Source organism: Dendrobium catenatum, unplaced genomic scaffold (assembly GCF_001605985.2).
Source record: "Dendrobium catenatum unplaced genomic scaffold, ASM160598v2 fragScaff_scaffold_637, whole genome shotgun sequence".
NCBI classification, from domain to species: Eukaryota; Viridiplantae; Streptophyta; class Magnoliopsida; order Asparagales; family Orchidaceae; genus Dendrobium; species Dendrobium catenatum.
This window is the reverse complement of record NW_021319099.1, coordinates 1,575,143-1,719,321: the sequence shown is the minus strand read 5'-3', so window position 1 is coordinate 1,719,321 and position 144,179 is coordinate 1,575,143. Positions and strand designations below refer to the sequence as shown.

Genomic DNA, 144,179 nt, shown 5'->3' with positions numbered 1-144,179 from the left:
TAAAAAATACTTTTAAGTACACCCAAGAATTTTTTAATTAAAAAATTTCAATTGAGGTAAACAAGAATAAGTTGTCAACGCAAAACTACAAAAAAGTATAATTCGTCCAAGCATCACCAAGGTCTGCCCTCCCACCCAGCGGTCCCTGGTGTCCCGAAGTACAACTTGAGTCGGTCCCCTTTTTTATTATTTTTGTGTCCTCTCAGTCAAGTTATAACATAATCTTTAAATTCAACGGATATAAATAAACATTTTTACAGGATTAGTTTTTTTTTAACGATATCATTCCAGCGTATATATATATTACAGCAACAAATAATTCTGTAATCCTTCTCCTTTCCTCCCGTGTCATCTTAAGTGTGTGCCCATTGCTAAGTATCTGAGTCCCTAAAACGAACTATCTTAATCCTAATATTACCTTTACTAAAAAACCTGCCACTTATGACCAGTCCCTTCTGTCCTCTCATCAGCATTGATGAGAGTTTTTAAAACTCATTTACTAGTATATGGTTGATGTCGAGAGTCGACAGCTTTCAAACTTACTGTTTCTTAATCAAACTTCAATAAAGATACAATCTATACCGAACAGCCTGTGGGACTTTGTCTGAAATTATTTTGTAATTTTTTCTAAAATTTATTTGTTTATAATAAAATTTTTAATTAAAAAAATTTGTACTAAAAATATATTTTAAAAAAATAAAACTTCTCCACCGAAATTTAATTTAATAATTCTGATGTTTTTATTTCAGAATGAAATAAAAAATATTTAAATTATAAATAAATAATTGAATTACTAAAATAAATTTAAACAGAAAGAAAAATTTATAAATATCATATTAATTTTGACTAGTTATTTTGTATTCTTTAAATACTGGCACGTCAGCACTGAGTCTAGACTACTGAATTCTATAGGTTCCGTTAGGGCTGCAGCGAATCAAATGTTACGGACTCTACTATTCGTTCGATTAACTCATTTGTAATCGTTTAATTAACTAAATAAACAAACTTGAACAATATTTTAAATACTCGATTCTTAAATAAACAAACTTGAAACACTAAGCGTTCGGCTCATTTATGTTCTTCGACAAACATAAATGAAGTTCGTTGAACAAGTCTTACATTAAGCTCGATAAGAAGCTCAAATAAAGCTTGATTCGTGTTCAATTTGACATCATGAATAAGCTCAATAAAAAATAATTAATATTTACTATAATATATATATATTCCGTAATCATTTTATTCTTCATATATGGTTTCCCCATTTAAAAAAAAAAATGAAGAGCTTAAGTCCTGGCTAGTCACATCTGCCGACATGGAAGGATTGTAAATGAGAATATCTAAATTCATAAAATAGATATGTATTAAAAAATAATTTAAAATAGTTTTTTAGTGTTTCATTATAATTAATATATTTTTTAAAATTTAATTTAATAAATATAAGTTAATAATTAATTATTTTATAAATATAAAACATTTACTATTTGATTATGAGAGACTCATTTCTTCTTAGATATGCACTATATATTTTAAATATTTCCAATTTTACTTATAGCGAGTTAATTTTAGTAGTAATAGACTAGTGAGATTGTACTTTGGGGATAAAGTCATTAATAAGAGTACACGTTTTAGATAACTTAGATCTATTTTCAGAGTGATGGTGAAATAGATAGGATATCAGCAGAATTCAATGTATGGTTGAAGTGGAGAATGCATCGGCTTGTGTGTGATAGAAAAGTGCCCTTCAAACTTAAGAAAAATTCTATAAGATGTAGTGAGGCATGCAATGCTTATGATGCTGAATGTTGGCCATTAAAAGAGAAGCATAATACTAAGTTAAGTGTGATAGAGATGAGGATGCTCTGGTGAAGTGGCTTATCTTTAGAAATAGGATACGAAATGAGCTTTAACATGAAAAGGTTGGAGTATCTCAGAAGATAATTAGAGAGACACTGAGTTTGGTCACATAAAACGCAGTCTTCCAAATACCGTTAGAAGTAGACGATAGATTTGACTTATGTTTAAGAAATATAAAGACAGACCTAAAAGATTTGGTTAGAGAATATTAGAAATGACCATTCTTAAGTAATTTAAACAAGAATTTCTTTAATATGTCACAAATGAGAAAAAGGATTCGTAGTGGGATAAAGGCTTGATGTTGTTGTATGTTGTTTTTAATTTTAGTTATTTTTATCTACATTATTTCAAAATATAAATTCATTGATTCATGTATTTTAATTCTTGCAATAATTATCAACTAATTTATTTTATTATATTTTTAATTCTATATATATTTTCTTGAAATTTTAAAAAATAATATGACTTAAATATTTTAAAATTTAATAGAATGTGACTAAAATTATAATTTATTTTAATATGTATATATATAATTTTAAAATGATTATTTATAAATTATACTTATTTAACAATTTAATAATTTAAGATATTTTTAATAAAAATTTTTCAAATTTTGAGCTAAATTTTTTTTAAAAATAAATATTAGCATTATTTATATAAAATATATATATTATATTATTATATAATTATTATATATATATAATTATCTTATGTAGCACAACAGTAATAATACCTCGTATGATTTTATTGAAAATTGCTAAATTATTATAATTATTTTTGTGATGTTTGTGATTGATGGAAGCAGGAGTGGAAGTTTGCAATTTGGCATTGCTTTGAAGAAAGTTAATACTGGATTGCGATTTGCTTTGTTCCTATAGCCGTGCGTTATGGCCATCTGCTTGGCACGTCGCAAATGATTAATTCGGCCCGATATATATTCAAATAATTAAATGACAAAAATTTGCTGCTAACTCAGAGCCCAAAAAATATTTTGGATAATATATATTTCCGTGATATTTTTTTTTAATATAATGTTCGCTAAGAATACGCCACATAGAGATTTAATTCGCTCTAACGTTGCACGGATAACTAGCTCACAACACAGAGAAACAAGATTTTCGTATGGAAAACCCTTGAAAAAGGAAAAAACACACGGCCTAGCCCAGTTGAAAATATTCAACTATAATTTAATTGGTTTAACAGGGCTGACTCGCCTCCACCAAATCAGATTACATATTAGCAATTGTCCTAGGAATCAGGTTAACGTGCTCAACTTAAGAAATCCGGTATTGATATCTGGCCTTGATAGGACTCGGTTGCTGGACGTCGGCTTAACAGGACGCGGTGGGTCCAGTATGACGTAGGAACTAAACGTTCCTTAAGCAGGATGTTCGGGTCTTCAGTAGGACGTAGGGACTGAACGTCGGCCTTAAGAGAGGACATCAGATCTTCAGCAGGACGTAGACTGAACGTCGAACCTTAAGCAGTGGTGCAATGAAAATCCGTGAGGCTTCGGTGGTGGTCCGACGAGGTTCCTTGTGTTACGCCTCGAGGAAGAGCTTCCCTCTTCTTCTCTTCTCTCTCTTGCTTAATCCCCTCTCATGAAAATGAGGGCTCTATTTATAATTTTTGGAGGGCATGGCTTGTAAATATGCGTGAGATCAAGGGAGAATAGGGAGTGATCGAATGACGGCCGATGCTGAATCTATGGTCTCTCACCGTCTTGCAACATTTGATATCGGCGTTATGATGTTCGGAATTCGATGATCTTGGGTTCGTTTGATCGTCTCGCGAGCCGTTCGATTCGAGTATATCTCGTCAAAATCGGGACCGTTTATAACTCAAATTGGTTTCGAACCTTCCAACCGCTTCGGTCCATGATTTGACCCATTGGCTCGGATTGGGTCGACTTGTGTGGATTCTATTTCCAAGATGCTCAGTTTGACTATAAGCTCGCTGAAATGGAGTTCACGTGCTCTGAATTTAATTTTTGAAGTTTCCAATTAGCTTTTGCCTCGAGATTCGTGCTTGATCATATAATTTTTTGACGATGTATCAATATATTCACATGATATTCATAGATTTCATGACTTAACGTTTTTTTTATCAAAAAAAAAAAGGCTCTTTAAAATTTAATGTCTTTATATAATAATATATATTACAAATTTGCTTTTATTATATTTTAAAATGAAATTTAATTTATGTCTTTTTGAATAAAAGATAAATTTATGTTCCACTATTAAAAAAAACAATAGCTATACATTATATAAAAATGTCTAAATTTTTACTTAGAAATATTTTTTTTTAATGTTCATTATTATTTAATTATATATTTATATAAATCATATATTTAAAATAATAATCTCCCTCTAATTATAATATATATTTTATTATCACTGCGCCTAAGAAATAATTAATTTATGAATGTGAAGAGTAGTTGAGTTAGATTTTTTTTTTTGATTTATATATATAAACCAATTAAGATAAACTCATATTACAATGATAATACGTAAACAACTCGAATCTAAGACCTCTTGGTAATTCCATTCAAACTCCCAATCTAATAGAACCATGTGAGCTGCATTTAGGACGGAGTGTTACACTGATAAGAATTTATGAGTCCACTTATGTTATGTGAATCTATATATATATTATATATATTAGCCAAATCCGGGTCCAACCCAAGGATTTCTGGGTCGGGTTTATGAGATATCGTCGTCAAATCATTGACAGCCCTAACGAACACCTTCAAATTACAAATGAATGCTTAGGATCTGTTTGGGATAACTACAAACTTTTATACAAAATTTTTTAGTAATTATAGAAATGGTAGTAAGATCAACCTTTTTGCTTAAAAAATTTCTAAAAAAAATAAGAAAAAGTATAAAAAAAAATGTCAGAATTAAACAATTGATGTTCACACGAACAAACACTTAATAATTAGAAATTTGAACTCTATTTTTCTTTCATTTTCTCAAAGAAGAATTGCGAGAAGGTATGCATCCATCTTAATTAAACAATTGAAAAATATTTGGATTCAAATTAATATCATTATAGAAAATATTATTTAAAATAACTGATAATACAAACATATCAAAATAGACCTAAAATTTCTAAAAATCTATGTATGAGATCCCTATGCATTCAATACGCCTCGAAATTATCCTCACCAATACCACACAAACCCTATAAAATTACCTAAATTGATTCACATTCTATTATCGACTTTTTTGCATTCACTAATCAAATTAGATTCTCTTTTTTAATCATTAATTAATATCTTATGATAATTATTCTGATTCAACTTGATAATAATTAAATTAACATTATGAGATACTATCTAATATAAGATAATGCTAATGTATAAGATATGTCTCAAATAAACAAATCTCATATATAAAGTTTAAATTTATTTTTACTAATTGATATAAAAACCTATGTGCATCATTTTATTAGTTAGTGGTTTAGGCTGCAAAGAAAATATGTCAGTAAGATTAGGTGATATAAACATCCAAATGACATGAGGTGGTGTGTTAGTTTTAGAGAGAGGTAGCTTTGACAAACGCAAAAGTTGTGGGGATATCTATATGGATATGCGACTTACATCCTCAATTTTATGTGTGTGGTAGGCAAAGCATTCTTGGGATGGAAAGCTGGTGAAGGCATTTTAGCTTTCTTAAGGAACTTTATTACGCAGACCACCTGACGTATATCTACATCCTTGGACTCAATAAATAGGTCACAGTGCCTCTTACTTGCACCTCTGCGACCACCAGCTATCTCCGTCATACTCTACTCATCTCTACTCTTGCTTGACCAGACTGTCTACTCTGTATTGTTCCAATAAAAGAAATACCATTTCAAACCCGAATACCAAAAACCGAGCAAACCCCGATTTGCTAGTTATGTAGGTATTGCTCTATCGTCTTGAAGACGTATTATTCTTGTCCTTATTCTAATGAAGCCATAAATATCATACGCTTCAACCAGCTTCCACCCAGCTAAAGGAATCTTTAATACAACTCAATACACATAAATCAGCCAACCCCCAGCAAACATAGCAATAACACGATCAAGCATACCGGCCTCCGAATCGCATCGAGCCAGATATCTAATGTCCCGCGCCAACCAACTTTTCTTTTCCCAAACTACCTCGCTCTAACGACCAGACCTAAACCACCACTCATGCCTATTTATATAATGTTCCAATCCACCTAAATATTTTAACATTTCTACTTGCTTTGCATGCGCAACCCAACACCATTTATTGCCCAACCGCAGCACCTTAAAGAATTTCGGCACCAATTTATAAAATCTTACATTAATTCAAAAAAATGTACATAATTACCTTAATTAATAATAATTCTATTCATCTATAGAGCAATTAAAACTAATTATTAATAGAAGTAGCTTTCTTTAGAAAAAAATTAATAAATTAATTTGTATACCATAATAAAATCCTAACATTAATTAATTTTCAACTTAAGATAAATCATTAAATGATAGACTTGTAGAATCAAAAATATTCAATAACAAATTCAGTTATAGAGACAAACTAATCTTATAATATCAAAATGTTCTAGAGAATTAAAATGGACTCCAAAAATAAATCTATACAATTCTAGAAAAAAATGAACAATATTAAAAATTTTACATAAATATATATAATTACATCACAATAAAAAATCTATATTGTACACCTAAGTAAAATCTTCAAAACCACGAATCACCAAAATTACATCTAAAAAACTTGGCTTTGTTTATTAAGTACCTTTCTAATATGCTTTGTCTTTTACATTATCAACTTAATAATAATATAGTGGCTCAATACTGAAATGGATCTTGGCCTATCACAAAATATAACCTCGCGATCGGTTTAAAGCAGGTTGAATTTTTCCAGAAAGTGCTCATCTAAAATTTGTACCAAAAATCTTAAAATTAATATACATATTAAGCGTCGCAACTCCTTTAAAAAATATAAGAACAAATCCATAAACTCAAATCTAGCTGCTATACTATATATTGCTCTGCCTCTATCACATTTTTTATATCAATAAATATCTTTATACTTACTGTCATATCTTAATAAATATTTTAACAAAAAATTATATACATACTTATATAAAGAAACAAATTCTATAATCATAACTATACATTATAACTGTAACAAAAATAAAATGTGAATATTAAAATATTTATCAAATCTTTTAATACTAAAATTTCCCAAACAACCTAAATCAATATCAAATAACTTGATATAAATAACACAGATCTTACAAATTTACCCCCTTAAACCCCCCGATATTAAACCCTATCGACCCATCACCATATACATAACAGTAAGTTTGACTATCATTTCCCTTAAATATCAAAGACACTCACGATACGTAGGTAAAGAAATCCAAACTAGATGTACTGCCCAAATACCAAAAAGACAACAAGAACACTTTTTCTAAAAAGCCATTATCTCTATCACCAAACCAGATTCAATCATTAAGAAGCAACTAACGAAAAAAACACTAATAACACCCGCACTCAACCCATTGTCTGCATCAATATATTTATAGTCTCATAATGATTAAAGCCCTTACTTGCAAATCATACAACCGAAACTTACACAATATTCCACCCTATACAATAATAACAATTATATATAAAATACTAAATCTAAATAAAAATTATTCAAAAAAAAAAAAAATCAAAACTCAAACAACCCCAACACAAAAAAAAATTAACACCAAAATAAAAAATAAAAAATTAAAATATAAAATATTTAAAATAATATTAAAAAAAAAAAAAATAATAACAGATAAAAAAAATCAAATAAAAAATGAAACAGTAAAAAAGACTAATTAAAGAAAAAAACCATACAAAATAAATACAACATCTACAAAAAGTGAATAATAACTAACAACAACCCAAAATACGCCAATACCTAAATAAAATAATATTTTCTACTAGTATCGCCTTCCAAGTAGACATACAAAAATAGTCAAACCCTTAGCAACTAAAAAAATAAATAAAAAAAAAAAACGAATTAACAATACCAAATTAACACAAACGCAAATAAAAAATATAAGAGAAAATTAAATCACCGAGCAGAGATCAACCCTAACAAAGACAAAGCAGAGAGAAACAAGCCCACATCGACGATCTAACCACTACAAACCCGATCCCAAAATAACATCACTACAATAACCCGAAACTCACATCTACACTCCCCGATGCCCATGCCGTATCATTGCAAATGCCATCTACTTCTATTCACATCCAAATTCGAACAAAGAAATCATCAAATCAGCCCTACACGGCACCCACAGCACCAACACCTACCACAACAATCAATAGGATAGCCCCCTGTAGCCCGGCAGAAAAATCGAACAATGTAACCGCATGAAGATGCGTAAACGCCCAAACTAGACTCAGAACGCCACAACAACCAAACAACAGAGAGCATAGCCACAGTACTATAAACCTTAATATGCATAAAAGAGATTTATGGAAGGATTGATTAGATAACCACTAATCACCCGATAAAAATCAGAACGGGAAACCAACTGGAACGACTCGTGAGACACCCGCCACGTATCACACCTATCTAGCCCCTAGCTCCGGGTCGCGGATCTTAGCAGTACGACAGAAGAACGCATGGCCACTCGCCAAAAAACTTAAAATATAAGCACTTGAGGAACACTGAGAATCCAAGCAACAAAAATAAAGAAGTGAGAAAAGAATTCTTCTTCTCTTTTGCCCACCCTCAAATCCACACCACACAAGAAACCTCACCACCAGCCAAATAACATCAAACCCTCGAATCAGACATAGCATGTACGTGCCCACACACCCACCACTTTAATAATCCACCTGCCTCCGCTTGCCAATGCCTCCCAACTATACACCACGCCTAATTAATACTTAAAATCTTCTTTCCATTAAACCAGTGCAACCGACTCCAACCCTAGACTCAAAGCACTGAATACCAAACGCCACCCCACATCTACTATTCCTTAATTTGCTACCAACCTTTAAAACCCAACTCTAATCTTTAAATAACTCACACAAATGTCTAAACTCCGACAACCAATCTCAACTCTAACCAACCCTAATCTAATCATTTCATCACCCCAACCAACCCACCCTATCAATCAAACTAACCAACCTACAAATAATATATATCACCTAGAAATTAACCTACAGTTCCCACTCTACACACCAAACAACTCTCCCTATAGTACATACCTCCAAACAAGAATGATAATCTATTTTCCACTAGCCAAAACGACCTTAAAATCTCACCCTATAAGCTTAATACTTCCTTATCTGCCCATACGTAAAAACATTTTCCCAATAAAAGCAAAAACACATATACACGTATTATATGCAAATCTCACTCAGATCTCACTCCTAAAACTGCCAAAAACCAATAAATAACCACCTCTCACCGCCTACATGAAACTATCTTTAACCCTCACGCCAAAAAAAAAATACTATCCATGAAAAAACACCAAAACAAAGCCAAACAATGAACCTACAAGCATTAATCAACATTCATCATAATACTACCTAAAGTCAACTTTCTTATTAACTTACTCATCCTACTAATAAAATTTATACAATTTTCAAATAAAACAGCACACACACAAACACCTACAATAATAGAATATCAACGAGATTTTGTTATTAAAGTCATCCAAAAAAATAAGTCGAATATATCACGACCATTGCCCATGAAATGCCATCCACACCCTCAACTAGACAGAACTATCCAATTAAACAATAAAAAAACAAAACAACCCATAATCAATTCTCAAGAGAGACAATATAATCCTCTTCCCATACATAAAGACCTTACAAACACCGAATCAGACATTTGCAGATCGCCGTATCCATGTCTCACGCAACCAACTAGCACCAATCAAATTCCCACAGTCAAATTCAAAATACAACCATAACAAACTCAAGCCAAGACTATGGACAAAATAATGCACACGAGAAAAAAATCAGACACCACTCAGAGCGAATTTCCGCCAAAACCAAAAAACAACGATTCCATAGCATGCCTTTCTACGCCTTTTGTGGTACCTCCCACACTACACTTTACGTAGGGTATATCGTTACAAGCTCGCACCTGGATTACTTAGATGCATTTGCCTATTACGCATGTAGCTTCACGAATGTGCCCATTCCAAAGAATCGCATATCAAAAAAAAATAAGCAAACCACCATGTGGAAGGATTATACCCAACGTCATGAGGAAAACAATCCTATAACTATCAAACCCCCAATAACATTATAAATTAATCCATAAAATATAAAATAATTATTTAAATATAAAGCATACTTTAAAATACAAAATAAAGCAACTTTTAAAGACTCATTGATCGATAAAATAACCAATTGAATCTCATGCTATGAAAAGGAAACCAAGACACAGAAACAACATACGTACGAGAAATGGCAAAAAACTGAAAGGGGCATAAAATAAAGAAAAAAAGAAAAATATTCCAGTAAATATTCACAATATGCTTACAGAAGCAGAGCAATCAAACATCGCATAACCGAAAAAACATGGAAAAGAGGGAAAGAAAAGGCAAAAAAAAAAAAAACTAAAATAAACAACAATAACAACAACACAACCAGCCCACGGACTGTTACCATGCCCTAACGGAAAGATAAGAAAATTAGGCGGCATAATATTCTGTTGAAGCGACACTAATCACGGCTCGCTCCTAAATCTCCAAACAGAAGCGGGACCACCGAATTCTTAAAAAAACACAAAATGAAAATCACCCCAACCACATAAACCCATACCTATGGGTTCATCTCGTTTGAATGTTCAAATCAATTACAATATTGTTAAAATTATAGGTTAAATGATCGGAAATTTAATATTGAAAATTTTGAATTAAAATATTATATAAAAATTAATGTTGATCAATTAAATTTTTTGGAGGCTTATCATATCATAAAATAAATTTGAAGTTTTTTTTTTTATGCATATATCTCATCTAATTTCTATTATCTTCAAACACCAATAAAGTTTTACACATTTAGCATTTTTAGGAAATAATGTTTTATTTATGGGATGAATTTAACGTGTTAAAATAAAGATGTTTTAATATTATTTTTATACGAAAAATAAATAAAAAAATATGGGCATTAAAGTACCAGTTTGGGGTTTTCTTGCCACATGTATTCATGCCACATGATATAAATTTATTTTGGGACAGCTTTCTTGCTTTTTATAGCAATAGAGAAACTCAAATTTTAAAACTATTATTAAAAACATCTTTTTTATACAAATTTTATTTGAAAGCTGTAAAAAATATTTTTGTTTGGGATAACCATTGTGTATGTGAAAGGTACTTAAAATTTTGTTTGGGATAATTTTTTTTATTACTTTTAAAAAGTAAAATTTTAAAAAAAATTATGTTAAAAATTTATTTTAAGAAGTAATAAAAAAGCCTATTGGGCCGTTGTGGTTGCCTTATTTATTTTAATTACACGGCCCAAACTCGTAGTCTTTATAGTTAACTTTGGGCCGCAATCACTGGATGTTGGCTCTAGGGTTTATAGAGGCCGGTGTGTTGCTTTCCGCCTCTTCGTCCAAAAGGCAAGCTTGCAGGTGCCCTTTCTTCTTCTCCTTCCTTTGTTCATGGCGCTTCCAGGCCCTTACTCCGGCGTCAGCACTCTAGCTTTTGTGAGTCTATTTTTTTTCCTTTCGCTTGAATATATCACTGAACTCCGTTTCTTATTATTGATCCCTCGATCGGACTTGTTTCGATCATTCGGAACAGGTTGCTCGTGCTTCGGCTTTCACTTTTGGTGTTGTATACGGCAGCGTGAAGCTCTCATATCTCCAGGTATCAAATCCATCAATTTGTTTTTGTTTTGATATCTGACGAAGTGACGATAATAACCTTTATTTGTTTATTTTGTTTCCCATGGAGAAATGGTAGATGTGAGAGTGTTGGGCTGTGTTTGGATGCATGGAATTTGAATTAATGAAATTTAAATAAAGGTGAAAAGGTCAAATGAATGGATGTTGATTCATAGTTAACCAAAAAATTGTTGGGATTTCTTTTTATTTCCTTCAATTTACTCCAATCCAAAGAAAGCCATATGGTTATGACTATGTTAAGTTTAGTACAACGTTCTTTTATGACAAAGGGAATGTGCGCAGTCAATGAAGTTAACTCTTACATATTTGATGTGAGCCTTTGAATAAAATCTGTGAATCTTTGTAACATTTTGTTTTTCTACTACTGATTGATTTAGATGCATTATCTTAATTTTTTGCCCATATATGACCTTTATACAAATCAATTGGGATGGGTTTTATACAATAGAACATATATTTGTTATGTATATAGCTACTGTTGCTTATTAGCTATTATTCTTGGAAATCTTGTGATTACACAATTAGTCATTCTTAACTTGTAAATTGATTTATATCCTATATCCTTGCATAATTTTATCTATTTATTTATTTATTTATTTTCTCCTTCATGAGTTAGTTTAGGTTGCATCCGGTTTTTTCCGTTTCCTTGAGTTTCCAAAGAAATAGTGCGGGTGAAAATTATAGGGCTATGAACCATCTAGTCTCAAGCCAATCTCCGCTCAACCCATGGTTTATTTCGTCAAATCTCAATATGATTCATTGTTGCTGATCAAGGCTAGCTATATATTTTCCAACTCTAATTTTACTTCAAGCGAGATCAATTCAAGCCAAAAGCCGGTTTGATTTTCAATTCATTTTCAATTTTCAAGTCAAATTTTATGCTTTGGATTAATATATGCATCAGTAATTGCATAGTTACTATTGCTTGTGTGCATGTGCCTACATGCATACTTGTACTCATTTATTCTTATTTAAAAATTGGTATGAGGTCAAGCTAGCTCAATCAAATGAATAAATTGATCCAGCTATCAAATAAGTTTTCAGTTTCAAATATATTTCTCATAACTATTGAAAGCCTCTAAAAAAAGAAATTAGTTAGTTATTTGGTTGCATGAACTTAAAATACTTGTAGTTTTGATATATATATATATATATATAATGTGTGTGAAAACCCCAAATTATTTCTTTGGTGTATGTGGCTTTATTTATGTATATTAAACCCTTTGCTTTTTATGGTCAAACAATAATTTTAAGTTGTTAGATTTCAGTAGTTATTTGTTTTTAAAAAATTTCTAGAGGTTGTTGTTGCTCTATAAAGTTATTATGAACTTGATCAACATCCCTAGGTAATTCTAGATTTGATAAAGATCATCTAAGCTCCACCTTAGCTTACTAAACCCTATTCTTAGTCCATTAAAATTTAAAATATCTTGCAATTTATTTTCCATCTTTAATTGCATTACCTTTAGATAGATACCAATTTCTGGTTCATGATCTCTAAGTTACAATGCGTTGAAGTTTAGTAAATTAAAAATTCAATTAAAATTTTGTGAACTAGATCAAATGAAATAAGTTTGCTTACATCTTAAGCTATTAAACATCCTTAATTTGTTGTGAGACAATCAGCATAACATGTCCAAAGTTTGCCATAGGTTCTTGGGGCTTGGTTAAAGCTTATTGAACCTTTTCATAAGATTTTGATAAAATCTAGTTGATGCTGAGAAAGTTTTGAGTCGGTTGTGGTTGTAATCACAGGGCTTTTAAAGAATAATTGTTGGAAACTCCATCTATAATTAACGCCAAGTATGTATGGAATGTTACAAAAAATAATATTAGCAACTATAATAATGAGAGTGGAAGTTATGTGCACTTAGGAGAGATTACAAGCACAAACCAAAATTTGATGTTGGTGGTAATGTCGAAGGTATATGACTCAAATAAGCCAATTAAGCTTGATATTATTGAAGAGCTCTAATTGCTAACATTCTATTGAAGCAGAAGGTGGTTAATGCCATCAATCCCAAGCAGTCAAGAGAATTTGATTGGCATTAGGCTTGTATGATACCTTAGCTTACCAAAAACATAACAATAAGACCTCTATTCGATGGTATGAATTTTTGACAAGTTGGGAAAATCATGACGTAGTATTTCAATTTTTGTTTGGCTAGAACTACTTAATACATCAATCATGTATTATGCAACATTATCCACTTGGTGATTTTTCAAATGATTGTTGGAAGTTGCTTCTTATATGATAGAGATGCACATTTTCACACTGAGCACATGAGTTAAGTCAAAGATGGCCCATGTACGGTAACAACAAATCAACATGCTTGAATAATTTGTGAGGGCTTGCCAAGTGAAATACTTAGTTAGCTTTTATCAATATTACATGTTGGCCTTCATACGTTATGTAGATCTAAAGGTCTCAATGATGCCTACATTGTCATTGACAACAAGTGCAAGTCCAACATTAATCAATGGAGATGGCACATCCTCCAACAGTGAGATTGTTCATCTCGAGTACCATTCAACTTAAAGCAAGTGAACAGAGAAAAAACAATGCTCACTCAAGGAAGATCTTGTTTTTTGTGGGGTGGTGAAGTGGTAGTGTTTTTCTTAAAGTTCTCTTTGAAGGACAACCTTCTCTAACTATTACATTGGCATACTATTGTGTTTTCCACAAGTCATGGATACATGAAGTTCACTCTTCTAAGATTTTCAATGACTTTGTGTTAAATAAGATATTAGCAAATTTGAAATGTTGCATTTATTTGCCATAGTTGAAACAATATACTGCACAATTTGTCAAGGATTGTGTATTATACTAAACATCAAATGGCAATAATAGGTGAACGATGTTTTCATACCATTTTTCGTTCTCTCAAGGCCGAAGGAGAGTTGGTCCATGGATTTTATGGGTGGTCTTCCAACATCTTGGCATGCTAATGATTACCTTTTTGTGGTAATGGGAAAGTTTCCTATAATGGTGGTACTAATAATGCTAGAAGGCCATAACTTGATCTTATTAGACGACATGAGATTATTTTTAACCTGGAGCTCTCAGTGAAATTATTGTGAAGAATCACTATCCATTACCTTGCATTAAGAACCTCATTTATCAATTAAAGGATACAAGTTCAACATCAATTTAAGTACCCTCATGCACAGAGTTGTGAGGATGATACTTGGGAGATTACTTTCAAAGTAAGGCAAAAAATTTTTGAGTGGCTTGTTATGCTATCGGGTTGTGCAATGTGACCGCTATGCTCAAGTGCCTTATGAATGTAATTCTTCAGCCCTTGATAGTCAACTTTGTCGAACTAGGTGTTCAAGGTTTAAAGAGCAACACGCTAGTCGTAGTGGGAGGTGGTAGCCTTCGAATTGATCAAGGCAAAATTGGGTCGTTCATTATTGGCCTATTTTGTGTGAAATCATTATAATTTAGTTAGTGCCTAACAATATCAATAGAAATTCATAGGACTCTTTTTTGAGATTGTTTAACATTGCCATAATTTGAAGAAGGTGCACGCATAGAATATTTGAAATGGAAGCTAAAGTGAACTATCATGTGATGAGGGTAGTATTGATTTCAAATGGCCACTCCATTACATTTCATTTAAAAGAAAATTACCATGGTTCATAATTTAATTGTGCCACTAACAATTAGGATGTTTTCATTATACATATTGGTCAAGCACTAGCCATTTTACTTGGCAAGGAGATGGTGGTATATACGGAAAAATGCAAGCATGGTTGCAACAAGCACACAACTTCAAATAGTTGTCTATTTATAATATATAAATATTATCATCAAGTGCAAGTCCAACATTAATCAATGGACATGGCACATCCTCTAACCATGAGATTGTTCATCTCGAGTACCATTCAACTTAAAGCAAGTGAACATAGAAAAACACCGCTTACTCAAGGAAGATCTTGTTTTTTGTTGGGTGGTGAAGTGGTAGTGTGTCTTAAAGTGCTCTTTGAAAGACAACCTTCTCTATATTATTACATTGGCATACTATTGTGTTTTCCACAAGTCGTGGATCAGATCAAATGGATGCATGAAGTTCACTCTTCTAAGATTTTCAAAGACTTTGTGGTAAATAAGATATTAACAAATTTGTAATGTCGCATTTATTAGCCATAGATGGAACAATATACTGCACAATTTGTCGAGGATTGTGTATTATGCAAAACATCAAATGGCAATAATAGGTGAACAATGTGTACGTGCCATTGTTCATTCTCTCAAGGCCACAGGAGAGTGGTTCCATGGATTTTACATGGCATGCTAATAATTAGCTCTTTGTGGTAATTGGAAAGTTCCCTATAATGGTGGTACTAATAATGCAAGAAGGCCATAACTTGGTCTTAGACGGCATGAGATTATTTTTAACATGTTTGGGTACATTATGGGCTTCCTATCTCCATTGTATTATATGGTGATATTTATTCGTGAGCACTATTTATGTACCATTATGGAGCATGATGGATGCTAAGTTGAAGAAGAACATGCCTTACCACCCTTAAATAAATGATCAAACAGAGTTTGATAATCAGACGATATTTCTCATAAATCAAAGATGTGCAATGAGTTTATTTTCATTCTTGCAATTCACCTTCAATGGAATAATGCACGGTTCCACGAGCAAGAGCTTACATAATTATCCTCTGCAAATTACTTTTTACATCTATCACTAAAGGACTCTGCCTTGGAATAGGACAGTAAAGAAAGGGCCCTATAATTTTTTGAAGGCATCCATCAAGGCATTGAGAAATGGAACAACAGTTACAGCACATGCAACAAACTTGCAAGCTTGACACTATGGACACCACTTCCAAAGTGACTACCAATTGAAGACCTTGTTTGGTTGTCTCGATAATCATCAAATCAAATATGTTGGGAGCAAACTTGGACCTCTTTGTTATGAACTTTTTAAAATGCTAGAAAAAGTATGTTGCCAATGCTTCTAAGAGGAGGGTATGTCAGCATACATGGAAGCCACTTACTCGGTAACAAATGTCAACAAATTTCAATAGTTCATACAGTGGATGCTTGATGACAAGCCAAGCAAAGTGCTTCCCAAGGTTGACAACTTAGGTTTCATTTCGAACTGTTTTTTTATTGCTTCTTAAAACAGTTTTTTTGCACTAAAAAACTACTTTAAGAAGCAGCAGAAAAGCCGTCTCAAACGAAGCCTTAATATGACTACAAGACATTGCACTTTCAAAAGACTTTCTTTGAACATCATGTGTTACAAACATTGTTATGAATAAGTTGGAAAGGTCAACACTCATACATAATAAAATGGTTTAGTAGGGGGAAAGAAGACTCCGAGTTCTCACATTTTTGTTTGAAAATGTATAATCATCTGTGATTTATCAAGAATTGAATTATGTACCTGAGGAATTGATCATTCAATTGAATTTTATTTTGGTAAGGGGCAAGGAACGTTTTGTCACTAACAAGCCCAATTATGATCAGAGACAGCCAACGGTTGGTGACTCCACTTTTCTGGGCTTAATGATCTTTTAAACTATTGCTCCTAAATTAGTGGATCTTAGGGAAGTTAATGGGCTAAGTGGGTTTGACTTATGGGTTGCATGTTGACCAATGTATATTAATACTTATATTGGTTTGAACCAAAATAACAAAAAATGAACAATGATAAGATGTTTTTATAGGAACTTTTTATTATGAATCCTTTGTAGGATTTTTGATCTAACAGGTGAGAGGAAATTTCATAATTTATATGTGAGAAAGATGTAGATCGATTAGCTAGCTGTGGTAGGCAAGCTCATGTCGAGCAGTGTCAGTAACTTATGCTTAGGGGAGCAAATATACTGAATTAGGATTATGTTAACGTTTAACTTTTCCAGGTATCAAGTTACATGAAAATCTTCCTTGCTAGTGTAATTTCCGCCCTTAGTTGGATGGAACTTAGGAGAACGAGAAAAGATTGCCTTTGGTGATGTTGTATTACTTGTTGATGTTTTGTTATTTTTTATGAAATGTAGTCATCATTATTTTCATGATGATGAACATGCTACTCTAAAGTTCGTTACTCTCTGTGTTGAAGCCATGGAGTTATTGCATCTGCAATATAGTGCTTTGTGTTGCACATTGTGCGTGCCATTTTTTTAAGAAAAATAAAATATATGAAAAACATTACCAAATAATACCCCCATATTTGGGCAAATTTCTGTGTTATCGTCTTCAAATCTATTACGAGCTACTATGTAATTTGGAACATTTCTAGAAATCTTTAGCCGTTCTATCTATTTAGCCAATTATCTTACATTCTTACCAGAAAAATCATACAGTTGTGTGACTGAGATTAGCCATTCTCAGCTAAGTACTAGCATTATGTTCCTGCTGATTGAGCCATCCGAATATTGACATTGCTATGCACCAACCGTGCATAGAAAATGTTATGAGATGTGGTTCGAAACATTTGATTTCAAGTGCCTTTTTGAGATTATGATATGATGCCAGCGCAGATCCAGGAGTTTTGAACCACCTTTCTTCCTATTATTTTTTTACCCAGGCAGAATTCAATTGATTATAAGAATTTTCTCCTGCTAACATGGCATGCAAGTTTGTTTTCTTGCATGTATTTACCTTAGCTTTATTTCTCTATCCTGCTTGATTTTTTTATCTCTAGTTAGCGGAGATAGGGTGATTTGTTTCATAGGTCTCTAACATTTCATTTGGGACGACCTTCTTACTGTTTTTAAAAACAGCTTTTTAGTATAAAAAATTTAATTTTTATACTAGAAAACTACTTTAAGAAGCAGTAAGAAAACAATCCCAAACGAAACCTTATTATTAATATTTGATTTATTATAATAGAGATTAGGACTAATATTACAAGTATTGCACAGACTGCAAAGTTAGCATATCTAACATCCTTGCTTAATCTTTCTAGGCTAAGGCAAAGGCTCAAAGAAAGGCCGAGGCAAAGAAGGATCATCATCACTAAAGAGTTCTCATCAGAAATCTTCATGTATCAGACTGAACTTTGAGCCGTAGTTTTTGTTTTTGTTTTTTGTTTTTTTTTTTGTTTTTAAAAGATGTCAAAAGACACTGCTGTTTCATGTATCTTGCTTTGAATCTTTCTTTAAAATCTTAAATATTCAGCATGTTCTGACAAGAAAATAATGCCTCGCCCTTTAAATAAACAACCATGCACATTTTGTCAGAGTTGTTTAATGTACTGTTGACATTCTCTATAGTACTAATTCTATGATGCCTGATATCAAATCTTTCCTCTAGTGGGTACCAAATACAATATTTTTTCACGAAATTATTACGTGTGGTCAATGAACATCATCCGGAAGCTAATCCATATTACCAATTTATTGTATATTATTACTCTGTATCAGGTGATGTGATGTGTCATGATTGACCTCTGGACGGTCTAGTGACCGCACATAATAATTTTTTTTTCTTGGTTCACAATTTCTTCTATTTTGGATGGAAAATTGCTACACAGAATAACAGATAAAAACTAGTTTGAGCGTCTAAATTGATTTTATCAGGATTTTAGCCGTAAAAGTATTTTACCATTTCAGTTGGTGGCAACAACGGAACTTTTGCCCCGATTGTAAGCTTAATATTTACTTGCATTCCAGGAAAGAAAGATCTTTCGTGCTTAAAAGCTCTTTGCTGGTATCTTCTTCCCGATCATAATTGTGCAGCATAATTGCTTTTAAATCATCTGTGGAATTCATTATGTACAAACAGTATTGATTTAATTATTAATAGAATTTTGATGAAATTGATCTCAACCATTCAAAACAAGTAAGAATAATTGCTCCATGAAAAATTATCTTGGTAATTGAAGATGTCTGAATCCTTGGCTTAAACTGTGTAGCTTAATATCCAGGTGATAAAGCTCTGGTGACTTTTTTGTCTCGAATTCAACAACACAAATTAAGGTTTTACATGCAACAGTTTTTTCATTGCTTTGTAAAGTTTCGTTCGGGACGATTTTTTAACTGCTTCTTAAAGTAATTTTTTAGTATAAATAATTTTTATTTGATATACTAGAAAGATGCTTTAAGAAATATTAAAAAAGTCGTCTTAAACGAAGTCTAAAACAGTTTTTGAGTTCAAAAATTTATAGAACTAATTTTTTTTACTAAAGAATTATTTTAAAAAATAATTAAAAAATCATCCAAAACTTATCTTAAAATCTATATATATTGGAAAATGTTCTGCTACATGCCACATCCTTCGCTTATGTGAAAAGAGGCCATTTTTGTTTTTCCATTGCATAGGAAATTATATTTCTTTTCAGTCGAGTAATAAACTGAGCGCCATGAAAGGCAACGATGATGTAATTTTGGACCCATTTTTCCACAATTAGCTTAGTTGTTTCTACGCAATGGGCCAGAATATTGTAATATGTGAAAACATGATGACTAACAATTTACACTGTAAAATAAATGTTTAATGTTAATTATGAATTAAAGGCATTGTATTAAGTTAAGAAAGTTAGATAAACGAAAGCAGAGAGGCATTTATTAAACTTATCCAACTTAATATAATAAAAATCTATAAAATTAGCAGAAAAGCAGTTTATACCAGCTTGCAACGTTTCCAGCTGCTGCTGCTGCTGCTGCTGCTTCTCGTCACTCGGATTTACTATGTCAATTCTCTATCAAAAGTATAGAAAAATGTGGTGCCCTTCCACCTCAAAATGTTCTGGAGACTCTATTCGTTAAGTCCTTTAAACAGACAAAGCAGCAGACTGTTGTCCTGCTTCTTCTGCTTGCAGGCCTTTATAATAGTTGACTAAAACTTCCCATCCACCTGGGCACATAAAGCCATCTGGAGGTCTCTCTCCATTCCTTGCATAGGCTCGCATCTGAAGTCACATTGCATAAGAAAAAAATATAATATTCAAGAAATTTTCATTCATATATATATTGTAATTTTCAATAAGATGATGTATTTATCTGCAAATATTATCATGATTTGAGAGGCCAACCTTGGTACCAGAGATGAATATGAACTCTTTAGCTCTTGAAGGATCAAAAAATGCCATCTTGTTTACTGAAGTGTCATATGCAGCAACCTACAGTCATGAACAAATCGTATGGTTTAAAGAGACTAAAATAATAAGTAGTCGATCATATGCCGCAACCTATTAAAATTTTTGTACTAGAAAGCTGCTTTAAGAAGTGGTAAAAAAGCCGTCCCAAACGAAGCCTAAGAGCCTATCAGCAAGATATGCACAAACGGGATAAAGCAAGAAATATGAGAAGCACAATCAAAGGCAAAAGAAATACCCTGAAAGGTAAAATGTTGAGTTTCTCTAAGCCTGGAGCCATGCTTAAAACCTTTTTCCCATGGTCTGGATCATACAAATCTCTCTTTTCAATGGGATGAGTCATTCCGGCAGGATCGCGACCGACAATATAAAAGTTAGCGCCTGCATTTATCCGAGCCTTCGCATGCCACTGTACTTCAGTAGGCCCTGCATAGTGCATAGGCGATGGGAATATTGCCACAATTGTAGTTGCAGGATCAAGAACTCCATCTTCGAGAACCTATTAATACATAAAATTTCAAATTTATGCATTCTATTCAAGTTCATCATAATAATATAATGAACACAAGTGAAAATGGTGACCTTACTGTGCTGCTCCATCCGAACATCCAGGGGGACATCATCTGCCTTCGTAAAACCACCTAAAGGATGCAATAGGAGAATCGGATTCTTATAACCCATCTCTAAGAGGCGCCTTCGTGTATCATTCATTAACAATGCGTGGCCATTATGCACAGGATTTCTTAACTGAAAAGCAAACACCGCATCAGCCTCGCGGCTATCAAATTCCTTTCGAAGTTCTCGGGGAGAAAGCCTATAGTGATCAAGACCATCATTATACTTGATAGGCTCCAGCACTTCAAGATCTCCCCCAACCAGCCAATTTCCAGATGGTCTGATTACTTCCTCAACATAAGGTAACCCAGGAGCTGTTGTTCCCCAGGTTCTGGCAATCCTTTCCTCTTTATTATGTTTATATATTTCAATGCTGAAACCATAATTTTTAAGAGTATATTTGCATCAAAATGAGCAAGAACAACATTGAATCAGAGAGTTGTTATGTAATCTGCGAAAATAAAATTTGAAGTTTACCCAATTTATTGACCAAAATTAATAAGTTATGCGGTTGGAATTAAATAGTGCATTTTTAGTTCAATTTACTTTCTCAATAATGGTCAAAAGGACGAGTACATAAAAATACCTCAATTAAGAAAGCATATATTATCAATTGAGTAATAATTCAAAATAATCCTCCGACTATTGATAAATGTCCAATTTAATCTATTTTATCATTAAATAAATTATAATATATAGTTAATCTAGTACATAAATAACAACGCAACAACAACATCAAGCATTTATCCCACTACATGGGGTCGGCTACATGAATCCTTTTTCTTCATTGTGTCATGTTAAGAGTCAAATTCTCAATTAAATCTAATAAAGAAAGGTCATTTCTAATATTTTCTAATCAAGTCTTTTTAGGTCTACCTCTAACTTTCTTAACATAGGCCAAATCTAATACATCTACTCTCCTAAAAGGGTCATCAGAAGGCCGCCGTTTTACATGAGTAAACCATCTAAGGCGACTCTCTCTAATCTTATTTGTCATTGGAGCTACTCCAACCTTTTCATGGATATGCTCGTTTTGTATCCTGTCTCTAAGAGTAAATCCACTCATCCACCCGAGCATCCTCATCTCAGCAACACTTAACATAATATTATGCTTCTCTTTTAATGGCCAACATTCTGCGTCATAAAGCATTGGAGGTCTCATCACTATTTTATAAAATTTTCCCTTAACTTTGAGTGGTACTTTTCTATCACACAACAAACCCGAAACAGTCCTCCACTTTAGCCATCCTACTTGAATTCAACTAATAATATCTCCATCTATTTCACCATCACTATGAACAATAGACCCAAGATATCTAAAACAAGTACACTTAATAATGACTTGATCGCTCAAAGTCATAACCCCCCCACAAAAAAAAAAAGGATCTATTACTACTAAAATTATACTCCATATATTCGGTTTTAGATCTACTTAAACAAAAACCTTTAGACTCTAAGATTGATCTCCATAATTCGAGTTTACCTTCAACTCCCTCTCTAATCTTATCAACAAGAAGAACATCATCAGCAAAAAACATACACCAGGGTACATCCTTTTGCAAATGTCTAGTAAGAAAATCCATGACTAAAGCAAAGAGATAAGGGCTTAAGGCTAGTCCTTGATGTAATCCAACTGAAATAGGAACATACTTCGTCAAATCACCTTGTGTTTGAACAAAAGTAACAGCTCCTGCTGTTGACTGTAACAGCCTCTCCCCACCGACATACCCAAACGACACAACCGTTCGTTCAAAAAATTGCAAACCGACATACTCACGACATAAGAATAAAATTCTACCTCATTCGCTCTCTTACGCACACTCAAGAAAGACGCGCATAGAGAAAGAGTTTTCGGAAGACTTACCTCTGCCCGACCGAACTCCATTCTTCGCTTCCAGTCTCTGTCCGATCTCGCCAGCGACCTCCTGCTCCGGCGTCGACCCTTCCGGCCGACCCAACTCCGGCGTCACTCCTTGCTCTTGCTCCGACTCCTGCATCCGTCTGCCCTAGTCGATCCAACCTCCTGCTTCCGCCGGCTCTTACTCGCCGTGCCCTAACCCTCTCCGGCCAGACCCAACGCTGACCAATCGTCTACCTCCGGTCGACCCCGACGCGACGCTCCTCCGTGCGTGGCTTCCGCCCCCTAGCCCGATCGGGTCTCCTTCCCGATCCGCCTATCTCCCTCTCCCTCTGTTATATGTAATATATAATGTATATTATATAAGATATATATTATATAATATATAGTAATGATACAACATATATATATATATAATATATATAATGAAATAAAAAAAAAAAAAAGAAATGAGAGAAGAGTGGAGAAATAATTTTCAACAGGTGTCGAAGACCCCGGCCGCGTACTTAGGTTCCGATCGGGATGGTTTGAAATTGAAACTGCCCGTTGATTTTTAATCCGGGCAGATGATTTTAAAATTTGAAGAGACCCCGGGCCGTCGCATCTTAGATCCGGCCGGGATGGTTCTAAAATTGAAGACCTCACGCAGTCGATCTTCAGATCCTGGTGGGATGATTTGGAAATCGAAAACCCTACGCCGTCGACCTTAGGTCCGCGGTGAAGAATTACGGGCAGTGCCGTCCCGATGTCTCCCTCGGTGGGGAGGAGACGCTGGAGGCTGCCCGAATTTTCAGTGAACATTAAAGGACTTGGACTAAAATTAAAAAAATTGATTTGACGAAATTCAAATTTAAAAACCAATTTTAAATAAAATTCGATCAATAATATTGGACCTAAACTCGAAATGGACTCAAACTTTGAACTCGAGGCACGCTTGCATTCACATGATATAAGAATCTTGAACATCGCTTACTTATGAGACATAGTATAAAATCTCTAATGAATACTCAATCCGTACATGGTAATTTATATCGATCAAAATGCTAATGTTAAATGTGTTCTTGCAAGCAAAACAAGAAGAGTGTAGTATGGTAAGAGCATACAATCTACATTGTCAAAATGTAGATATACACAATTTTCTAAGACACAAGCCGATGTATATATATATATATATACAATAAGTGTAATGGTGCTCTTTGATTGGCTTCAAAGAAGAAGTGGACCACAAGACAACTTAACACTATTTTTGATAACTCCTACGATTACAAAATTAATGTTTAGGAACACGATACTCACACTATCATTGCCTTTTCTTTAAATAATTTTGTTGAGAATAAATGAGTATCTCAATTCTCGCAAAGCACTTTCATGATAGTTGATAACATCTCAAGATGATTTTATGAATCCTTATAAGATATATGAGATTTCAATCATCAAGTTAGTTTATGGCATGGGGGCTGATTACAATGATTTGTGACCCATCAATACATCTTAAGCATACGAGTATGTTGGAGACGCATTAAGAGAGAAAAGAAAGATATAACAGAAAGACTTATAGCGAACAGATAATCTCTCCAACGAATATTAACCGATCTCCTACGGGAAAGAATAGAGGAATTTGTAGCACAAAATAATTCCTCTACGAACATGATCTAGTAGTGGGGATTGAGGCAAACACCCTCTACGATTTGTGCTAAGTGACATTTAGAAGAGTTAAACAAACAAATGCAATAACTGAAGTCTAGAAAGCTCACGTCATCGGATCCGCACATATGTGCAAGCAGACAGAAGGCGTTCGAGGCTCCTTAAATGAAATTCGATATTTTCTAAATAAATTGCTCTCGCATAAGGATCATGTTTTAATAATTTTAAATCCTCCTTATGTATTAAATATGATTCTTGAACTTAAATATACCCGCATGTGCTCCGATTGTAATATCTAAGTCCAAAATCCACGATCGAGAATGCTGGCGGGTTAAATATTCAAATTTCATCCTCCTCCTTGAGAGGACTGGAGTCGACATGACTTGAATAATAAAATGCCTCCCAAAATCCTACGAAATACAAGTGATCAAAGCCACCCGATGATGGCCGCGTTGACAGAAAATCTCAACCGGAGGGTTTAATCTCAAATCAAACAAAAGTCTAAAATTCGTGATAATAAACACTTCACCTAAAATACGTCAAAACTAAAAATATCCACCTTCCCGCAACCGTTTGTTCGGTGGTATTAAATTGAAATTAACCTCAGCTCACAAAGAGTAAATGTTGTTATCGGGTGTATCACTACGATTCATCCTCAAACAGTCTCTTGCAACAGGAACGTGGCACGTGCCTCTGATCGGGTGGTTTTGTTGCAAAATGGCTCATTATATACGATCACGGCCAAGCCCGTATGTTGTCTAAAGGCGTCAAACCCTTGAGTTATGAATCATAGGGTATATTGATAGGCATAAAACCCTCTTTAGCTAAGGTGGATTCAGATATATCCCCTCAGACAAACATCAACCCAGGTTTACAAGGTATTCTTGGACTAAGCAACCATGGCTGCGACAAGATGCCTTTTGTCAGGTTGGGTCGACTACCTCCTCTGACTAAGTAGACCAGGATCATGACAGCCCGGACGACGCGAACCATGGGATCTTGATCGGGCTCGTCTTCATTCCCCAACACCAGTTTTAAGTTTGTGGTGTAAACTCTAATTCCAACTTTAAAATCCAAATCCAAAACTTAAACCTTAAATTATTGCTATTATACGATAGGTTCAAACCTATGTGAACGCTTAAACGACTAGCCTTACGAAAGTTCTCCTGTTATCAGGAGGGGTAATTAACTATAGGGGCTTGCGCTATAGGAAACCAAACTCAGATCAAAAAGTCCTCACAAATGAGAGCGAAATCTCTGGGTAGTGTCTTATCAAAACTCAATCTGCCTTCTGAAAATCCCGGATCACACACCTAAAATGGAATTTTTGGAGCCCACACTGCATATAAACCCCTTCTTTTCTAGAACTCTCATAGCACTTCTCCCTGGAACTTTATCATCTTCTTTCTCTAAATCAATAAATTTCATTTTAGATCCTCCTTATTCTCTCTAAACTTCTCCAGCAACCCTCTCAAAAATAGAGTAGCTTCCAAGAGTAGATTACCGGGCATGAATCAAATTGATTTTGAGAAACATTAGTATCACGTGTAACCTATGCTCCATAAACTCTCTCCCAAAGTTTTAAAGAAGAACACATCAACTTAATTCATTATATTTCGCAAAATAGGAATCAACACACTCAATCTCCACTCTTCTAGCATTTTTAGTCTTCAAATAATATTAAAAAGTTTAGTAAGCCAATAAATTCCTTCATCTACTAAGCATTTCTACACCTCTATTGGAATATCATTAGGTCCAATGGTCTTTCAAACTTTATTTTTTTAAAGCCTCTCTAAATTCATTTTTACTATAACGCGATAAAATAAAAATCTCTATTTCATTAAAGTACTAAGATCACTAAAGTTAATCGTATTCTCACACTCTTCATTGAAAGCTTAACAAAAGATTATCACCCTTTGTTGAAATCCTCTTCTAAAAACAACACTTCTTTATCTTTATGCTAATGTACTTCCTTGAACAAATCTTTTACTACCCTATCTCTTGTCGAGGGATTAAAATTAAGCAATGAGAAACTCTAAGATTAAATTGACATTTATCAATATCAGCCGGGTACTATTTTAAGCTTTTACTCATTATCAATTTTAAAATGAGATCAAAATTATGAAAGTGCACATAATAAAGATGTACTAGAAGTTAGAAAATACATTTTAAGAAGCAATATATATATATATTATATATAATATATTATATATATATATATATATGATTTACATTATAACAACCTTAAAGTTAAATTAATAAGTTGGTCGTATTGACAGTAAAATTGTAGCATGAGACAATAAGAAAAAAAATTTGAGATATAAATGTATTCCAGATACCTCCAACTTTGACTTGTAAAGTAGTATTATTCTTAAAATATAGAAATATAGTACTTAAAGTACTACAAATGAAATTTAAAATTTACATTTCATTTGATTTTGGTAAGAAACAAAAATTTAAGTTCTTTTAAATAGTTTTTGCATGCATGAATTATATGTATGTATTGAGTATTTTTCCTAAACAAGGACCAAAAAAAGCTTAAGATGACTTAACTCTGCAATAAATGAATTAATAAAGGAAACTTCAAAAAAGCTAATGCATAAAAAAAGGGCACGGAAGAAACAGTATAAGAGGATGATAGATTAATGGTTCATACACAAGGAATTTAAAGGTCATGTTGTTTTAAGATCCTATACACATCTGCTGTCATGGAATACACAGAACAAGCCAATAAAAGAAAACTGACACATGGTGTGGTTTATGCATGCAGCATCTTCAAAGCGGGCATCAGAATTTTAATGCTTCTAGTATTTTATGTTAAGTTGTTGAAAAATAAGTATCTTCGAAGTTCTACAAATATAATAAACAAGCAAACAAGTTAGACGGTTTTGATGTATGGAAAATCTGTAAAAACCTCGCACTCTTGTTTTCTTTACGAAGAGGGATGATAGTTTTTTTAATTTGTATTAAAGCACTACAATTTCTAATTCTTGCAAGGATATTTGAAGTCTCGTTAGGCCAAGAGCTAATATAATAATTTGTTTTTTTATCATTATCCATGATACTCCTCTAGACTCCCAAACATGTGATTTCTTTGCTGGCCAGAACTTACAAGCTAGCTGTCAACTAAGCCATCACATTTGCAACCTTTTGTGCTAGCTAAAATTGTCTGACACACCTACCAATTTGAGACCTCCCACAATCAGGGCCCTAATGACAAAAGCACAAACCTAAAACAAGCAACCTCAAAAGTCATCAGACCGTGAACACGTTGACTATATTCAAACAATCATTTATTAGATTAACAAACAAAGCTGGGTGTTTGTCGATCACAGTTGGTCGTTAGTCGACCAACTTATAGTTAATCAAAAGGTGGCCAACAATCTTTGCTTTACTATCTTTATTATTGGTCGAATACAATAGACTAGCATTGGATCACATTTCTAGATTGCGCCCAAATTAGTGCAACACAAGTAAAATTGCATGGCTGGTTAACAACTGAGGAACCATGTCTGCTTTAAAACCTCACAGGTGATCAGGAAAACGTGTTTGATTCGGGAATCCAAGCAGCTATGTCTGGGTCGCCAGTAACCTAAAAGTGACTTGTGTTAGGTTAAGTCAACTCGAAGTTGGATCAAAGTTGGCTTAATGCACCGGTGATCTAATCCATTGCAACGCTTAAGGTTAAAGCTTATGAGAATAAATAACTTAAGCATTTTATTTGATGTTAGACTAAACACAATACTCTTATGTGCCTTAATAATCTCCTCCTCATATGACTCTTGATCCAAACCAAACCATCTAACTATTATATCACTTATTAGAAAGTATGAAACCAAGTGTAGTTAAATTTGGGTATAAACCAAATGGCTCATATACCAGGGGCAGAATCCCCTTTAGCTTAGTCGGGTAATTGCGTTCCCCCCCCCCCCTAAAAAAATAAAAAAGATCTTTATTATATGATTCTTTAGGTAATTTGGCCCCATCTATCTATTTTTTGTCCAACTTGGACCCCCGAAATATCTGCGAAGCGTATAACGATCAAGGATATGAACAAATAGGAGTCAAATTAAATTTGTATCTATTTTTTTGGTTGACTGTTTTCTTTTTGTCTCTATTTTTTTATCGTCATTGACCCATTTTCTTGTAGTGAAGTGTCAAGCCAAATTCGACGCAACATCAACAGTTACTTATAAGTTGGTCCCCCTAAAAATTAAGGCTGATTCCGCCCCTGAATCATGCCCATTTTCAATATAAAACTTGAACTTAAAAGAGAAAGCTAATCGCATATGTATTTGTAAACCAACATAATTTTCACCTATTTGATGTGGTCTAAATTAATATTGTCAAGGCTTTGACAAGAAACAACTTTCTTGGTTAGTTTGTGGGTTAGCTGCAACCCCGTCCATGGTCATGAGCTCATAAAAACTTGATCACAGTTGTAGGGCTTAGGTATTGACGAGGGTCTGCTAGCCTTGGATGATGAGAATGGTTGGTGAGGGCAATCTTTTTTCTTCCATGTTTTGGCCAAAGGTCCATTAGGCGTATGTTTTACAAAAGTTAAAGACAACATTAAGGCACAATTGTTGGCGTGCGTGCTACTTGCCAGCTTTTCAAAATTTCTTGTGGTCCAATATCAGCTTTCTAACTAGTTTTGGAAGATAGCATGTGCCTTCACAGAGGTGACAATTAACTTTCACAATTTTTACATCTCGAAAATAACATTGAAAATTTATCCAAGTTAACATCAATTTTATATTCTCTTCTTAAAGAAGCCCTTGTTCCACTCATCTCATTTAGTCGCCCACATCGTTGAGATCTCTTCTACTACTATTCTCTCCAATGAAACCAATTCAAAAAAAAAATTTGATAAGCATCATTTTGGCATTCTGTTATTAATTATATTTTCTTCTTATACTCAGTTCTTGATTGGTTTGATACTCTTCACTCTTGACCAAACATATTTTAAGAAATTTGTGTAAGAGATTTTTTTGAGTTTGACCCACATGTAGTGGAGTCAAGAAGTCTTTTTAACAGAACACATAAATTAATTTTATTATTTAGATGGGGCATATATATAATCTTTACTATTGAAAATGTGGAAGTTTATTATTAATATATATCTGTTATATATAAAAACATTAAAAATTTTGGCGTATGTCCACTTCCTCTCACAAATAGGATTCCTTCTTTCAGGCCTTTGGTTTTGGAGAGATTATTATGTGCGGAGTCCGGACTTGAGAACTGTCCAGATTTTGTGAGTGTACATAGTAAAAATATAGTAAAAGTGCAGTGTGCACAGTAATTGCACTTTTATTGCGCACACTCACAGAATTTGGACGCAGCTCCGATCCAGACCCCACACTTAATAATCTCTCTTGGTTTGTGTTCATGGAGTATGTATTTCGATTTTGTATTGTTTCTACTAATATTCTAGAATAGTGTGAAGTAGACTATGCTAAGTATTACATCAATTGGTGCCTTCTTCATCTAAATTTGGTTACGTTTGTGATTTTAAAGGAGCCTTGTAAATTATTCAAATTTTAAGGTGAAATTCACCGAAAAAAAAAAACGTAGAACGACATGGGGTTCATCTGATATTCAACAACTCATATTCCAATTTATGAACATCACATGAACAGACGAATTTCTCAAACCTCCGAAGCAGTTTTAACCACAGCAGCTTTCAAAATGAACCACCAAAAATGATGCATTTAGATTTTTGCATTATTTTTGTTATGAACAATATTAGTTATATTTTCTATTTTTGTTTTATTTTTATGCTATCCAATGATGGTGGTAAATCCAATGATCATGGTAGGAAAAGGTTTGGGTTATGCTTACCTTGGGTTTGCTGGCTTTGGGGTCCATCTTGTCCTTTGAGTTGTTTGTTGGTTTCATGTGGGCCTTGGCTGTTTTCGGTTTAAGCTTTAGTTGTTGAAATTCTAGTGGTGCCAGCTCATTAATATCTAGTGGAGGTGTAGCTCATTATGAGCTGATATTTAGCTCTGAAATTATAGAAGTATGCATTTTAGAATAGTGTGAAGTAGACTATGCTAAGTATTAGATCAATTGGTGCCTTGTTCATCTAAATTTGGTTAGGTTTGTGATTTTATAGGTTTGTGATTTTAAATATTCTAATTCAAGAAACATGGGGTTCATTTGATAGATACAACAACTCAGGCTTCGTTTGAGACAGCTTTCTTACTGCTTTATAAAATGGCTTTCTAGTACAAAATATTCTAATTCAAGAAACTTTTATACTAAAAAGTTGTTTAAGAAAATAGCAAAAAAACTATCCCAAACGAAACCTTAGTTTCCTATTTATGAGCAGCACATGAACAATCTCAAACATCAGAAGTAGCTTTAGCCACAACAGCTTTCAAAAGGAACTACCGAAAATAATTTGGCAACTAACATCATCAGCAAAAAAAATCAACCCAAACGGGCCCTAAGAAATTTAGTTTGTGGATGTTTGAAGAGGGCAGTTTTAAGAAATAATAAAGAGCAGAAACCCTTAAATTATCACATAAGCTTATTAAATAATTATTTTATTAGTCAAATTAAATAAAAATAATATTAATTCTTAATATCTTTTAACTTATTGATATTAATCATTAATGATGATTTAATTTTGCAAATTAATAAATCTATCTCTAATTTATTTAATTGAATATTAATAATTTGAATTAGTAATTTTATAAATTTTTATTATATTAATTAACTTATAATTAACATAACATAATAGTTTAATTAATCATTAAATATAATAAACTTTATGATACAATTTTATGAATAGAAAATTTATATTTGATTAGATTTATAAATTCTTAATAATAAATTATTTAAGTTAAATAATTATCATTCTTCTTAAAACTAAATTCCAAAATTTGTAATCATAAATTTATTGCAGCACACCTAAAACTCGAAGCCCTCGTCTTTCTCCCCCCCTTCCTATCTTACCCGAAACCCTAGATGAAAGGGAAAGGAGGAAAGGAAGTCGCAACGGGAGCTCGCTGAAAAAGGCAACTAAGGTATCGCGGCGGTGTTGTGGTGCGGTGAGGATTCGCTTGTTTTTTTTTTCCTCCTCTAAATCCCTTAGTAAACCCGAGATTTACAGAAAAACAGAGGTCAAACGGGATATGAAAAAAAACCTATAAATTGTTTTGGCCATTCAGACCGTTTGGCAGGATTTATCGTAAATCCTGCTACTAAACAGACAGCACCTAAGTGCCCTTATTTGGAAAAGGGTTAAGGGTAGTAATCTGAAGTAGCTATTAAATAACGGACTTGATGCTGAAAGGTCAAGAAGCATTGCGCGGAGAAATCCATTGTGACTATCAAAAACCAATATATGTGGCTGTATTCGCATCGTTCTAATGCTGAAGGCTATAAAAAGTTCTTGTGCAACGGAAAGCAATAAGCAGCTCCTGATAAATCAAGAGAATACAAGAAAGAAAAAAAATGGTATGCGTAATATAAAAATTTCCAGTTCTAACCTTCAGCAAAGATTTAGCAAAACTGGAGATATACTCCTTGCCGCTACTAAATCAAGAATTCATAGATAAATAGAAGAATGCCATGGAGCAAATGCCGCTGACCTTCTCAAGATGGCTACAAAATCTCCATTGGGTCCGACAAGAGCAACATCCGGAGAGACGCCGATTGCCTCCTTGGTATAATCGTCGATAGCTAGAACGATTGGCAGCGACATGTTAACAATCGATCCATCTGCCATCCTGATCGAATTAAAATGCAGGCACTGCAAGTACTCGTCCTCCCTCATAAACCCCCTCAGAGGACTCGCCCATCCCTCCGCCACCACATGCACCCACTCCAAATCCACCCTCCCGATCCTCACCGCCGGTAGAGCCGCAGCCTCCGCCCTCTTCGCCGCCCGCTCCTCCGGCTGAACCACTAGCTCAACCAGCTCTCCACCGTCCGGCTCGATTAGCGAGCTCCTCACTACGGCTGCGGACTTCGCCGAATCACGCGGGACGATCGCAGCCGCCATGCGAAGAGGGTTGGAGTGGTAAAGAGGGTTGAGAAGCAGTGATCTTCGAAGAAACCCTAGAGTTCGACTGTCTTGCCTCGTCTGAGCGGCGGCGGAAGAGGCAAGGTGAGGCATTCGCGGGAGAAGAATTTGAGCTTTGGGTATATAGAGAGCCATCGAATGGAACCGCGACGGCTCTAAACCGGGGAACGGTAACGGACCCTTTTTTTAATATTTCTCGTTCAGGGGAGATCACCACGTTTGTTTTTTAGGTGTCTTTTTGTGGTACTCGTTTATTGAGATTTGGTCCGTCGGATGGGAATTGGACGGTGGATCTCACCATAATACCTTTGTCTCAATTAGAAAGATTAACGAAGAAATCATTTACGCACAGCTGTTGTTGAATAGCAAAATCTTACGATTTTGAGACATTGGATTTGCTTCAAGATTGATGAAATATTAAGGTGTTTATAATCAGCACGACGCTTGAGGTAAATCGATGGTCAAATTCATAAAAGGCTTCTGGAAGCCTATTCTGACTGGTAGAGTGGTACGTATGATCAGATAGAAATTTATTACTTTATTATTTTTTTTTTAAATAAATATTACTTTATTGGATATAATAATTGAGAGAGAATACGAATGTTCTTCGGAAATTGACCGTCCGATGGTTGTCACGACATCAATGTTTGCATCTGTCCCAATATCATGAATATATTCATTCATTTATAAGAACTTTACATCTCCGGTAGTAATTTTTTTTATTTTTCCATTAAAAAAAATTATTAATATAGTGATATATATCATCATGATAAAGGTAAAGAGTTTTATGTTTTAGTTTTCACTTGGGACGAAATTTTTTATTACTTTTTAAAACAAATTTTTATTTAAAATTTTAATTTTGTACTAAAAAGATATTTTAAGAAGCAGTAAGAAAGCGGTCTCAAATGAAGTCTTAGGCTTCGTTTGGGACGGCTTTTTTATTGATTTTTAAAACGGAGTTTTAGTACTTTTTTTTATTTTTTTATTAAAACTCCGTTTTATAAAGCAATAAAAAAACTGTCCCAAACGATGCCTTAGTTTTTCATGAGATTTATACATGTATAAATAAATGAGAAGAATAAATGGGATGTTAAGTTTTTTATTTGAAAAAGCTAAGAACAGAAAAAAAAATTATAAGGTTAAGATCTTTTATTTTCCACTAGAATGGGATGTTAAGTTTAGTAATTATAATATATTACATATTTAAAGTAATAAGATCTTTTATTTTCCTACAATTGGAATAGAAGGGACAAAAAAATTGTGAGCACTTAGCCTCTTCTTATTGTAACAAAAATTTAGGGAGAAGTAGCGGGAAGAAGATGATGGAAGGCCGCTAATTTTGATCTGATAATGATCACTAGACGAAAGTGGTTAGACGACGATGGTTTGACGATGAAGATTGGATGATGACTATCGAATGATGTGGTATTAAATTTCATAGCAATCAAGTGATCATATACCGATGCTAGCAATGGATAGCGGTGATCATCATAATCAAATGTTAGGTAGAGCTTTAGAGTTATTTAGATCTATGTTATCTCTCCAAGCCCAAGTCCAGTTCCCTTTTATATCAAGAATGAGGGTCTATTTATAGTATTTTGAGAGTGTGAATTTAGATTAATTCAATAAAAAATTTATATAACTCAATTATATGACTCATATCAAATCCTTTGATAATATATTATTTATTCACCGTTTAATATTTAATACATTCGTGACTTTATAATTGAAAGATCTTCGGCTTATTGGATTCATCTCGTCAAGCTACTGGATATGAATATAATCATGTAAAATTTAGAGATCATCTAATATTTCAATCAATGCTCTAAGGTTTTTAATCTTAGTTTATTTCTTTCAGTTGGGATCATTTGGACTTGGATCAAATCACTTTTGATATCATTGGGTTCATCTTATCAAGTTGTTCAGTTTGACTCTAAATTTATTAAAATTTTAGTACAAATAATTTTGAATTTAATTTTTAAAAAAATTAATAGAAATGGTGTATCAATTTAATGGCAAACAAGTGCAGAGGAATCAACTATTATGATCAAAGTGCTATGAATCATAGAAGCAAAGGGGCCGAGGAATGTCACCATCAAGAGGTGGTTTGCTATTAATCATGGCACCGAGCTACTGCAAACCAAGAATATAGTGAATTGCTATCACCCCTCAAGTTGGCAATCCAAAAGGAGAATGTTAACTTGCTAGATGATGATAGCATGTGGCTAATGGACACTTGGTAAATATGTCATCTATCTGATCTTGAGTATTGATGTGACGCACTTGAATCTACTTTGCCTGAATGTGATCTCAAATGAAATGATAGTTGAATTAAATGCATTTGATGTGAGTGTCGAAAACAAAATTGTTGGCAAGAGCCACAGTAAAGACATTATCACAAAAAAATTGGATTGTTGGGTTTGTTGTGATATTGGATTACTAAATTAAGAGGAGTTCAGTACTTATATATGTTTTGGTTGTGGCTAGTGTCTTATATTCAACTATAGTAGAGGACTGGGCAACTAGGGCTTGCTTCTTCACACTCAAAGAGACAAGGGTGTCAACAAGATGGACTTCAATCTAGGATGCTTCCTGTCCAATTTAAATCAAAATATGAGTAAGAGGTGAGGTTGTCACAAGTGATCAGTAAGCCATAAGATTACATCCCTTTGAGATAACGAAGTGGACATTTAATGAGCTTAAAATGACTGTTTTGTTGAGCATGCCTATGTTGGCCAGTTTGATTTATTGTAAATGAAAGATATGGTCTAATAGTTATGAGATACTAAAGTGATTAGACTAGTTGACAATACAACTTTGGATATGCAACCACCTATTACGATAGTGAATTTGAGGTTTGTATAGAGGAAACAAGAGTACTAATTTCCAACTTCCCCCCTTGCACTTTGTAGTATTTTTGTAAGGCATTTCGTAGATCATAAACATAATACAGATGTTCAGAGTCAATAAAACCCGTCAGTTGATTCATGAATATGAGATCACCAAGCCGGCCATAAGGGAATTCGTTTGAATCCAACTATGAAACTTGCCAATTGTGTCGAACATAAATAATCATGAGAATACAAATAGCCGACATCGTGGCAACAAATCTGAACATTTCATTATAATCAATTCCTTGTTGAGCAATTTTTGACAGAGTTTTACTTCATTTTATACTGTCACCTATTGTCAAGCATGTTATGGTCTCTGTGAAGGAGGAACAAGTCTCTAAGTACATTTTTATTGTATATATAGTAGGAAATGCTATTGAGATCGCTTTATGCCTTTGTTGATGCTTAACAACTTAGAGTGGAGTAAACGGTGGAGTTAGTTGTTGAGCTCCTCACAATTCGTTTTGAGCATCAGCTCACAATACTTCAAATTAAGGGTATGTTTGGAACAATTTTTTTGTTGTTTTTCTGTTCAGACAACAACTACAATTCTTATCTGGGTGCTGCTTTCTCAATATTTTTAAAAAATTTTTTCTATGATCATAGTGCTAACGTTATTTTTTCTTCAGTAACTTCACAAGCAATTTTATAAAAAGTTACAGTCATATCAAACAAATCCTAAATCGTTATTATGCATTATATCAAGTTTCTATCTAACATGGATTCAAGACATCCTCCATCCATTTTGAGGGGGAGTATTAGGCTTTGTTTGGGATGACTTTCATACTGCCACTTAAAGTAGCTTTTTAGTACAAAAATTAAAAATTTATACCAAAAAATTGCTTTAAGAAGCAATATGAAAGTCGTACTAAACGAAATCTTGATTAATTAAATTTAGAACCATATATATTTCACCTTTACCGTGCCATTATGCACATACAATTAGTATTATTTCTTGCATTTTAACACCCATCATCTTGCCTAACCTCCACCTGTGTAATATATATATATACGTTGCACTTTGGCATTTTCTTGGAGGTTTTGAGTTAACATATCTTCCCATCCATTTCGAGTCTCCTTTCGGGTTTCTTCTTCCACATTTTCATCATTGACTTCACGGCAACCCTAAAGAATTCAAAAGTCATGGCCAAAATGACCAATGCCGATTACCACTATTAACTACAATTGCGTAGCCACCATCTTCGAAATACTATCGCTCTATTGTCATTATCTGACTATCATTATCTAATCATCACCATTTTATTATCATCAGTCGACATTGTAGCCCGACAACTGTTACCTTAACACTACCTTATTGTTTTCACAAGATTGTCGTCGTTCGATCGCCATCACTTGACATTCATGGTTCGACCATTATCTGTTGATCGTCATTACCCTCTACTACTCTTATAATCTTAGCTGTAAGCATACGAAATCAAACTAATATTTCTAATTTTATAACATTATCTACTCCATCTAAAAGTAAGAATAGACTCCTAGTATTTTACTTATATAGAAAAACATTTGTTCACTTTTGTAATTTACATATAAAATCTTAGGATATCCTCCAAGGGAAAAAACCTTTTTTTTTTTTTCACTTCAAAATTTAATAACAATCATATCAAACTATAATTCATCTGAAAATGGTCAGGAAGGAGGCAAGAAATAAATCGAGCAGCCATAGCTTGGACATTTCGTCGTTTGGCGCTCGAAGAGAGATGAACGTCAAATAATACGCTAAGGCTTAAGCTTAAATGCCCTGAGGATAAAATTGTAAATTTGTTAGGTAATTATTTGGGGCGGCAGGAGCAGCCGGGCAGGCCACGGGCTGCCGCGGTTTGGAAATCGGGTTGAAACGGTTCATTTTTAGGTTTCTCGGGTTGACCCGAACCGAACACAAAATTTCATACGGGTCAAAAACCTGAACCCGAACCTGACCCGTTTCAGGTCCAGGTTGACCCTAACCCTAAATTTTCGGGCAGGGTTCGGGTCGTGTCAAATATTGACAGGCCTAGTTATACCGACATATTTATGAACACGATAATATTAAATTCATAAAATCGTGTGCATTATTTAATTTATTTTAACTAATTTACCTTTATAAAAAATATATTTAAAATTAAAGACCTTACTATTTTATTTATGTAAATTATTAATAAGGATGTATATATTTTTAAGAAATTAATAAAGCATGTATATATTAAATAATTTCTTATGTAGTTAATAATGCATTATAAGAAATTAGCTAACTAGATTAAATTTTTATGTTATTTGTATATTTACATTGTAATAAAATATTTAAAGAATATTTTTTATTATTTTATTCATATAATTATCTATCTTTAAATAATTATTAAACTATATATTGAATATGTAATTAATGAAAAATTATGAAAAAATATTTTGAATTATGTTGTAAAGTTTATTAATTAATTTAATAGTTTATTATTAATATGATTGTTTTAACCAAGTAAATTTTGAATAATATATTAAAGAAAATTTATTAACCATGCATTTATTATGATATATATTTGAATATTTATTAAGCTATTAAATAAAACTATATATAATAAATTATTTTACACATGCTTAATAATATCTTTTAAAATATATCTAAAATTTATACATCCTTAATAATAATTTACATACAATAAAATAATAATAATTTTAATTTAAAAATTTTATTATAAATAGCGGGAAGTCAAAATAAACAATATAATAATATGATTAAACTACATAACAGTGTTCTAAATAAATCGAAAAATATAATTTGGAACACCTGATTTTTCACATTCTACATTCTAAGAAATGTTAACATTTCACGCATTCCTTATTCAGAAAATAATTTTCATATTTACTATTTTTTAAATTATCTCTCAATAATACTTCTTTTATTTAATTCAATTAAAAATTTTGCTTCTTTTTATAAATTAGTAAAATTATCCCTCAAACACTTTTTGAATATAGTTTTGAACGGCATTATTACATGAACATAGAGCGCCCCACACAGCAGATCGCTTTTCATCTTAAATATATACGGCCTCAAATCGATACGGAGAAACAAAACTCCCCCACTATTTCGGACTGCCCGACATGCTTCCCCTCTTCACACTCCTCCTTCTCTCCGCCGGCCGCCACCCCGCCCAAAAAATACCATCTTTCTCCTCGCCGGCCAGAGCAACATGTCGGGCCGCGGCGGAGTCACCGGAAACCGTTGGGACCATTTTATCCCACCGGAGTGCCAGCCAAGCCCCGACATTCTCCGCCTCAGCGCCGGTCTTCGATGGAAAGAAGCCCGCGAACCCCTCCACGCCGACATCGACTCGCGTAAAGTGTGCGGAGTGGGCCCCGGCATGCCTTTGCTCACGCTGTCTTGCGCCGGTGCGGCTGCGCCACCGCTCGCGCCTCAGTGCCGTCGCCGTCGGAGGGGAACGTTGCGATACGTGAGTGGGCCGCGGAGGGAAACGCGGTATACTCAACTTGGTGCGGCGTGCACGTGCCGCGGCGGCGGCGGCGGAAGGAGGAAAGGTGGCGGCTGTGTTGTATCAGGGGGAGAGCGTACTGTCTCCAAGGCGGATGCGGAGGCTAATAGGGAGAAGGATGGAGATCTCTGATTGGGATCTGAGGGCGGGATTTGGGGGATCCGGAATTTGCTCTAATTCAGGTATGTTGTTGTAACCGTCCGATTTAAGCTGAATACTGGTTATTAATTTATTACGCTATTAATATGTCGAAACATTTTCTATAAGTGCATAGCTTCATTTAAAATAAAACTTATTCAAAATGTTTAAATTTTTTATTATTATTTTTATCCTCATTCATAAATAAAAGAAAACTCCTTAAAAAAAAAAATTAAATTTTTTTCTATTTGAATGTTGAGTTTTTCTATGAGAATAATTAAAAAAATTTATTTATGTTGTTTTCAAGTCGAATTAAAAGAATATGAATGATATGTAAATCTAATTTTAATTTTCAAATTTATTTTGAATTTTCTCACAAAATAAAATAACAAATGCATGAAAAAGTTGTAATTTTTATGAAAGAAATTATGAAGGGAATAACTATTTTGATATGATCTAATTGAAAGTTATTTCGCACTGTAGTAAATATGATTACAAGATTTGTTCTTTCCTCAACTTAGAGAGTATAGGATTACACAGAGAATGAATGAATAGTTTGGCATGTTGATAAATGACGTGAGAAAATATTAGGGAGCGAGATGTTTAGCCAATTGTGATCCGAAGATGAATGGTTTGATAGTGGAGTGCTTCAGAGTGACAATTCAAATATGGTGGTTGGGCGATACTACGTTTAAGTTAGGGAGTAGCAAGAATCTCAAGGCAACCACTCTTGATATTATACAACATTTCTAGTCACTGTTCCTACATGTAGCGGCGGACCCAAGAAATTTATAATTTTGTGGATGTGCCTACATGTAATAGACTCATTAAAAATATTTTAAGTTTCAATTCAAATTTAATGTATAAAAATATTATCGCATTAAATACACTGAAAATTTTGGAAACAAATTAAATTTTGTGTTCACTTAAAACTACTTTTAAATTGGCTTAAAATTATATTATATTATTTAACTCAGCGCGTTTTTTTTTAGGGAAATTTACATACATGTCACTTTATAATATCTTATTTACATATATTAACACTCAAAACTTTATATTATAATACATACCACCCTATATTATTTAATATTAAATATACCACTTATTCTTTTTCTAACACTCATATATTTCATTTCTACCACTCATATTTGATATAAAATGAACTATGGGTGTAGTATGTAATATTAAAATTTTTAAGTGTTAAATATGTATAATGAGTGTAAGATAGTATTGTATGTAAATCTCCCCGCTCAAGCTGAGAAAAATAATATATATATAATATATATATATATATCAATATTAAATTAAATTATTTTAAAAAAGTTATTTCCGTAATATATAAATATAATACTAAATCCATATACTTTTAATTAATATAATCTCTTATTAAATTTTAATATAAAAAATAAATGGAAAATATAACTTTTCTAAAGGCGTTGGCCTTTAGAAAATAGGTTTATTTTGGCTGTCGTGAAGCCTACGAAGGAAGGTGTCAGGCTGTTCGATGATGGGGTGTTTCCACTCTCTCATGATAGGCGTAAATCCGGTCATTTCCCAACCTTTAACCCAAAGCTCTTTTTTTTTTTTTTTTATGATGAGGAAGTAACTGTCTTAGGCCACTGAAAATCCCGATTGACCTAGCATGCAACCCACATTAATTTACACTTGCCAAGGAATTTGAACCCGGGACCTAGGCTTTGCCCAGCCGGCTCTTCACCACCCGGACAAGCAGCGGTGGGTCCTTTAATCCAAAGCTTGAAAAGGAGATTTGAATGGGGTTTATGTGGGTGTGAACTAAACTGTGTATGAAATGCTTTAAATTTTAAAGCTTACCACCGGTGAGCAGCGACAAAAGTTTATGGAATCATTTGAAATGATGTATGAATGGCTGATAATATAACTTTAATCATTTAAAAATATTAATCATTATATTTAAATTTAAATATGTCCTATAATGTTATCACTTCTTTAAAAAATTATATTCATAAATATAATTTATTATCTTAACAATATATAAAAATCTCATATACATATACATAAAATAAATAAAACAACTCATAGTAGATACGTAGAAATCCCACAAGAGAGAAAATGCTAAATATTAGAAAAGATTTCATTCCTTATAATTAGGAAAGAAGTAGATATAATATAGAAGCTGTGGTTTGTCTTGATGAATTTGAGTTGCATTCAAAGATCATTAGCTGTTTGTTTGATCATTTTCTTTAGAGGAGGAGAGGTTTGAGGTCAAAAATTTAGGATAATTTTTGGTGTCAGTGTTAGAGGTTTGCATTGGTGATGGTAACCATTGGAGATGGTCTCTCCCTTCCCTTCGCTTACTTTTGTCCAAGTCTACTCCAAGCTAGGGGTGCAATCAAGTCAAGTCGAGTTTAGGCCCTTATCGAGCTTGGTTCGTTAGTTGGAAAGAGAGCTCGAACTCGAGCTTGTCTCACCGTAAACGAGCTCAAGATGGGCGGGAATTTTTAAATTTAGGCGGGGTTTTTAAAAATTAGACGGGGTTTTTAAAACTTAAGCGGGATTTTTAAAATTAATCAAAATTTAGAAAAAATATTAAATGATTAACATTTACATAAAACTTAGGTGGTTTTATTTTTTTAATATTTAAATTTAATAAATAAAATAAAATTATTTTAAAAATTATAATATCTATTCGAGCGGGCTCGAGAGCTCACGAGCCGAGCCGACTCAAGCTCGAACTCGAGCTCGACTCATGAGCTCAATAAGCTTGGCTCGCGAGCCCATAAATAAGTTGAGCTCAATTCGACTATGCTCACTTGCACCCCTACTCCCAGCACCCACCCATAAGATTATGCTCCACAATATACTTTGTCTCCCTCAATTATCGCATAATCTACTATCTATATCCAATGTCACAAAAGATAACAACTTATCAATTGTGTTTAATGCTTCTGGTTTTCACATTAAGGACCCGAAGACAAACTCTACCCTTTTCTCGCACAATCTACTATCTACCGTGATGGCCTCTATTCGCTCTCATCTCACTCTTTCAACAATTGAAGATACCACACTCTATCAGCCACCATACCCTCCTCACTTCGCTGGTACTATTGCCTAGGTCATCCACATTAACAAGTTATAGCTACAATATCTAAATTATAAAGCTCCCTAGCTATACCTCTATCTAGTTCGTTTTGTTCATTATGTAAGTAATGTAGAACTAGAATGTATGCGCAATTTTGCAATATCATAATTATACGCCTATTGAATTTGGGCAATAATAATTATGTTAGCTTCTTGTGACTTAAACAAACAAGTTAGAATATTTGAAAGATGATTAAAGCTTAGGTCAAATTACTTGTAAGAGTTTAGAAACACAAATAATCAATATTAATCAAGACCAGGGAGTTTCAATAGCAATCCCTAAATTAACAATAAGAATAGTCACTAGTTCGATCCCTTCCTTAACTCTTTAATGACTGGTAAAACGGAGAAAGTGTTGCATGTCCTTTGTGATGCCACAAATTAAGGTAAAGCTTAGAAAGGAAAAAAGATTTGGAGGAGAGATTCAACTTGATCAAGGTTTGGAAATAATCTATCATTGCACGGAAGAAAGTTGTTCGTCGATGGCTTCGGCAAGGGTGAAGATGATCCTCTCTACGTATTCCTCTACAGTTTGGTCAATCTCCGGATTGATGTCAAATAACAGTGAGTTGAGAATATCAACTTGACCTTGATCGTTGTAAACAAACTCGTGGTCACGTTCTGGATCCGCCATACATCAGTAGACAACACATCGGGGATGCAGCACTCTTTTGGGCAGCAAAGAGAGGCCTTCCAACAAACAGTGCAGCAAGTATTATTGCTGAAATTTTCAGGACAGCAGGTAGAGACTTTGGTGAGAAGGCAATAGTAGCAAGTAGGAAGGGATTAGGAGTAATGGCGGTGGAGGAGAGAGGATGGGCCGGCCATATGGGAGAGGGAAAGGGATTTTATTTTCAGTTTTTTTATCTTATTTTAGGAGGGAAGTTCTCATAAAATTTGAAGTTAAATTTCAGATTTGATTAGGAGGGAATTAGGGTTTTGAATTGTGAATTTGAAACAAGGTGAGGGAAAGGAAAGACACTCCTTGATGAGAGAATTGCTTGAGGCTTCTAGAAGGAAAGGATTTAATGAGGAAGAGAGAGAGGGAAGGGGGAGAGGCCGGCGACATGCCTAGGTAGAGTGGGGGTTTGGGAAAAGAGAATTAAGGCTTGGCTTATCAAGAATCTCAAATTGGGTATAATTGAATTAAATCAAATCCAATTTGAAATTTAATTGAACTTAATTTAAGTAACTTTCCAAAAATAGATCATCGTATATTTGGAAATAATTTCAAATTCAAATTGATTGGAAATTGAAATCGATAGCTTTCCTAATTTAAGATGTTTAATAAATGGAAAGTGTTAACTAGAGATTTGAATTTTGGACCGGCAACATGGAGGGGGAGGGGCCTTGGGCCGATGGTTTGGAGGTGAAAGAGTGTTGGCCGGAGTTATGGGGGTGGTGGGGTTCGGCCGAGAGAGAGAAAGGGGAAGTGATGGCCGGCGGTTTGTGGGGAAGGAGAGGAGAGGAAGACCGAAGAAGGAGATTTCGACCACGAACTCGGACGCTTCCTGTGGTTGGTGGGTATTGCGATGCCCATACCTATGAACTTCAATCTCTCCAAGAACTCTCAAGCTCTCCCAAAACACACAAGTGCATAAATTTCTTGTAATAACATTCATTAGCCTCTCCAAAGAGGAGGAGGGAATATAAATAGCTACGGTTTACAATAAAAAAATAAAAAAGACACAAATGCCCCTAAGGGTCGCAAATAACTATTCCCTCAAGTGAGAGTAAAAATGAAAAAATGCATAAATAAATCAAATACATATAATGACTCAAAAATAAATATGTGCGATCTTCGTGGCCATAGATCGTCAGCCCCGTCTCTGGTAGACTCTCCAAGGTCGGATGTCCTCATCAGTAAGGCCTCAAAAGGACACAAACTTTCCTTCTCAAGATCTACTGATCACCAGTGCAAACCATTATAATTAATACACATCGATGCATGGGGTCCATATCCGATCCCTTCTACTCAAGATTTCAAGTGCTAATATTTTTTGTGGATGATTCTTCTCATTATTCATGCATTTTTTTCACTCATGTGCAAATTTGATGTTCCATCTATATTTATTAAATTTCATACTACAATTGAAAAGTAGCTATCCCTCAAAATTAAACACCTACGCTATGATGGAAAAATGAAATTCTTAAACCATACTCTCCAAAACTTTCCACAACTACATGTCATATCACATCAAATTAATTTCCCTTTCACTCCCGATTCTCAAACAAAATAGCCTCGCCGATTGAAAACACTGAACGAAAATATCGTCATATCCTCGAAACCATAAAAACCTAACTTCACACTACCCATCTTCACTACAACCTATGGCTTGACTCACTACTCATTGATGTTTATCTTATCTACATTATGCCTTTCCCAAACGCTTCAAACAAATCAGCATATTAACTATTATACAAACATTCACCCAACTACGATCACCATTGCATCTTCAGATGCACTTGCTTTCCTCTCTTATGTAATAACCCAAAAGTGTGAAATGAATTTATTTGAAAAACATAAAAATTTTGAAGTAGAGTGTTGTGGTGCTAGGCTACTAATAGTATTTATATATTTTTTTTATTATAAATATCTTTGCCTCGCTCAACTTCCTCCCTCACTTGGTTACGTGGTAAGGAAGAAATTGAAGGAGGAGAAGAAGAGAAAGGAAAGATAATGATCTTTGGGTCGCATTTATCTATCGATTCTATTACGGATTTTACTTCTTTCATTGTAAGTAACTAACTTCTTACTTCTGTTTTTGATGATTTTGATTTCTATGGATTTTTCTACTAAATCTACCAAAAATACATTATATCATGAATGAAACAATAATTGAATAATCTTGAGCTCTTTGGATTCCTCTAGTCGAAACACTCGCTTTGATTGTAAAATATTGTAAAAGTTAGATCCTTCAATTAATGTTATAAACATTTTAATTATGCTTTAAGTACTCAATATAGGCTCATTCGAAGTCAGGCCAAAATGCTTCTGCTGACATTAGACTCATCTATTTTCAATGTTCTTTTTTATTATAAATTTTATGAAATTAGGGTTCAAATCATCCCAAATTTAATTCCATACGTTTTTCAATTCAAATATTACATTTCAATTCATGCTTAATCAAATATATTTTTTTAGACGTGTCAAATATTAATTTTAGCCGTTTACTTTTCTATCATATATATAATGATGTGAAATTTTGATGTCTATTTACAGTTTTCTTGCATGACATTTTAGTAATTTAGCCAAAATCTGCGCTCCATTAAAAGGCTCATGTTGATTCCTCCTATCATAGACCATTCATTTGATATTTAATCTCTTAAATGATATTGAAATTGAGTGATCTTAGTTGTATTGAATTCCTCTCGTCGAGATGATCATTTCAACTATAATCATACAAGATTTGAAAATCTTTTGTTATATTAAATAACATCATGAAGTTTCTAGTTACACATTAAGTGTTTGATTTAGAGTTATTTGGACTTGAATCTGAACAATTGACAGCCCAATTTGCACTAAACCACACCGACACCCGCGACAACATTTTATCAACATACTTTAGATAATATTACTTCTGCTTTTAACTGTTTATTCAACACATTATATGAGACTTTGTGGCTATACCACTGCAGGTTGCTATTGCATCAGGGGAAGGAAAATACATAGAAATAGTAAGAAATGCACAAAAAGGTCTCAAACTTCATAAAGTCTTATGTGTTGATGCAAAAGGCTTACCACTTCAACCTGATTACTTGCATCTCACAACCCAAGCTCAAGTAACACTTGGTAACATGTTGGCGGATGCTTACTTGAATCATACAGGACACCCTTCTCACTCAATTCGTGATTTATAATTATTGTCACAGAAGAAGAAGAAGATTGAAGGTCACAAAATGGACATTTTATTATTTATTATGTCATATAAGATGTTACTTGTGAATGTGTTGGATTGTTCTCAATTGAGTTTCACAAAATACATCCAAGGCATTATGGCCAAAGCAAAAATGCTAAATGTCAATATAGGCTTCATTTGGGATGGCTTTTTTACTGCTTTCTAAAGCAGCTTTTTAATTTAAAAATTCATTGAATTAGAATTTTTTATACCAGAAAGTTGTTTTAGAAAGCAGTAAGAAAGCTGTTCCAAACGAAGCATAGTTTCAACATCATTGTCATTTGTCAAATAGTAATGTGCATGAGCTGCTTGATGTCAGCTTTCTTGATGATGTTGTGGGAGTTCAACTTCATCATTGATGTCTTATAAATGGCTCTCTTAGTTTATGCATTGTTAGATAAGTGGCCACTGGTCTGATCTGCTGGCAAACATCTATCATGTTGCCTTCTTGGTACAATTGAAGATGGAATACATATTCGAAGTTACTCAATTCAACATTGTATTTTCTTGTATTCTCTAGTGTTGGTTGAACTTCCCATTAATGTTTATGCTGTGTTCATTGGGTTTAACATAATATCATGGAGCTCCCAAAAAAAAAAAAATCGTTGCTTGATACTCCAATTAAAAATTATTTAAGAAAAAATTATATTATATTTAATTTAAATTATATTTGTTGGGAGCTGGAGTATTCGCCATGATAAGATGAAAAATTAATATCTACTTTTTATGAAAATATAGCACATACATAAATAAAAAAAGAGTTTCACGGGTCACGGGAGAGACTAACATTTTTACATGAAAAATATGAAAGGAAAAAAGGCAGGATGCATGGCTTATTTGAAATAATCCACTATTTAAGAAAATTTTCAAAAGTTTACCTTTCTTGTTAATTTGGAGAAGATTAGATTACAAAGTTATAAACACTAGTTATACCTCTTATATTTACAATAGGGATTGTATGAGAAGTAGTGAAGAATGATGACAATGGTCAAGGTCAGATGATGATAATCAAGAGACGATTTTGGGGAGGATAATCAAGTAACGAGATTCAACCGACAACGTTCAGGCGATGATGATTGAGTGACAATAATCAAGAAACTGTAATTGTGTGACGGTAGTTGAGAGACCACAGTCAACCGACTATAGCCTAAAGATGATGGCCAAGAGACTAAAGTTGAGATACAACGGTGAAAAAATGAGCGGTCGAGACAATGTCAGCTGAGAGGTGGTGATAAGACGATGATGACAGTAGTCATCGACATTGATCATATGATAGCTCTAAAGTCATTCATATCTCTAAGCTCTCCACAATTCAAGCCCAAGTCTAAACTCCCGCTCTTATGTAAAAATAATCTATTCGAGTTTTGAGAATATCATTTTAGTAAATCTAGCCAAATCCAAAATAGTTTAACATATGAATATATTAATTTCCTTAATAATAGATCATTCTTTCATTATTTAAGTAATTTAATGATTTCATAATTAAATTATTTTAGACTCTTTTATCCATTTGATTATAAACATGTAATACTTGAATACCATTTGATCATTTAATTAATATAATAATATTCCCCCCATCCCCCCGAATTTTTATTGCCTCAGGTTACCTGACGTAGAGATACATCAGGTAGCCTATAATATATAGTCGCGTGCTCTTACTCTTTACCACGCGGCCCGACGACCCAACCCGGAACGAATATTGCTAAATATTGAACATATATCGCCAAAGAACTCGGTATTGAACTTGGTATTGCTCGGTATTGAACTCGGTATTGCTCGGTATTGAACTCGGTATTGCTCGGTATTGAGCTCGGTGTTGCTCGGTATTGAGCTCGGTATTACTCGGTATTGAACTCGGTATTGCTCGGTATTGAACTCGGTATTGCTCGGTATTGCTCTGTATTGAGCTCGGTATTGCTCGGTATTGGTCTTCACATAATAGTATTTTTCATTTTTGTCGAGTAAAATTGACCAATACCTAGCAATACCAAGCTACGCAAACTCCCGGGTCCGTTTCGGGTTGGGTCGTCGGGCAACGCAGTAAAGAATAAGAGCACGTGCGATATATTATAGGCTATCTGATGTATCTCTATATCAGGTAAGCTGAGCCAATAAAAATTCCATCCCCCCGGTCAATCCGCCACTGATAAAGTGAATTTTTTCATGACGAGTCAACGTTTCTAAAAAAATATGGAGTCGTAACGAAAAAAGCCCCAAATAGAGAGAACGGTCTTTGCTGCAACATTAACATCGTATGTGCTGTCGGAATCCCTAAGTTTTCTTCTTTTCCACATTGTACAGTGAATCACCGGTGGAAATTAACAAAACCACTCACAAATTTCTCAGTCTTCCTTTCTTTAAGCCTGAAATGCTTCATCTCCTCACACTCCTCGTCCTCCTCTCCGCAGCCACGGCCGCCCAGAAAAACTCCATCTTTCTCCTCGCCGGACAGAGCAACATGTCCGGCCGAGGCGGCGTCACCGGAAACAGTTGGGACCACTTCATCCCTCCGGAGTGCCAGCCGAGACCGGACATCCTCCGCCTCAACGCCGGCCTCCAATGGGAAAAAGCGGTTGAGCCCATCCACGCCGACATCGACGTGTATGCAACGTGCGGCGTGGGGCCCGGCATGCCGTTCGCGCACGCCGTCTTGGCTGCCGGCAGGGTGGCGACCCCAGTCCGTCTGGTGCCTTGCGCCGTCGGAGCTACGCGGATCCGCGAATGGGCTAGGGGAACGGCGTTATATCTTAACTTGATGCGGCGCGCAAGTGCGGCGATGGCGGAAGGAGGGAAGCTGGCGGCGGTGCTGTGGTATCAGGGTGAGACTGATACGATTTCCAGGGAGGATGCGGTGGCTTATGGGGGAAGGATGAAGACTCTGGTTTCCGATCTGAGGCGGGATTTGGGGGATCCGGATCTGCTCATTATTCAGGTATGCGATTATTAGCCGTCCGATTCAGTCGAAACTAGTAAATAATTTATAAAAATAAAAATTATATTATATTCCTATAGATATTATAAATTAAAAGCTTTTTTTACTTTACTTGTTTTAAAATTTTTAATTGTAAGTAGTCACTACTTAAAAAGACATAATTCATGATATTAAAAAGACATAATTCATTTATATCACATATTAACCCACTTTTTAATGTAAATAAATAAATAATAAGTTGAATAAATTCAATAACTAATTTGCGGGAAAAATGGGCATAATGCTCTAAACTGTTGGCACAGGTGTAATCTAAAATACGCTCCAACAAATCCCTTTCCCAACTCTCGGGCACTGTTCACCCAACAAAATCAATCTATCACAAACGACTGGGTTATGGACTCCGGGGCGTCGACCCACCTCACTCCGGACATCACCAATCTCCAGCAGATCTCGCCGTATCAAGGACCGGACTCAGTTTCGGTTGCAAATGGTTCATCTCTACCGATTCACAACTCTGGGCAAGGACTTCTTCCTCTTCCCGAGTCGGCTCGTAAGCTTCACTTACGAAATATACTACATGTTCCGAATTTAACACATAATTTAATTTCAATTTCTAAGCTTACCACCGATAACCATGTTTCGATCTGCTTCGATGCTAACGGCTTTGTGATTAAGGATCAAATGGACCACCGTCCTCTTCTTCATGGTCGGCTGCATAACGGTCTCTACACTCTCCGGGACATCACGACGAACAACCACCCGCAAGCTCACATGACTACCTCTGGTCTCGCTCAGCGCTGGCACGAATGTCTAGGACATTCAAATCAGGGAACTCTACGGATCTTGCGCAATTCTTTACCACATCTTGATTCGATTTCTAATTCTTTCTTATGTACCTCGTGTAATTTGGCCAAGAGCCACAAATTAGCATTTCATAAAAGCACAACTAGTTCTCCGTATGCGTTCTACTTAATTCATACTGACGTCTGGGGTCCGGCATCTCATTCGTCCCTAAATGGGTTTCACTATTATGTCATCTTCATAGATGATTATACGCGGTTTAGTTGGCTATATCTTATGCATTCGAAATGTGAAACTTACTCTAAATTTACACATTTCTGCCCCTTAGTCAAAAATCAGTTCAATGCCACACCGAAATTCCTTCGGTCCGACGGAGGAGGTGAATACAACAGTGCTCAATTCAATCAATTCCTCTCAGCTCACGGCATTACACATCAACTTAGCTGCCCGCACACCCCGGAGCAAAACGGATTAGCCGAACGAAAGAATCGCCACTTGTTGGAAGTTACCCGAGCTCTTTTATTCACGTCTCATCTACCCAAGAACTTCTGGGCTGAAGCTGTAACAACTGCAAACTACCTAATTAATAGATTACCTACTACGGCTCTTGCAGGGAATACACCATATCAAACACTTCATCAAACAGCCCCATCTTATACCCACCTTCGCACTTTCGGGTGTCTATGTTTTCCCTGGCTTCGGCCCACAGCTCCAGACAAATTATATCCTCGCTCTCAATCCTGCATATTCGTGGGCTATTCCTCCCAACACAAAGGCTATCGCTGCTTGAACATCAGTACCAACAAAATTCATGTGTCAAGGCATGTCACTTTCCATGAAAATATTTTTCCATACACTAATTCCTTAACCTCTACAGATCCGCCTCTTAGACCGGAAGGCAACAATCCTACTCACATTTCGCCTCTGCTCATTACTCCCGTGACAACTCAAAAGACTACTGACACAATCCAAAAGGCTGCTCTCGGCAATCCTCAGCTGGACAATATCACACCTCCTCCCCAACACAATTCACAGCCATCCCGTGAACCGCAGACTAGTCCAGCCGAAAGCTGTCCAGCTAGCCCTGCGCCAGCAACTCGTCACCCAATGCAAACGAGGGCCAGATCAGGGATATACAAACCTAAGCAGTTTTTTGACTTGTGTACAACAACAACAACACATAACCAGTCTCCTTCTACTTACGCTCAGGCGTCTAAACTTCCCCACTGGCAAAATGCAATGATGGAGGAATTCCAGGCTCTTCAACGACAACACACCTGGACGCTTGTTCCACCTCCTCCCACCGATCCCATTCTAGGTTGTAAATGGACATTCAAGACAAAAGTTCTCCCGAACGGCAAAATAGACCGCTACAAGGCTCGCCTAGTCGCTCAAGGATTCGATCAGCAACAAGGAATAAATTACTCAGAGACTTTCAGTCCTGTTGCAAAGATGACAACCATTCGGGTCTTACTCACGTTGGCTCTGCATCGTGACTGGCAGATTCTTCAACTGGACATATCAAATGCGTTCCTCCATGGTGATCTGTCCGAAAGAGTCTATATGAAACAACCTCCTGGTTTCATCGACTCAAACCATCCGACTCATGTCTGCAAACTTCAGAAATCTATCTATGGCCTCAAACAGGCGCCTCGTCAATGGTTTCAAAAGCTCACCTCTCATCTTCAGCATTTTGGGTTCAGGTTTAGTCGTTCTGACCCATCCCTTCTTATATTTCAACAAAACAGCATTCAGATCTTCTTCCTCATTTATGTCGACGATATACTTGTAACAGGGAACGATCAGCCCATGATTCAGTCACGTTTACATCAGCTCAAATCTACATTCGCGCTGAAGCAGCTAGGACCTGTTTCACTGTTTCTGGGCATACAAATCAGCAAAACCGATTCCGACTATTTCCTTCATCAAACACATTATGCAGAACAGCTCCTCCAAACGGCCAAATTGGAGGAATGCAGTTCGACTCCGACACCCATCACCCCGTCAAAAGGGACTTCAGAAAACTCCAAACAACTCTTCTCCGATCCTACCCTCTATCGCAAGCTCGCCGGATCTCTACAATATCTCACCATCACTCGTCCAGATATCGCATTCGCCACAAATCGCTTATGTCAGCATATGCACAAACCTACTGAGCAACATTTCAAATCCCTCAAAAGATTACTCCGGTATGTCAAAGGCACCATCAACTATGGCCTTCCTCTCACTCGTGGGAACCTTCAGCTCACCTCATATACGGATGACGATTGGGCATCCGACAGTGACGACCGCAAATCTATCTCAGGATTCTGCACATTTCTCGGCGATACACTAATATCATGGACTGTTAAAAAGCAGCCAACTGTCGCTCGATCTTCTACAGAAGCGGAGTACCGGGCTCTAGCTGCTGCAACAACCGAAGTCCTGTGGCTGCGTCGTCTGGTAGAAGAACTTCATATTCCTCAAAACTCTCCTACAAAGATCTACTGTGACAACACCTCCGCCATATCTCTAGCCAAGAATCCGGTCTTTCACGCACGGACAAAACATATAGAAATCGACCATCATTTTATCCGCCAACATCTTAACTCCGGCTCCATCACTATTCACATATAGCCTCAGCCGCTCAGATCGCCGACGTCCTCACCAAGCCACTACCAACATCACAGTTTGAAGAATTACGATACAAATTGACCATTCGGCCTCCGAATGCTCAATTTGAGGGGGTCTCTTAACGTTATGTACACGTCAGACATTATTATATGGCTTCTTTGTAATTACCGGGATCCTCTTTCCTCTCTCCAAGTCTATATATGTAACTCCACATTCATTAATAAGATTCATCTTTTCCATTATTTCCTTTACTGTGTTTCGCTTCCACTAGGAGCCCTTCTCGGCTCAGCTACTCTTTCATGGTATCAGAGCAAGGCTCTGCCATGGCAGATCAAGATTCCTCTGCAACTCTGTCTCCCTACCCCACCAACGTCACCAATACCGTTCAAGAACTCGTCATCCCTCCTTCCCTCAAGTTTCTCATCTCAAATCTCAAGAATCTTGTTCCAACTCCCCTGTCGTCCGACAATTTCCCTATATGGCGCTCTCAGCTTCTTCAACACTTCTCGGCAAATGGGTATGCCGGATTCCTCACTGGTGACATTCCCTGCCCGCCGGATTCATCTACCGCTGATCAACAAAAATGGAGACTCATCGATCACAACTTGATCTCTGCCTTATACTCCACCATTTCGCCAGCCATTCTCCCCTTCGTTCTTTCGTCAACCACTTCTCAAGAAGTCTGGCAGATTCTAAATAGACGTCTGCAATCTACGAACCGTTCAAGAGTGATCCAACTCAAGAACGAGTTGCATCACATTCAGATGCGGAACTCTTCAATGCAACAGTACTTGATGCAAATCAAGACGCTGGTTGACAACATTGCAACCTCGGGCTCTCAGCTCGACACTGAAGACATAATCCTCTACATTTTGAACGGCCTCCCCTCTACCTACAACTTGTTCAAAACAGCGATTCGGACCTCCCTCAATCCCATCGATCTTGATACTCTCTACTCTCTTCTATGCAGCGATGAGATCAATATTCAGCAAGAAATTCATAAAGAAACATCCGATTCTACCGCGCTCTATGCCCAGTCTTCTCAAGCAAACCGCACCAAGAACTACAATCGCTACAGCAAGAACCGCTCAACCAACAACAGAAACTCTAACTCCGGAAATCAAAGGCAAAATCCGGCGTCTAACATGACAGAAAGAGTAGTCTGTCAAATTTGCGGGAAAAATGGGCATAATGCTCTAAACTGTTGGCACAGGTGTAATCTAAAATACGCTCCAACAAATCCCTTTCCCAACTCTCGGGCACTGTTCACCCAACAAAATCAATCTATCACAAACGACTGGGTTATGGACTCCGGGGCGTCGACCCACCTCACTCCGGACATCACCAATCTCCAGCAGATCTCGCCGTATCAAGGACCGGACTCAGTTTCGGTTGCAAATGGTTCATCTCTACCGATTCACAACTCTGGGCAAGGACTTCTTCCTCTTCCCGAGTCGGCTCGTAAGCTTCACTTACGAAATATACTACATGTTCCGAATTTAACACATAATTTAATTTCAATTTCTAAGCTTACCACCGATAACCATGTTTCGATCTGCTTCGATGCTAACGGCTTTGTGATTAAGGATCAAATGGACCACCGTCCTCTTCTTCATGGTCGGCTGCATAACGGTCTCTACACTCTCCGGGACATCACGACGAACAACCACCCGCAAGCTCACATGACTACCTCTGGTCTCGCTCAGCGCTGGCACGAATGTCTAGGACATTCAAATCAGGGAACTCTACGGATCTTGCGCAATTCTTTACCACATCTTGATTCGATTTCTAATTCTTTCTTATGTACCTCGTGTAATTTGGCCAAGAGCCACAAATTAGCATTTCATAAAAGCACAACTAGTTCTCCGTATGCGTTCTACTTAATTCATACTGACGTCTGGGGTCCGGCATCTCATTCGTCCCTAAATGGGTTTCACTATTATGTCATCTTCATAGATGATTATGCGGTGCGACATATATATTACAATCTTAAATATATGAATTTTTTTGGGATCTATGATAGCAGAATTGTGTATATATTTTTTATTGTTTTATGCGTCTATATGTTTGATTGATTAGTGCATACATAATTCATGAAATTGATTGAAGTATGGAGAGAAAATAAGAAAAAATGGAAAAATATATTTATAGTTCTCACAAATGGTTTGTATTTTAGGAGTGCTCATTAACAAATATATTTATGGACGCTTGAGCTACGATGTTTTTGCTTAGCAAAATAATTGCTAACAAAAATAATGCTCAATTTCTGATGGTCTGATTAGAAAAATAGATGTATTAGATTTGTCTTATGTTAAAAAATATAGAGGTAGATTTAAAAAAACTTTGTTAAAAAGTATTAGAAATTATTCTTATTTTATTAAATTTAAATGAGAATTTGATAGTTGTTCCGTCATGTCTATTGGAAATTTGAGGTCTGACTTTCCTAAATTGGATAGGTAGGTTGAAAATTAATAAAATTATTTTTTATTATAATACTCAATATATTATTTCTAAATTTGATCATGTTAAAAATGAGGAGTTATTTATAATTATTTCTAAAAGTGTAGTTATTATTTGTTACTGTGCTTTTACTGTTCTTCGCTGCATTTTAACTATGCTTGTGTTCGCAGAGACAAAACCGGACGGTTCTCTGTGCTCACTGCCCAGTCTTCGCACGTAATAATCTCTCCAAAAATAGAGAGGCCTAAGTGCTTTGGCTGATTGGACTTGCAAGTTTCATATCAGACCTATGATGCACCTGATTTTCAAATTTGGATCAGACATTGAACTGAAAAAGGAAATTATTTAGTTTAAATTCAATTAAAGTTGAAGTATAATGAAGTAATAAATATTAAAATTATTTAATAATTTAAATGATATAATATTTCTATTAATGATGCAGTTAAATGATAAAGAAATTAAATCATGAATTATAAAACATAGACATAAAATAAGTCTAATAAATTTATAAAATTTTGAACTAGCTTCCAACACAATTTATCCTCTTCAACTTATTGTCAAATAACACATAAATTAACAAGTTTTTTATTAGCAAAAGTTTAATACTTTCAAAAATAGTAGTAATGGGTTGAGAAATGATTATTTTATATTTATTAATGATATTTTTGTGGTAAATAGATTTGCATTTTTAAATGATGCAGTTAAATTGAAAACTATCTATTACAATAAATTAGTTAAAAATGGATATTTTTTAATAATAAAATAATCGATAAATAATTTTATAACCTTAATCACCTTCCCATGATGCTTTAACTGTAAATCTAGAGATTCTTTTTGTAACAATGCATGACTAATAAATTAAAAAATTATAAAAAATAATGGGAATGAATTTATAGGAATAAGCTCAATAGGTGATACATACTCATTATAACATAGATAATAAGTCATTGGACATACAATAAGCCCAATAAAATGGCATGATTAATTATCATAATAGTTATAACTATTGCATCAAGTTAGATCAGTCTTACATGACAAAGAACTATTAAAAATGATAGAAAATTAGAAATATGAAGAACTATCTTAAATTTCATTGTTTTTTTTTTTTTTTTGTACGAATTATGAAGGTATTTATAGACTCTTTTAAGCGTCTTAGAATAAAAATAAATTAAAATTAATTAGAACTAAAGTGTAAAATATCCGAAGAGAGGAAGGCAGCTAGAGGGAGCACACGGATTACAATTCTAGAGTCATGAGAAGATAGATCCAATGATTAAAACACTTAATCTGTGTGCTCAAAGATCTATACCAAGATTGATTGGCATGTGAGTCCCACCAAGGGTTGACCGTGTGTGGATAGATGCGAGAGTTCATACATTTGTAGTATGTGGGCCCCAGGGTCTCCAACACTCCCCTTAAATTGGATGGTATAAATTTACCTTCTCAATTTTGCTTACAATACTTTTGAATGTGGGATTATAATTTTTTTTTTTGTTAATATATTTATAAGTTGATTTCCTATCGACACATATAAAGCACAAATTGAACTTTTTTTTTTTCCTTTTATGAATATCTATTCACTTCTACATATTCAGTATGAGCATATCGTACTGGATTTTGAACAAGGCTTGTGCCATATTTGTTGTCACAATATATCTTCGTAGGATCTCCTCACTTGATTTTTAAATATTTCAAGGTGATTTTGATCCATGGAAGTTCACAACTTTTTTTTTTTTGAGTGATTATTTTCTTCATTATCATCACCTGTAAAAATTATGCCATCAACGTATATTATAAGAAATGTGATTGTTGATATATTATAAGAAATGTGATTTTAACATCCATTGAGTGTCTTATGAAAGGCATATAATCTCCTTGGCTTTTTTTGCATCAAACTCCATTCATTGCCTTTGTAAATCTATTAAACTATGCAAACCTTGTTCCATGTAAAAATAAAATGATCGAATCAGGGTTGTAGATTCTTATAGACTTTTTTTTTCCAGCATTCTCATGCTAGAAACCATTTCTTACATCACAATGTTACTTTGATCATCCAAGATTAGTGGCTAGAGAGATAAGGATGCAAAGTATATTCATTTTTATAATAGGAACAAAAGTGTTTTTACTGTCAATTCCATATAATTGAGTATATCATTTGGCTATCAGTCTTGCTTTATATTATTTTAGACTTCTATTCCTCTATATTTTACAAAATATATCAACTTGCATCGTATAGTTTTTTCTGTTTTGGTAGTTCAACAATCTCTCTTTAGGTTTTTTTTTTTTTTTTTCATAGAGCATTCATCTCTTCTCTTATTACATACATCTTTTCAATTCTTATTTTGAAGTGATTCTAAAAGCATTTGTAGTATTTTAATGGAATTAGAGCTGATACTTCTAAGGAAGACTTTTATGTGTTGGAGAAAAAAATTAAAAAGATATGTAATAGAAGATGTATATGATCAAAAGTTTCTTGATAGATGATTTCATAGGACTAAGTATATTTTTTTGCTATTAATTTTGCTTCTTATTGTTCTAGATTTTCATTACTCTACATTTTTTTAGAAAATATCAACTTGCCTCTTACAGTTTTCTTCCTTTTTAGTCATTTAACAATATCCCAAGCATAAATTTGTTTGTTCATCCTGAATCATCATGAATTCCTCAATTCTTGATATCTCTTCAAAAATTATCTTGATCGGGCACGAATCTCGATGTAAAATGAAGTTGGAAACTTTCGAGATTAAAATTGGGACCATCCGAACTTTGATTTCAGCAAACTTATAGCCGAACTGAACATCTCGGAAATACGAACCCAACGACACCAAATTCAACCCAATTCAAAGCCAAATGGGTCCAAATCAAGGGTTTGAAGTGCTATTGGAGAGTTTAAACCACAATTTGGATTACCAAACGGTTTCCAAACATGACGTGCTTATAATCAAATTGAGCGGCTTGACGAGATGAATCCACCAAGCCCAAGATCTCAGAATTTCGACATCACTAAGGCAATCAAATGTCCAACAAACGGTCCACAATCAAGGGATTCAACATCGGCCATCCATTCAAACCACTCCCCATTTGCCCTTGATCCTCCTCCTATTTACGGATCATGACACTCTATGAAATCTATAAATAGACCCCTCCTCCCACTTGAAAGGGATCTCCAAGCAAGAGAGAGATCGGAGATCGCTCTTGCCTCCTGCTACTCCTCGACCATTGCCTGGAGTTCCACCGGACCACCACGCGAGGCCCTGAGCTCCACCAGACCACCACATGAGGCCCTAAGTTCCGCCGGAACACAACCTGAGGCTCGGATTTTTGTCGGACCACCACCTGAGGCCCAGACTTCTATCAGACCACTACCTGATGTCCGAACTTCTGTCATACCATTACCTGAGGCCCGGACTTCTACCAGACCACCACATGAGGCCCAGACTTCTACTGTACCACCACCTGATGTCCGGAGTTTTGCCGAACCACCACCTAAGGCTTGAACTTCTGTCGGACCACCACCTGAGGCCCTGAGTTCCGTCGAACCACCACATGAGGCCCGAACGTCTCCCGAACCATCCACTTGAGGCCGGGGATTCTGCCTGATAACCACCCGAACTTCTGTCGGGTACCACCTAAAGCCCTGAGTTCTACCGAGGTACACCCCTATTACTACAGTCTTTCAGACCCCTGTCTCTTGCCGACTATGGTCCTTCCAACCTCCGTCGCCTACTACGAACATTCAGATCTCCATCATCAGACAATGGTCTTTCTGACCCCGGTCTCTTACCAACTACGGTATTTTGGACCCTTGTCTCCTGTCGACTACGATCCTTCTGACATGCGTCGCCTACTACGATCCTTCCGACCTCCTTCACTAGATAGCAGTCTTTCTAACCCTGGTCTCCTGTCAACTACCATCTTTCGGACCCCTGTCTCTTATCGACTACAGTCCTTCCGAGATCCATCGCCTACTACGGTCCTTTTGACCTCTATCGCCAGACAACGGTCTTTCTGACCCCTGTCTCCTGCCGACTACAATCTTTCTGACCTCCGTCGCCTACTACTGTTTTCGACCTCTATCCTATCGACTATGTTCATGCCGACCAAATAAACATGTCTATGTTGATTATTGCAATTCCCACCATGCAATGCGCTCTATATGACGTACATTTGTGACATCAAGCCAAGGCCTTCTCCCAAGAAAGGGCCTCATTTGTAATCGACTGCAAATACTAGTTGATTCATTCAAACTGGTGCATGCCCCATGGGTTTTCCTCCTTTTCAGGTTTTTCTACATAAAAACTCTAGTGTCTCTTAAGAGCGCTACGCTATCTCTTTCATCTGCTTGCGTATTGGATCTTCGTACAACACTAAGATATTAAACAATATATTTCTCTATCATCGTGAATATTCTAGGATGCAACAATTCTTATAATATTAGCACTTTCTAACAAATTTCATATTTTATAAATGTTATGTGAATATTCATCTCTGCATCCCTATCAATGCAAAGAGTATCTTTTCATCAATTTCAGAAATGCTCCTTCACTGTACTCCTTCATAAAGCAGATATTAAAACCACTTAAAATAAATCCATTAAAAAAAAGAATCATTTTTTTCCCTTAATTTATTAAAATTCAGGCTCATTAAATCATGCAGAAGTTGGATCTAACACAGATCTAAAGAGATAGGCATCAGCTGTACCAAAATTGCAAGGAATTGTTCCTAGGTATTGTCATCTGCATGTCTTCTTTCGCAAACTGAAAGCTCAAATTTCTGTACATTCAAATGTATTTAATATCAATAGTACTAACTACTAATTAAGGTTGAAACCACAAATAAAATTCTTGTAGATGACAGGCAATAAAGCATCAAAATGTAAATAAAGTTATATGATCATAGATAAAATATATTTATATGAATTTTAGTGACTTTAACTTAAAACAAAAAATAAAAAATAAAAGGGAAATTTACATATATACCACTTTATAACATCCTATTTACAGATCTAACACCTAAAACTTTAATATTACATGCAAACCACCCTATATTATTTTAATATCAAATATATCACTTATATTTCTTTCCTTCCACTTCTGTATTTCATTTCTACCACTCATATTTGATATGAAAATGAACTATGGGTGGTATGTATATAATATTAAAGTTTTAGGTGTTAAATATGTAAATAGAATAGTAATAAGTGGTATGTATGTAAATCTCCCAAAGTAGAAACCATTATTATAAGCAAAGGGCATTTGAGGCTTCCACTTTTTCATCGACTTTGTTTTAACTACCAAATACCGATAAAAGTTGATTAAGAGTTTATTTGGGATGAATATAGTATTTTGTAAAGCTGTTATTGAGAATATAATTTTTGTTGAGAGCTATTGTAGATATTATAAATATGTTATTTCTTAATAAATCAAATAATTTCTTTTTTAACACTATGATATATTAATAATTCTTATTGTAAAAAATAGCTTCTCGTCGTACAAATTTTTTAAAAGCGACAAAAAAGTAAGTAGAAAGTGATAGTCAAATGAAATTATAATTATTGTTTGAAAATTAATGCAGTGAAAAAATTGTCTCCAATAAACTTTAAATTTGATCATTAAATTATTCATAATTATGGCTTACTTTCAAAAAACTGGGCATGGTTGAGATAGTTTTTTTATTATTTTTATAGCAGGTTTCTAATACATAAATTTGTAACTCAAGAAATTTTTGTTCTAAAAAGTTATTTAAAAAAAAATAATCAGAAATCTATCTCAAACGAACTATTAGGTTTTGTTTGGAACAACTTTCTTACGGTTCTTAAAGCAGTTTTTTAGTATAAAATTAAATTTTCGTGCTTAAAGGTTGCTTCAAAAAGCAGTAAAAAAAGTCTCAAATGAAGTCTTAGGCTTTCTTTGGGACAACTTTCTTTCTGCTTCTTAAAGCAGCTTTTTTGTACTAAAAAATTGCTTCATGAAGCAATAAGAAAGCTGTCCCAAACGAAGCCTTTAATCTTATATTTGATGGCAGTAATTAAGATAAAACAAAATTACTTTATTTGTTAAGCTGTAAATGTTGCACAATTAGTGTCCACAGTACTGGCCAAATTGCATGGTCTCATCAAAGCATTAGAATCTCATTTTATTAATGTGGATTTTTTTGCCTTATAAATGTGTCATCTTAGTAATCATTTAATTTATTTCTGCTGTGCGTTGCCCAAAGTTTTCTAGTAGGCTGTTAGTTATGCCGCCGTGGGTCCTTAGCTTTAACATCGACCATCAATTTTACTTTTGTATAATACATGCACGGAATTATTTTATTCCACAAATATAATAAATAAATATTATGATTTTTTTTGTGTGTGTGGAGGATACGTAGTTAGGGTTGAGTAAAGCTCGTTTAATTTTTATTGAGCTCAAATTCAGCTTGTTCAAAAATTAATGGGCTCGAATTTGACTCAAAAAATAATTAAAAATATTTACTATATATTTTATTTTATTATTTTGAACTTAATTTTGAAATATACTTACAAGTTAAGCTAGGTTGAGCTCAAACTTGTGGCTTGATAAGTCACCTTGTAAGCTCGTTAACGAATCAAGTTTGAATAGTTTCACCACCCGACTTGGCTCACTTATATCCCTAAATTAGTGGCATAACCTAGCAATTTTTATATTATATAAATATATATAATATATGTATATTAATAAGCCCTATATTTAATATTTTACTATTAAATATTCAATTTAACTAATACCCCTCACGATGCTTCTCCCTCTCCGCTACGGCTTTGCCCTGCTGCCCTTTTGGCACGGTTTAGGGTTTCTCCGCCTCTGAATCTTGTGTCGTTTCTTGCTAGAGGCTCCAGGGATGTTCCCTTCCCTTCTCCTTTTGTTGGTTTGTTTTCTTTTCTGTTTGTTCTGGTTTGATTGCCTCGTTTTTTCCACCTCCAGTTGTTCGTGTGTGTGTATATATATATATTCAATTTAAATAATACAAATTAATTTCTGTAGCCCAATAAAAAAATTTTTGGCTGCTCCACTTGTTAGAAGTTGCATGCATTATGTGTGTTTGTTATTATTGATACATCATCCAGAAGTATCTTGATTAGGCACGAATCTTGAGGCATAATCAAGTTGGAAAATTTCAAAATCAAAATTGGGACCATCCAAATTCTGATTTTAGCAAACTTACAGTCGAACTGAACGTCTCAAAAATACAAACCCAAAGACACCAAATTCGACTCAATTCGAGGCCAAATGGGCCTATATCAAGGACCTGAAGCGTTGTTGGAAGGTCCAAACCACAATTTAGACTATCAAACATGACATGTTATAGTCGATTCGAGAGTCTCGACGAAACAAATCCAACAAGCTTAAGATCACTGAATTCTGATATCATTAAGATATTCAAATGCCCAATAAACGGTCCACGATCAAGGGATTCAATTTCGGACGTCTATCCAAACCACTCCCAATTTACCCTTAATCCTCCTCCTGTTTAGGGGCCATACCACTCTTAGAAATCTATAAATAGACCCCTCCATTCTCATGAAAGGGGGATCTCAAGCAAGGAATTAAGAGAGAAATCGGAGATCGCTCTTGCCTCCTTGCTCCTCCTCGACCACTATCTTGAGTTCTTCCAGACCACTTTCTGACGTCGGAGTTCTGCCAAACCACTGTCGGACCACTAACTGAGGCCCGAACTTTTGTCGAATCACCAACATAAATCGGAGTTCTGCCAGACTACCAAATAACGCTCATACTTCCCCTAGACCACCGCCTTACAACAATGATCTTTCGGACCCCTATCGTTTGTCGACTACAGTCCTTCCGACTTCTGTCGCCTACTATGATCCTACCTTTCTCCAATTCCAAAGAACGATCTTTCTGACCCCTATATCACGTCGATTACGGTCCTTCCAACCTCCCTCGCTAGATAACGATCTTTCTGACCCCTGTATCCCGCCTACAACGGTTCTTCCGGCCTCCCTCGCCAGACATCGGTCCTTCCGACCACCAACATCAATCTACGATCCTTCCGACCTCCTTCACCTGCCGACTATGGTTATGCTGACTGAACTAACATTTCAACACGAATTCTTCTGATTCCCACCATATAATATAATGTACATTTGCTACATCAACCCAAGGACTTCCCTCCAAGGAAATGTCTCATTTGTAATCGACTACAAATAATAGGGGATTCATTCAAACTGGGCTAGGCCCTGTAGTTTTCCTCTTTTTTAGGAGTTTCCATGTAAAAACTATGATGTGTGTCTTATGAACTCTACACCATTCTCTTTTATATGTATGCATGTGGAATCTTCATACATAGCTAAGACGTTAAACTTTATATTTCCTTAATGCTGTGAATATTCTTGGACGCAACAATTATTATTATTATATTCCACAAATTAGAGGTGATGGAGTTCTATTATTTGAGTGTGTCAGCTTTCGTTCTAAATAAGAAATTTTGATTTAAGTTGAATCAGGTTCAAAATGATTGATTTTTCGTTGACTTTTTAGACAAAATGATCTATTAATTTTGTTATTATTTTAGTTGCTAATAGTTATTATCTATAGAACTGCAGGATAGATCCACTATAAGCTCGGAATCCATCCCCTCCCCCAAATAGGGAAAAAAAAATGTTACATGATTCTTTAGATAATGTGTCCCTCTTTATTTATTTTTTAGTATTTAAACAAGGGTTTTTCGGCAATTGTTCCCCTAAAAATTTTTAAATATAAGTTCTTTAGGCATTTTCCCCAACATAATTAAACGCATTATGTAGAGATGTTACTGTTAGAGAACGATGAATCAAATACAAAGAGAAATAGTAAAGAAATTTCAAAAATATCCTACAACCAAAATTTGTTCGGGGTGCGCTGCCTCCTTGGAGCCTTGACAAATCTGCGTAGCGTACAACAATGAACAAATAGGGATGAAGAGATAGTGCTCTCAGAACAAATTTTGATTGTAAGGATATTTTTGAAATAAAAAACTCTATATATTTACTTATAAATTTGCCCCTCCTGAGAATTAAGCTACTTACGCCCCTATATAGAAGAGTACATTTATAATATTTATTTATAAAATTAGCATACTATGGCTGCATAAATATGTTTATATAAATATATTTATATATTATGTAATTACAGAAGTGTACAAATATTACATATATATCATATATTAAGTCAATTTTGAAATTTATCATAGTTTGAGCAAAGTAATTTCAATTACAAGTTCACTAAAATTTAATTAGCCAAGTCAGTTTCACATCTCAAAAATTACTATTAGCCACCTATTTTTATTTCTATTTCAAATTTTATTATGTCTAATATGTGTTCTAAGGTGTTTAATTTTCAGTCTAGCTTCTATCATCAATTCTTTTTTTTTTTATCTATTTTCTAACAACCCCCTCAATTTTCTTAAATATTAGAGATTTCTACTCTTTTTATAAACTTACAAAAATTAGCAAAATTAGCAATTATATGGGCATATGATGCCTATGCCAATTTGAAAATGCATGTTTTTTTTTGTGATTTTCTTTTGAGTGTTGCAAGTTACAACCAATCAATTTCATTTCATTAATGTAAATATTACAAAAACTGCATGCAATAAAACAAAAAAATAGAAGAAAGGATTGAAAAGAAACGACTTTCAAAAACTCAAAAGAGGGCTCATAAAGTAGAACATAATGTATCATTGCTTCCATCCAGCAGCAGAAGCAAAACAAATATGCACACCATGCATCATTCTGGGTGTTCAAATGTAGCATGCAAGGAGCTTGGTGTATATATCTAGTTCTGATTGGTATAAAAAACTGCTAGGTTGATATGTCACATCATTAAAACCAAGTTAAAATCAAGAAAAAAATTTAGGTTGATCAGTCTGGTTCCCTAAGTAGGGCTGTCAATATTTGACAAAACCCAAAAATTTGACCTGAACCCGACCCAAAATTTTCGGGTTAGGAACAACCCGTTTGGCAAGCGGGTCGGATTCGGATTCCAAATTTCAACCCTTTTTAAAAATTGGGTCTATTTTGAGTCAACCTGCTAACCCGAAGTTGACCCGGACCTAACTAGAAACCCCCACCTCAACCATTCCGTCGTCCGCGTAAGGTAAAGTTTTGAACGAGTCAATAAAAGACTTCTTTGTCTCCTTCAATGACGTACCTTCCTGTTCGTTAGGACTTCTGTGAGAGCTCGCTTGTTGCAAAGGTAATCATCTTCGGAGGGACATGTCGGTCGGAAGACTTCTTTGCCTCCTTCGATGACGTTCCTTCATATCGGGTCGGAAGTCACGAGACTCACGACAGCTCACAATTGGATCGGAAGCAGAAGTAATGACGACGACGGAAAGGTCCTAACTTCGGAGGGAGATCGCTTGTTGTGAAGGTAACCATCTTCGGAGGGAGCTGTCGGGTTGGAAGACTAATTCTTTGCCTCCTTCAACGACGTTCCTTACTGTCGGATCGAAAACAACAACTAAGAATCGGAATCGTAAGTAACGATGACGATGGGAGGATCCGGAGGGAGCTCGCTTGTTTCCAAGGTAACCATTTTCTTCCATTCGTGCGCTTCTCACACCATGTCGGGTCGGGGACGGGTCGGTTCCAGGTTGCAATTTCTGACCCTTTTGCAAAATCTGGTCGGATTCGGGTCTCATCAAATAATAGCATGTCAATATCGGATGCAACCCGATTTTGACACCCCTATCCCTAAGATTAATAATTCTCAAAAATACATCAAAGTGATTCTCTGGATGAAGGAAATATGCTCGTATTTTGATTTGTTTAGGTCAACATACAGAAGAATTTTATACCAATTATGATCTCAAACCTTGCTGTCCTCCTTGTTGCAACCTAGGTTAACCACCTCACCACACCCGCGACCCTCAATCCTGTGCAATCTTGCTACAACCTAAAAAAAGCTCCGCAAGCTAGCAAACTCCATGACTCGCCTTCCTCAATATTTTCTCTTTATACACTAAGCCAAACAAAAATTGTATATTTTACAAACTATTAAATTAAAAAAATACATAATGTATTTGTAATATATCAATATTTTGAATACTTATAATTCAAGCTTTCCCTTAGAAAAAATTTAGAAAGAAAATCAATTGTGAGATTTTTGTCCCACGCTGCTAAGAGACAGTGACGTTGGAGCTCTAGAATTCTTCAAGCCTTCTATCTCTATTGAATTTAAGGCCAATGATCCTTTTATGTAGATAATAGGGGGATATTTATAGATTTTGAAAGTACCAAACTCCTATAAAATAGCCAAGTTTTTAAATTTAAGTACCTTAATGATGTCAAAATTAAGCAATTGTACTCGTTAAACTGGTCTAATCAAGCTGCTTAATTTGATTATAATCATGTCTAATTAGAGATTCATCCCGATTGAGGTGAGGACCTATCGAATTTGTTTTATTAGTGTAATATTTCTTTATATAGCATTTGCTGCACTGGTTTTGAAAACTCCTGTGAGTAAATCTAGCCACTAAACTCTCGTGGCTGGGCGTGTATATAAAAGAACCCCGCGCCCCTTCCCGTTACCAGTAGGAAAAAAACCAGAGGAAGAGAACAGAGCTATAGCATAAAACTATCATAGAACTGAGGAAGAAATAAAAGAAGGGAGCTTTCAGCTTTCAGAGCCATCTTTGGTTCTCGAGAATGGAAGGACAAGCGCAGCAGAAGCAATCTTTGTCAAGGTTTAAAAGGATCTGCGTCTTCTGCGGTAGCAGCTCCGGGAAGAAGGCAAGCTACCAGCTCGCAGCTATACAGCTCGGCCATGAATTGGTCAGTTCTCTGTTTCATACGTCACTGATCTTCCCTTTGTTTTCTGTAAATTGAATTTCTGGAATAATAACATGATTAAAAAAGCTTCTTTTTCTCTTACGATCTGCTCTGGTTTGGCTAATTGTTCCGTCTGTGCAGGTGGAGAGGAACATTGACTTAGTCTATGGTGGCGGCAGCGTCGGCCTTATGGGCGTCGTCTCTCAGGCCGTCTTTAATGGCGGTCGCCATGTTATCGGGTCTCTTTCTCTTTCTCTCTCAATCTTTTCCTCAAGAATTGCACAAAGAAATTATATTTCTGATGATTGTTAGTATGAAGAGCTGCTAAGTTACAGAGCTTTCTTTCTCAACAATGGAGGATTGGTAGTAGAGAAGGTTTGCTCATGAAGCCTGTTCTGTGTACATTGCAGGGTAATTCCGAGGACCCTCATGCCCAGAGAGGTATTGTACATGACAACTGGGCAACATTTCTCCTCACCCCACCTATCTCAGACATTACACTTTGTCTCCAAATTAATAAATTTATATACATAGAAAGAAAACATTCCTTCTGTATTTTCATTATCAATTATTTCTATTAAAATGGTTTTTTTTTGGTTCCTTTAATCATGAATAATATGATTCTCACCCTCAAAATCAGGACAATTTCAACACATTGCTTGGCTAATAAATAGAATTTGAATTATGGAGCAAAATTATATAAATATGAGTTGATTAAAAAAAATTTATTTCATTTATTATGAAAGAAAGAAATTTTCAATTCAAATATTTTTTGCAATTAAATGAGTAAAAAAAGAGTGGAATTAAAGAAGATAATTAAAAATAAATCAGTTGTAGTAAGAAAAATGCATATATTTTTAATATTCTTGTTGTTGAATGGTTTAATTTTGATATATATTAAATGTATTTTATAATAATATTTTTCAAATGAATTGTCATATGAGCTTGAGATTCAAGTTGGGATTGAATCATATAATTTAAATATTATTTTGTTGTAAAAATATGAGTGTATTAGTCTTTGTTTAAATAAAAAAGTGATTTAGGCTTTATTTGAGACATCTTTCTTATAGCTTTTTAATTCAGCTTTTTAGTAGAAAAATATCTTAAAATTAGAATTTTTTTGACAAAAAAATTGATTTAAAAAGAAAAAACAAAGTTTTCTAAAATAAAGTCCTAGACTTCATTTGAAACAGTTTTTTTACTACTTTATGAAGCAGTTTTTTAGTACAAAAATTTCAAAAGTTACTTCATAAGCAGAAAGAAAGATGCGCCAAATGAAGTCTTATTCTACTTGAATTTAGTTTGTATTAGGTTCTATAAGCAGTAGCTTTACTGTTATTTAGCTTTTAAACCACACACTTCTTTTTTGCTATAATTTTTTTATGCTTCTTAGAAATTTTTATGATACGATGTTGTTTTTTATAATTAGTTGTGTTAATATATGATGACTATAAGAAAAATGTTCTCCATTTTTGTCAAAAAAGAATATATTTATATTATTCATAAAAATTTTCAAAAATAAAAAAATAAAGTTTCCAAAACAACATAAAAAACATCTTTATAAAAAATTGCAGCCGCCTCAAATAAATCCTTAATCACTTATCTTGTCCCCTTTAATCCATACCTTTTAGTAATGATATGAGAGCTAATAAGTCTACTATGATCTGATGGTTTATTTGATTTCTAGCTCCCCTTGGTCTTTGATATCTTCCAACATGACTAAAGAAAGGTTTAAGATGGCCTGAAATGATTAAGTGTACTCTTAAGGAGAATAATGATATTTTTATCTCTAATCCTAACTTGATATAAGATATCATATCATCATTAGTTTAACAAATCCAGCTTTAATATTCCATTAATAATACACTCACAAGACAAAGCAAAACTACTATAGAAAATAAGAAGTGGTGCCTTCAGTGATACCGATAGTTAAAGTTGTTAAGTCTTCACTTCAGATAACTGGAGAGACTGTAGGAGAAGTCAGAGCGGTCTCTGGCATGCACCAGAGAAAAGCAGAAATGGGAAGGCAAGCTGATGCCTTCATTGCCTTACCTGGTAACCATTTTTCATCCATTCATCCAATGCATTTTATCACTACTCTATTTTTGGGTAGAATTTTCTTCTCATTATTGGAATCTGAAAAGCAAAATTTGTGACTTTTCAACTTTTTAATGTCAATAACTGTTCACTTTGTCATAATGGTAATGGTATGGGAGTTATAGTTCTCATGCTTTTTTCTTTTGCATTAGGTCCCACATTGTTCAATAATTAATTTATATTTCATAATGTAATCTTACTATAGAATATAATTATAAATATACTAAGGGTCTATTTGTGACAGCTTTGTGAATGCTTTGCTTTTCAAACAGCAATCACAATTTATTTGGGTTATTGCTTTCTTGTTGTTTTTCATTGTCTTTCTACCTTTTCTATAGTGAAAAGCTGATGTATGTCGTAGTAATAGTAAAATTGTTTTCTCTATAGCAACTTCACAACTAGCTTTATAAAATGTTACAGCCATTCCAAATAAATCTGAAGTTTTTGCTTGTAGTTTACTGGAGTTATACAAAATTTCTAACCAACAGGCCACCACCTCTCCCACACTACAAGATGATTTAGGATAAAATAGTTATATTATATATATAAGCTTATAAATGAGAGGCAACTCAGCAACCAATTGGTCCCACCATAGGTCAAAAGAACTATATATTTCCCACCACTTAGGTTTTGTTTGGGACAGCTTTTTTGCTGTTTTCTAAAACAGCTTTCTAAAAATACTAGAAAGTTGTTTTAGAAAGCAACAAAAATATTGTCCCAAACAAAACCTTAGTGTTCGGGAGTATTACAAATTCAGCAGGTGATTTACCTTGCAGTCATCCTACAGGATAAGTGATGGGCCATAGGAAGTTTTGGGAAGTTGCCATCAGCTAATGCCAAGTTTCCTTAGAGACTGTGGTGATGTTGTCACATTTGGATCAAATAGTGTAATTTTCATGATAATAATGTACGACAGAAGAAAGATTGATGGATCTAAAAAGATGTGTTGTTGATGATAAATCCTTTGCAAACGACCTGTTTGAAAAGGGCTGGAACTGCATCTTAAGGGCACATCTTGGCTCCAAGCTCTGAAGCTTTGGGGCCCTAAGAGTGCCCACTGCAGGTAGGGCTATCCTCACATGTTATGGAACAGTAAGGGAATAGTTATGTGAACTGACGTAGTATTTGATCTGGCTTGTTGCTTTCGTGCATGTATTGATTGAGAAAATCCAGGTGGGTATGGAACATTGGAGGAGCTGCTTGAAGTCATTACTTGGGCTCAGCTTGGGATACATGACAAGCCAGTATGTTTATCTCTCCATCTTCAATTTTTTTTTTTTTTTTTTAATTGTTTGATTTGATTTTGTTTAGGGTGTTTTAATTCGTGTTATTGACAAATATTCTCTTTATATCACTAAAAAAATTGTTGATGATATAAAAAATAAGGGAACTTAAGAAATCTTTGTGACCATCTGGTAGAAGTTGAAAGGAAAAGATTTGTCATTAGATATTCAGGTTTCGTTTGAGACAATTTTCTTAATGTTTTTTAAAATAATTTTTTAGTACACAAATTTCTTGAACTAAAAATTTTTGTATTAAAAAACTGCTTTAGAAAATAATAAAAGAGTTGTCTAAAATGAAGCCTATATTGGCAAACTTAGTTTGATTTTTTTAAGTGAATGCAAATTTGTATTCTAATGTGTTTTGATGAATGTTGTAAAATAATAATAAATATTTTAAGAAAATAATTAAAATTCCCAAAAAATAAATCCAAATTATATAGCTAAAATGAACTTTTTTTAAAAAGCTAAAGCATGAGAAAAATATAATGTTTTTTTTTTTTAGTTAGCTTAATCGGAATAGCCATGCATTATCAGTCCATTTATTTGTACTTTAGAAAGACATTAAAAAATTGGAGCTTATGGAAAATCATTTATAAGAAGTTTTCTGTTTTCATTGTTTTCTTATGGTTAATTGGTTATGCTTATTAGCTTTCCATAGATTACATCTAGAATGATAATAAAAAGTCATTTTTGCACATATATGAATTTTATATATGCATTCATCAACACTATATATATCCACAAGTATGCACACACAGTCACACACATTGGCGTATACACACATAACAAACACCCGCATGTACGCACACACACTCAAGTGTGCCCACATGCACATGCACACAAACACATGCTCACTCGTATACACATATGTGCACACAAATGCATACCCGCACGCACACTTCACACAGACACACACATGCCTATTCCCACGCAAACCTCCATGTACTCATGCACGAGAAATTATTTTGTGCGGTGTCCGAAAGCGTCCGGAGGCTGATAATCCGGGAGTGTCACATCATCTAATGCATTGTGTATTGGATGACATGATGCGTCCGAATTAACATCCGGATGTGTCCAGACACTGCATGCAATAATTTTTCCTCATGCGCACACACAAAATATATATGCACATTTCATAGGCAACAAGTATATAGAATTAATGAATAATTGTAATGAATGATTGAATTGTAAAAAAAAAAATTGCAGGTTGGCTTGTTGAATGTGGAGGGGTACTACAATTCCCTCCTAAATTTTGTCGACAAAGCAGTTGATGAGGGATTCATTGATCCAGCCGCCCGTCATATTATAATCTCTGCTCAAACAACCCATGAATTGCTATCTAAGCTCGAGGTACTAAGCGCTACTTATTTATATCATTTTTTTTTCTTTCAAATCATCTTAACTATATTATTATATATATATATATATATATATATATATTATATATATATCCCATACTGATATTATTTAAATATAAATAATAACTCGTCATGCTAAAAAATATTTACATTAAAAGTAGGATAAAAAAGTTTATTGATTTTTAGCTGGTTGAAAATTGCTTTTTTTATTGATATGCTGGCTATAGGCTTTTTATATATTTTTTATTAGATTTTTCTAGTGATTTCTGTGTATTATCTATTGTCAGGGATGTAAACGAGGTCGAGTCATCTCTATCTTGAGCTTGAGCTTGATTAATTAATGAAGTTCGAGTTTGAGCTTGAGCTCGAGCTTTATCTTACGAGTTGAGCCGATAAAGCTTGAGCTTGGCTCACAAACCGACTGGGTTTATTATGAAAGATAGAAAATGATTATGATTTAAGTAATTAATATAATGAAATGGTAAAAAATGAAAATTTAATAAAAATTAATAAAGTGTTACTTAATATAAAAAATTATGTTATAAATTTAAATATTTTTAACACTTTCATTGAAAATACTAAATTCTAATATATTTTAATTATATTTATATTCATATTTTTTAAACGAGTCAGCTTCATGAGCTTGTAGAGCTAAGTCAGAGTTAGCTCATCGAACCGGCTCAAGAAACTATATAAAAATACTCTATAATATTATATTGAAGAAGATAAAAACAGATTGATCCTTATCCACAGGTTCGCATAGAAAATTTTTTTCAGTAGGTGGTGTGGTCGATCATTGGCCATCACTTCTAATGTTTAGGTGGGTAGAGTACAAAGGTGAGATACATAATTAGGGCAAGAGTAGGTTTTGACATGAGGATTTAAATTCCTTTTTCTTTGATAAATTTGAATATTTTTTACCGTTATCAAAATTTTCTTATTTTAATTGAAATGTTATTCAAAATTAAGTTATAATTTATAAATGAGGATTTTTGTCATTTTCTCTATAATAGTTTTACAAAGTAGTAATAAAATTTCTCAAACAAAATCTAAGACTTCATTTGAATGATTTTTTTTATTGTTTCTTAAAATATACAACTTTTTTAGTAAAGCCTTTTAAAAAGTTATCCTAAAAAGCTAAGATTTCATTTGGGATGACTTTTTACTGTTTCTCTAAAGCAATTTTTGTATAAAATTCTTAATTTTTTAACTAAAAAATTAAATTAAGAACAAATAAGAAAGCCGTCTCAAACAAAGCCTAAGGTTTTTTTTTTTTTTATTTTTACTTTTAAAAACTCTTTTATGGGCCACAATCTAAAAAATGGTATTTGAAAAAATAATTTTTTAAGTCAAGAATTTAAAAATGTGATAAAAACACTCTTCTAAACACATTATTTTTTACTAATTACTTTTGTCAAAAAATTGTTCCAAATAATGTATAAGAGGAATTGTATGAGAAAATTTTTTATAATGTGCATAATTATTAAACATTTAATAAACATAAAATTTTCATTATTATTATTATTATTATTATTATTTTGGGACATTTAGGTCATTTAAGACAAACTCACACACACAATCGCATACACATAAACTCAAATCCTAAGACTCTTTAGTTGAAAGTCGTAGCTCTAACCAACAAGCCAAGGAGAGCTGTGTATTTTTTTTTTTATTTATTTTCATTATTATCGAAAGGCAATAATTTTTCTTAAACTAGATGGGCCAGCTCTCTGGTTCCACCACTTCATAGCTTCACTTGTTGGGATCTGAAAGAGCATTCAATAGTGTACAAAACTTTTAATCCACTTCAATGAAGCATTAATGATTGCTAAGACTTTGACTATTTTGTGATATATTTTTTAAATATATTATTAAAATTTAATTTATAAATTATTAAGTAGTTTAGCCATGTTTTAATACTATAATTAATTGTTTTTTATAAATGAAAATGATTATTAAAATAATCATATAATCATATCTTTATAATTATAAAATAATATTTATAGTTTTTTTTTTAAATGATATAATTAAGAGACAAATGTCGATAATCTTTTTTTTTCATAATTTTATTGAAGGTTGAAATATGATATATTTATTAAGTAAAAAAAATATTGCTATGGTTTTGGGTTTTGTAGGAGTATGAGCCCATGCACCATGGTGTCACACCCAAGCTCAATTGGGAGAAGGAGCAATTAGGTCAAGCAACTAAATTGGACATTGCGCGTTGACTCGACCTTCTTTTCTCATTTATGTATATTATTATTTTTAATTATTAATGGGTTTATTATAAGCCGGAAGGCAAGCTTAATAACTACTTAGGCTTCGTTTGGGATGGCTTTTTTGCTGCTTCTTAAAGCAGCTTCTTATTACACAAATTAAAATTTTTGTACTAGGAAGTTGATTTAAGAAGCAGAAAGAAAACCGTCTCAAACGAAGCCTTAATTAGCTTTATATGTACCATTTACTTATTTTGTAAGCTCTCTTTCTATTACAATATCATTTTGCTATCTCATTATAATTAAGATTTCCATATTAAGTTTGGATAATTAGTTAAGCTCATACGTAAATTTGCATGGCCTCAAGATGTAAGTCTACATGCTCTATATAATGTATATTTTTTTATCATTGAGATTAGTTTAAATAATATTTAATAAGGAGCATTCATTAATTAGTAATACATTAATTAATTGAATTTTAAATTGTTCAATATTTTACTATCGATTTTATCCAATCAAAATGACTTTCATATGTTAGGACGGTCGACGATATCTTTATTTAAGTCTTAAATTTTTCTTCTAGATATTTTAATTAATTATTGGATCTATTCTCATAATTCTCAGTTTAAAATATTAATAAATTTGTAATATCATTATTTTACCTCCATACTAATTATAATTCAATTAATTTTATCAAAATAAAAATATATAAATAAACAATGAATAATAACTAATTACTTAAACATAAAAATCATAATAATTAATTTAATATTTTTAGTCATTTAAAAAATTCTATCAACATGCAGTTTGTAAGCATACAATTAAACTAAAATATGTAAATGCCATTGATAAATAAAGTAAATATTTAATAACTAGAATTAAACACATGAAAAATAAGTAGAAAAACCATACACTTCACTTTAGCTATCATTTCCTTATAGGCCAAATACATTGTGAAGCACTTCATTGTTAGGTTCATCTAATGGGGCATGATATATGATCAAGACATGAAAATAATGTTCAAGAAGAAGAAAAACAGGCTGACCTTTTTTTAAAAGGAAATCAATGTGATTCTTTATGCCCATCTCTATATTATGGAACTAGAAAATTATTAGACCATATGGGCAGAGGCAGAGGTATCAAAACAGGTTGATGGATTGGGTTTAGATTTGACTTGAAAGTGACTTGAATCTAATTAAGCTGAATCCGACCCGTTTAATAAATATGTCAAAAAGACAAACCTGAACCTGACCCACTAGCAACCTGAATGACCTGAATCGATCAGACCCGCTAACCCATTTTGATTAAAAAATTTATGAATAATTAACTATGAAGTTTATGATATTTGATAAAAAATAAGAAGATTATTAAAAACATTTAAGAAAGAAGGATGTTTAACGAAGCATTTTATGATCAAAGGGGATTTGCGGGTCAACCCAAGCCCAACTCGTTTAATAAACTGATAAAAAAACACAACCTGGACCCGACCTATTTATTAAATATGTAGCCTGAGTCTTTTTTTTTTTTTTTTTGGTCGAGCTAGTGGGTTGGTCATTACATTAAAATCACATGTAATATTTTTTTTATATGTTAGAATAATATAAAGAGAAATATTATAAATATAGATCATAAATATCACATGTAACATTTAAGAGTTCATTGTCTATTTAAAATTTACAATCCTCATAATTATAATGTGGAAAAAATCATAAAATTTGTGTTCATGAATATAGGAGAGTTGATAGCTAAATTATATAAATTTTTGTCTTATGTCATGTGACAACCTGTTAGGGTTTAGCATCTTCCATTGAGAAACAAACAATATGTACCAATCAAAAATGAACAAAGACAGAGACAAGTGGGCATAAAATTTCAAAAGAAAATTCTCCTTGCCTGTAGCTAATTTTGAAGAGCCTTTTCTGAGAAATTTTTATGTGCGGATGCTGAATATCGTATGGAAACTAATCAAAATTTGTCATGACATTCCTTCGCTCAATACCGCTCGGTACCATTGATGTGCATGTATTTGATTCGCCTCCGAACGTAGAGCTGTATCTGGTGTCCGCACATAATAATTCCTCTTTTGTTTTCTTGATGATTAAAGCCGAGAGGGTGAAAATGTAGTGTTAATAACGCTCAGCATTTTTATATGATGCTTATATTTCTATTTTATATTGTACCTATCAAAAATTTAAAAAGAAAAGGGTTGTATTGAAACATGAAAGCAAAAGGAGAAAGGGATAGACAGTTAAAAGCACCTGACATTTTTTCTCTTTTACACAAGAATTTGAACTGATAGCTTTTTTTTTCTATGGTTAGTATTTGGCCAACCATTATCAATTTTCAACCATGCGAATAATTTTGAATGGTTGACTTTGAATCTTGAATCCGATAAAACTATATAGATTTTGGATGAGTTGGATTGAAAGTCAATCACCAAATGAGCGGGGCTTGGTGATGATTATGTTATGGTTTTATTTTAAAAAATGGCCTAATGATAAGGCCCATTAGAGCCGAGTCTAAGATTACTGATTAGATAAAGGTCATCACGACCCTGAATTCGATAGAAGAAACCAAGCTAACAAAAGTACTCAATCCCGTGGCTAACCAGAAGAAGATATTAGTCAGTAGGGTTATTGGTCCAACTCCTTAAAAAATTTGATCATAGTTTTCGTCTATAAATATTATGTCTTATAAGGCACTCATTGACATAGCTACGTGTCAGAGCTCAGTCAGACCAAGCGAGGCTAACCAACTACTTCATGCATTTGATCCTTATTTTGAACTTACTAAAGCTCATTTAATTTAATCAAATGATTGCAACTAGCAACATTTAGTTTATAGCAAGTTTTAATTAGACTTTTTCTCTTTTGATTTGCTTGTTATCCTTAATTATAACGTTTTCTATAGAGCTATGACTCCATGATCCAACCTATAAACAAGAGATCCAAGGGCAAGCTTAAGACATTATAAGTCTAGTACTTTCTAGTAGCATATACTATAGAGAACTCTCATTAACTTTCTCTTTCCTTTTCTCTTCCTCTATCTATTGTTATGTAGTCGTTATGAAAAGTATAATTTTAGTTTTATTCATAGAGAATTTTAAATTTAACACTTAGCATAAATTTAAATTCAATCATGCTAATACATAAAAAAACTTAGCTCAATTTACAATTAATTATAATAGGTTTAGTCAAAATTAGGGCTTCATTTGGAAAAACTTTCTTACTATTTTATGAAGTAAATATTTTTGTACAATTTTTTTTTTTAATTATAATTTTTTTACTAGAAACCGGCTTCATGTAGTGATAAGAAAGCTGTCATAAATGAAGTCCAAGACTTCATCTTCATGTGGGACGGCTTTTTTATTGCTTTTTAAAACGAAGTTTAAAATTTTTTTTTATTGAAACTCTGTTTTAAGAAGTAATAAAAGAGCCATCCCAAATGAAGCCTTCATTTGAAACGGTTTTCTTACTGCTTCTTAAAATTGTTTTTTAGTAAATTCTCGGGCCTTTTTGTTAGCTACGGCCTTCATGGGCCTTTTAAATAATGTCGTCCATATAATAAATTATCTAATAAGTAATTAAAATATAATTAACTGGCATTTTATTGAGTTCTTAGCAACATACTTATTAAATAATAGATCATGATCTCAACATAAATAAGCAAGAGAATCGATGATCACATATGAAAAATTTTAAATTTAATAATTATCTATTCAATTATATAAATAAATAAATCACATATGAATGAATATCTTCATATGCACTTTATATGGCATCAAAAAATTTATTTGATTAAGCACAAATCTTGACATAATTTTCATATGTCAAAGCACCTATGCATTATAACCTAAAATTTTAGAAAATATCTTAAGAACACTCAAATTTTATTTTTTAGTAAATTAATATTCAAAATTAATGTTTTTATTCATCGTTATCAAGGCTAGTGACCCTCCTTATTAGTCTTACTTCATAAAAGTAAAAAAAAAAAAAAAACCACAAAAGACCGGCAATTCTAATGGCTTAAAAAGCTTCTCTCATTTTCATCATGAAATGTGTAGTTCATGATTTATACATATTATATTATATAAATGTTGAAATGAATAACTCATTTTATAATTGATATATCATCAAAATTTATCTTGACCGGGCATGAATCTCGAGGCAAAATTAAGATAGAAACTTTCAAAATTAATTCAAGGTCATATAAACTCTTATTTATACAAACTTATAGTTGAATTAAGTGTCTCAAAAAAGACAATCCAACGACACCAAAATTGACCCAATTTGAGCTCAAATGGGTCCAAACCAAAGACCCGAAGCACATTTGGAAGGTTCAAACCACAATTTGGACTACCAAACAATTTCCAAATGTGACATGTTTATAGTCAAATCAACATGCTTAACGAAAGAATCCAACAAACCCAAGATTGTCGAATTCAGATATCATTAAAACATTAAAATGCATAGTAAAAGATCAATGATCAAGGGGATCAATATCGACCATCCATTCAAATCACTCACAACACACCCATAATTTCACACCTAATTACTGTCCATGGCACTCTCATAAAACTATAAATAGACCATCTCATTCCTCATAGAAAGGGGACAGAAGCAAGGAAGAGAATGAAGAGAGAGAAATTAGAGCACTCTTGCCACTTGACTTCTCCTCGGCCATCGTTGGACTATTGCCTGACTTCTGCTCGATCATTGACAAATGTTGAACTTATGCTTGGACACCAACTAAAATTGGACTTCCACCCATCTTCAAATTACTGTTGGACTTACACACGACAACTAATTGATGTTGAACTTCTGTCCGACCACTGTCTGACACCGTACTTAGACCTAACCACCAACTAACGCTGAACTTCTGCCCAGCCACTGATTGACACCAAACTTCCACCTAGCTGCCAACTACGATCCTTCCACAAACAACAAACTTTCTAACCACTATCTCATACCGACTAAGGTTATTCTGACCCCCATCGCCAACCAATTATTGTTATTCTAACCTCCATTGCCAACCAACTACGGTCCTTCTGACCTTCATCGTTAGACAACAATTTTTTTCCCACCACTGTTGCACCCCAACTACGACCCTTTTGACCTCCATCACCCGTCAACTATAATCCTTTCGACTTATGTCGCTAGACAAATGATCTTTCTGACCATTGTCTCTCGCCGACTATGATTCTTCTAACCTCCGTCGCTCGCTGACTGCGATCTTTCTGACCTCCATCACTAAACAATGGTTTTTCTAACCATTGTCGCCAGCCAACTAATGTCCTTCCGACCTTCGTCGCCAGACAATGACCTTTTTTAACCAATGTCGCCCATCGACTATGATCCTTTCAACATCTATCGCAAGATAACATTCTTTTCAACCTCCGTCACCTCCTAACAATAGTCCTTCTGACATCTGTCACCTAATAATGGTCTTTTAAACCTTCGTCTCCTGCTGAATACGGTTCTTCCGACCACCGTTACCCGATTACAATCTTTCCAACCTTAGGGCCCGCTAATTATGGTCCTGCCGACTAAACGAACATGTCAATACCGATTCTTCCAATTCCTACCATGTAATGCACTTTATATGATGTATATTTGCTAAACTATGTCAAGGACTTCCCCCAATGAAAGACCTCATTTGTAATCGACTATAAACACTAGTAGATTCATTCAAACTGGACAAGGCCTTATGGTTTTTCCCTCTTTCATAGGTTTCCACGTAAAAACTCTAATGTCTCTTATAAGCGCTACACCTTCTCTTTTATCTAATTGTGTGTTGTATCTTCATACAAAGCTAAGACATTAAACTTTATATTTTTCTATCGCCGCGAATATTCGAGTACGCAACAATAATATATGTTTCACTTTAGTAGAATCATTTAATTTAAATTAAAATTTTATTTGTGACAGCTTTCTTGCTGCTTTTTAAAACAGTTTTTTAGTACAAAAATTTATTGAACAAAAAAGTATTAAAACTTGCTTTAAAAAATAGTATGAAAACTAGGGATGCAAATGAACCAAACCGAGCCGAGTATGTTAATGTTCATGTTTGATTTCAGTTTTTATTAGCTTGTTCAAATTCGGTTCGTGTTTGATTTGAGCTTTATTGTTTGTGTTCATGTTTGGTTTGTTTAAATTAATGGTGTTTATGTTTGGTTCATGTTCGATTCGTTTAGTGGTTATTGAGCTTTAAACAAACAAGCCTTAACTAGCTATGTTCATAAACATATTTAGCCAATTTTTTTACACTGCCAAACTAGCACGTTCATAAACAAATCAAATAAGTATTCTTGAGCTATCAAATGAGCAAGATCATGAATATAAACATAATTAGTATTTTCGAGCTACTAAATGAGCTAGTTCACGAACAAACAATTTATGATTCATCTTATATTTGTTCATGAATATCTTACACAAATAATATAGCAAACATTGACAAATGTGAAATGTCTCTTGTTTGTGAACAAATTCATTCTATTTAAGGTATAAAATAAAATGAAATTAAATTTATAATAAAAGATTGGTTTTAGTTCGGGCAGAAATTAACATCCTACAAAATAGGGGTGTCAATATTTGACACGACCCGAAAACCCTACTGGAATACGATCTGAAAATTTCATGTTAGGGTCAACCCGAACCCGTTCCCGAAACGGGTCGTGTTCGAGTTCAACAATTCGACCCGTTTCAATAATCGAGTCGGGTTGACTCTTTGACCCGAATTTGACTTGTTTTGACCCGTCAACACGAGATTGACCCATTTTGATCCAATAACCCGAGATTGACCCGTTTGACCAGACAAACCGAGTTTGACCCGTTTAGACCTGAAAACCAGGGACTGGCCCATTTTGGGCCCGAAAACTAGCATTTTTTTGTTGGCACTGAGTAATTCGGGTCGTGTTGGGTTGACTGGACCCGAAGCGGGTCGGGTTTAGGTCCGAATAAATGACCCATTTTCAAAAGCAGGTTGGGTTTGGGTTGACCAGAATATTGTCGGATCAATTTCAAGTTCAACCCAAACCCGACCCATGACCCGAAATTGACACCATGTTGTTTTACTTCTCTCCATAACTAGACCTTTGTGGTTCGTGTTGGAACCGATCAAGCCCTAAGACCTACTAACGCCGCACGCCCAGTCGACCCAAGGCCTCAAACCAACCAAGGCGCACGCCTCGGTCGGCGTCTCCACCTCCTCCAGCATCTGAAGTCTCAAGCCTGCGAAAAACCCTAAAGCACAATTCCTTCCAGACTCTGAAGCATCGATCTCTGTGTGTCAACATCGTATCTTCTCGGCCAACATGCCGAAGGTCTATGGCACCGGAACCTACGATTTTCGGCGGCATCGTGTCGCTGAGTACCCGTTCGAGACGCAGACAGTGAAAACAAAAGAGAAACAACCGGAGAGACGTCCTGGAGGGAATGTAACTAGCTCCATAACACTTCTGGAGATCCAACGTGACCGTCTAACCGAGATTGCAGCGGCTAATTGGCTGAAGGCCTCTGGCGGGGAAGACTCACAACGGAAGTTTGACCCCGAGCTTGTGAAGGGGATTTACGAGACGGAGCTACTGGTTTTCGGCGGGCGAAAGACTGTCCCGCTTCAGAGGGTAATGATTCTGGAGGTTAGCCAGTACTTAGAGAACTATCTGTGGCCCAACTTTGACTCGGAAACGGCTACTTTCGAGCACGTTATGTCGATGATCCTCATGATTAATGAGAAGGTGTGAGATTTGTCAGTTTTAAACATTTATAGTTGAAATGATGGATTGTTCCTCTAATGTTTGTATCTGTTTTGTTTGCTTGTGATTGAAGTTTCGGGAAAACGTGGCGGCATGGATTTGCTTTCATGATCGGAAGGATGCGTTTAGGGAATTCTTGTGGAGGGTTCTTCGGCTGAAGGAAGAGGTTTTCTTACTTGGACATTCTCTTATTGCCTTCTTTGGCTTTGTTTTCAATTTGAATAAATGTTCTGTTTTAGTTTTAGTTCCTTCTGTGGTCATGCGAGACCTGCTACTGAATCCCTATACTTCTAGTTGGTGATTTAACTTATGCTTAAATTTCTTAGCTTTGGATGAAGTGGGAGAAAGGGAAATATGTATGTTTGTTATTTAAGAGGAGATGAATTTTCGAACAATTGCATTTTTGATTAATCTTAGGCTATTTGATATGTAAAATGAACCATGTTGAGCCGAATACTTCATTCTTGAACCTTGTTTATTTATTTTCTTTTTTGAGCGCTAGCCAATCTTGAACATGAACCAAGTTTCAAATATTATTTTTGCTTTTTTATTATTTTTGTATTGAGTTCAAGTCGTAATTGAGCCCAATTAATTATAATTGGGAATTTGGGATGCTAATGATTTAAGTAAATTGTCTTCCTATTGACAAAAAATGCATTCATAATGTTTTGTCAAAATCCATGATTATTCAGCTTATATTTTTTGTTAGCATTGTTTCTAATGTTTTATAAATGATAAAATCGTATTTTAAATCTATAGCATTTTTAATGTTTTCCTTATCAAATGCTAAAAAAATAAATCAAAATTTTAATATATCTATCTAGCTTTTTTGTTTAATATTTTCATCATATTTATACTTGTAATAATTTAAATAACATTTGATGAGCGTATATATAATAACATAAGTTATCTAAAAGCAGTTGTTTTGTCATTCACCGAGCATTTTATTAATCTTCTAGAAATCCGCTTGTTAAATAACAATTCATGAATGCAAATGTTCAAGCAAGAGCTAATGAACAACTCTTTTCAATATTTGCTTCTTCGTCTCTTGGGATCAATATCGAAAGAGCTAACGATCTTAGAACAATGACCAACAAACTCACATGTTGATGTAACATTGGTGAGTCCCATCAAGTCTAAAATTCAAATAAATCATAATCAATTATAAATGAAAATAAAAGATATCACTCATGATTGTTTTGGTCAATTGATCTTCTAATATACGTGTTTCAATAATTCCAATTCCTTAAATTTCTTCGAGCTTCATAACATTCCTTTCTTGATGAAAAATAATAAAAAGAGTAATTGGGCTTTAATTCGTATTTTGTTGGGGCTAAAATAAAAAAGAAAAAGGCATTCATTGCACTTTTAATTGAAACTTTTTAAGGCGTAGACAAAATTGAATTTAGTCATTTCAAAGTTGTTAAAATTTGAATAAAAATTAATATTTTTCATTAGAGAGTAAAAAAGCCTTAGATTCAAGACATCAACTAAAAAAAAAAAAAAAGAAGACCAAGTAGTTGGGGATGACCTTAATTTTGCTCCTTTTTTTGCTATCATAAACCTAAAGAAAAAAAGAAATAGATAGGTAAAGTGTGTCAAACCTCAGTGACGATATAGAGATGTAAGAAGAAAATCTCATGTAAGAGGGGCCATGGAAAGAATAAGTTTTAAATCACTATCTATTCTTCTTTTTAAACCCCACTGCAATTGCCCACATGTGACAAATGCCCCATAGATGGGATAAATCCTTGAACAAAATGGGAGGTAGCTAACCAAATGTAAACTGACCATTTTTTTATATATATCTTGTTATTGGTGAATATTAATGCCGTTCTAGAAAATCCTTATAATTGACTTGGCTCATTATACATCGAACCATACTGATTAATCTGAAACTATCATGATGGAGTATGCTAGGAGGAGAGAGTTTTTGGTGGGGCAGCAAAATGCATACGATATCATTCAAAATACCAATGTTGTAGGCACCATTCTAGCTCGATCTTATTTTAGATAATATAGGCTATTTTCTCTTTTTTTTTTTCCAATTTACTATTTTAGTAGGATTTAGACGCATTGATGATGGAAGTCTTCCGTTATTAGTTTGGTCGGGAGCACATCTCTTTCGGGTATTTTGGGTCCTTCTTTGTCACATTTTCCTTATAAAGAATATATTAATAGTTTTCTATTTGTTGGATTGTGTGTTTAATGATTCCTCACTGTTCACTGCCTCCTTGAAGGAGAGACATCTTAAACCATTAGATGAGGAGGGCATACTCACCACAATTTTCATCTGTGGAGGAATATTGAAATAGGAGGATAAAATAAACATATTTTAAGGTTACAAATAAGAATGGGCCATCGTAGTGCATAAAGAGTTGAAAATTCAAGCTATTAAGATGATAAGGATTAGCAATGTTATGATTGCAATAATAAATTGGTGAGGACATTATGAATGTGTTTAGTGCCTATGCAGTATGTTTCCTAAGTTGGATTGGCAGCTAGTTTAAAAAATCAATTTTAGGAAAAAAAGATGAATTTATGCCACATATACTTGAGGAAGAAAGTATATAGGATAGACTTCATTCCATGTTGGGTATGTAATAGGAGATGGATATGCATTGAGAGAAGCTATACCAAATTTTGTAATAGCATTTGATGATCTTGCAATAATGAATACTTACTTTAAGAAATGAAAATAATACTTGCTCACAAAAGTGGAGCTTCCAAATCACAAGTAGACCTATTTTTACATGAAAGAGAAGATAAATCTGCAAAAATTTTAAAGTACTTCTAAGTGAAAGCTTGATCACACAATATAGCATAGCTGTTATAGATATTTGTGGTAAGAGTATAAAGAAAACAATCAAAATAAACATTGCTTCTAAGCTAGGATGTTGGGATTTAAAAGATGGGAATTTGTTAATTATTTAAGGTAAGTTGCTAAGGGAGGCAAATGGAAATTATTTATTTATTTATGAGTTAAGCCTAATGTGACATAAGATGGCTATTTCCATTAAAAAGATTATTTGTAGGAGTTTTAGGAGATTCTTGAAATAGATTATTCATTGATTGCTGGTGGAGCAAGGAGCCACAAAAGGGCGGATGGTTATTAAGGTAAATGTGGGCTTTTTGGGAATGAAAAATAAATTTCTATTGAGTTTTATTATGATTATAAGTTAGAAATCTTTTAAATATTATAATATGTGAAGAAAAAACTACCTTTTCTTATGATTTATTTAATAGGCTTTGGTACTATGGAAGTAGAAAATGGGAGTTATAAAATTTCTAAAGTAAGAGATAAGAGATAAAGATTTTGATCAAGTTAGATGCATTAGAAGTGAATGTGCTGTAAGCTTAGTTAAAGATGAAGGGATAAAAAAGAATTAATTTTTTTTAGTAATTATTAAATAACAGCTTTAAGAAAAATAGGTTTTGAATAGCATAATGAGTCAATGACCAATATAATGAGAGATATTGTAGATTGATCTAAAAAGGCAAAGTGAAATTAGCTTTGAGGAAGAAGCATAAGGTCATAAAAGTTAGGCTTTACGTCCATATGAGTTACATGGTGAGATTTGAAGATTTATGGGGGACACTGTAATGATTTTGTCAATAAAATTTTTCATTGAAATTTTAAAAACTAAATGGTTGCAAAATGATTGAAGAGAGTATTTTGGTGCAATATTTTAGAAAGAAAATCTATTTAAGATCATCTTAATTATAGATGAATCAAATTTATGAGTCCTATAACAATCTTATGGGATGAAGTAATATAACATATGTTTAGAAAAATTATATTGATTTTGGATGTTTAATTTTGTTTAATGCTAGCAAAGATCTTGAATAGTAAGATAATTAATAAATAAGTTTAGAGAGAAGATAAATAATTTTAATTCTTTTTATTGATTATTAGGAGGCTCATAATAAAGTACCTCAAGAATTGATTTAGAGTGCATTTAGGCATAAAGGTGTTTGCCAAAGGTATGTTTAATTTATTAAAGATATGGAAAGTATGTTTAGAAGACAGAGGGTTTATGATTATTATTACAAAGATCAATCATATGTTATGCGGTTTTAGTGTATGTGGTATTAACAATTATAATTCAATATTAATAAAAGATAAACTAATATTTAGGTGTAATTAGTTTAAATATTTTTGGATCGATTACACCAAAGAATAAAGATAAAAATTTGAATATATCTTATTAAGTTGAAGGATGAACGGTTAAAAATGAGAAATGCCTTAGGAGTATTATTGGAAGATGACATCAAGGAGAGACTTCAAGTTAAGTTTTATAAATTTGTAATTGGGCCAATAATTATGTATGGATACAAGTATTGGGATATAAAAAGGTCATTGATGTCTAAGTTAAGTATGGTAAAAATGAGAATTTTAAGTTATCTCTAGTGTCAAACTAAAATTGTGATAGACAGGTCTAATTTTATATGAGTCGGAACAGGGAAGTTTCGCCCTCCATGTCTGCCGCCCCTGATGGTTGTGTCCACTAGCTTGATTAAGAGGAAATTAAGGAGGATTTGGGAGGGAAAATTCAAATAGAACGGGCTGTTTTGGGATTTGACTTAATTTTGTATCCTTAAGTATGTTTGGAGGCTAGGGTTAGATTTTTTTATCTCTATTTTTGTTGTAATTTTCTGGTTTTTGGTTTTTGCTTGGGCTCTAGCGGTGTCTAGAGATTTGGGAGAGTCGGATCTTCCTCTCTAATAAAAGATACATTGTACTTGTTGTGTTTCTTCATCTATTATCAATTAAAGAAGCTCGATTCTGGTTTTCCTTCCAAATTCTTCTCAAGTTCTATTTTGCACAGTGCTGAAATTAAATTTCAGCTAGGGAGGCTCTTGTTTCCTACAAGTATATCCTAACAAATTGATTTTTTATTTAGTTATTGATTCCTTCATTTTGAAATTTATTGAGGGAACGAAAAAAGTGAAATTGGTTATTTCAATGAAGTTGTTAATAAGAGTGTCTTAATAGAAGTTTGAATTTTAAAATCCAATCCATTTGGTCAAATCTGATTGTGTGTATTCTCTACTAATAATTAAGCTATTTGAGCTATTTTTTACGGTGTTTATTCATCCAAATTGACATTTCATATATTTGCCTTGCATGTTTACAATTTTTATCATCCCATGATATAAATACAGGTTATAAATCATTATTAATAATATTTTAGCATGTTTCATATCATTTGTTTGATTTTCTTGAATTGCTTGATTTGCATGAAGGGATTCACAGAAAATTAACAGTTGCTTATGGATATATTAAGTTATTGTAGATATAAATAGGAAATATTTAGAATTTAAATCAGAAGATAAGGTGTTGGGCTCCTAATTCTTGATGATTATCTATGTGAGCCTTTGATAAATTAATAGTAAAGCATGACCTTATTTTATGTTGCAACATATTTTGGTGAACACTTTCAAATTGAAAATTTCGGGAAGTACTGATATGTCCTGTATTCAATGTATCTTATTTATCTTTATTTCATGGACTCGGTGCTAATACCTTAGATTCTTCTCTCTTTCCCACCTCTTTTTGCTAATTCACATCCAACTCCATTGCTAGATGGATATACTTCTCTTTTCTAGAAACTAACCTACAAGCAAGGATCATGTCCCCGTTGTAGTGGTTATAACATGTTTGTTGTGTTATTGGATAACATGCTTCTTCATGAATCAACTATATGAACGCAATAGTTTGCCCAAGTTTGTAAGCCATTAAATAAGTAATTTTTTAGAGCTAATTTTCAAAATCATTACTATAATGTGAATTGTTAATCTTTACTTTCTATGATTATCTCATTATGTTGTTGTTGATGCGTTTACATCTTTAGCATCCACTGTTTCTTTAATGTTTTCCCATTGATAACATGCTACTAACTATTTTTTTCTTGCAGTCTTACTGTTTCTTCCTGTTTCTGGTGTTATTATCTTAGTTTACTGCTCCATTCAATGTCTTTCTTGCTATGTTATGCTGCCCCTCTTTATGGTTACATTACCCGCTATTTTTATGTTGCCTTCTTATGTCTACATCTTTGCTTGCCACAGTTAGTACTCCAATTCATGTCTTAACACTATTTTTTTTTACTTTGTTTGCAACCATGGAAGTGGGATTTGTTGGAAAGTTTGTCATTAGAATTAATACCAGATTTTTTTTTTAGAATTAATACCAGATGTATTGAAATATATTATTTTTAGGGTTTTTATATAATTTCTGTAGTTTTTATTTTGGTTCTTTTAAATGTTATATATAGAAACCTTGAGGCTTGTAAAAATTATTTAAAAATGAATACTGAAATAAAATTTTTAGCTTTCTTCTCTTCATGTGTGTTTGATGAATGCAAGCACTAGTACTTCCGATGGGAGACTCTTTGTACCAAGTTAAAGCCCGGTTCTTCTCTTTGGGCTTATTTATTTTTGTATTGTTGTCTTTTTAATTGATTAGATTGGTTTGGCATCATCATTGCATTTTTTTTCATGTGAGATATTTACCCAAGTTTTTTGCTTGAAGTGTGATCTTGATTAGTTGTTGAATTTTATTATTCATATTTTTTTATGAAATTTTATATTTTGGCCAATAGTTAAATTATTATTGGGATAAGTAAAACATATATTGTCTATATATTATAAGCAACAATTTCTTACTAAAATTGTGGGTAGTGAGGTTGAATATTTTTTAAAATGATTTGCAAAGAATTGGTTTGACGCCATATACAACACTTGACAAGAATATATTTAAAAAAAAGAGTATGCATAAAGCCTGCCTTAAATAGTTGTGGTAAGGCTAACAATGATGATTTGTTTATTGCCTAGGATACAACAAAGCTAATTTTTTTAGTTTTATTTTAAAAAAAAATTCTTTAAAGTTTTCATAATAAATTTTTAATCAGATACTACTTACTAAGGCTATTTTCCATTTTGATTGCTGAAATTGATCCTACAAATTGTATTCCCACTTATATTCTTCTCCTTGGATGTAAATGGTCCTAGCCATCCAAACCTATTATACCTAAAAATTTCTTGAGCCTCTATTTTTATTGGCTCATCATGATGGATTTCACACCCATTAAATCATATAATTTGCAACTCTTCTATTCTAGTCTTCTTTCTAGTAATCTAAAACTCTTCCATTCTAACATTTCCTTTCGTTATTCTAGCTTATAATTTCAGGAACAATCCCCTTAAAAAATTATATCATTTGCAAGCAGCATATATAAAGGTACATTCTTTCAAGTATTCTTCTGAGCATAACCTCAACATAGTTAAACTTAGAGATTTAATGGTGATTCTCTATATAACCAACTTACTAAATTTGGGAACCCCTTCGTCAATTCTGAAATGCCTTCTATAATTTTGACAAAAAGGCTTTTATTCTAATCTTCTCAATGACAACAGGATAAATTTGTTGTATTTGGTTATTTTCCTTTTCATGCTTCAACAGAACCTTATGAAGTTGCTATCTTTTTAAACTTCACCATAGCCATAATGAATTACAAAAAATCAATAAATAATTTAAGTATTTTAGAAATTTTTTGTTGTGCATGGAAAACTGTTGTTTATGTAGTTGAACTGTTAGAATCAATTTCAGAGATTGAACTGAACTCATTAACTTGAGTTCAAAAACATGAAATATATCTGTCTTCAGGTTAACATTCAAATCTTCGAAGTTTTATTTGAGGTTTTTTTGAATAAATATCTCTAAATTGTATAGCTTCCATGCAATTCTCAATTGTAATTTTAACGAGGCAAAGGTAGAACCTGATTTAGCCAAAAGCTTCCATACTTTATGCCACTTTCAATTCTCTGTATTATGGACATCAGATCAATGTTGTGATTGAATTATGATTAATTGAGTTTTGGTGTTTTGATCTCAGAACATTGTGCTTTTAGATGTACGTAGAGGGGCTAGATGATCAATATTCAATGTGAAGTTCTGTTAGCATTTAATAATGTAACTATCCTCGGGAAAAATGCTTATGGACTATTGTTTTCTTCTTTTTATTTTAGATTATATCAGCAAAATATATAACTATAGTTTGATGGAGAGTCATTATTATATTGCAGAAGCATTTCATTGATCCCTATCAATTTTACTTATGCCAAGGAAAATGAAAGGGCTTCATATCTATCTTTTCATAATTTAAAAAACTTGTTCTTAAGCCTGTTGGTCATTATCCTCATATCTTGTTCGGTTCATATGATTTTCTTAATTGTGCATAATATGGTCAGAACTATGAGTTTTGTTGTTTTTAGCAACTTACATAAATATGCTTCCTTGATTATGCTTTTTCTAGTGCTTCAAGATTTCAATGTAACATCATTTGTTATTATTTTAGGGAAGAAAGCTGACTATAGCAGAGAAGACAAATTACTTACTTTTCATGATTAATGCCTTCCAGGTAAATTTAAAAAAAAATCATGATTTTGTTAAATTTGATAATATTTGGATGCACAAAGTAGGTGGTTTTACTTTATAATTATCATGTGCGAACAAATGAATTTATATAAGAAAAGTGTCTTTTCTTCTGCTTTGTGCTAGAAGGAAAAAAAATCTCGTGCCTAAATATGCACTTTGTACTTTGAAACTAATTGTTAGAGTGGATCGGATTTTAATATTGAAAATCATTCTCTCTTTTAAAAGAAGGTTTCACAAAGCAATGTAGTGGATATAGTGTTAGAAGTGTCAAGCGTAATACAACAATAACAATCTTAAGCCTTTATTTCACTATGGGGTCGGCTACATGAATCATTTTTCTTCATTGTATTCTCTTAAAGTTAAAGAGTAATGCAGTGCACTTTTTTTTTTTGGCTTCAAAGTGCTAGAGTAAGTTGAAGCAACACTTTTTAATATTGAAAAACACCATTATTCTATTCGTTATGCACATGCAAAGAAATTTTCTTTTTTAAAATTTAACTTTTTAATCAGCCTTTCATATTTTATGGTGTTTTAATCATTGATTGAAATCTTCTTATCATCACTTTAGTATTTCTAAATTGATAAAATGTTTAGATATTTTATATCTCACCTTAATTATTTTATTTATCTTCTTTTCTTAATTTTTGACATACAAATTTTCATATAAAATACCAAAAATTATCATCTTTTGCTATGCTCACCATTTTTTTTTTGAGATTTCTAACATTTCTATTATTATTTCATGATGTTTTTTTTTTATTCTGTTAGTCCTTTAACACACATTTACTTGCCTTCGTAAAATTTTGATGAATTCGGATTTTTTAGAATTATGAGATTTGTAAACAAATTATATCCTAAATTTTAAGTCTTCATTATAAGGTTTTACTTTTTGTTTGCAAATCTCATTTTTCAATCTTGTTCGGTAACATAAGCTTAGGCTAAATCACATGTGCAGGAGTTAAGCCCATAAAATAATCAATTAGTCTAATATTGCATACATGAAAAGTTTAGCAATAAATCCATAGACTAACAATGAGATTAATACTATGAAGCATCCCTCACACAACTCTATAATTTACTAGGCTTTAGCGGAGGACTAATAGATCTCAATGAATCAATTAAATTCCACAATTGAAGGTAACGAGAAAAATAAAGAGTGAGGGAAAGAGTTCACCGAAGGTAGTCGGCGACGGATGGATTGGTTGACGTCCCACGATCATCCACGATCCGATTGGGAGGTGTTCCTCAATTGACGGTGCCAACGTGAAGATGATGCGTTCAATGTAGCTTTCCATGGAGTCGTCGACATCCAAATTGAAATTGAAGAATGGAGATCGGAGAATGTCGGTCCGGTCCAGAGAATTCTCTATGAACTCATGATCAACATCCAGGTCGGCCATGCATGATTGTCTAAGAGAGAAAGTAGAGAGTGAGAGGGGGAAGGGATCGGGTAGGTTCGGCAAAGCAAATGGGAAGAAGGGAAAATGGTTAAATTTGAAAATAGTTTCAGATCTAGTGAGTAATTACTAATTAGAGAGTAATTTCCTTGAAATTTGAATTTGAAACGAGTGGGAATTAGGAAGGAAAGTGATCCTTAATTTATATGACCTAATTAATTAGAGAGAGGAGAGAGAATGGGCCGGCCAAGGAGAGAAGAGAGAGAGAGAGGGATTAGGCATTAAGGAGATGGGCCCAAGAAATTAAGGGGGTTGAATACTTAAATCTGAAATTAATTTCAGATTTAAGTTTTTTTTTTTTTTTGGGGGGGGGGGGGGGGGGTTTTTGGGGGGGGGGGGGGGTGGTTCCTAAATTAAAGGAGCAGAATTTAAGAAAAGTTTTGAAATTCAAATATTTTGAATTTGAATTTAATTCTCATCCTAAATTAGTGGAGCCGAATTAAGAAAGCATTTATGGTAGATTCGAATTCAAAAGTTTGGAGGGAATTATGTGGCCGGCGGTTATTGTGGGGGAGAAGGATGTGGCCGACGGCTTTAGGTAGTGGAGCAAGGGGTAGGCAGGTGGAGCTTCAAGCCGGCGGCCAAGGGCTTGGGCTAGGTAACTTAGATCCATGAATTGAGCACTTTCCTAATATGGATTATGTCAATTTAGGAAAGAGTTCAAAATCTGAATTTGAAATCATATTTTGAGTTGGAGCTCCCTCCTAATCTTCATGCTCCACTTTTGGAAAGAGGTAAGACAATCAATTTTGGATCCATGGGAGGGGAAGGCCGGCGGTTAGGGTTTGGGGTTTGGGTGGTGTTTGGCTAAGAAGGAAGGGGAGTGTGTTAAGTGGAAGGGATCTTGTTGAGGTTGACCGGCAGCTTGGGGACTTGAAGTGGCCGGCTGGTGTTTGGTGAAGAAGAGGTGGCCGGATGTAGGGGAAAGGAAGAGACGATAAGAAAATACTATGAGTACTAACCATGAGTCCCGGAATCCACCAGCGGCTGATGGGTGATGCGTGACCCTCTCCTAGGGTTTCTCCTCAAGAACTCACAAAGAGATCAACAACAAGAAAGCTAAATTTTTTTTTTATATTCATCATTGAAAAATAATACAATGACTAGGCCTTCATATTTAGGCTTCCAAAGCACAAATGTAAAAGACACAAATGCCCTCAAGCTAAAACATGACACAAATCCCTCATAGGGGTACAAGTGAAAAACTGAAAAATAAATAAAAGAAATGCATTAAAACATCATAAATAGAGACTGAATTGTAGCCGTCGATCTACGATTCCGTTGATGTTAAGTACGTCGAAATTTCCGGTGGATGTCCTGATCATTTTTCTTTGTAAGTAAAATAAGTCCGTTTCTAATTTGATCCCTACTGTTCAAAAAATAATTTGGTGTTTTTCTTATTTCTTTAAAACATGAGTTTGCTAATGCAAATTAATATAGTACCATGAAACCAAATATATTTCTCCATCAAAATTCTATCTAAATTTAAGATAAACCTTGAGTCCTTTGATAGCCCATCTTACTAAACTTTTTATATTATTTTTCTCTCCAAAATTATCATCTCTTCCTCAAATATACATTATAATAGCCTATTCTTCTTTTAATTATTGCATTCTCATCCAAATTCATAAAATTTCATTAAGTAAATCACATCTTGATTTTATACTAAATTAATTCTTGCCACTTTTCACCATAATTAATTTTAAATTTTGGTTCATCACTTACTCCTAGTCAACTCTTTCTTATTTTTTACCATAATTATGTTAAGTTCTGGCACATCACGTACTGGTGATGTCCTAATAAATCTTATTTTTCATCTTGGTCCGGTTCTACTGGCACCTCAAATTTGGGGAATCCCTTAAAACTAGCAAAATTCAGGCATGCATTCATTTCAGGACCGCTGTAGTATGCAATGAAGACAAACCATTGGAGACAAACCTTATTAAGTATTTCCATTTTCTCTCCCGACTTCCCCCAACCCCCCTAGTCTGCGTAATTTTACATCATTTTGTTCTACCTCAACGAATCAATACCGTTGTCTTCATCATGTGCAAATTTCTATAAATTTACTATACTGGCTTAGTTGAATTGTAATGACGCAATTTATTTTTTTCAGGTAATGGTTGATTTGGAGCATGATATAACTTAATAGAAATTCTGAAACGTAATACAGATTATCTTTGCTATACTTTTGTGCACGTTATCTTTGTTAGTATTTTTTTATTGCTGTTGATTTTTTGTGTGTTAGTATTTTTTATTGATGTTGATCTTTGCTATACTTTTTACTGATCTTTTTATAATATGCTCACCTTTTTTTTTCAAGAGTTTGGAGGATGAAATTGTCAGTGAAACTGTTCTGAAGTTGGTAGGCTTGCAGTTATGGCACTGCCTTTCACCTGGTAGATTCCAGGTATAAGAGCAAAGTGATTTTGATTGGTTGAGTTACATTGTTAACCATGATGCTAAAGAAATGACAAATTCAATTGCATTTATAGACGGAGCTATGCTTAAACCCCCAGCTGACAAGAAAGTGGAGAAAAATGATTAGGAAAGAGGCCAAAGAAGCCAAGAAGCTAGGGAAGCCATTTGATCCTTCAAAAATGCTGGAGGCAGCATTCCTAAGGGATCTAATTGAAGAATTTCTGGAGGTAGGTATGATAAGTTCTGAGCTGGTTGTTTATCGAATCATTTTGCATCTTCAGGGTGTGCACTATTTATTCAATTGTGAACTAGATACTTGAGTTGAAGGCCAATCAAACTGATGACGTAGAAAGCCATTTTGGTGATTCGCATGGTGAAAAAGTGGATGATTCTTGTGTACTATATTGTGAAAGGTTCATGGAGTTCCTCATTGATTTATTGAGCCAACTTCCAACAAGAAGGTATTCAGTCACCTCTTTCATGTCTGTTACCTTTTAATATTATTTTCTTTGTTCTTTGTGATTTAAGTAATTGTTAGGATTAATTTAAAGCGGCTATGACGCTGAAGCTGCTGTAAAAGCTGAAATGTCCAGGTTAAGCAGGTGAGACCTAGAGTGCTGCTTTTTGCCATTAGGAACGTAATAAAGTGGCCTGACTGCATTACGCAGGAACTGTGTGTGGTGCAATGGATGGCACCGATGGATGGCACCGATGCATACTGAAAGTCATACCAAAGGAGTTTTTAAACTTTAAACTTAGACAAAAGCAGCCTTAAATCTTAAATGCATACATATACATTGTTGCACAAATGTCACGTTTTATCAGTAGATTAAATTTCCTTGAAACTTCTTTATCATATATAGTGATTCTCTATATGGGAAAGTTTATCATATGAATTTCTTAGTAATAATAATGGTTAACATTTCTTATTCCTTTCCAGATTCCTGAAGGCCGTTGTTGCAGATGTTGCTGTTGTTCCCAAGTGCCATTTGAGTGCTCTTTATACTCATGAAAAGGGCCGTCTTTTTTCCCAACTGGTTGATTTGTTACAGTTTTATGAAGGTTTTGAGATTGATGATCATACTGGGAGTCAAATGAGTGATGATGATGTGCTTCTAGCTCATTATTCCCGTCTACAAGCTTTCCAACTTCTGGCATTCAAACAAATACCTAAGGTGGTGTTGGACTATGTTGTACCTGATTGATTTTTTATAACAGTTTTTGCATTTTATTGTTTCTGTCATGCTTCAGTTGTTTATTAGCTGTTTTAAGCTTCAAAGAAATCCTGTTTTATTTTCTAGTTCTGTATGCAGTCTATGGGCAGAAATTTTTCTTAGCGAGCAACAAAAATTGATAGTCATTAGTTTTGTACAAACATCAAACAAAGAAAATTTTAAGAGTTTATTTTGAAGTTCTAAATCAAGAAATACTGTAGTTTAACTATTTTGTGTAATTTCCTTGACAATTTATGTGCTTCAATAATGTTGATCGGCATGATAAAATAAAAACATAAATTTCACTATAATCATTTGGCATGTTATCCTTTTAAGTACAAGAGAGTGTTTATAAGCCTGTCAAATAAACTGTTTGGCTTTGAGAGCCAGAAACTCGAGAACTATGTGCTAAATAGTTTTTTTTTTTGATAGGGTGCAACTGAATATTTTGAACAACTTTTAAGACGTCATTAACAAGTTGAAACAGATTATATCGCCTATGCCTTTTTGGCCAGAATTTTGCAATAGTTTTTGTTTATAAGATGTGAGACTTCATTATATTGTTTTGAAAAAAAAATTTGGGTGACATTTTAGAATTATTTTTTAATTTTTCTATAAGGGAGAAAAGGAGAGAGTAAGGAAAATTGCATACTGTGTTGCCAGGGGTGGGAGGGGGTGTGAGTACAGTCAGGGGTGAGAGGGGGTGTGAGTGCGTGACTGCGCATGGATGGAGAACGGTAGGCAGCACGATGATTGCAACAATGATGCAGTATGCGGCTAGGTGCTTTGGTAGGGATTTATGATTTATTAAAAAAATATCCTTTTCTAGTAATTGCTTTTGGTCCGAGCCAATGGGGACATTGGCCCCTATTACCCCCACTTGCATCCACCTATTATCCAATCCTATCATAAAATTTGACTTCATATAAAGAAAGGATTTAAAAATAAAAACTATGGAACTAGCTTTGAAACAATCCAAACCGGCCTTAATTTGTGTTTGGCAAGTTTCTATAAATAGTGCTGTGGGTACTAGAATTTTAATCAAAATGTTTCATTTATATTCACATAATTCTCTGTCCCACTTGTTATCTTTTCCTAGAAGTATAAGGCATGCAGTATTGCAAGAAACAGTCCATTTTATTTTGTTATTTTGTTTTTGATTTGTTATACATGGAGTACATGAAATAATACATACATACACGAATGGATACTTTCTTTTGCAAAGACTTAGAATGTAAAAGGTTTGATTTTTTGTACTGATGTAACATTTTAATTTGTTGGTGTAGCTGCGAGACTTTGCATTGTGCAATATTGGTGCAATTAACAAGCGTGCTGATTTTTCCAAAAAGTTATCCGTATTATCCGCTGAGGAGCTCCAAGACTTGATTTTCAACAAGGTTAGCTATGCCTGTTTTATTTTTCCTCACTAATTTTAATATTGTCTATTAAGGTGGAAACTACTTACCTCTTGGCTTAGAATTAGGAATAAATATCAAACTAAGTATATGATATCACCATAAAATACCAGGGAATTCGTAATTCAATAGAACTAATAATTTTCATCACTTCTGAATCTGTAGCCAGTGTTGTATTTTGGTCCTGTTTATGAAACGTTTTTCATGTGTAGCTTAGCTTATATGTTTTTCCTTCATATAGGTTTAGTTGTTTGATTTCCTTTTTGCTTGCAACTGGTGTATACTCTGGATTTTACTTGCATTTTCTCCTTGCACAGCTCAAATTGGTTTCAAAAGAAGATCCGTGTGCTTCAAAACTGGACTTCCTCCTTGAAGTTCTGGTGTCCTTCTTTGAAAAGCGCCAGTCCCAGAAGGATGCCATAAATGCTCTTCCTTTGTACCCAAATGAGAAGATAATGTGGGATGAAAGCCTTGTCCCTAGTATCAACTACTCTGGAGAAGGTTGCCTTGCTCTCCCAAAACTCAACCTCCAATTTCTAACGCTGCATGATTATCTGTTACGAAATTTCAATCTTTTCCGCCTTGAGTCTACATATGAAATTCGAGAAGATATTCAGGAGGCTGTTCCACATCTGCTTGCTTACATTAATAAAGAAGGTGATACAGCCTTCCGGGGTTGGTCAAGAATGGCTGTGCCAGTTAGGGAATTTAAAATCACTGAGGTTAAACAACCTAATATTGGGGAAGTCAAGCCTTCATCTGTAACTGCAGAAGTTTCCTTTAGCATCTCTAGTTACAGGGCTCATATAAGATCAGAGTGGGATTCCATAAAGGAGCATGATGTCTTATTTTTGCTATCCATACGACCTTCTTTCGAACCTCTCAGTCAGGAAGAGGCTGCCAAGTGTACTGTTCTGGAGAGGCTAGGGCTTCAGTATGTTCGTGGATGTGAAGTTATTGAGGTTCGTGATGAAGAAGGTGTTCTTATGAATGATTTTACTGGAAGTATCAAAAGGGATGAGTGGAAACCTCCAAAAGGTGATCTCCGGACAATTGTTGTTGCCCTAGATACAGCACAATATCACATGGATGTTACTGATGCTAGTGACAGAGGAGCAATGGATGTGTATGGATCATTTAACATCTTAATGAGAAGGAAACCTAAAGAAAATAATTTCAAAGCAATATTAGAGTCCATTCGAGATCTAATGAATGAAACTTGCATAGTTCCGGATTGGCTGCATAATATATTTTTGGGTTATGGAAATCCATCGGCTGCACAGTGGACAAATATGCCTGATCTTCTAGAAGTTGTTGATTTCAAAGATACTTTTCTAAATGCAGATCATCTCAGAGAGAGCTTTCCTTATTTTAAGGTTTGCTTGTAGTTTTATTTCAAGGTTTTTCATGGACAGTTTGTTATGTTGATGTCCTAATAACAACCTTAGTTTCTATTTAGGTCTGTTTTGTTAAAGCGGATCATCAAGAAGATTTGGATCCACTTCCTCCTTTCCGTATAACACTTCCCAAAGCAATGAAAAACAGTACGCATGCTCTTTCAGGCGATCTGAAATCAAAGATAATATCCCCTATTCACAATTCCGAGGAGAAAATTATTGTAGAGGCATATATTCCTCCTGACCCAGGACCTTATCCTCAGGATCAACCAAAACGAAACTCAGTTAGATTTACACCAACTCAGGTAGTCTTTTCTTCTATTTGCTCGGTGATACTCTTTATCTATCTTTAATTTTCCCAATGCAAATTAGATTTTTCCTTAATAAATCTCATTTGACATTACTGTTACTATCGTTTGAGTACTTGTCAGGTTTAGGCCTCAGATGTTTAACTTGGTAGAGATTGTATTGTACTGTGCTTGACACATTTTATTTAATTACCTATAAATCAAGCAATATTTAATTTAAAACTTTCGAGTATAATAGGAGTTTGTTTCTATCATTACTGATATAAGGAATGCATCTTAGTATGCATGTTTTATTTAAATAATTTGAAATTGCTGGTTGATTGTAAGCAAAATAGATGCGGTGTAAAGAGATAGTGTTTGTGGTATAAACATCATAAGCTACAGTGCTGCACAAGTCCCCAAGTCTTCTTTGTATTCCATTTATGGAATCTCGTTACAGTTCTAATGGGATTTCATGAGCTGCCGTGCTGTCATGGAACTTGGCGTGTATTTCCATGTTAGTGCTTTGTGCGGTTGGAAAATTTTCCCTATGGAGTGCTGAAGAAATTAATGATGATGTTTCATGCTGCTGGCGGGAAGTTACGTAGGGCATATGCTTGAAGAGATTTTGATTGGTATTCTTAAATTTTATATTTATTTCTATGAAGCAGAACCTAAATTTTGGTGAAGAGCAAAATCCAAAGTGTGTTTTTCGGATCCTTATTTCTAATGATTGAATTAGCAATCTCAACAAGACAGCAGCAAGCCTGCATCATCTTTTAGTGCTTTCTTACTTGCCATGTCTCGTTTTTATCCCATTTTCTAGTATTATTTTCTTACAAGTTGACACTGTTAGACCGGTCCAGGCGGGACCGGTTCACGGGCGAAATCGCCAAAATAGCGGAGAAAGCTTCCGCCTGGGCGGAAGCCGCGCGAGACGCGAGCCTTGCGGGACGATTTCGGGAAGGAAACTTGAGGGAGTTTAGGAGAGAAATTGATTGCAGGGACTGTTTAGGGAATTCCTTTTGAATTGTATGCATTAAATAGTTGATTTTGCTAGGGTTTGAGTATCTTGAATTTGGCTGAAATTTGAGATCTCTTAGATTTAGGTTTTCTTTGGGCTCTAGCGGCGTCTAGAAATTTGGGAGAGATCGATCCTCCTCTCGAATTGAGGATCAATTGTATCTTACTATTTTATTCATCATCTAGTGGAATACAAGTTGTACTTTGAGTTTTCCTATAGTTTTCCTCTAATTCCCCATTGTTTTTGGCTGTTTTACTGCTGTGAACAGCCGTTTTCGTGATTTGGTACTTAATTTTGGCTAGGTTTGCTTGTGAATACAAGTACTTCCTATCAGATACATCTTGGAAATATCAATATGGTATATCAATATTTAATTGAGGAAATTGGGTCAGGATTTCTACCAAAATTTTGAAGAGGATGAATTGAAGTTTTTAGATTTGCTTTTGAGATGGGTGCAATGCAATAAACTCTTATGTTACACTTTTTTCAAAACAAATTTAAGAATTTTAAAACCCATCATGACTAAACTGATCAAGTTATCCTCACCCAATTTTTTCCCTCAAAATTCTCATCCAGTAATCAAGCGGTAAAAAAAGGAAAAAGAAAAAAAAAGAAGCTTTGCTGGTTGGTTTTTGACTTTATCTAAGTTTTGGATAATAAAGATGTTACTGATGGTGAAGTTGAGTTACAAATGAGAAAAATAAGATGCAGATAAGCTTAAAAATGACATGATAAGAAATGTTAATCTTAAATGGATGATGGAAGTAGCATCTATTGACGATAGATGATAAGAAATAAATTGGGATGGTTTTGGTATATACGTTAGAGGGAAGAAGAAGATGTATTGATAAGAATACTAGGTAGAATTTTGGTTGGAAGAATTTGGAAGGGTTGTAGCAAATGTAATATGGCTAAAAGTTGCTTAAAAGAATTTGTAGGAATAGAATTAGGACTTCACATAGCACTTATTAGAAATGAATGAAAAATAAGGTATAAAATGCCCCAAATAGTAAGTCCAATGTTAATGAGATGTTAATTAATTGTTGTTTTAATGGACAACTGAAGAAATTGTTTAGAGGGAAATTCAAATGCTATTCTATTCTATTCCTTAGAATCATTACATATATATACATTCTAGGAGAATAAACAGAAAAAGTAAAGACATTTAATCTAATTAATTATAATAAAAAGAAGAAGAAAAATATTTAATATAATTAATTATAATAATCATATTCTACAGATCTCCAATTGCATCCCCCGGATTGCTGCCCACGGATCTGCAACTGCAGACCTCAAATTGCTTTTGTGGCCTCCACTCGGATGTGTGATTCAACACTCCCCCTCAAGTTGGGTTGTACAATCCTAACTTGCAAACAAACTCATCAAGTAGAGAGCCTGATAGTGCCTATGTTAGAACATCGTCAAGTTGTTCATGAGTTGAGGTATATACTACAATTTTTTAGTTCTCTATTTTCTCAGATATAAAGTGTTTATCAATAGTAACATGTTTTGTTATTTCATGATGTACTAGATCCTTGGCTATACTGATCGCAACGTGATTGTAACATTTCAACTTTATCATGCCTTCAATCTTGATTCCCAGTTAAATCAATATTGTCTGATCCAAATAAATTCACAAATAGTAACTGCTAATGCTTTCAATTCAGATTTTATATTGTTTTTGGAAACAACAAATTGTTTCTTGCTCCTTCATGTAGGTTACCCCACACAAATGAACAATATCCTATGGTCGATCGACTGTCAACCTGGCTTCCTGCCCAATCTGCATCAAAATAAATGATCAATTTTAAATCTTCATTTTCTTGAATAATAGCCCTTTCCATGAGTGTTCTTGAGATATCTCAAGATTTGATATCCTTAACCTTCTCTCCCACCAATTTATTTTCATGAATGCATAGAATATTTATCTTCTTATGAATTAATATCAATTAATTCCATTAATTTGCATGTAAGGGAACCTGTATTCCACGATCCTAACCTAATTTTAGTTTCATGGACTAGCTTCTTTGTCCACATCCGTTCATGATGTGATAACCCTTGCGTATTTAACACTGCATCCTGACACCGTTGCAGCGACCCTTGCACACTTCTCATTGTATTCAGGCCATACAATTCCTCGCTTCCAGTGAACGCCCTAGCATTAACACAATATACAAAGGATTCATGTCATGATTTTTCGACAAGTTTTACTCTGACTGTCGACTACCTAACTCAGCTTTCTACTCTTCTCATCCAACTAATAAATTCAAAATAATTTTTTACAAAGTTAAGCCCCTAGGATCTAGTGTCAGAAAATTAAAAGCTGGGCTAATTACAACTCACTAACTGCCATAATCTAGGAATCATCAGATTATCTGTTCAAGTCTAGCTAGCAAAAGTTCATGCACAACAGGAGATGATATCGCAAAGTTTTTTTTACAATGTTTTGTAAATAAAGAAGAGAAATAAATAACTAGCTTTGCAGTGATTACATTGAATTTTTTTCATATGCCAAACATAAGGGATAGAATACCAAAGGAATAGCTTTAACGATCAAGTTTTGCAAGGAAAAGAAATGATAAGAAGTGGCATTAAAGATGCTGCTTGAGAAGATGTAGGAAGACCAGATGTGTGCAGTAGACTCCATTATGAGGTGGGTGTTGAATCCAAAAGCAGCAGTCCCTTACTTGCAGGAGAAGAACTTGAAGAGATAAAGATTGGTTAGTGGAAAATAGCATTTTTTGTAGGAATTCAAGGTGGTATTTTCTTTTGTTTTTCTTTTCATATGTATATACTGGCTGCCATGAATAATATTATTTTTTGTGTGAAGTGTAAATACCCAATCTTGGAAAGCTAATAAAAACATCTATGGTGACCCATTCGAGTTGTTTAATCCCAGCCCTAATGATAATTTAATGATTATAAATTGACAAGGATACCCTTCTGATTAAGGGCAAATGAAAATCAAAACATAATAATAAATCTAACTCTCAAAATGGGTTCTACAGAAGCACAATATTCCGACATCCAGTAATCCTGTTATGACCGAATGAAGACTCATCACATCAAATGTAATATGTTTCTAGATAAAATAAAATTATATTTATTCGTTTTAAATTTTGCGTTTTGATCTTCTTGCTGTTTATTCTTCTTATGATGCTGTACATGATTATGCTCAGACATGTACTTAAGGACTTGTGTTGGGTGTAATGCATGTCTTCATGTGGTTGGGATTGTATCGAGCAGCTAAATTGATGATTTTGATAATCTTTATGTTATATTTTATGTTTTTTATTAAGTTCCCTACCATAATTGCCTTAAATATTATTGGACTGTTTAAAAGTACTTGAACTTATATGCTTAGCTATTGTATAGATTCTCTCGTACTCATTAGTATCTTTCAATGAACCCCTACTTGCCCTTTTTTTCAGGTTGGTGCAATTATTTCAGGAATCCAGCCTGGGTTGACCATGGTTGTTGGTCCACCCGGTACTGGTAAAACAGATACGGCGGTGCAGATTTTGAATGTTCTATATCATAATTGCCCTTCACAGAGAACACTAATCATCACACATTCTAATCAGGCTCTAAACGACCTTTTTGAGAAGATAATGGAGGTAACGTCTTTATTTTGAATCTTGTTTTTTGATGAAAGACTTTTTTAATTTGGTACTGCTGTTCAAACTAGGAGGTTAACACCTCTGATGCTTAATATTTGTTGCTGAATAAGCAAAATCAAAGCAATTTTTCTTTTAAACCTGTAATGCTGCTCATCCGATTCTTGCACTGATTTCATTTATAGATAATAAGAGAATTGGTGCAAAATGCACAGATTCATGCTCTTTGCTACTGTGATCATTGCTGTGCTTTCATTCTGGAAACTCCTTCGGATTGCATAGGGCTGTATTATACTAAAATGAATTTTGGTTCATTGCCTCATTGCTGTGAAATAATTTGCTAGGTTTCTGTCTGAGTTACAATCAGGCTGAGTTTCATTTACCTATCATGTTAGCATTCATATGCGTTCATACGAGGTCTCCAAATGGTCTTCTTGCATTTATTGAGTTTTAACTGGTTATTTCTTGTTCTACCAGTTCTGTCCAGCCCCATCTCTGCTTTTCTGCTTGCCCTCCTCTGCACGTCTAAATTTGCATGACTTTCTTTTGTGTATTATTGTTCAATATCTCATGAATCATTTTGAAATATATTGGTTCTGTTGGTTCATCTGTTCTCCAAGTTAGCAGTAAACATATCAACCAACGTTTATCTTTTACATATGAATATTTGTTGCACGTATGGGTATCCCATGCTATGATTTGCGTCATCCCTTTGCATCTTCTAAACTTCCGGTGCATTGACACTTCATTTTTCTTATTTTCAGCGGGATGTACCGGCAAGGTATCTGCTTCGATTAGGTCAGGGCGAACAGGAGCTAGCAACTGATCTGGACTTCAGTCGACAAGGCCGCGTGAATGCGATGCTTGTACGGCGACTAGAATTGCTTAATGAAGTAGAAAGACTGGCTAGGTCTCTTAAGCTACCCGAAGATGTCGGCTACACTTGTGAAACTGCTGGATACTTTTGGTTGCTCCATGTTTATTCAAGGTGGGAGCAGTTTTTAGATGCTTGTACAAAAAATAAAAACAAACCCACATTTGTCAAAGACCGTTTCCCATTCCATGATTTCTTCTCCAACACTCCTCAGCCTGTTTTCAGTGGCGAATCCTTTGAGAAAGACATGCGAGCAGCGAAGGGTTGTTTCCGTCACCTTTCTACAATGTTTCAGGAGCTGGAAGAATGCAGGGCATTTGAACTACTCAAATCAACAGCTGATCGTGCAAATTATCTCATGACTAAACAAGCTAAAATTGTTGCCATGACCTGCACTCACGCAGCATTGAAGAGGAAAGATTTTCTTCAGGTGGGATTCAAGTATGACAACTTATTAATGGAGGAAAGTGCACAGATACTGGAGATAGAGACATTTATACCAATGTTGCTTCAAAGACAGGAAGATGGATATGCTCGATTGAAGCGCTGCATATTGATCGGCGATCATCATCAGTTGCCTCCAGTTGTAAAAAATATGGCTTTTCAAAAGTATAGCCATATGGATCAGAGTCTTTTCACCAGGTTTGTTCGGTTGGGCATTCCCTATATAGAGCTTAATGCCCAGGGTAGGGCTCGATCAAGTCTGGCCAAACTTTACAACTGGAGGTACAGAGATTTAGGTGATCTTCCTTTTGTTCGCGAGGATCCTATTTTTAACAAAGCCAATTCTGGATTCTCTTATGATTATCAGCTTATAGATGTGCCTGATTACCTTGGCAAAGGTGAAACTGCTCCTTCTCCATGGTTCTACCAGAATGAAGGAGAGGCAGAGTACCTTGTTAGTGTTTACATGTACATGCGTTTACTAGGATACCCGGCAAGTAAGATTTCTATATTAACAACTTACAATGGCCAAAAGCTTTTGATCCGTGATGTCATCAGAAGAAGATGCAACAGTTGTGGGATTGGTCCGCCTAGCAAGGCAATTTTTCTGTCACCTTCATGTCTTCATTCATTTTGAGTTAAGGGGTGCAAACAAGTCGAGTCGAGCTCCAGCCAAGGGCTGTTCGAGTCGATCTCGATTGCCAAATACCGAGCTCGAGCTCAAAATATGAGCTCAAGCTCGACTCGTCTCACGAAACGAGTCAAGTCGAGCGGCTCGTCAAGCTCCTACTCTCGTGGCGAATCCCACTCCCGCTTGCGCTCTCGCGGCGAAGCCCGCACATGCTCCCGCTCTCGCAGCAAAGCTGCTGCTGCAACCCGCTCTTGCGGTGAAGTTTGCTCCCGCTCTCATGTTCGAGCGAGCTACTCGACGAGCTATCGAGTCGAGCAGCCGTGTGTTCAGGCTTGAGCTCGATTAGCCGTCAAGCTCGATAGCTCGACTCTTCGAGCCCGAGCCGGCTTGACTCGGTTGCACCCCTATTTTGAGTTCATTATATTAATGTTTTGAACTAGTTAAATTTTCCATTATATTTTGCTAAACTGCAATGTCTTAACACAGGTTGCTACTGTTGATAAATTTCAAGGTCAGCAAAATGATTTTATCTTGCTTTCTCTTGTCCGGACTCGTTTTGTGGGCCATTTGCGAGATGTGAGAAGACTGGTCGTTGCTATGTCTCGAGCTCGGTTGGGGCTTTACGTGTTCTGTCGACGCGCTTTGTTCGAACAATGTTATGAACTTCAACCTACCGTTCAGCTACTTCTCCAGAGACCAGACCATCTTGCCTTGAATCTGGATGAAGCCACCCCTTTTACAGAACGCCATGTTGGAGAAACTGGGAGAATTCACTTTGTAAGTGGCATTCAGGAGATGGGCGGCTTGGTTAATTTCAAGATGCAACAACTCTACCAGGTATTTCTGATGTGAAATTATCAGGAGTTATCACGAAATTAAAAATAGCAATTGTTTAAAACTTCCCAATATAAAATTATTGTTTACAACAAAGAAATATTTTAGAAATTCGTAATTTTCAACTTGCTTAGGCAAAGAAATACACTTTAGATTAACCAAGACAATTCGATCAAACTTCAAAGACAAGAGTAACTATTGTGAGCGCATAACAAAATCCACAATTTAATAATGAGAGGTTCACGTTGAGGATCTTCTCACTCATTCACTCGTGGTGGGGTTAGTGAAAGAAGATACTCCACACTAGAAAAAAGATCACCACTTGGAGATCTTCATTGATGGAAAGGTAGCCGACGACGGATGGATTGGTGGACATCACACAATCGACCACGATCCGATTGGGAGGTGTTCCTCAATTGACGGTACCAACGTGAAGATGATGCGGTCAATGTAGCCTTCCACGGAGTCGTCGACGTCCAAGTTAAAATCGAAGAATGTTCGTTTTTCCTTGGTTATCATATACGAACCCGTGATCAACGTCGGGATCTGCCATGCACTAGTGGGCCGTTGGAAGAGAGATGCTTGAATTCCTTTCTTGCAAGAGAGCTCGTGAGATTTGGGGAATTCCAAGAGGGTGGACAAACAAGGGGGACGGTCAAGTGTGGAGGGAAGAGAGCGGCCGACGGCTTGAGGTTGGGTTGGGCGATGGGATGGCTAGGATTAGGAGAATTCGGGTTAATAAATCCTCCTTAAGTTAATTATCATGGAGGGTAGTCAAATTAAGAGAATTAATTAGGGTGGAGGGAAAGGATTATAATTCAAATTTTGAATTCAAAATTGGGGCAAGGGGAGGGCCGACGGCATAGAGAGAAAAGGGGAGAGATTGGGAAGGGTTTAATAGTTTCCTAATACACTACTATTAATTAGGAATGAAATTGAAATAACCAATCTAATTCAAAATCAAATTAGATTCCAATATTCAAACTTTCCTAATTTAGCTTCCTTAATTTAGGAAAGTATTTGAATTTCAAAATTTTTTAAATCTTTCCCAAACCAATTAGGCTATTTTGGGTTGGTGTTAATGATGATTGATTTCATCATCAATGGGAAATAGGAAGAGGGATGGCTGGCAGTGGGGTTAGGGGCTGGCTAGGTCGATGGTTTGGGTGTGTAGGTGGGGTGGCCGACGGCGTGTGGGTGGGGTGAGGGGCGGCTGGTGGCTTAGAGGGGGAGATTGGGGGAAGAGGCCGGCCAGTGGGGACGTGGGTTGGATTGGCCGGCGGTGGTGGGAGGGAGGACAAGTTGGCCGATGATAGGAAAAGGAAAACGAAGAACCATGAGTCCTGGAATCCACCGACGGCTGACAAATGTTGCAAGGCCCTCTCCTAGGGTTTCTCCTCTCAAGAACTCACAAAGAGATCAAACAAAAAAAATCTAAAACTTCGGGGAGATTGGGGGAAGAGGCCGGCCAGTGGGGACGTGGGTTGGATTGGCCGGCGGTGGTGGGAGGGAGGACAAGTTGGCCGATGATAGGAAAAGGAAAACGAAGAACCATGAGTCCTGGAATCCACCGACGGCTGACGAGTGTTGCAAGGCCCTCTCCTAGGGTATCTCCTCTCAAGAACTCACAAAGAGATCAAACAAAAAAATCTAAAACTTCATTTTATAATAATCATCATCCTTTTGCAATAGAAGATGCCACAATATATAGTCCTAGAAAATAAAACAACAATGACTTAAATACCCCTTGGACTACAACTCAAACAATCTCAAAAGAAAGAGTACAAACGTAACTAACATATAAATAAACTACAATACAAAAATGCATCAAAAATAAAGACTGTGAATCGTAGCCATCGATCTACAATTCCTACGCTGATAGACTCATCGAAATCGCCTGGCGATGTCCTCATCAATATCTTAATAAACCCTTTCTTCCAGCCCCGAGCCAACATGTTAAACATCTATTTAGTGCCAAAGTGCGCAATTAGTGAATGATTTGACTTGATTATCTTATTCCTTGTACAGGTACAGGTTATGGGAGACCAGTATGCCGCATACCAGAAGCCCATTTCCCAGCCAAATGGAGCTCTAAAATCGTCTTCTCTGGAAGCAGTTGAGAACTCGGTCAGAAATGAGGATACTGATATTGACAGCGGTGATCAAGAACGCGATTCCCATCCAAACGGAGTTCTAAAATCCTCTTCTCAGAACGCAGTCGGGGACTCGGAGAAAGTTGAGAACCTTTCTAGTGGTGACGATGGAAATATGCTACAGGAAGATGGATTAGCAGAAGATAAGATGGAGGAATGATCGGAGAATTTCTCATTTGCAAATTTTGATCCTTCAGCAGAGGCTTCTTCTGTGGTGAATAATATAATGCTTGTTGTATCCCATAAAACTATGTTTCATGGGACTGAGTAATAGCTACAAGGCCACATCAATTAAATTGAAGCCAAAAATATATTTCAGCTGGGAAGATGAAGGTAAGTTTTTAATTTCTAGGGTAATTTGTTATGGGTGTATGTGCTTTAGGCATTTTCTACAGATTTTGTTGTACAGCAATGATAAGCGAACCATTTATGAAGGTGATAAATCTGCTAACACGAAAACATAATAATGTTCACATAATAAATATGAGATTAATCAAACAAGTATTTATTGAATAACCCATTGAGATTAATCAAGCAAGTATTTATTAAAGCTTAAAGCTTTAAGTCCAGAATGACACAGCAATTCAATGTTAAAGAACTATCACGTAATTATTTAAAACATAGAATTGCACATTGCTGACAAAACTAAACAGTTAAGACAATTCAATGAGGCCATGATTTTATTATGCTGTAAAATAAATAGTTAATTATTATATACAAGATGATGGGGAATTAATTTTATTGAAGCGGATTCTTTACACCTGAGAAGAAGCCCTTACGAAATCATCCCCTTTCAATAAGAAACATCTCTAAATACGATACACTGAAATGCTTTAAAAAGCATTTTCAAAGTTTTAACTGAAAGGGAATTTTTACATTTAGAAAACAACTTCGATATCATTTGGTCTCTGATGTATTAGTTAAGGAATAGAAAATGAATTTAAAAGGAATGTAGAACTGCATTAAAAAAAAGAAGACTAATGATTTATAGTTTCTTCAGCAAAATCCTAAACAATTACTCTCAAGGTTAGATGCTTTACCAGAATAGCAATCATTTAAAAAGCTGAATGCGGGAAATTATTCTGAGATCAGGTGATCCGGAGATAAATCAGAATGCGACACATCACCCGGTATATAGTGATACCGACCATCGATATTGCGCAAAAAAATAATGTGACTCGTTCTGATTTGTCTGCGGACACCGTCTAGTGTCCGCATAGAATAATTTTTCCAAATTCTGAACGGAAAAATAGATGTTCATTTTGAAAGGAAACAAAAAAATCAGCTGAAAAGGATACAAGCTGCTCTCCATGATTCTGAGACGCCATAACCATCTTCGGACAGAAGCCAATAGTCGGACTGCAATTAATAGAAAATATTAGTTAATGAAATGCTTTTATGTGAACCAAAATGCTTAATAGAATGTCCTTACAACATCTTCACATGGCGTGATTTTCACTATGCCGCCTATAGAATCCCTTGAAATGTTAGCATCAGATGAATTTTTATTAGCTTCGGTTCGTTCTTGATCTCCTGGGCGAGGGGCCATCATACAGCTTATATTCGGGCAGCTACTTTGAACAGATAAATCCATTGCTGCGAAGTGTTGGTCCAAATTTGAAGGCTCAAATCTCTCTTCGTGATTGCTGTTGGTAACATAAAGAAGCTTTATGATAACGAACAGTTTAAGCATAATATAAAAACGGAGAGTATGAGCTTGTAATGTGGAACTTCAAGCCGATTTTGAGCCCGACCTAAACCAAAATCTTTTAACGAGTCATGCCTATACAGAATCTATCAAGCCAAACTTCGCTCCCCACAACCAATAAACCACAAAAATTTTGCAAAATAATGATTAATATATATATATATATATTAATTATTTTTTATTGTGCACTATATTTAAATAGGGGCAATATGTGTCATGGCTCTACGAGGATCTTTGCGCTGTGGTGTGCCATTAGCCACCAACAAATATGATTTTACCTATTGAGATCTTTCAATGAAGAGTTCTCTACTATAGCGGGGGAGTACAAAAAAATGTTTAAAAGAGAGAAGGATACCGGTTTTAAAGAAAATACTTTGAATATTTTTGCAATTTATTGCACTTGTAAGAAAATACCTTAGTAGGTAGCAATCAATAGGACCCATGGAGCTCCTCAGAAGCATTTGATACTGCCTTTGTGTAAACTCAAGACCCTACAGCAGTGAAATTTTCTGTATCATGTTTTCAATTCTTTTTTCTTTTATTTCCAACAAAATTTGTCGTTTACCTCATCAGGATTTGGAACTTCAAGACTTGTTCCATGTGGAGCTTTAACAGCGATAAGTGTAGAATTCTGCCATAAAGAAGAAAATACTTAAGCCAACGATAGGGATAACAAAAAATTAAAGAGGCAAAGAAGCCAAACCTGGAAACAAGGGATGGAACTAATATCTTCTTTTGTTAGGTAGAGCCATCTAAATAATTAACGAGTATTGTTGTTAGTAGTGAGCAGATCTAACATAAGTAAAATACCATGAAAGGGGAGAGAAAGTGAGACTACTTTTGATTGCTTTCATCCTCACTGAGGGATAATAAATTCTCTTGCATGTTACTGCAAATGTTTTGAAAAAAAGTTATTAATGGAGATGTCCCAAAAAAAAATGAACCTCAACTCAGATCAGTTTATCTGGGAACTCGCCATATCATAGCATCAAGCCTGCAATCCTCACTTTCCAGACTTTGAATCTCAGCCTGCACAACTTTTGCAGTGAGAAATAAACTTAACTATTCAATTGGAGAGTAAAAATCAGATTACTGAAACATCTGATAAGCACAAATTATATAATAACAAAACTATCTGGTTTATTAATAACACCAAATGAAAAATTAATTGCAAGCAAATAACACTCTAAAAAAGATTATTCCATATGCAATCGCAGTAATTCTGCAAGGGAGAATTCTACTTGAAAGGAAAACTCTGTAAATATATCTCTACGCAATTATTTACCCATCAACTTTTATTATAAATATAGGTCTTTTATAAATTATCGGAAATAAGATAACATTAGATTTTAATTATGATTGTTTCAATAATCAATCAAAATTTTGATAATTTCTTTAATATTCAAAATATAAAAAAAAGGTAAAGCAAATATCCAAAATATTAACATTTTGATCAATATTTTTTTAAGTATAAACAAAAACATTTATAAAATATTTTTAATGGATATGCTTGATTTCAACAATTAAAATTATTTAGCCTTCTAAAACATCGATTTAGAAATTAGCTTAAGAATTTTTTTTAATTTTAAAAAACATTTAAAATTTTCAAGAAGTAAGAATAGGAGATAAAAATGAAATGAATAATCAATTCTTAATTTTATAATAGTATGTGATTTCGCAATAGCGAACATTTTATTTAAGGCCTGCTAATCAACGCTTAAGCAGGCATCAAACTACGTAAGCAAAGGTGGGTATTATCATTTTGCATGCTTTGCCATATGCCAAATTATCTTCAGACCTTTTGGATATTAAATAAAGAAGACTTTCAAGACTTATCTTAATTTGAACAATATCTTAGCAAAACATGCATTAATTTGAATAAGGTAAAAAAAAAATCATCAAGAGTATAATCACAATTACTTCATAAAAAATAAATTGTCACAAAAATCATAATGATTTGTTAGCTAGAACAAAAGCTACAAGCTTAAACCAGCCTAGTAGTTTTCTAAACTTTCCCAGCCCCAGCGCACCTTAACGTTTTCATCTACGAATGGTTTAAACCCACTTAAAGACTTAGTCTAGCGTAAACTTCTTCAGCTTAACTTAAGCAAGAACCAAACATGCCCCATGAAAAAATAAGAATACTTGATTACTTATTAAAGAGAAGTCAACTAATCACAAAAATTTGAAGAAAAATTAACTTTAAGAAAGAGGCACAAAGGTGAGGTTCATATGAGATATATATTACAATTTCCAGAGTTATGAGCGTACTAAAGCAAATTAATTAAAAAAATTTCAATGAAGTTCTGAAAACTAAGTGCATAAAACATGATTAGAGAAGAACTATTTGGTACCAACATTCATGAATAAAGAATATGCTCAAAATTGGGCTAAATATAGAGACTTATGAGTCATACAATAAATCTATAGGATAAATTAATGGAATATAACCTTTGAAAAATTAAATTAATTAAAAAAAACGATTTAATTTCTTGCTAGAAAGAACGCTCATAGAAGCAATTTCTATGTTAATACAATTAAGCATTTTCAATTTTTTATTGATCTTGTGAAGGCTAAAATCCAATAACATAATAATTGATTTGGCAGGTTTTAAAACCAAAAAATTTCAGTCGAAGATAACTTAGTATTATTAAAAGCATGTACGATGGAGAATTGACTAATATTAAAAATGGTTATGGAGTGACCAAGGGATTTTCAATTATCATAGATTTACATCAAGGATTAGAATTAAGTATATTTTTAATTGTTATGGAGATGCTTATGATAAATATTTAAAGTGAGGTGCCTTGGTATACGCTTTTTCTGAATTAAGAAAATGCTTAGAAGACAAAGGTCGTACAATTAGTAGAACAAAAACTTCAGTCTAATGATATATAATTTTAATGGATGTGATGTTAAAAATTATCATTTAATATTATTAAAAAATAAGGCGATAAATGTTATATAAGTTTAAATATCTTGAATTTATTATAAAGAATAATGGAGATATAAATAAAAATATAACTTCTAAACTGAATGTTAGTTTATTAAAATGAAGAAGTACCTCAAGAATTTTGTGTGGAAAGAGAATAATGAAAACTCCATAAAACTGCAATTAAGTTAGTGATGCTGTAAAGATTCAAATATTGGCTGTAAAAAAAAATCAATGATACAATAAATTGAGTGCGACTAAATAATAATGTTAAAATGAATGTGTTAAAACTAAGAAGGATAAATTAATGAAACATTATATTACCAAAAATATTGAAATGGCATCTACTGAGATAATAAGATAACCAATAATAAATTTAAGTAATTTTCTCATTAGACAAATAGATAAAACTAGCATTAGAGGATTAGGCTTTAGGCATCATACAACACTCAATAGGGATGAATGAAAAATGAGAATTCAATAAGCCAACCCAAAATAATACATACATGGCATAGTTAGTAAGGCTTTAGGCATCATACAACACTCATCAAATAAGCAGTAATCACAAATTGCATCTGCATTACAGTGAACTAATGAAGCATGCCAGGAGGGTGAAAAGAATTGATTAAAAAAGGGAATTAAATATTTTGCTAGAGCATTTACCTTCAAGCCAGCAATTTCTGCCCCCACCTCCATTGGCCTTGACATGTCGAACCCCCTTTAAATAGAATAAATAAATAATATGCTGTTTAAATTTCAAATAAACGATTAGGGAAATATTTCTCAATTACTTCCAATGTATCCGATTCTTTAACTGCTTTACGATCAACCCCACTCCTTCAAGAACATTGGTTATGTCATAGATTCTCCTCTTTTGTACCTGCCAAGCATTTACAAAATAATACACAAACAATGAGCATCAAACAGACGAACTGAACCAAAATGGAACTTCCAAATTGTCTAAATACTATCCATAAAATGTAAAAGGACTGTACATCCAAAATTTCTGCTGCTTTATTCAAATCAAGAGTCCCGTCCTCAGCTTGCTGGAGCAAATTTATGAATTTTTTTGTCAAGAGGCCTGTCAAGGAATAGTTAATATCAGAAAAAATACTAAGTAAAATCAACAAAAAATTATGCAAATTGCAGCACAAGTGTCCAATTCGGATCAACTAACCAAGAGAACTGTCATAACGGCAGGTGCTTAAAGCACTCACAGGGTAGCCTGAAAAAACATGAGACCGTCAATGATTATTGAAAACCTCTTACAAGCCAAAATTGAACTATTAAATAACTTCAAACATATTAATATTTGCAAAATTTCATGACCCATAAAATAGCAGAAGCTATAAGTTTCGATAAGGTTACCATCACAAGGTCCAGGATCATACTGCACGGATTTTTTATTTCTTGAAGACTTTGGGGTTCTTTGGCGCTTAACACCAGTTAATGATGGTGATAAATGATTGTTAAATGATTCCTTCTGCTCTTTTCCAACAACTAACTGACGACTCCGACCAGCATGATCAATTGTTCCATTTACTGTTTTTGACTGCAAGAAGAACTCTATACTTATAAATTGAAAAAAAAAAGACTGGAACGGTATTCTTTATACATAAATTGACAGAATTAAATGCACAACAAGGAATACAGATAATTTTGAAAATACTAAAACAAACAGAAACTTATCAATGAATGAACTCATTCATCAGCCCTGTTCAATTTCATAATAGTTAATAGCTTCTGACAATCACAGTATGGGCAACGAACAGATGAAACAAATCAAATTAGAACTTAATCATAAGATACAAGGTTCTATTCTAGGCAGAAAACGAGTAGGGCTGTGAATTTGACCTGAAAATCGGTTCTATTTTTTAGTCAGATCAAAGTCAATGAGCAAGTTAACAAGCCAAGCACAGCAAATCTATTGACATTAGAGGCCAGTGTTATTAAAGGTGCTAGGCACCATCAAAACAACCATTATGGCTTAATGCCCGAAGCACTAAACGTCAGCCTATGCACTCTCTTAAACAAAGCCAAACATTTAAAAATTTTATTTATTTTAATTATTAGGAATTCTTTTTTGCAAATAAATTGTGATAACCATCACCAGGGGCGGAGCCAGGATTTTTTTGATGTGGGGGCACAACTCATTGAAGTAAAAAAAAATCCTAAAACTTTTTCATCCGGTCTTGAAACCGGTATTGGCAGTTTTAATTGTTAAATCGTTAGTTTCGTTAAAAAAAGATAAAATATATGATAATATAAAAAACTTACATATTATCTATAAAATATTGGTCCATCACAATTTAAAATGTAGTAGAAAAAGAAAAAAAGACCATTTTATAACACTCTAAACCAAAATGACAAAAGCTAACAAAATATATCGTCTAAAATCAAGTGCCCGCAAACCCAAAGGTACATTCAAGTTTAAACGAGCAAGCATATAAAGGTAAGTTGCTAGCTTCCATAGCTTAAGGTTAATATAATATTTGCTATAATTTATTTCATCTTCATCACCATCTATCGCATCTTCTCTATCACTAGATTTGTAATACTCCATCTCACAATATATTTTTGTATGCATTAAAAATAATAATTGTATTATAGAGGCTAGTACTTGAGAAGCTGCTGTCTTAAACCAAGGTGCTCAACTAGAGGGCATCTTAGTGATGGCGTCCATCTAAAAGGTGTTTGTTGCACTAGATACACCTAACCAAATAGCCTAAGAAAGCACCCAACTCATCTTTGAATACTGTTGGAGGTTAATTATTCATATATAATATACACTAGTTGTGTCTTTTTAATCATGTGAAGTTAGTGGTGATTTATTTAATTAACAACTAATAAATAAGTAAATTGATAATTACTCCTGCCTTCTTTCCATAAGTGAAACAACTCTAGTTATTACTTCTTATAGATGAAATGAGTGGATATCAACAGTGCTTGTTTATAACTAACTTTAATCAACCATCGATGAAATAATCAATAGAAATTAAACATACAAAATTATAATTAAATAGATTTGAACAATAATTATAATTGATCAAAATCCATGAGGGCAGAACATGATTGAAGATTCAGATGAAGCTAGGACTGAAAAATCCAAGTTACTTCTGTTAACTTAATTAAAGAATTGTATTGCCCTCTTTTTTGCTAAAGGAGGCCTAAATTTTACCCTTTCAAAGGGCATAAATTAATGGATCATCTACCAATCACCACTAAAAGAACAAATATAGTGGGCTTGAAAGGGTAGAGTTGAGGGGGGGATCCAAAATGAGATCTTTAAATCTTGTAAGTACGAACAATGAAACACAAGCACATCTAGTAGAGAAGCCTAGGATGCTCTCACTCTTATATACTCTAAAAAATAGAACTATGAAGAAAAGAAGCATGACTCTGGTTCTTAATGTTTGATGGTCCAATTCCAAATGCTAATATTTATTTTTTAACACATGGTTTTAACAAAAAGATTGCTGGTGTTTATATAGGATACAGTCTTTAATTTCATTTTTTTTATTTAATTGTTGGTTTTTCAAGTAGTTGACCCCACATAGTGGGATAAAGGCTTGATGTTATTGTTGCTAATTTTTCAATTCCAATAAGGATTTTGATGAATTTTTCTACAAAACTAAATGATCTCAAATCTAAGCATGGTTGGTGGCATTATAACAATAAAAAATATATAAGGAAATCCTACCGCCTCATATTCATCAAAAAAATGTGTCACACTAAAAAAGCAACAATCAAAGACAAGAAATATATGTTTGCAGTATGATTTAAAAGTAGCACGTACGATAATCGCCAATAAATCCAAAAGCCCATAAAAATAAATCCATAAGTTATATTTTACGAAAGAACTAGAAATAAAGAATATAATTAAAAAATACAAAAATATTCAAATATAATATAGTAAGCCTTATGTGTTGCTGATTATCTACTCTCAACTTGTCACTTATATCTCTTTCTCTAACTATAATATTCCACTCAACAAGCTTGTTTCCTTTTTCTATGGATAAATGAACCATTGCAACCATAGCAATGAATTTCATCCACTAAGAGAAATAGAAGATAAGAAGTTCCAAAATAAGCTTGGCAAATTCATCCACAAAGTACAATGTACTTGTAACATTCTGATCCTTTAACCAAGCCTTAACACATTTCTCCACATTTTACTAGGCATGTACAAGCATAACTTGAAGGGTAAAAAGGTAAGTGTAGAATATGAATATCCCCAGTGATTGAACAATATTTATTGGTTTAGATGAAAAGCCAAGGCCTATTTTTCCTTAAGGTAAGCACTGAACTCCTTGTAATTTTTTTCCAACATTAAACTAGAGAGAGTCTATTGATGATTATTTATTAAAAGTTCTTCAAAGTATTGTAACATGCAATAATGGGGAAATTTTGTTATTATCAAGGCTAGTCAGGGAAAAATCTGTTATAGAAGTAATACAAAACATAATTCATGTTGATGATTATCTATGATGCATCGACACACCTCTTGAAGAGAGAATGTAGTGTCGGACACGGACACATGCCCGACACGGCAGACATGTGTCCGATTAAAATAATGTTTAAATTTAATCCAAACGGCTAGGACACATTTCGAACACGGTTGGAACACGTGTCGGACACGGCTGGGACACACGTGTCCTAATTTTTTATGATAAAATTATTTTAATTATAAATATATGATATCCAATGTACTATTATGAGAGAACTAGAGAAGTAAATAAATACATTCTTTATGATTTAGTTTAGAGGACAAAAAAATATTATGGGAGAGAACTAGCGAACTAGAGAAATAAATAGATACAAAGAAGAACCAACTTTCATTATATGATATCCAATGAACTATTACAAATCTTTCTCTTGATGAAACAGAGTTGGAAGCAATGATATTCAATGATGATGATATTGAAGGCCAAAAACAAACCTCTGAAGCTAATCCTAGTAGTTGAAACTTGAATGCTTGATGTTGTAGCAAGTGGTTAATTGCTTATATTTTTGTAGTTGTACTAGAAATTTTGTACTAAATATTTCTATTATAAGTTAGACAAGTTATCATGCCATTCATTTATTATTTTTTCTCAAATTTTAATATGATGTTACAATAATACTTATACACTATATTAAAAAAAATGTAATGCAGTGTCCGCGTCGTACCCGTGTCCTATATTTTCAAAAAAAGTTGTGTCCTGTGTCCGTGTCGTTTCGTGTTTGTGTCATCGTGTCCGTGTCCGTGTCCATACATCATAGATGATTATAACCTCTAAGAGAAACTAAAGCTTCAAAATTTCAAAACCTAGCATACGTATTTTGCAAGTTAACTTCAGTAAGAAAAATGAGAAAAAGAAAAGCAAGAAATGAAACCTACAAATTTTTCAAGATATATAAGGCATACTATTTGCAAGAATTTCAAATTACGTAGTATTTTTATTTGTTTTACTATTTTATTATAGGTTATAGAATCTTTTAAAATAAGACAATTTATTAAGTTTTTATTGGTTTACTTATTTATTGATTTGTAAAATCCTTGAAAATAATGCAACTTAATAGAATTGTTTCCTTTTTGTTAGTCTCCCAGTTAAGAAACAAATAACTCAATTTAAATCCCCATTAGGGCAACAAATAAAACAAGTGACTCCTCTCCGTTCAATTTAGCCCTATATTAGCTAGTCTTTCTTCCTCTCCCTACAAGGTTTCCTCTATCAATCCCTTCATCAGAAACTAGACAGCTACCCAGCACCTTTTCAGCAACTAGATAGCAGCTCAACACCCTCCGACAACCCTTCAAAAGCCAATCATCTACCATTATATTTTGTTGATCAACCACAATTAATCCAAAAATTATCTATGAAAGCAACATGGGAAGGCTATAATGCTAAGGGCAAGTTAAGCCTTCAAAATCATATATCTCTCTATTCATATTTCAAAGGCCTTAGACTCTTCAGATTTAAATCATCATGAAGTTTTGGGCCCCATAAGACTTTTTTCATAAAAGACCTAAAAACAAGAGAGAAAGTTTAACTTTTTTTAGTAGAGGAACAATGAACAAGAAACGATGTGAAAACACATGTAAATGTAATAAGACCCAATTATTGAAAGAAAAATTACAAACATATAAAAATGATGAGAAAAAAACACAATAGCTACTATACATTTTTTAGTAAGCGTTCTATTTTTTTTAGCAAAATGGCAGTTCAGTGCTGCTTTCCTTCAAAACAAGGAATAGGGACACACCAGTCTCACATTTTTTGCCCTGATGAAACACTTTTTCAAGAACTATGGTTCCAAAATTATCCATAGTTATGCCAGTATTAATGAAAATGGAAATCAGTGAAGTTAAAAATCCCTTCACAGAGACTAAACCCATCAAACTAAGAAACACAATCATCAAGAATTACCTTTAATTCGAGATTTCCTTGACATCCTAGCTCAACAAATCCATTATAAAGGTAAAAATATTGAAATTTTGTAACCAAAGCCCACCATGGTTAGAACTTTAAGAGCTTGAATGAGAGACACCAGAATAATTTACAATAGGATTAGCGTTTTTATCTAGTTGAATTGATCACTTCAACGAATTCTACTTTTTTAACTTTTTTCTGTGCTTATTTCTACTTGGCTTACTTTTCCTAACGATCTTATCCACAGATATCGAACCGGAGGCGAACCACCAAATTCAATCCCAACCAATAAATGAGGGCAGTAACAAGGCACAGAGAACCATCATCACAGATTGGACCCCTAATAGAGAGGAGGACATCCAAACCTTAGTTCACAATCAGCAAGTAATAGCAACTGTCAAAATGCAGCTCTCTTCCCACATCTTCTTGTACACCAGCTCAGAAAATCCAAACAAAACATACAAAGAACAATAATAGAACCCTTATCACACCACCAGATCACATAAGCAAGTGACAAAAAGAAATGCTGGATTGTCACGATTAGAAAATCTCAACGATCAAAATTACAAATCAACAATCTCTGCATGTATAAGTGATCAAATCACGATGTCAATGCAGAAGGTACTCACTGAGGGCTCAGGAGCGGGAACCGTCTCTTTTCCATTTCTCTTTTCATCTGAAACGGAGGCAGTTAACCCGGTCAAGACGCGGCGATCAAAGACCCCTCCAGCAGTGGATAACGATGGCGGGAAGGGGAAATGCTGTTTTGAACCAGGGTGGAGAATCTGCGAAGAACCCGGCCGCGGTGGCGGCGGCTGTGGCCGAAGATTAGCTGGACGCTCAATCGGGCAGCTCGACTCAGCAGCGCCGGCCATGCAATGAAGAGAAAGTGAAGGCGGAAGAATCGGGGAGAGGGGGTAGGGTTTTGAAGAGGAAGGGGAGGGAACGGAAGCGGAAAGAGAAGAGAGGGAAAAATTATAAGGGGATATTTTTTATATTCTAGAAGAGGCGGAGTTGCTTTATGCGCATTATTGTATGTATATTTCTAATTAATATAGACCGTCCGATTAGAAACATAGGGTGATGCCGACAAAGCTGCCTGCATAAGGGGCAGGTCCACGTCACTGCAGGGTAGCGGGAAGTGAGGGATTGGTGAGTTTCGAATGCGTGTGGGCCGATCCTTGAAAATGGGCTAGTTCGGCCCAACCAACAGGCCGTGCTCCTCCTTTCTGAAAATGGGCTGACATGATCTAAAACTCTGTTAGGGCTATTTAATTTGCTGTATTTATATATATTTCAAGAAGAATATTTGAAGTAGAATTAGCATTCAAATATAATTATTTTATTTCTATGCTAGACATATAATATTCTTTATTTTTACATTTCTAATTTTATAAAATCTTGTTTTGTTCAATATATTTCTTATTTAATGTGTTTATGATAATATTTGAATATAGAACAATAACAATAATATCAAGCCATAATCCCGCTATCTCGGGTCGGCTACGTAAATATTTTTTTCTTAATTGTGTCATCTTAAGATTCAAAAACTCTTTTAAATGTAATAAAAAATAAACATTTCTAATAACTTTTTAGTCAAGTCATTTTATATTTACTTTATCTTTTTAACATAGCCAAATCTAATACATCTACTATTCTAATTGTGTCATCATAAGGTCAACATTTTATGTGGCCAAACCTAACTAGGTCTTTGACCTCATCTTTCATGGGAGCAGGGGCGGAACCAGCCTTTCATCTTAGGGGGGGCAAAATTTTCTTTGTATAATAGACTAATATAAATAAAAAAGATGATATAATTCAAAGTGAAATCATGTATTCCATTATGATAGGAAAATTGAAAATCATTACAATTTTATCAATCTAAAGTGGGAGATCGGTGAGTTTCGAATGCGTGTGGGCCGATCCTTGAAAATGGGCTAGTTTGGCCCAATCTACAGGCCGTGGTCCTCCTTTCTGAAAATGGGCTGACATGATCTAAAACTCTGTTAGGGTTGCTGTTTTTATATATATTTCAAAAAGAATATTTGAAGTAGAATTAGCATTCAAATATAATTATTTTATTTCTACCTTATGCTAGACATATAACATTCTTTATTTTTACATTTTTAATTTTATAAAATCTTGTTTTGTTCAATATATCTCTTATTTAATGTGTTTATGATAATATTGGATATAGAACAACAGCTATAATATCAAGCCATAATCCCGCTATCTCGGGTCTGCTACGTAAATATTTTTTCTCAAATGTGTCATCTTAAGATTCAAAAACTCTTTTAAATGTAATAAAAAAATCATTTCTAATACTTTTTAGCCAAGTCTTTTTAGATTTACTTTATCTTTTTAACATAGTCAAATCTAATACATCTACTATTCTAATTGTGTCATCAGAAGGTCAACATTTTATGTGGTCAAACCTAACTAGGTCTTTGACCTCATCTTTCATGGGAGCTACTCCAACATCTTCTCGTATATACTAGTTTCGCATTTTTCTCTAAGAGTACAGTTACTCATCAACTTGAGCATCCTCATCTTTGTGACACTTAACTAATATAAGAGAAGATGAGAATTAAATATATAGGATAAGCTCAACCCTGTTCAAGATAACTCAGTCGGGATGGGGCAATAAAGTTGATGAATTCGTTAAGATTTTCAATGACTTAAAACATATGAACATTTTCACTATTAAGAATAAAATGTCATATAATCGTGGTAAGAAAAAAGTTATTTGTCAGGTCTTCATACAATTCTCATTTAAATCTAATAAAAAATATTATTTCTAATATTTTCTAACAAAGTAATTTTAAGTCTACCTCTACCTTTCTTAACATAGGTCAATTCTAATACATCTACTTTCCTAAATGAGTTATTAGAAGATCGACGTTTTATGTAGCCAAACCATCTATGGCAACTCGCTGATCTTATCTGCCATTAGAGCCACTCCAACATTTTCACGTATATACTTATTTTGCATTTTATCCCTAAGAGTAAAGTCAATCATCCACCTGAGCATCCTCATCTCTACAACTCCTAACATAAATTTATGCTTCTCTTTTAATGGCTTTCATCCTGCACTATAAAACATGACAGATCTCACTACCACTAGCTTCAACGATCCAATTTAAGTTTTATTAATAATATCCTCGTATATATTTCATCATCACTTCAAATAATAGATAAGAGATATCTAAATAATGAAAAATTTTCTAAAGAAAGCATCATCGCATATGATTGCTTTATGTATTGAAGCGTATAGAGACGTCAACATCATATTCAATCAAAATATCTTTTTTTTTGTGACATTTAGGCCATTTAAGGCAAACTCACACACACAACGCATACACATGGACTCGAACCTTGGACCTCTTAGTTGGAAGCCTAAGCTCTCAACCAATAGGCCAAGGAGAATTGTGTAATCAAAATATCAAGAAAATACTATGACACGCTTAAGGAAATTCCATATGATAATATTTATTAGTTCTTAAAAACAGGAAAGAATGGGGCAAAAGGTCACCCTTATCAAAAACTGGAATAAAGCCGTAACCATTTGTAGGCATATTGTGTCATGTACTTGACAAGTTGAGATAGAAGACATATTGTAATGTTTTGTACATTAACGTTTAATATAAAATGATTATTTTTTTTTATACTCTCTCTGATAATTTTCATAATCCAATTACTTAAACATTCAAACAAAAAAATGACTCGCTTAAAAAATAAAGGTTTCATTTGGAACGATTTTCTTATTGCTTTTTAACAATTTTTAGTAAAAAATATTTTAAATTAAAAGTTTTTGTACCAAAAAATTGTTTTAGAAAGCAGTAAAAAAATTGTCCCAAACAGCATAAGCAACATTGTGATAAAACGATAGTTCTAATAATTTTTATGAAACTCGCTGAAATTTACAACAAAGCAAGATACAAATGGTTTATTGACTCAATCAGGATTGTTGCTTACACCTATTCAAAACAAACAACCAAACAGGAGGGAAAGTTTCCTAAGTAAAATAATTGCATTGTGATATGCAATTTATACAAATTTTGATCAGAGTGTTTCCTCGACTTGATCAGCATTAAACTTGGCTTACAAAGTCAAATTATTCAACAAATTAGTAATCTAATTGAACAAAACAAATCCAATCAAATGCATCAACATGCAATTAAGCTTATCATATTATTGTTGTATTTTAAGCGATGAAGAACGTGTAAGATTTTGCTAGATTATCTCAACAAATCTCTCACATTCATTGAGGGAGTTTGCAGTGTATAGGAGTATAGTTGATTATCTTTTTTTTTTTCTCTCACTACATGAATCAAAGTGTTGGAGAGATTATTAAGTGGAGAGTACAGACATAGAGAATCGTTCAATTTTGTGACTGTGAACAGTAAAAGCATATGGATGAATAGTAAAAGTGTAGTAGTGAATTATAACTATGCTTTTACTTTTCACAGTCCCAAAACCGAACGGTTATTTATGGTCGAACTCCGCACGTAATAATCTCTCCAAAGTGTTGATGTATAAGGCTTGCTAATTTTTTGAATCTTGACAATCACAATCATGCATGGCTTCTCCTTAGTATATGTACTTATCTCTTTATAAATCTAATAATGATGAATCTATGTACAATTACTTATGTGCTTCTATTGCTTCGGCCTCTATAGGTGATCTAATGAAAGATGGCTGATACGTGATTTGATTGCAAAAAAAGATAAAGTAAATATAAGATCAATATTCAACTATATTTATTTATAAAAAATAATAAAAAAATCGTTGCCATCCAAAGAAGTTTTTATTTAACTTGGCAGGTATATTTTCAATGTTTCAAGGCTTCAACGGAACACGCATCAGCTGTAGAGCGACAACACGATAACGACACGAAGACCAGTAACATTACAAAAAAAAAAAAACCTGCAATAACGAGACGTGACATTTGTGATTTGGCACTCAGGCGCTTACTGAAGTAACCATTGGTTTGCGAATTGAGAAGATTAAAATCATTGGCGATCGGTACTTCGAATCGTGGGTCCTATTGCAGCACCTGTGGAAGAACACGTGTACAGCTAACTCGACAAGAACAAACTCTGAGCCAGCTAAAACTCGGTAATGGAATTGAATCGACGCATCAGACAATTTTGGTGATATTTTGTTCAAATTTGAAATTTTATTTATAATAAATATTAAATGCATTAAATTTATAGTAAAATAAATATACTATGCCAGTTTTTATATAGTAGTTGTGCTATAATTTTTAAATTTTAAAAAATATATCATGATTACATTTTAATCTGAATATTTACACCTGAAAACACTTAATTTTAGCTAGGCCAGCTCTCATTTTATTTTAAAAAGACCTATTTTTAGGGTTTTTTTAATCAAATAATGTGAGCAAAAATAATAGCAGAATTGATTCTATCAATATGAGTTTTTTTTTCTTAAAAGTTATTGTGTAACGTAGCATTGATGGCAGCAGAGATGAGAGTTTAATATCTTAACTTTGTATGAAGACCCAGCTTACACATTGATAAGAAAAGAATGTAAGAATTGTAAGAAAGAAACAACTGAGTTTTTAAGTGAAAATCTCAGGAAGGGAAAAATCACGGAGTCTGACCAAATTAAATTGATTTTAAAAGTGTTTCTCATTGATTTCAAATGATGTTATTCTTCGGGGAAAGGCATTAATATATAACATATGACTTGGTTGAAGTTGTAAGAGCCTCATGGCAGGGGATCCATTTGTTTATAGGTCTTTTGCCTATTATCTTTGTCATACTTCTCATAATCCAGCATAAATCTTAGTGTTAAATGTGGGAGTCAAAGTTGAAGTTGAAAGCTTTACAAGTGACAACCTTCGTTGGCATTATTGGTGATGGTAGGTGAAAAATTCAGTAAGCATTATAGTATCCAAGTGACATTGGTTAGGAGATTGTAGGTCGGTAGATTGTAAATTTGTGGATGACTGTAATCATGTGACAATGGTCAGAAGACTGTTGTTAGCATGCGTAAAAGGTTGGAGGATTATAGCCGGCGAATGACAGAGGTAGGAAGGTCCATAATCAAACAATGGTGTTTCCGAGGATTGTAATTAGCAAGAGATAGATGTTAGAGGATCGTAGTTGGAAGGTGATAGAGGTTGAAGGATTGTAGTCAATGGGCAAACGAATGCCAATAGAACCATAGCCATACGACAATGGTGCGAGGAGTGTAGTGGGGTGATAGTGGTCTAAGGATCATAGTCGCGTGATGGTGGTTTGAAAATCATATTGTTTTGCCAATGAATGCATAACGACGACTGTCGAGTGGTGGCCCGAAGGTAATGATTTGGTGGTGCATTAGGATCCTCATAGCCTCAAAACTCCCTTGAACTTCAATTTAAATGTCAAGCCCCTAATCCCCTGACTCCTCTCTATTACATATAAAGAGTGGCCTATTTATAGGTTTTTAATATTGATTTGATATTTTTCATTTCCAATAATTTTTATTTTTTTATTTTTTATTTCCCAATTATTGAAATTTATTATGCTTGAATGACTTGCTTTAGGGTATCTCCAACCGAAAAACTTATTTTCCACTTCAAAATACAGTAACGTTACTCTATTTCATACTTCAAAAAAGAAATATTATGTGCCTATTCTTTCTCATATATGTTTTTATATGTATTTTCTTCTCACAAAAAGAAATAATATGTGAATATTGCGACGTCATTATTGTTATCGTGAGTGCATTTCCACTTGCTGTTCGGGTGGACGCTCGTCAAATCTATAAACGAGCGAAATTTATTTGAAATGGCCATAACTTTTTTAAATGTAATTGTTGTAGCTATTGTGTAGAAAGTAATTAAAAAAAAATATTAATAAAAGTAGATTTTCAATATATAATTTTTTTTTAAAGAGAAAAAATAATAACCAAATACAAATGTGGTTACGGTCTTAAAAATAAAACAATAAAAAGTTATCCCAAATAAATAATTAGTCAAACATATGTAATATGTTGATTTACAATATTTAAATTAAAAGAAATAATATAATTGAACAAATTAAATTAAACGAAATAATATAATTAAACAAATTCAAAAAATACACTAAATTAAATTCTATATCATATATATGATCCAAAGGCGAAAGTGATATGATAATTGACCTCAGAAATATTTATTGAGCTCTATTGATATATTTTTTATAAAGATAATTATGAAATTGTTGTAAGAAAAATAAATTTTTTTAAAAGCTTCCGCAAAAAATAATTTCTTATTATGAAAATATTTTAAAAAATTATAATTAATATTAAAAAAAAAGAGGGGGCAACAAATTTGAATTATCTTGTTTTACCTGGTTTCGATGATTTTTTTTTTGGGGATGAAGCGCCCAATATTTTATTTTTTTATGTGACTGGATCATGCGTTGGAATCATTCTCTCATGCCTCATTGTTGTGTTGGATGGATTTTACAGTGGAGCTTTATTTGCTGTTCTTCTCAAGAAAAATTAAACTTTTTGATGCTACGGCTCTTATCAGCTTAAGAAAATAATAATAAAATCTCCGCAGACACCTCCCACGCGGCCACGTTTCCCGCCACACTGAACAGACGAGTTCGTCTTCAACCTTTATCCCATCCTGCATTTAATTTCCATTTGCTGCCTCGTCCCCTTATAAAATCCCGGCGTCCGTTCCATAACTTTAGCGCAGCAGAAATACACTCAGTTTGTTGCTGAAAGAAGAAGCTAGAAGAAGAATTCGACAATCAGGACGAAGAAGGAGATGGCTAGCGGATGGTTTTGGCGGAGGAAATCCACCCGGAAGTTAGTCGTTGACGGCACGGAGATAGAGAAGCTGGTTGAAGACAAGGAAGCCTTCAGCAGCTACGTGGAGCACAAGTTTGAGGAGCTCGATCGGGACCACGATGGTAAGCTTTCCGTGCGCGAGCTTCAACCAGTCGTCGCTGACATCGGCGCCGCTCTTGGCCTCCCAGCTGTCGGATCATCCCCGGATTCTGACCACATCTACACTGAGGTTGGTACAAGCCCTAATTCATCACTTCGCTTAAATCTCACTTTGGTCATTGCTCATTGGTTGAATGCGTTGTTGGCTAAGGTGTTGAGTGAATTTACGCATGGAAAGCAAGAGAAGGTGAGCAAGTCTGAGTTCAAAGAGGTGCTATCGGACATTTTGTTGGGTGTTGCAGCGGGGCTTAAGAGGGATCCGATTGTCATACTGAGGATTGATGGGGCGGATCTCAGAGAGTTTGTGGAGAGCCCGAGATTTGAAACAGAGGCCGTGGCCATTTTTTCTGGGGTTGAATCGTCTGGGTCTACTTTGCGCACGTGTTTGACAGCGGGATTGGGACAGATTACTGTCGAGAACGGGATGCCGCCGGCTTCTGATGCATGGGTGATTGACAGAGGGCTTGAAATTTTTTTAATGGGGGTTTTTGATCCATTAAGTGCTGCATTTTGATGACTTTTTATTTTATTTTATATTTTTAAAGGTTTCTAGCAATGTTGTGGAGCCTGCTCTGCAATCTTTCTCTATTGATGTTCTTGAAATGGCTGCTTCTCAAGAGGCGTTCTTGGATCACTTCAAAAAGCTCTTATGTGAAATCATTCAACGCCTTCAGAAACGCCCTGTTATTGTTGCACACAGCGAGAACACCTTCGATGGAAGTGGCATTAGGAGGCTGTTAGCTAACAAATTTGAGTTGGGCAAGGTCGGTTCCTTTTTGACGTGAATAGCCTATTTTTAGTTTTTTTTTTTTAATTTTCTTTTTTAAAATCTTTTGATATGTTTCCATTATCTATTAGCAATTATTTGAGTCTCCACCGTGATTAGGAGATCATGACTTCAAAATTAAAATATGGACTCTTTGCAATACATGGGTAAGGTTGTGTAGATCAACCTCTCTCTAGATTGTATTGGTTAGAAGCCTAATGCATCGGGTACATTTTTTTTCAATAAAGATGTTAAATTTCTTATATTTGTTGGTTATACTAGCCTATTTCTCTCTTGATATAAGCTGAAAGTATTGTGAGGAAATTCATTTACCAGTTCATTGGCATTTATATGAGGTAATGAAAAGCCTTCTCTCAACCCTAGATGAAGATATAGAATAACTTAGTGGTATATTATTGAGGAATAAATGCGTAGTGAAGATTCTTATGGTGTTTTCTTGTTTTGAAAGAAAGTCTTAAAAGCTTCAACCAATATGGGATTGTTATTGATTTTTATGGTGGGGGTATCTGAGTGTTAGGAGTGAAAGAGATTACCAATAATGGGTTCAATTACCTTCATAGATGACAGAATTTCTCCTCTTCTTTCTTCTAGTTTTCCTCTTCTGACTATCTTCTTTTTGATATTTCCTTTGCCTGGATTTAAATCCACTACCTCTTTCTGATATATCCTCAAAAAATAATCATGATCAGGCATGAATGTCGAGGCTACATAAGTTGAAAACTTCCTAAATTAAATGTGGAATCATCCGAACTCCGGTTTTAGCAAACTTATAGTCGAACTGAACATCTCAGAAAGATGAACCCAACGACACCAAAATCAATCAAATTCAAGCCCAAATGAGCTCAAATCTAGGGTCCAAAGCATATTTGGAGGGTTCAAAGCATAATTTGGAATACCAAATGAATTCCAAACATGACATGCTTATAGTCAAATTGAGCGGCTCGATGAGACGAATCCAACGAGCCTAAGATCACCGAATTCATTAAGACATTCAAATTATCAATAAACAATCAACGATCGAAGGGATCAATATTGGTCGTCCATTCAAGCTACTCCCATCTTAACCTTGATCATTTCCCTATTTACTAGCCATGCCATTTACAAAAAATTATAAATAGACCTCTCATTCTTCGTTGAAAGGGGAGAAGACTAAAGGAGGAAGCAGAAGAGGACGAACGATGGAAGTAGGGAGGAAAAGGAGGAAGAGAAAGAAGAGAAGAGAGGAAGGGAAATTTGAGATCTCTCTTCCATTAAACTTCTCCTCGGCCACCTGGCCACCGACTATCGTCGGACATACGCTCGACCACCGATTATTACAGGATTTTTGCCTGGCCACCAACTGATGCTGAATTTATGCCCGGTCAATGACTGCCACCCGACTTTTGGCAGACTTCAACCCGGTCACCAACTGCCGTCGGAATTATGCCCAGCCGGACATACGCTCGACCACCGATTATTACAGGATTTACGCCCAAGCACCGACTGTCTCTGAACTTTCGTCGAACTTACTCCCATCCACCAATTAGTGTTGGACTTTCGCTCGGCTATCGACTGTCGTTGGTCCTTCTGATCACTATTGCCCGACTACAGTCTTTCTGACCATTGTCGCCCATTGACTATCGTCGTGCCGACCTATGTCGCCCATCGACTATCGTCGTGCCGACCTATGTCGCCAGACTACGGTCCTTTTGATTTTTCTTGCCAAACAATGATCTTTCTGACCTCCGTCGCACGTCGACTACAGTCCTTCCAATCACTGTCACCCGAATATGGTCTTTCCAACATCTGTTACCCGCCGACTATAGTACTGCCAACCAAACAAACAAGTAAATACTGATTCTTCCAATTCCACCATGTAATCAACTCTATAAGATGTATATTTGTTATATCAAACTAAGGCCTTCTTCCCAAGGAATAGCTTCATTTGTAATTGACCGCAAACACTAGTAAATTCATTCAAACTGGGCTAGGCCTATAGTTTTTCCCTCTTTTCAGGAGTTTCCACGTAAAAACTCTGGTGTCTCTTATGAACGCTACACACACTCTTTTATCTGATTGTGTTAGATCTTCGTACAAAACTAAAACGTTAAACTTTATATTTCTATATTGCTGCAAATATTCCAGGACGCAACACTTTCTATGCAAAATGCTATCCATGAATAACTTCTAATCTCTTTTTCACATGGAGATGTTACTGCCAAAAAGCTGATATTCTGTGGTCACATTAATAATTTTCATAAATTATGTATCTAATTGAATATGTGACATCACTATGTTACTCACAATATGCTTTTTTTACTGTCTTGTGATAAGGTTTAAAAAAAGGTGGAAGGATTTCATCATCTGTTGCCGTTGATAATCACTTACTGTGAGCTTTTGCAGTTGTTCGATGAGGCATGGAAGGACCTGCCAAAGGATCGCCATCATAAAGTGTCAACAGAGTTCCTGCGTATTGCACTTGATAAAATGGCTGCATCTTCAGATTTACCTCCTTTTGGTGCTGTTTCTCAGGTTATTCTTCTCCTCATTTCATCTTCACCTCCTAGTTATTTAATTTTCAAATCATGTTAGATGAAGCCGTTACTCTCCATTACTATGTGCTTGTCTTTTTATATGTGATTGTGATCACTCCTCCTAAGCTTTCTTGAACTTGAGAACAAGAATCACCTTGGTAAGCATGTCAACATAGTGGGATAAAGACTCGTCATCATCGTCGTCGTCATCGATATATTTGATAATAATCGAACATCTAAAGCATGCCCCATGATATCACAGGTGGATGATGTTGTGAATGAGGCATCAAAGATGGTAAATGCCGATGAAGGGAAGCTTGTGAATGAAGAAGAGTTCCAGCAGTTGATGAAAGAGATTCTTGGATGCATTATGCTGCAACTAGAAGGTAACCCCATTTTTGTTTCTTCCAACTCTGTCGTTCATGAGACTCTTAATTCCCCATCAACGCTTCTCCCACCATCCATGGCAATACCTCAAGTTGGGTGATTCAAATCATTTACAAGTAAATAAATAATCCAAAAGTGTATGCAACCAATGGCAATGCAAAATGTATGGATGGCAATAAGACTTTCCTTTCCTCGGGCAATAATATGTATAATTGCTATTTGCATACTGAATTTATGAGATAAATAACTTGGAAAAAAATGCTACCACATGCTTAGAAGTCTTTTATGAATGCTAAAAGACCTAAAAAAATTCTCAATTAATTAGGAGCTAGTTGTATTTAATACTTCTATATTTTTATCTTTATCAAAATAATTCCTCTAAAATATGAGACTTGAGTTGATTTCGCCTTTTTGTATTGAAGAGATATTCTTTTCTACTTAATTGAAGATATGCAGGGCCAAACTCTTATATGTAATGAAAATATCATCATAGCTCAGATCTGAAAAAGGAGAGGACTGAGTATAAATTAGAGAAGAAAGGCCACACGATATCTAAACGCACCCGATCTTGCAGGTCTTGTAACCCTCGCTATCAGCTCAAGGAGAAATCATTTTTTGCGGCATCCGGATGGTAAGAATCGTTTGGATTGTGAGTATGCACACCGTGTATGTATAATGTGTTCACTGACTTGACGTATATTGTGTACAAAATATGCATACTCACATATCTGGATAGTCCAAATGCCGCACAGATTAATTTCTCCATCTTCTCAAGCCACCCCTACCTATACCGCAAGCACTAGCTTTGCTTAGAAAAATTGAAATAAAAATTGTGTCAAGATGTCCTCTAAGAGAATTTAAATTTTATTAAATTTGTTTTAAAATTAATATATTATAAATTCGTGACATTAATTTAAAAAAAAAAAACACTTAAATGACTTAAATTGTAAGGATCATATGGGAGATGGAAATAAAGGGAAGGAAAAATTGTCTAAGTAGAAGCTCTTTGATGATTTTTTTTATTAGAATTTTAATTAAAAATTATTATTATTATTTTTTAAAATAAAATTTTAGTAAAATTTTTTAATTTTATATTAAAATTATATTTTAAGAAGCAATAAAAATCAGTCCAACAAGGGATTTAAACTTACTCAAAATTCAAGGTAAGTTTCAAATGAGCTTCACGTTAGAGCAAAATTACAGACCTGTTTTGAGCTTTAAACCAAAATATACTTCCCACAATACAAGAACAAAAGGTCTATTTAGAACATCTATAATTTTTTTTAATAAAATTGATTATAAAATAATTGTGAGAAAAAAAAAAACTTAACAAATTTAATTATAAAAAAACATCTTTTAACCACAACAATTTTTATGAAACAATGAAAAAAATAATTAAAAAATTGTCGCTGACTGAAAAATATAATAATAAAAATGTTGCTCCGAACAAATCCAAAGAGTGCTTTAAAAAACCTAAGTGCTATTCGATAGTGATAAATTAATTTAATCCTTAATCATGCCCTTTCATAAAGCAACTTATGATGCTACGCCATTTATTACTCTACTAAAAAATTATCAAAATAGAACCCACATTTCACCAACTTTTTTAGAACAAGCTAAGCCCATGCTTAAGTTCATATCAAATTGCACATATGATCAATAACTACTAACCACATGAAACTATTGATGAGAATTCCAATGCCAAAATCAATTGGTAAAATTCTTTTGAATGTTGTTAAAAGAACAATAGGCATTACGTATCATCTTTCAATGAAATTATTATGTGCGGTCACCGAATACCGTTCAGAGGCATATCAGGATGCACCACATCACCATTTGCTATGTATCGGCGCTATGTAACAGGGTGACGTGAAGCATCGTAATTCGCCTCTGAACCGTCCGGTGATCGCACATAATAATTTCTCCATCTTTGAAGATAAATCCCAACAAGCCAAAAAAAACTATATCAGCCATTAAATCCTATGATGCTACATTTCCTCTTCCTTTCATCATAAAGGAACGTAATTCCTACAAATTTAGTACTACAAATCTCAGCTTGTCATACACATTGCATCTCCCATAAGTGGAGCAAACTGCTGCTGATCTAAACAAACCTTCAATGAAACCATAATTGAGCATTCAAACTACTGATAAATGAAATAAAGAGATTTGTCACTGATGGAATAATTTACAATCAAACCTTTCTGTTATCAGCAAGAAACCTTTGTTTTGTTGCCCAATTTATTAAGGACGAAATCTTCGTCATCATCTTCTGAATCAATAACTTTCTTCTTAGTTGTTTTCACCGATGCTTTGGAGGTTACTTTAACTTTCTTCTTAACCAAGACTGTAGAAGATTTCTTCACAGGGGTAGTAACCTTTGCAGGGGAACTAAATTTCTGATTGTGATTCTTTTTTAGCTTCTTTGCGTATACCTTCTGAGCCTCCTCTAGAGAAAGCAATCCCCGTTCCATCAACCTAAGTTGATAGAGAATGAAAACATTAAGAAAAAGGTCATAGATCAAGAAGCCCAAACTGGAATTCATTGTGTATGCTTGTTGAATGAGCTAATGGCTGCTTTGATTAGTGCACAAGAATGCAGATTATATGCGGATGATAACTGTCAGGCTACTGGCCTTCAAAAATAGACTTAGATAAAGTATTCAATAAAGCAGAAGACGGGGGGAAAGTTTTAACGTCTTCTAGATTTATATAACACATGCATAGATAAGCTAAAGCCGCTTTATTTCATTTAGAGGAACACCAAGTGGTGTGCAAAATACAATTCCAAGTATTGTTCCACTGAAAAGACTGATGTGTTATTTTGTCCAAAGTGCACCAAGTGAGGTGGATCTCTGCCGTACAACACCTTGATAGGGGTCATCTAGGACATTGAGTGATATGAAGTATTGTACTAGTACTCTGCCCAAGGCAGCCACTTAGCCCACTATCGAGGTATCTTTGAAAGAAAGTATCACAGGTATGTTTCCAAGCTCCTATTGACCACATCCGTCTGCCTTGGTCTGAAGGTGATAAGCGGTGCTCCTCGTTAGTATAGTCCCCTGCAGCCTGAACAACTCCCTCCAAAAGTGACTGAGGAACACATTGTCTCAATTGGATATTATCAATCATGGTATCTCGAGTAATCTAACCACCTCTCTAATGAAAGTTGATGCCATTGTTATTGTCGTGTAAAGATGTCGGGGAGGAATGAAATAAGCATATTTGTTTAATCTGTCTACCACCACTAGAATAACTATAAACCCCTTTGATAGGGGTAGCCCGTATATGAAACCCTTAGAGACCTCTTCCAACAATCTGCTTGGGAGTGCTAAAGGTTGTAGTACCCCCCGGTTCCATAGCCATATACTTAATGATCTGGAAAACCTCGCATTTGGCCACCATCTCCTCTACATCTTTGTGCATTCTCTTCCAAAATAGTTCAATAGCGAATCTTCGGTATGTCTTCTGTACACACGACTGACCCCCAATAGCGTTCCCGCGGAACTCCTGTAGCAAATGCGGAATATGAATTGGTAGTACAAACCTCCCTTTGTATGACAGTCTCTCCCCATCTGCTGAATAGCCCGGATGGCTATTCTCATTCTTTAGCAAATCCTTTCTATTCTTCCTTAGCTCCTTGTCCTCGCACTTTCTTCCTTAATAACCCACAATCCAACATCAGCAGTATCGAAATGGCCATCTCTTGGAGATACCCCACGCATCTGGACAAGGAATTTGTTGTCAAGTGTTTTACCCACACCTGTATTGGATTTCAAAATCATATCCCAATAACTTGGACAGCCATCTCTGATGCTCCTCGATCACCATCCTCTGCTCGAGTAAGTACTTCAAGCTCCTCTGGTCAGTCCTGACAATGAAATGTCATCCCAGCAAGTATGGTTGTCACTTCTGAATAGCTAATACAATGGCCATTAGCTCTTTCTCATAGACTAACTTTAGCCTGACTCTAGTAGTCAGCACTTGGCTGAAGTAGTCTATGAGTCTGTGATTTTACATGAGCACTGCCCCCAACCCATATCCTGAGGCATCTGCCTCTACCACGAACATCTGGCTAAAATCAGGTAGTGTCAACTACCAAAATCGAAATTGTGGTCATGGAGGCCTTCAGTCTCTCAAAGACCTGAGTAGCTTCCTCTCCCCACAAGAAGTCTTTTTTCAGCCGCTCTATCAAAGGCCAAGCAATGTTGCTACATCCTCTCACGAACCTCCTGTAGTACCATATCAATCCTAGAAAACCCCTTAACTCCCTTAGTTTCCTAGGTAAAGGCCACTTAAGCATTGCATCAATCTTGGCCTTATCAGCGACAACCCCTTCATGTGATATCATGTGCCCCAAATACTCTACACTCGCATGTGCAAAGCATCACTTCTTTAGATTGGCCCTCATCTGAAGCTCCTGTAACACCTCCAAGATCGCCCTAAGATGCTACAAATGCTGCTCATTGGATTTGATATACACCAAGGATGTCTTCAAAGAAAATCAGAACAAACTTCTTAAGATAAGGTCTAAACACCTTATTCATGAGGGACTGGAAGGTAACAAGGGTGTTGGTGAGACCAAACAACATCAACAAGAACTCATAGTATCCCATATGTGTCCTGAAAGCTGTCTTCGGGACAACTTCCTCTGTCATCCGAATCTGATGGTATCCAGACTTCAGGTCCATCTTCCTGAATACTAATGCTCCACAAAGGTCATGTAACAGCTCATCTATCAATGGGATAGAAAACTTGTGTGAAACCCCTTAAGTATAAAATGATAAACTCTTAAACATTGAGGCGCCTTTTGGTGTAATGGTTAAAATTTCTGCAAGAAACTCCGCAGTTAAGCGTGCTCATCCCGGAGCAATTCTGAAATTGGTGACCTACCAACAGGACCAAACCGTGAGGCTTTAGGCCAAAGCGGATAATATCTTGATAGTTAAGAGTTTGGGTTATTACAACTTGTTTGAGACAGTTTCCTTATTCAGGGCCCGGTAGTTCACACAAAATATAAACTGTAATCCTTCTTTTTAACTAGTAGAACTAGGCTAAAAAAGGGTTCACACTCCACCTGATGATCCCTGCCTCCAATATCTCCTGGATCAACTTTTCAATTTTATCCTTATGGACCTTGGGGTATCAATAAGGTCTGACACTGATCGGTGATACACCTCCCTCAGTGTGATGGTATGCTTTTGTCCCCTCTATGGTGGCAATCCTTGAGGTGACTCAAAAATCTCACAAAATTGTTGTATCAATGATTGTACTGAAAGAGGGATGTCCCTTCATCCCCTTTGATCCCTCAAAGCTATGCAATTCCACCAAAAATCCTCCTCCCTCCTCCTGTATGCCTCTTACCATAGTTTTTAAAGACACCATGGCTTTGTAAAGGCTTGCATCTCCCCTAATTGCCATCCTCCTCCCTTTCACCATAACTCCATCGTCAGCATCCCCCAATTCACCTTAGTGTCCCCCCAAGATCTACAGCCATCTCATCCCCTGGATAACATTAGTGTTCCCTAACTCTAATGGGAGAAACTCCTCCCTCACCTGGATTCCCTATATGGTTAAGACCACTCCCCTACACACCCCTCTACCTGTCTCCATCTTCCCTGCTCCCATCATCACCCCATAATTTCTTGTGTCCACTAGTTTAAGCCTTAATAGGTTTACAACCTAATTGGAGATGAAATTGTGTGTAGCCCCATTGTCTATCAGCACAACTACCTCATTGTCTGTTATTTCTTCTCTCACCTCCATATCGTGGTTCAAAGTGAAGTTCACTAACGAGTTCAAGGAGACCTCAGTCATATCTAAATGTAGCTTTTCTTCCTCCGCTAATGCCTCACTCCAACCTCCCTCCTCAGCTTCCTCATTATCACAGACAGTGAGGACCTGAAGAGTTCGGTCTTTACACCTATGCCCCAGCATATACTTGTCATCCATGATCAAGTGTAACACATAAAATGGTTTGAGAGTGATAATCTATTTTTTTCAAGAGTGATACTCCATTTTTCTTTTCCTTGTTGCCTTATTGCAATATTGTTGGCTTACTGTGTGATTATTTCAATTAGACTTGTTATAGTTATGATTTTTTTGCATAAAATTTTAAATTTTTATGTGATTTTGGTGATTCTTAATTTGCTTTTCATTATTTATAATATAAGGCTAATCTTTTTACCTGAATTAAACTTCTACACTTTTCATTTTTCATCGAAACTAGAAAATAATTATATTAAGATTACTAGTTCATTTTAATAAAATTTAATTTTTGTTGCATAGTTGATCACATCTAAATATGCATCAAATGCTAAGTGTTAAATATCCTAGACTCTAGAGCACATTACATCATTTTGTAACCTCAAAATTCTTTTTTAGTCAAAGTATGAAAGGATTAACCAAAAGGATTCACAAGACTGACCACAAATAGGTGGGTAAGACTAATAATGATGATGAGCGAGAGTAACAATCAATTAAATTCGAGTCAATGCCCTGATTGGTCATGCCAATTGCCAACCATCAATTCATAAACCTATTGAATATGAAACCATTTCCCAGCCATCAAATAAATGGGTTTCTGAGAGGAAACACTTGATGAAAGGAAAACAGCGAAACTTCTTCACAAAATCCACACAAAAATCCCAAAAAACAGTAGATAATTTGTATTATTTGATGAAAGGAAAACAGAAACTCGCAAGATACAATTGATCCTCAATTCAAGAGGAGGATTGATCTCTCCCAAATCTCTAGATGCCGCTAGAGCCCACAAAAAACCTAAATCTAAGAGACCTCAAATTTCAGCCAAATTCAAGATGATCAAACCCTAGGAAAACCAACTATTTAATGCATACAAATCAAAAGGAAATCCCTAAATAGTCCCTACATTCAAATTTCCCTCTCAAAACCCTCAAAAAAGCTTCCTAAAATGTTCTTCTTGAGCGATTGGGCCGCCCGATCTCCGCAAGAGGCGGAGATCCCGCGGTTTTGTGAACATGTTGGTCCCGTGCGGACCGGCTGGACCGGTCTAACATATTCTCACTAAAAAGGCATTGCAACCACTTCATAAAGCATGTTTTAGTCCAAAAAGGGGAAAACTGTGAAAATTCTTATAAAATGCAATTTGAAGTACATAAAGAAACAATTATATATACATTACAGTGTCTTTTGTATCAACTAGATTGTGCAAGCTAACATTTAGCTATAAAAAGTTAAATACCATAACAAGTAGAACTAGTTCCATTCACATTGATGAAGCTTCTTTGTATATTACTAATATTTTAGTGTATCAAAAGAATAGAAATAGTTCATAGTTTATTGAAAGTCAGAAGACCTAAAATAACAACAAATTATATCCTTTTTTAACAAAAGATTTTATTAATTTTAATAATTGTAATATGAAATAACTCTCATAAGACATGCTTAAATAAAACATTACGAGGTACCCACTTGTGTTATGTTTGTTCTAAATCTCAAAACTTGTTACATTCTACTTTATGCGTCAAAGCCCACCAATTAAAGAGCAAATCTAGGCTTGCGTCTCTTGAATATTGAAGTGATTATTATGTGATGCATGGCATGATCTACCACATCCTATAGAAGCATCTAGCATGGACAACTTTGTCATCACTTTCATTTTGCATGAAGTACACGCATAACTTAAACTAATTGATTAGTCCATATTTTTTCGCCAAGATTCTCATGTTTTACTGGCCCCACTTATCTTTACTCGCACATTCAACTAGCTAAATGCCATGATAATTCATGCTCATAAAGAATCAATTGGCACCCCTGTAAATTCAGCATTCACTATTTGGGTATTGAATCGAGCTAATCTAATCATAAATATAGGCATAAACATCTTCACGCATACAAGTTTTTTAGATGAATATCTAGTGTCACAATTAGAAATTCCTTGGAAATTTTGAAGATCTGATGCCTAAGAATGTGAGCTACGAACATAACTATTTCTTTTTGAAAGATTAATTCTATTAGAAAACTAGGTTCATCAATCGCCTTTCCTACTATGAATTTGATATCCAAATTAAAACTCACTGAATACAGAACATGACTTCATTGTACTTGGAGAAATAAATAGAATGAGCACATCATAGTACATAAAAAGATAAAGAAAAAAATCGGTTAGCTTCAAGACAATGATGAAACTAATCAGCATCTTACCAAATCATATCACTAGGTTTTGAAGTTCCAAAACCTATAGGCTTTACTCATAACTTAACAAAACTATTGTCAGATACTCTCACCGGGCACTACACATGCTCAAATCCATAGAGATCAAAAGTTTAGGTGATCAACTTAATAATGGCCTAAGATTCATGTATTATATCACCTTGATGAAATGAAGCACAAAAATTTAATTATTTGTAAAGTTTGTCAAGTCATGTGGACACTTGAAAGCGTTATGTTAAGTAAATAATATGGCATATCTCATTCATTTTCCATAAAATTACATACACTTACAGTTACCTTGTGCAGAGAATGAAATTGACGTTGAATACAAATTAAACACTCCTAATGTCACTTGCATTTAATTACAAGCAAAATCAACATTATATAAGTTATCAATTTCCTTCTATACCACTTCCTCTTAATAGCATTATTACAGATATGTTTCTATAATTTTGATAGAAATATGATCATATTTGAAAATAACATCCCCAGACAAGTCAAGTCTCATATTTTCTAAGACTAGTTGCCTCCCCATGTCCGGGAACCATAGTGTTGGCACTAGTGCTTCGCAGCTCAATGGATGACTAGAAAAATGTATTCCCTATTTACCGGGGACTACACATGTTGAGAACTTTATGTTATATAGTCTTAAACCAATATTATGGGGACTTTGTAAACACCAATTGCTCTTAATGAAAACAATATATTATGATGTACATATTAAAATTATAAATATGAACTAACCATATTGAAGCCATTTCGCTTGTAGGCACTTTTTCATAGAGGGTTTCATAGAAAATCCTCAGTGGGTCTCTCTGTAGTTCCACATTAATAAGGGAAAGCCGTCATTATCCCAAATAAGCACTAAAGCAATCAATGAAAATTGAGGAGGAAGTCTTCCTTACAATCTCTGGTGGGTCATGCTTCTGACCTGGAAGTTCAAACACTTTCTTTTCTTTCTTATCATTCTTAACCTTTTCTTGAGAAGCCTCAACCTTCTTCACTTTCACCTGGGTCCTCTTTTCTTCGTTCCTTTTCCTCTTTTTACTCTTCTGAAATACAAAAGATTAAGAAACAAAAATAAGAAAAATAGAGGATCTCACAGCCCAAAATGCAGAAATGGAGTAGGACTAAAAACCCCGCATTAAAAGAAACACCTTCTTGTATTCTTCTTCGTCTTCAAAATCCAGATGAACTTCCTTTTTCACACTTTTCTTTAAAACTTCTTTTGTCTGCATTTCTATAATCAGTCAGCATAATGGAGAAAGTAACAAGAAAAAAGTTGGTCCTGGGCGCAAAGAAGAAGTATGCACCTTCAGAGGTTTCTCCTCCTCATCATCTTCGGGCTCATACTTCTCAACCTTGGGAGAATGGGATGGCCTTTTCTTCAGACCGTCCATTTTCTGCATTTCAATGATAAATCAGCTCAATCAAGTATTAAGCAATAACGGGTCTATGATCAATCCATCGCCAAAAATAGAAGAATGTACCTTCAGAGGCTTCTCGTCTTCATCATCCACGGGCTCCTCTTTCTTCACCCTGGGAGGATTGGAGGGTTTTTTCTTCTTCGCCTTGGAAAAAGCAAGCGGAACGTCATCGTCGTCTAACCCGTCCTTGGATGTTGGTTCCTTCTTTTTCAAGGATTTGCGATTGAGAGCAGAAATGGGGCCGTCAAGGTCGTCCTCTTCTTCCTTCACGGCTTGCTTTGCTTCTTCCGTCATTTTTCAAGAGGAAAAACTTGAGCGAGGGTTTAGGTTTTACAGCCAAAAAAGAAAGGGCAGTAGAGAAGCGAATAAAAAAGACTGGAAGGGAAGCCAGCCGGAAGGTTGGATTATATAGGTTTAGGGCGTAGTAGAATTTGGGCTTAGCTCTAAAGAAAATATTTTAAATATTTGAAAAAAAAAATTAATGGTAAAATACTAAAATTAGAATTAATTTAATTATTTTAATATACGAAGATCCATCATTTAAACGGATAAAAGAGATGGTGTAATATTCATAAGAGACATCAAGATTTTCAGATGAAAAACCTTTCATCTGAAAATGGGAAAAACCACGGGATTTGACCCAATTTGAATGAATCAATTATTATTTGCGGTTGATTACAAATGAGGTATTTCCTTAGGGGAAGGCATTGGCTTGATGCAATAAATATACATCATATAAAATTCATCACATGATGAGACTTGAAAAAATCACTATTGACGTGTTCGTTTTGCTTCTTTTAAGTTCTTCCCTTGGATGGGGAGTTTGGACTTTCTTATATAGATGAGGAAGGGAGGCAGGAGGGCTTATAGATTTACTTAAGAAAAAAAAAATATAAAAATAGAAAGTCGCTCATTATCTAATTTTAAAAAGGAATTTACATATCTACCACATTATTCTTATCTATTTGCATCTCTATTATTAAATTTCTATTTTTTTTGTCTCAATTGTAGAAATGTACAAACCGAGAAGATAAAACTAAAGAACAATATTATTGATTTCTTAATAATTTACACACAGGTTATACATCTATATATATAACAAGGTATGAGAAGAGGTACACGTGTAATAATCTAATTGGATCAAATGGCTAACAGAAGTAATATAAGTATCTGCTCTTAACATCCCCCCTCAAACTGGGTGTAGGATGAGATAGTCAGTTTGCTGCGAATAGTCTTGAACCGAGGTGTAGAGAGCGGTTTGATTAGAATGTCTGCAATTTGATCAACTGTACTACATCAATGACATCAAAATATATAAATTAAAATTACATTCTACTTTTAAAAAGTTAATATTAGTGATAAATTTTATGTTTTTTAAAAGATTTAAGTATTATATAAATGTATAATAATAATCTCAAGTAAATTAATTAATTTTACTATTATGATATTATTTATCTAAGAATATTCAGACGTTTTTTCTTTCAATTTATTTCAACAACTTAGTTTATTTTAAGTTTATAAGATGCAAATCATATGAGAAATTCCGCATTGACACGCCCCCAAACATTGCCTTTATCGAATTTTGAGGCATATCTTAGTTAAAAACTTTCAAAATTAAATTTGGGACCATATAAACTTTAATTTTAACAAATTTAATATCTCAAACAGTCGAACCTAACGACATTGAAATCGGTCTAATCTCAGCCTGAATGGGTCTAAATCAAGGGACTAAATCCTATTTGAAAGGTTCAAAGCATTGATTAGATAATCAAATGATCTCTAAATATAGCATGCTTATCGAGCGACTCAACGAGACGAATCCAACAAGCCCAAAGTCACTTAATTCTGACATCATTAAGGCAAATAAATGATTGAAAAATGCTCTATGATTGTGGGAATTAGTACGAGTCGTCCGATGAATCACTCAAAAAGTGCCTTGAATCCCCTTCATATTTATAGGATGTGCCGCTCACAAAAATATATAGATAGACCCCACACTCTGTACATGAGGGAGACCTTTGGCTAGAGATTAAATAGAGCTCTCAGGCTTTAAGGATCTAGAGCTTCAGCCAAATATTTTTTTGGTAGAAATTATTCTGTGCAGAAGCTGGACGTAGCTCTATGTCCGGAGGTAAATCAGGTGCAGCCACGTCAGCGGTACAGAGCAATACCGAGCGGCAATACGCATCAAAGGTGTGACATGACTCATTCTAATTGATCTCTAGAGGACGTTTGGCCTCTGTACAAAATAATTAATCCTTTTTTTAGGGTTTCAAAGTTCAATTTTTTTTTTTTTTTATAGAAAGGACGAAGGCCAACACTAAAAAACAATTTGAGGGCTTCTACATAGAGAAAAGTAGACATGAAAGAAGAAATTTATTTTAAAATAAAAAATTTTCATAATAATTTGGCTCCATTTGCCATAATTTTTTACTATTTTTGAAAATAAATTTTTACAATAAAAATTTTTAGCTCAAAAAAATTTTACACAAAAAAATTACTTAAAAAAATTAGTAAAAAATTATTACAAATAAAACCTTAATATGATCTTTATAAATTTAGATCAATGATATACTTTGATAGAGTTTTATTATACACTCATATTTATCCGAATTAAATTAATATAAATAATTGTAAATTAGACTTAACAATTCATTAATAATTGTAAATCAGTTTGAACAGCTTTTGACTAAAAATTCCACAATTTTTAGAATAATTAGTCATAACTCTTATATTAAGGAAGATAGCACATTATGATCAATAAAAAAAGAGCTAACAAATTAAATATACTTTGAAAGTATAGCTCTGAAAAACAACATTTAACACTTTAGGGATACAAAAATAATAAATAATCAAATTGATTCGGAGATTCTCCTTCACAAATATTCTTCTCACTCCCTATTTTCTATCTCTTTTCTCAATTTCTTCCTGTAGATATAGGGACTCACAAAATCTATTTGAAATATTTTAGAGTTGATTGGATTAGTAAAGCCCAATGATGGTTTGGAATTATTTTATGTTTATATTTCAATATGAAATGATGATATATTATTGGTTTTTAAAAATAAGTTTTTTTATTAAAGATTATACATGTCAATTCATGTAACGATAAGGAGGGCAGCAACTGACGAAAGTGAATAGTGGTGGCTATGACGACGATGGTGGACAACAATGGAGAGGTGGAATTGGAGGAAGTAAGGTCGTAGGGTGGCAACAGTGGCCAGTGATAATGATAGGGATAATGAGAGCGACGACCTTGATCAACTAAGCCTCAACTATCCTCATTGGTTTTTCGGTGATTGTGCCACAAAGCCGAAGATTAGGAGATACATCACTATAGAGATGATGCAATATGCACTTTTTCACATACTTGTAATGTCAACATATTAATGGTAGCATGTGTGCATGCTCTAACAAAATAAGTCATTTCAACTTCGTTTTAGAAAGCAATAATAAAGCCGTCCCAAAGGAAGCCTAAATCTTTTCAGATATGGATGACCTTCATTTTGTCTAGATCTAATGCAATAACCAATTATCATTTTCTTATTACATTTATCTTGCTCAAAATTATGGAGCATGCCTCAAATTACATAACAATAGATAAAAATTCAATATGATCATATCAATAGAATCCATAGTTAGTAGATCTACAACATACTACAAATTAGCTTGTTTAATATCGAGATAACATAACTTTTATAATTTTTGATCAAATTAAAATATTAGAGGTAGGATAACAATAGCCTATCTGAAGAGGAACAATTTTCTTAACTAATTCGGCCGATGAAATCGGCTTGAAGACCCCAAGCCTAGCATTCTCTTGTCTTCTTCCGCCACCAATCAACTAGATGAAAG

The 144,179-nt window shown here is 34.4% G+C and overlaps 7 protein-coding genes and 1 pseudogene across 11 annotated transcripts; 5 read left to right on the top strand and 3 right to left on the bottom strand.

Moving 5' to 3' along the window:
- Window positions 1-20,286: 20,286 nt before the first annotated feature.
- On the bottom strand, window positions 20,287-33,160 carry LOC110102620 (ATP sulfurylase 2). The gene is made up of 5 exons (XM_020831038.2): window positions 32,539-33,160; window positions 21,403-21,808; window positions 21,059-21,319; window positions 20,758-20,844; window positions 20,287-20,634 (listed from the first exon to the last, which is right to left on the bottom strand). Exons 1-5 carry the CDS (start codon window positions 33,105-33,107, stop codon window positions 20,497-20,499), a joined length of 1,461 nt encoding a protein of 486 aa, XP_020686697.2. The 5' UTR covers window positions 33,108-33,160; the 3' UTR covers window positions 20,287-20,496.
- Window positions 33,161-39,006: 5,846 nt separating this feature from the next.
- LOC114579796 lies at window positions 39,007-46,892 on the top strand (annotated as a pseudogene).
- A 1,818-nt stretch (window positions 46,893-48,710) lies between these two features.
- On the top strand, window positions 48,711-53,969 carry LOC110102577 (probable carbohydrate esterase At4g34215). 3 transcript variants are annotated; one of them, XM_028695470.1, is made up of 2 exons: window positions 48,711-49,434; window positions 53,819-53,969. In XM_028695470.1, exons 1-2 carry the CDS (start codon window positions 48,871-48,873, stop codon window positions 53,822-53,824), a joined length of 570 nt encoding a protein of 189 aa, XP_028551303.1. In that variant the 5' UTR covers window positions 48,711-48,870; the 3' UTR covers window positions 53,825-53,969. The 3 variants fall into 3 exon arrangements, with proteins under 3 accessions (XP_028551303.1, XP_028551302.1, XP_020686616.2); XM_028695469.1 differs by lacking the exon at window positions 53,819-53,969 and adding an exon at window positions 51,113-53,793; XM_020830957.2 differs by lacking the exon at window positions 53,819-53,969 and adding an exon at window positions 50,564-51,106.
- A 12,810-nt stretch (window positions 53,970-66,779) lies between these two features.
- Window positions 66,780-74,359, top strand: LOC110102610 (cytokinin riboside 5'-monophosphate phosphoribohydrolase LOG1). 2 transcript variants are annotated; one of them, XM_028695468.1, is made up of 7 exons: window positions 66,780-67,102; window positions 67,241-67,338; window positions 67,510-67,540; window positions 69,055-69,154; window positions 70,370-70,440; window positions 71,686-71,829; window positions 72,125-72,265. In XM_028695468.1, exons 1-7 carry the CDS (start codon window positions 66,977-66,979, stop codon window positions 72,176-72,178), a joined length of 624 nt encoding a protein of 207 aa, XP_028551301.1. In that variant the 5' UTR covers window positions 66,780-66,976; the 3' UTR covers window positions 72,179-72,265. The 2 variants fall into 2 exon arrangements, with proteins under 2 accessions (XP_028551301.1, XP_020686675.1); XM_020831016.2 differs by lacking the exon at window positions 72,125-72,265 and adding an exon at window positions 73,973-74,359 and having other exon boundaries at window positions 66,783-67,102.
- A 6,812-nt stretch (window positions 74,360-81,171) lies between these two features.
- On the top strand, window positions 81,172-108,454 carry LOC110102602 (RNA helicase aquarius). The gene is made up of 14 exons (XM_020831006.2): window positions 81,172-81,788; window positions 81,880-81,972; window positions 90,164-90,226; window positions 94,024-94,110; window positions 94,196-94,348; window positions 94,434-94,582; window positions 95,062-95,296; window positions 96,622-96,732; window positions 97,068-98,126; window positions 98,210-98,452; window positions 102,890-103,075; window positions 103,840-104,991; window positions 105,511-105,861; window positions 107,887-108,454. Exons 1-14 carry the CDS (start codon window positions 81,366-81,368, stop codon window positions 108,169-108,171), a joined length of 4,590 nt encoding a protein of 1,529 aa, XP_020686665.1. The 5' UTR covers window positions 81,172-81,365; the 3' UTR covers window positions 108,172-108,454.
- Window positions 108,455-108,736: 282 nt separating this feature from the next.
- Window positions 108,737-120,040, bottom strand: LOC110102603 (transcription factor E2FB). Its single transcript, XM_020831007.2, has 14 exons — window positions 119,694-120,040; window positions 114,020-114,203; window positions 113,829-113,876; window positions 113,647-113,732; window positions 113,443-113,531; window positions 113,315-113,369; window positions 110,696-110,748; window positions 110,558-110,608; window positions 110,423-110,471; window positions 110,285-110,350; window positions 110,134-110,210; window positions 109,444-109,657; window positions 109,310-109,370; window positions 108,737-108,919 (listed from the first exon to the last, which is right to left on the bottom strand). Coding segments are annotated over exons 1-14 (1,281 nt in total). The 5' UTR covers window positions 119,940-120,040; the 3' UTR covers window positions 108,737-108,917.
- Window positions 120,041-126,567: 6,527 nt separating this feature from the next.
- On the top strand, window positions 126,568-130,957 carry LOC110102582. Its single transcript, XM_020830964.2, has 5 exons — window positions 126,568-127,087; window positions 127,169-127,465; window positions 127,563-127,781; window positions 130,187-130,315; window positions 130,580-130,957. Exons 1-5 carry the CDS (start codon window positions 126,836-126,838, stop codon window positions 130,802-130,804), a joined length of 1,122 nt encoding a protein of 373 aa, XP_020686623.1. The 5' UTR covers window positions 126,568-126,835; the 3' UTR covers window positions 130,805-130,957.
- A 1,713-nt stretch (window positions 130,958-132,670) lies between these two features.
- LOC110102579 (transcriptional regulator ATRX homolog) lies at window positions 132,671-140,651 on the bottom strand. 2 transcript variants are annotated; one of them, XM_020830959.2, is made up of 7 exons: window positions 140,388-140,651; window positions 140,211-140,300; window positions 140,055-140,129; window positions 139,803-139,949; window positions 139,642-139,712; window positions 132,905-133,182; window positions 132,671-132,818 (listed from the first exon to the last, which is right to left on the bottom strand). In XM_020830959.2, exons 1-6 carry the CDS (start codon window positions 140,616-140,618, stop codon window positions 132,915-132,917), a joined length of 882 nt encoding a protein of 293 aa, XP_020686618.1. In that variant the 5' UTR covers window positions 140,619-140,651; the 3' UTR covers window positions 132,671-132,818; window positions 132,905-132,914. The 2 variants fall into 2 exon arrangements, with proteins under 2 accessions (XP_020686618.1, XP_020686617.1); XM_020830958.2 differs by having other exon boundaries at window positions 132,671-133,182.
- Window positions 140,652-144,179: the final 3,528 nt, after the last annotated feature.

Excerpts from the sequence above, each read along its gene's own strand:
- LOC110102602 (XM_020831006.2), top strand. The coding sequence starts at position 81,366 with ATGCCGAAGGTCTATGGCACCGGAACCTACGATTTTCGGCGGCATCGT. Across the intron at positions 81,973-90,163 it reads TTCTTCGGCTGAAGGAAGAG|GGAAGAAAGCTGACTATAGC; the intron begins GTTTTCTTACTT and ends TTATTATTTTAG. Across the intron at positions 103,076-103,839 it reads TTTTTGAGAAGATAATGGAG|CGGGATGTACCGGCAAGGTA; the intron begins GTAACGTCTTTA and ends TCTTATTTTCAG.
- LOC110102620 (XM_020831038.2), bottom strand. The coding sequence starts at position 33,107 with ATGGCTCTCTATATACCCAAAGCTCAAATTCTTCTCCCGCGAATGCCT. Across the intron at positions 21,809-32,538 it reads TTTGTAGCCATCTTGAGAAG|CATTGAAATATATAAACATA; the intron begins GTCAGCGGCATT and ends TTATGGTTTCAG. Across the intron at positions 20,635-20,757 it reads TATTCATCTCTGGTACCAAG|ATGCGAGCCTATGCAAGGAA; the intron begins GTTGGCCTCTCA and ends ATGTGACTTCAG.
- LOC110102603 (XM_020831007.2), bottom strand. The coding sequence starts at position 119,939 with ATGGCCGGCGCTGCTGAGTCGAGCTGCCCGATTGAGCGTCCAGCTAAT. Across the intron at positions 113,877-114,019 it reads TGATCCTGGACCTTGTGATG|GCTACCCTGTGAGTGCTTTA; the intron begins GTAACCTTATCG and ends ATGTTTTTTCAG. Across the intron at positions 113,733-113,828 it reads CCGTTATGACAGTTCTCTTG|GCCTCTTGACAAAAAAATTC; the intron begins GTTAGTTGATCC and ends ATTCCTTGACAG.
- LOC110102610 (XM_020831016.2), top strand. The coding sequence starts at position 66,977 with ATGGAAGGACAAGCGCAGCAGAAGCAATCTTTGTCAAGGTTTAAAAGG. Across the intron at positions 67,339-67,509 it reads GGCGGTCGCCATGTTATCGG|GGTAATTCCGAGGACCCTCA; the intron begins GTCTCTTTCTCT and ends TGTACATTGCAG. Across the intron at positions 67,541-69,054 it reads GGACCCTCATGCCCAGAGAG|ATAACTGGAGAGACTGTAGG; the intron begins GTATTGTACATG and ends TCTTCACTTCAG.
- LOC110102577 (XM_020830957.2), top strand. The coding sequence starts at position 48,871 with ATGCTTCATCTCCTCACACTCCTCGTCCTCCTCTCCGCAGCCACGGCC. Across the intron at positions 49,435-50,563 it reads CGGATCTGCTCATTATTCAG|TCAAAAATCAGTTCAATGCC; the intron begins GTATGCGATTAT and ends TCTGCCCCTTAG.
- LOC110102582 (XM_020830964.2), top strand. The coding sequence starts at position 126,836 with ATGGCTAGCGGATGGTTTTGGCGGAGGAAATCCACCCGGAAGTTAGTC. Across the intron at positions 127,088-127,168 it reads CTGACCACATCTACACTGAG|GTGTTGAGTGAATTTACGCA; the intron begins GTTGGTACAAGC and ends TTGTTGGCTAAG. Across the intron at positions 127,466-127,562 it reads CGCCGGCTTCTGATGCATGG|GTTTCTAGCAATGTTGTGGA; the intron begins GTGATTGACAGA and ends ATATTTTTAAAG.
- LOC110102579 (XM_020830958.2), bottom strand. The coding sequence starts at position 140,618 with ATGACGGAAGAAGCAAAGCAAGCCGTGAAGGAAGAAGAGGACGACCTT. Across the intron at positions 140,130-140,210 it reads AGGAGGAGAAACCTCTGAAG|ACAAAAGAAGTTTTAAAGAA; the intron begins GTGCATACTTCT and ends ATAGAAATGCAG. Across the intron at positions 139,713-139,802 it reads AGCATGACCCACCAGAGATT|AGAGACCCACTGAGGATTTT; the intron begins GTAAGGAAGACT and ends GTGGAACTACAG.